The 142,158-nt window shown below is 50.0% G+C and overlaps 3 protein-coding genes and 2 long non-coding RNA genes across 6 annotated transcripts; 2 read left to right on the forward strand and 3 right to left on the reverse strand.

The window, feature by feature from the left end:
- Positions 1-13,526: 13,526 nt before the first annotated feature.
- Rims4 (regulating synaptic membrane exocytosis 4) lies at positions 13,527-72,373 on the forward strand. Of its 2 annotated transcripts, none has more exons than XM_048440987.3 (6): positions 13,527-13,747; positions 51,677-51,812; positions 65,267-65,379; positions 65,611-65,712; positions 66,107-66,246; positions 68,090-72,373. In XM_048440987.3, the coding sequence occupies exons 1-6, from the start codon at positions 13,651-13,653 to the stop codon at positions 68,306-68,308; spliced, it is 807 nt and encodes a 268-aa protein (XP_048296944.1). In that variant the 5' UTR covers positions 13,527-13,650; the 3' UTR covers positions 68,309-72,373. The 2 variants fall into 2 exon arrangements, with proteins under 2 accessions (XP_048296944.1, XP_048296943.1); XM_048440986.3 differs by having other exon boundaries at positions 13,531-13,747; positions 51,674-51,812.
- A 16-nt stretch (positions 72,374-72,389) lies between these two features.
- Positions 72,390-78,820, reverse strand: Kcnk15 (potassium two pore domain channel subfamily K member 15). The gene is made up of 2 exons (XM_087911034.1): positions 78,353-78,820; positions 72,390-73,918 (listed from the first exon to the last, which is right to left on the reverse strand). The coding sequence occupies exons 1-2, from the start codon at positions 78,690-78,692 to the stop codon at positions 73,230-73,232; spliced, it is 1,029 nt and encodes a 342-aa protein (XP_087767160.1). The 5' UTR covers positions 78,693-78,820; the 3' UTR covers positions 72,390-73,229.
- A 12,064-nt stretch (positions 78,821-90,884) lies between these two features.
- Ccn5 (cellular communication network factor 5) lies at positions 90,885-102,086 on the reverse strand. The gene is made up of 5 exons (XM_048440984.3): positions 101,778-102,086; positions 101,460-101,552; positions 97,265-97,481; positions 94,192-94,446; positions 90,885-91,970 (listed from the first exon to the last, which is right to left on the reverse strand). Exons 2-5 carry the CDS (start codon positions 101,517-101,519, stop codon positions 91,765-91,767), a joined length of 738 nt encoding a protein of 245 aa, XP_048296941.2. The 5' UTR covers positions 101,520-101,552; positions 101,778-102,086; the 3' UTR covers positions 90,885-91,764.
- On the forward strand, positions 91,101-100,903 carry LOC125404833 (uncharacterized). Its single transcript, XR_007233387.3, has 5 exons — positions 91,101-91,236; positions 94,101-94,263; positions 94,403-94,595; positions 96,564-96,736; positions 100,366-100,903. It is a non-coding gene; the product is annotated as an uncharacterized LOC125404833 (long non-coding RNA).
- Positions 102,087-122,810: 20,724 nt separating the features above from the next.
- LOC146892756 (uncharacterized) lies at positions 122,811-126,984 on the reverse strand. The gene is made up of 2 exons (XR_015004256.2): positions 126,666-126,984; positions 122,811-125,674 (listed from the first exon to the last, which is right to left on the reverse strand). It is a non-coding gene; the product is annotated as an uncharacterized LOC146892756 (long non-coding RNA).
- Between the last annotated feature and the right edge of the window lie 15,174 nt (positions 126,985-142,158).

Below are 142,158 nucleotides of genomic sequence, written 5' to 3' on the forward strand. Positions count from 1 at the left end.
AGCTCTCATAACTGGCACGGTGGAGCCAGTCCTGTGGTTATGCATGCATGCCGTCCTCAGCTTGCACATTGACTTCATCTTCTCCCATAGCGTTTAAAAGCTTTATCTTCAAATGTGTGCAGCGATAGCCTTGGGAGAAAGTCAGGTCAATATGGTTTTCTGAATCTCATCTTATTTCTCAAGTTGTTTTCCAGGCCCAGAGGTGCTTGACACCTGCCGTAGTCTGACATTCTTGGCAACTGCCCTTCTGACTTGTGTCTTCCTGGTTCTGCCTTGACCTTGTCGAATCCACACTTCAGAGGTACTTGGGATCATCTAGACCTAGGGGTGAGCCAGGACAGTCACGTGTCTTAAAACCTATCGCTTTCACAAGAAGACACTCCCACTTTTTATTTGGAAAAAAAGTATTCTTAGAAAAGAAGAGTAGATAGTTGGGCAAAGGTACCATGTGCCTTTAATAGCAGCACTCAGGAGGCAGAGGCAGGTGAAGCTCTGAGTTCAAGGCCAACCTGGTCTATAGGGGGAATTCCAGGACAGCCAGGGCTACACAGAGAATCCCTGTATTGAAAAACCAACTAAAGATGAATACAAGGAGGAGGAGGAAGAACAAAGGGAGTCACCTAGAAAGTATTAAGCACCAGAGGAAACTTTAAATAAGGCAGAATAGCCAAACAAATGGAAAACTCTCATGCCTGTAGAAATGAGAAATAGCATTGTGATGTTGCTGAGGTTTGAAATGGTCTCTAACATTAGGAGGAAAGGAATCGTATTAACAAAATCTAAAGTTTTCATGGAAGATAATCGGGATGTAGCTCAGTGGTAGAGCACAAGTTGGGTGGGTGGTGTATGCTTACAATCCCAGTGCTAGAGAGACAGAGGCAGGAGGATCTCAAGTTGAGGTTAGTTTGGACTATAAAGGGAGAAAGGGAGGCCCTAGGTTTAATCCGCTATTGAAGTGGGGTTGCACAAGTGGCGGCTAAGACAGTAAATATATATACTGTATATATATATATATATATATATATATATATATATGGAGAGAGAGAGAGAGAGAGAGAGAGAGAGAGCACAAAGGCGAAAGCTATCATTCTGTCAGATATTAAGGATCACTGTGATGTTGTTTAATGTTCTGGGAGCATCTAACGTAAAGTCATACCAATGGGACAGATGGACCACATCCAGCAATAGAGCGACGTATATGGACATCTGGTCTGTGAAGAGGCAGCAAGAGAAATCAGTAGGGGAAACGGATTATGTTAATGGTGCTGGGGAAAATGGCTCTGAAAGGAAACAAATACAGGTGATTTAACAAGTAATAAGAATTAAAAGGAAAAGTTTTATGATATTGGTTATAGAGATATCTCTTAAAGAAGAAACAAAAAGGTCAAACAAAGTTGCGTGTGGTGCTGCATGGCCTGAAGCCAGGAAGATCTGGAGTCCCTAAACAGCATACTCTCACAAAAATGGAAAAAGCTCAAATCATAAGGAAAGCAATTGTTTTCTGTACAATAAAAGACATCACAAAGTCAACCAGTGGTTGACAGTTTGAGAACATTCTAAATAGTTTCATTACATATTTATTTATTTTCTACATGTGTGTGCATATGTGCCATGCATGTGTGAGTGTGTGTGTAAGTGTGCCATGGCATGGGTGAGTGTGCGCGCGTGTGTGTGTATGTGTGCCATGGCATGGGTGAGTGTGTGTAATGTGTGTGTGTTTGTGTGTGTGCACATGTGTATGCACATGCGTGCCATGCATGGATGTGGAAGTCAGAGCATAACTCCTAGGAACTTGGTCTTGGGGACTGAGTGAAGGCCCTCAGCCTTGGCAACATGTCCTTTCACCCACTGAGCCATTGTGCTGACATAGGCTTTGTAACATATTTTCAGCAATAACCAAAGATTGAAATCTATAGAACATAAGAAACTCCGCCATAAAGCATCAAGAAAAAACCTGACAAAAAGTAATTTGCAAAAACAGGAAACGTATTCCCATATACTCAAAAAAATGGGTAACTATATAAAGAAAAGTGTAGCTTATTGGTAATCAGAGAATGAAAGATGAAAACAGTAATGACCTCTAACCTAATACCCATCTGATTGGAGAAACAGAAGAAAGGACGACTTCACAGTGATGCCTGCGATGTGGAGAGACGAGAGTCTAATGTCTTATAGTGTACCGACAGCTACCTTAACGTAGTCAGTAAAACCAAATTAATTTTCATCCATCCCTCCTCATACTATGACACAGGCTATACTATACTGTGACACAGGCTATACTATACTGTGAAATAACTAGTGGTTTTCAATTGACGTGAAGTTGAACTAAACAAAACGAGACACATTGCAAGGCTTTTCTTGTCATAATGTAGTAAGGGTGATTATTTCATGAAAAAATTTACGTGTGTGTGTGTGTGTGTGTGTGTGTGTGTCGGGAGCCTTACCAGATGATAATGTAAACACATTTTTTTACTGAAGGTGACAATATAAATTTTGAATAAAGTAATTAGGAAATGAGTGCTATCCTTGGCCTCCAAACAGTTCAATTTCTATATAGAGACTCTAGCAAAATCAAAGATACAGGTATATACTCAGTAAGTTTCAGGACTGCCAGGGCTGTGTAGAGAGACTCTGTCTGAAATAAAGACACAGGTATGAGGATGTTCAGTGTGCTATTGCTTGTGACAGCAAGTGCTGGCAACACATCACCCCAGTCTGAAAATAACTTTCAATAGTGAAAAAAAGTTAAATAACAAAGTGAATATTTTCAAGTTATGTAAATTAGTATAGATCTTTAAAAAATGGTATCGATTGAACAAAAAGCAGCAGAATAAAACATATAGTGTAATAGCAATAGCATATGTGACATTAAAAATGTCTTTTCAGGGCATGTAAGATGGGTTAGTGGATAAAGTGGGTTGCTCTGAGTTTGGTCCCCTGCACACCCATGAAAAAAGCCCCATGTGCCTGCAATCCTGGCACTGGGGTGTCAGAGACAGGCTGACTCTGGAGTTCCCTAGCCAGCCATTTCTAGCTGCAGCAGCTAGCTCCAAATGCTGTGGGAGACCCTGCCTCAAAAATAAGGCAAAATAGTTCAGTGGGGAAAAGCACTTGCTACCAAGCCTAACGATTCAAGTTTGATTCCTGCGGTCTGCATAGTGGAAAGAGAGAAGTGACTCCCACAGCTTGTCCTCTGGTCCCCACACGTGCCATGGTATGGACATACCCACGCTCTCACGGGTACAACATATACAATAAATAAACAAATGTAAATTTTTCAAAAATTAAAAAATAAGGTGGGCAGGGATGGAGAAAGACTTTCAACATGGACCTCTGACCTCCACATGCACCTATCAGCACTTACATGTGCACACGCACACACACACACACACTCACACGTTTCTTTCAAAGCAATATTATACATTGTTTATGGATACACCTGTGTAAACAAAGGTTTTAGACTGGATTGTCTAAATTCACGAATTTAATAGATCAAGAGTGTGTGGGTGTCTCTCGGTGGGGAATGAAAAGTAGCAAGTCATGGGGTTACTGATGACAGACAAAAGGAAAATCACAAAGCAAAACAGCGAGACTTTGAGAGTGAGCGTGAGGAACAATGTCATCTGCTCCCAGAGAGAGGGAAGGTTGGTTCACATTAGCAAAGGAAATGCGTCATCGCTTATGAAAAGCCTTCAATACAGTCATCGAGTTGGCCCCACGGTTGCTCTGCAGGGTAGTCAGCACCCTTGAAGTAAGACTATTTTTTAAAATGTTATCGGGAGAGCAAAAGATTGGAAATAATCTAAGTATCCAATAGTAACAGGTAAGCTAAATAACAAGGAATTATTCAATAATTTAAAACAGTGACAGGGAGGTGTGTTTGCTGTGGGAAAAGGTGAATGGTGGAAAAAAGACAAAACATGGGTCATGAGACCCTAGTAGGATGCTGTCACTAAATGTTTCCTTGGATGGTTGATGGACAGAAGGAAAAGAAAGGGTAGGGGACAGTAGTGGAGAAAATGTGACATTTCCAGCAATGTCCTCTGGGTAATATGACAAAAATGACTTTCTTTCCCCCAACTTAGCCATTCTCTCCATCACATGAAGGAAGGAAGCAGAAAGGGTACCAGTAGCAGGGTCAAGCCGTTGTTCTATGCTGTTCACACTCCTGCTCCTCTGGGTTGTCTCCTCCTTTACTCTGTGTGTCCCAGACAAGGCTCCTTGTCTCAGGGGGATTTCTCCCCAGTACTCAGTAGCAAATGTATTAGCCAGATCAGGCAACAGGTACTGCAAAGGGGTAATGGAATAACAGGACACAGGCTAATTGGGAGTGTGTGGTGGTTTGAAAGAAAATGACCCCCCAACGGAGTGGCACTTTTAGGAGGTGTGCCCTTGTTGAAGTAGGTGTGGCCTTGTTGGAGGAAGTGTGTCACTGTTGGGGCGAGTTTGGGGGTCTCTTTTACTCAAGCTTCCCTCAGTGTGACTGTCTGTCAACTTCCTATTGCCTAAAAGATGTAGGACTCTCTGCTATTCCTCCAGCCCATGTCTGCCTGCATGCTACCATGCTCCACCTATGAAATTATAAGTGAGCCACCCTCAATGAAATGTTTTCCTTATAAGAGTTTCTGTGGTCATGGTGTCTTTTCACAGCAAGAGAAACCTAACTAAGACAGAGGGAGAGAAAGGCTAATACAGAAGAGGAAAGGAGGATAAATAAATAACACTAAGGATGCTTGAAAAAGTCACAGGGAAACATTGTTTTATAAACGTGCCTAGAAAGTATATACGTATATAATACACACATTTGTGGGCCTATATATCTATACGCACATACAGTGGGGTTATGCCATATGGAATAGGGGGCACAACCAAGCACGATCTAACAAAATCCCTCAGCTATTCAGTTATTACTGACACTGACATCTTGCTGTGTGTGCACGCATGTGTGGTCATGAGCTGTCCAAAATAGGCGCTGGGAAACAAAGGCTGCCCCTCTGGAAGAGCGGTACCTGCTTTCCACGGCTGGGCCGTCTCTCCAGTCCCACAGAAACATATGTGTATGTACTATCTTTGTACAATCTGTGCAAGCACATCTATAGAATGCAGAGTACGCTCCTGGAAGTCACTGTGTTCAGTGGTGAATTGTTCAGGTGAGTGGCGTGTAGATTTAAGTATTTTGATAAATATTAACAAGTTGATCTTTAAAGTTTATTGCGTGACTGTTTTGACTTCACTGCGCTTTGCGATACAGTCATTTCTTCTTTCTCAGAATGAAGGACTGGAAATGAGCAGAAGATCCTTCAGTGGTGAGGAAGGAGCACAAGGGAGCTCAGACAAGAGCCAGCAATCGATTAGTGCTGCTCTTGGCCTTGGTCAGAGGAGTTCTGCTTGTCGAGGGTAGCAGTTAATGCTCATAAAATACCAAGAATAAATGACTTTGAGTCCTTAGCCCTAAATGGGACACCAATTCCACTCCCACCAAAGCTCACGGAAATCTGTGGAAGACAGGGCAGAAAGATGGTAAGGAAGGACGGGGAGGGATGCTATAGAATGCCGTTGACTGCGCATGGCATGGCCTTGACACTCACGCACTCACGGCAGCAGTGGCCAGCTGCACAAGGCCTGAGCAAGACTGGGCCCTTCAGCTGTCTATCACGGAAGGCCCTGACCCCCTCCCTGAAGAACTATAAGCAGTGAATGTTTACTGGAGAAGGGGGATCATTTTCTTCAGTGACATAGCCACTGGTAAGTTGCCCATGCCCCAGTAACACCTAATCCATGCTCAAGCAAGCAGCCTTAATCAAACACAGAGGCTCACAAAACAGCAGCAACAAAAGACGTGAGAGTTAGAGGGGTTCATTGGGAAGAAGGTTAGTTCAGCAGGGGTGGGGAAGGGATGGTGGAGGGCAGAGGGTGTGTGTGTGTGTGTGAAAATGATCTGAATACATTTTATACACGAATGAAAATGTCAAAGAGCAGATGCTTCTAAAACAATGCCTCGCTTTTTTCTTGTTTTAATGAACGCAGACATGTCATTAGCTGTAATGATAACCAGCCTTTTTCAGGCTTCTTTTCGTTTTTCAGAGTGGCAAGAACATTCAATTTTTTTCTTTATGTTTAAGCATTCATACATGTCTTCAATGAAATATGACCCCATCTCTCACAAACTCACGGCAGAAAGGGTCGTCCTCCCAAGACCTGTACAAGATCAATCCAGCCTAAACTCTGCACAGAGTGGATGATTTCCAGGCCCCACCCCTTACTGAAAAGGGACTTTAAGGGCTGGGTGTCAGGGTCTCACTGTGTACCTCAGGCTGTTTTCAGACTCAGCCTTTTACTGCCTCAGCCTCTGGAGTACCAGGATAAATAGCAGGTGAGCATCACCACACCCAACCACAAGGCCTTCAGGAGTGCAGCACCACACCCAGCCACCAAGGCTTTTGAGTTTATAAAAGTCCTTAATATCTGCATTCTAACCATCTTTAGGCTATATTTTAGACATTTTGAAGGCAAATTTTAACCAAGAAAATACAAGTGTTTCTTCTCCAGCTATCAGCCTCCATGGTCAAGGCCACACACAACAGCTTTCACACAGAGTTTAGGATGCACTTACATCAACCAGGATGCAGAGAGACAAGAACAGAAATCTTACACTGTACATAAATATAGCCAACCCAGCCAGTTACACCCACACAGACACTGATACACTTAGAGACAGGCAGATGTCGAAAAGGACACGCCATCAGGAGGCACTCAAGGAGACACGGAACCACACAGCCCAGGATTCATGGCATATGTGCCCTCAGATTCTCTCTCTCTCTCTCTCTCTCTCTCTCTCTCTCTCTCTCTCTCTCTCTCTCACACACACACACACACACACACACACACACAGTACATACAAATGCCAAGGTATACACTGCATTTAAAACTGAACTAGATGTGCTTAGCACAAGAGCACACACCTTGCAAGGACATACTCAGAGACCTAGAGACAAGGTCATTGCCACACAGATGAGGACATAGGTCTGCACGCATAAGCGGAGATCTCTCTCTCTCTCTCTCCCTCTTTCTCTCTCTCTCCCTCTCCCCCTCTCTCTCTCACACGCGCACACACACACACACACACACACACACACACACACACACCCTTACCCCAGCAGGCAGAACGCAGACACGGCCAAGATCCATCTTTTTCTTGCTGATCTAGCTGCACACAGGCCCACCTTGGGCTTAGCTGCCCCGCAGCCCCTTCTCATTTTCTGTAAGCCAAAGTCACTTACTGGATTTTGTGAGCGATGTAGAAAGTAAGGGCTTCTTGCCTCAGCTTAGGGAAAAGGGGCATGAAGAAGAGGGCCTCCACCAACATGTCCTTTTTGTCTCTGAACATTCAGAAAACTGGTCATGTCTTTGTCTCTTACCTAATTTAATACACCACCTGTTCCCATTTATACAGTCTCCTGGCCTGGGCCTTGGTTGTCCCCGGTACCAGTCTTGACCACATCCTTCCATATTGCCTTTCATGTCACATGTCAGAGGGACATTCTACCTCAGCTGTCTGCCTTTGTTGAGATGGCATTTTGATTCAAACCAAGGCTTAGCTGCTAAGAAGTGGGGGAAGGTGTTCCCTCTGAATTTGCTCCAATTCACCACCTCCCTAAACAGTCCTGGGATTGTTTTAAGTCAGGGAGGGCTGGAGAGATGCTAAGGGGTTAAGAGCACTGGCTGCTCTACCAGAGGACCTGAGTTCAGTTCCCAACCCACGTGGCAGATCACAACCATCTAAAACTCCAGTTGCAGGGCATTAAATGCCCTCTTCTAATCTCCACGGGCAGCAGGCACATACATGGTGCACAGACAGATGTGCAAGCAAAACATCCATGCACATAAAATAACTGTAAATCAGAGGCCACTGACTTTTTTTATTTATTGTTACAACATCGGGATCAAAAACAGTGTCAGGCTCCTAGTAGGTAACATCTGTAGCTTGAATATCACTTCCCCGGGACTTCATGAACACTTGGCAGACTTATAGTCAGATACCCCCTAGCCCCTATAATACTATAAAATAGAGCTATGCTACAAACCTTTCCTCACAGTTGTAATTAAATCCATCACAATCAAAATATTACATAATGTAGTCATCATTGGCCTAGTATAAACCCCACAAAGTCAGGGGCCAGGCCTGTCTTAGTCACCCTGTATTTTGAGCTCTTGATATAGACTTGTATGCAATAGCCACTCAGAACTTCCATCTGTGGACTTAGCAAATGTCATGCCTACTCTATATAACCGATTTTGCTCTGGTGTGTGCATGTGTGTGTGTGCACACGTGTATATACATGTGTGTGTACCTGTATGTGTGTGCTAGTGCACGTGTATGTGGAGGTCAGAGACTGAGCTTGGCTGTCTTCTTCCGTCATTCTCCACCTTAGTTAGGTTCTGTCGCTGAACCTGGAGCTCTCCCATTTGGCTAGCCTGACTGCTTAGTGAGACCCCTGAAACCTCTCTGTCCTCACCTTGCCAGTCCTGAGATTACAGGCAAATGTCTGGGGATCTGAACCTAGGTCCTCGAGCTTGTGTGGTAAGTGCTTTGCCAATCCAGACTCCTTACCTTTACTTCTTAATGGAGAATTCTGAAAGGACTTATCCAAGACTACATATCCAAATAAGGATGGGTGTTTAAGTTCACCAGACAATGCTCCGTTCCACCTGCTGGTTCTGTGGCATTCTGCGTTTTACTGGTCCCAACATGCAAGCTTGTCTGTGGTTTCCCACAGGACTTTTCTTCCGGGTCCAAATCTACTAGTCCCCATCCACAATCTCAAGCCTCCCTGCACCTCAGTTTTATTCCTCAAAACTCACTCACCTTCAGGTCCAAGAGGTCACCGGATGAGGCTTCCCACAGGGAAACTGCACATTTATAAGGGGTCAAAGATTTAGGTTTATAAGCCCAAACGCTTTTCCTGGAATATTAGCCATGAGCTAACCCGGAAAGGAGAAATCATACTGAAGGCTAACTAGATTGTCTTTTCCTTAGGGAAAAAAAATTATGTTTAGGTATTTTCCTTGTATCCCTGCTCTCTCCAAGACCTTTATCATGAAGGGATGTTGTATTTTGTCGAAAGTTTTTTTGGCATCTAATGAGATGATCATATGGTTTTTATTTTTCAGTTTGTTTATATGGTGGATTATGTTGACAGATTCTCATATGTTGAACCATCCCTGCATCTCTGGGGTGAAGCCGACTTGATCATGGTGGATGATGGTTTTGATGTATTCTTGGATTAGATTTGCCAGTATTTTCTTGAGTATTTTTGTATCAATGTTCATGAATGAGATTGGTCTGTAATTCTCTTTTTTAGTAAAGTCTTTCTGTGGTTTGGGTATCAGGGTAATTGTAGACTCATAAAAAGAGTTTTAATCCCATTACTTGAGAGGAGGAGGCAGGTGGATCTCTATGAGTTCAAGGCCAGCCTGGTTTACAGAGCAAGTCCCAGGACAGCCAGAGCTACACAGTGAAGCATTGCCTCCAAACACAAAACAAAAATTAATTTGTGCACATGGTGGGGGAGGGGTGTGTACATCTTAAATGTTCTTAGAAACCAAGGACAGGGATTCTTTCCTTTTCACTCTGAGCAATCTTGTCGGCCCCCAGACTGGGTTCTTTGGAGCTGTCTTTCTTCCTCTCCACAGTCAGCTTCGCCTGTGCTCCTCACTAGGAGCCCCAGACTCACGTCAGTTGACCAGGTGACGTGGATCGTGATGAATCTCTGTCTTTTCACGGCTCTGCCCACTTGTGCCATGTGGCACTATCTGGGCCTCAGTTTCCCTCTCCCCAAGAACAGCCAATTGGTGGTATTTCAGGTCCCCCTTTGCTCGGTGTGGTTGGCTCTGACAGGAGAAGCTGTGTGGACCCATAAACTCACAAAGAACATACACTGTATCTGAAGTGTTTTCAGAGCACCAGGCTGAGGGACTCATTGGGTGGTGATACCCACTTTGTGAGCGCTGTCTCTCCTTTACCATTGGAGACACTGAAGCCCGGAGAGGCTAATTCACTTGTTCAAAGTCACTGTTCCACTATGGCCCAAAATATGATCTCTAGACACAGACATGCGCTCCAGAAGTGCCAAGTGGGGCAGCAAATACTCAGCATCTCTCGCTTGGTTGCCAGCAGGTGTCAGTTGTGGCCCTATCAAGCTTCACCCAGGATGGCTTTCTCACATGGCCAGTGGTCCAGGCTGGCTGATGGCTGGTAGCTCCATGGGGCTTTCCTATGGCATCTCCAGCATGGAGTCTTCACACAGCTAGGCATCTTGGGCAGAGGTTGGCTTCTCCCAGGGTGTGGAGCTTGAGCAAGCCAGGAAGAAGCTGCAGGACCTTCTGACCCACCCGCAGAAGTTCTATATGCTGCAGCCCCCGTGTTCTATGGTTTACAATGTCGTCAGTCATTGAACATCCCGCATATACAGGGAGGGGCTTGGACAAACATTGTACGCTCGTTTTTAAAAGTGGCATGGAGGTCCCGCTGAGCAGTGGCAGGGCTGGAATTTGACCCTCCGGGGTTAGCTCAGGGTCTGCAGGCTTTGTTTTCATGCACAGCCTGCTTTCAGTATTTAGGCTTGAACATTCCTCTCTGGTCTCTGAGATTTCTTCCCTGATTCCAGGCCAAGTCCGGGGCCCTCCAACAGCCCCCTTGCATGTCCGTTCCTGAAATAATTTGCCCTGGTGTTAGGAGGCCGATGGAGCAGTGGAAAGACAGACTTTGGAGTTGCGCTGCTCCAGCCTCCGCTCTCATTCCTTTCCTGTGACCTTGGGAACATCAGGTTCCTTCCATAAATCTCAGTTCTTTGTAAAAATGGAGGAGGGCCTCAGGATGGCTTTCTCACGTGGCCAGTGGACACCCCCTTCATAGGCTGGTATTGAGGGTTCATTCATCCACCTTATAATTAAACAAGTACAGCTTTTGTTTTTCTTTTTGCCAGGTATCCTACTAGGTTCTGTCTGGGTAGATAGAAAGAATGAAAAAACACGAGAAACGTCCATTGTCCGCAGACATGATGGATCAGATAGCTAACAGAGCTACACAGGAAATAAGAATGGGGGACTTTGTCATCTCAGGGAGGTGGCCATGAGGGCAGCCGCTACCGCAGAAGCGATATTTGCGTGAATATCCATGAGAGCAAGCCCTGTGGCTTTCCCGAGAGTGTTTCTGTCAGAGGGAAGAGAAATCCCAATGGGTTTGAAGCTAAGTGAGCAACAGGGATGTGTGAGGGGGGGATGCGGACAAAGAGGTGCAGAACACAAAGTTAGGGCCTTGTAGATGCTGGACTCGGACTCTGAACACGATGAGAACCATGAAGGTTTACGGCAGAGAAGTATGCTAGGTATATTTTGGGTATAGAGAATAGGCGTCACAGAGAGAGAGAGAGAGAGAGAGAGAGAGAGAGAGAGAGAGAGAGAGAGAGAGAGAAAGAGAGAGAGAGAGAACTCTAAGATACTAAGATGTACAGTGTCTGAAAGCCCAGAAAGAGCAAAGCTCCCATTTACCAATGCGGGGTGGCTGTGTGCAGACCATTCTGACATCTGTGGCTCGCAAGGTCAGAGTGTGATTCCTGGAAAGGGGAAGAGGTCTCAGGAGTGCCTTCTTTGTCCCAGGCAATCGGTGAGGTGACAGAATTGCAAGGATGGTCCAGGGATCCCCACCTTGCATCATTCCCTTTTGTGTGTGGAACTAGGGAAAGACATTGCTGCCTCAACGAAGTTATATAAAGGATAAAGAAGGGTTGTCCTTTGGGGGATGACCCAGTGGGCAGTTAGAGAGATCAAAGGATGGGAAGGGCTTGGCATTCTTGCGGTGGTTTTGAAGACAGAGAGCCCATGTGCAAGAGCCAGAGGACCATTTGCAGGTGTTGAGCTGCCAGCAGACATGCCCTTGAGTCCTACAGGCACAAGGAACTGAATCCCACTGGCATCCTGAATGATCATGGAATCAGATCTTTCTTCAGAGTCTGCAACAACAGCCGCACGGGGCTAACACTTTGCAAGAATCTAGAGAACCCAGATGAATTGCCCAGACTTCCGATCTAGACAGATTGTACACTAATAAGGATCTGTTGCTTTAAGCTATTTGGTTGGTTATGAAGCAACAGAAAACAAATACTCACACCCATCCAGAATGGCAGGTTCCCGCTGCCATCACACGGGTGAGGAAATAGGTCAGTGAGACGGAGAGGCTTGCCCTAGGCCTCTTGGAAAGAAGGGACCAAGCTGTCTTTCTGAGGCCACCTCGGTTGCTTCTTGGAGAGGGATGGGAGCGGCTGGAAATGGGAGCCACTTCGGTAGGGAGGGCAATAGGGGGTTGCTATTGAGCCTGTCTGTCTCTACCCAGGCTCTGGTAACTGAGTCTGTGGGTGTGATTCCAGGGACTGTGGCCATCAGGATATGTCACAGGAGTGTGTGCCGGTGTGAGCTGCAGCGATGTCTCAGATCTTGAGTCTGAGGGTGTCTGCATCAGAATGAATCCATCCCCAAGAGTGACTCAGTCTGTACGGCTGTGTCTGTAGGTATGAACGTTCTTGGGGTGACTGTCCCACTTTCTGTCACACAGGTCATCGCAGGAGGAGGGGTGCTAAGAGTCTAAGGTGGTCTGGGACTATGTTCTGTGTGTGTGAGAGACTTCCAGGATGTCTGCAAACTTTAAGTGTGGGTGCATGAGAAGGTGTGTGTCTGTCTAAACGCCTGTGGAGTCAGAGGGTCTCCACTGGGTGGGAGGACATGTCCTGCCTGTTGCTCCCTGTGACTCTGCAGGTCTCTGTGTACCCTCTGAAGTTACCGGTTAGTGCATCTACACTATGTCTTTAGGAGTCTCTCTGTGCCTATAGAATGTCTGTTTAGGTGTCTACAAGGGTATGTCTGCTCAGATGTCCCTCCGACCCCCGAGTATAAGGGAGCCGAGATCTCTCTTGCCCAGTGACTGTGCATCTGGGGATCTCAGTATGAACTGGAGTCGTAGGGGGATCTGGCAGGTGTTTTTCTTTTGATTTCTTGGACTGTGTCCCTCTGGACACATCTGGGTCTCTGAGTGAGGCCTGCTTGAATCGGGGTGACTGGCCACCTGCCTCTGGAGCGGGTCTGAGAACTCACAGTCACGGGTAAGAGCCGCCACTGGGGGTTCAACCGCAGCAGCAGCAGGGCGCAGACATCCTTGGGGCGGGCTCATGCACCTGCCGGGTTGGCAGCGGTGGCGCAGCCCGCACCCTCGCGGCTCCCACGCCCCGCCCGCGGCGCCCCCTCCCCCGGGCCGCGGCGATTGGCTGCGGCGCTCGGCTCCGGCCCGCCCCGCGCGGTAAGCAGGCTGGGGGCGCCGCGGTCCAGAGCGCGCTGCGCCGCCACCGCCACCGCCACCACCACCGCCGCCGCTGCCGCCGCCGCCGCTGCCACCACAGCCGCGAGCACCGCGCATCTCCGGCTCCAAGCGCCGCCAGCGTCCGGCCCTTTGCGCCCCGCTGCCAGCCCAGCCGCCCGCCCGCGGAGCCCCGGGTCGCCGCCACCACGCCGCGCGCCGTACTCCGCGTCAAGAATGGGGCGGCCAAGCTGCCCAAGCCGCCCGCCGCCGCCGCGGCCGAGGCTCCTGGCGCGGGTGCGGGCATGGAGCGCTCACAGAGCCGCCTCAGCCTGTCCGCCTCCTTCGAGGCGCTCGCCATCTACTTCCCGTGCATGAACTCCTTCGACGATGAGGACGCAGGTGAGCGCGCTTCGGTCCACCCACCCCGGGAGGCTGTCCCGGGATACAGATGCCTGGGACCCTCGGGGACCCGGGGCGCCCGGGAGAGGCGACTACAGTCTCCACTGCACTCCTGGTCCAGCCCGGATAGGTATCCAGGGGTCCTTTCCACTCCCTCGGGACCCCAGGGATCTAGGATAAGCTCTGGTCCTGCCCCTCCGCCCCAGGAACCCGTTGATCATCTGCACGTATCCGTCTCGCGCAGGTGGGCCCTTGGGTCGCCTGGACTCAACTCTTCCTATTTATGTGTACCTACAGGACTCCCCGGCGACCCGACTTGCCACCACCTAAGTCTAGTATATGGTCCCTAATCAGATCTTAGGGTTTAGGCCGCCTCACCCCTGGGCTTCCGACGTGCCTCCCTGCTGTCTGCTGGAGGTAGTACGCAGACCTTACCTCTCTGAGGTCTTTGTCTTAGCTGCATCCGGAGGCTCCCCTCTTAAGACCCCTGTTCAGAGGCCAAAGCCTTGAGTGCCCCTGTTTGTCTCTCGTTCCCTTCCCCCACAGGCTGAGGCTCCAGACTCTCTTCAGATTGGGGCGGGCCGCACAGAACTGGCCCGGTGTCTGCTGGCCTTTCCTCTTTCCTCCCCAGGGAGGTGTAAGGCAGCGTAAGTGCTAACTACACCAGCGCACGTTCCAGTGTGTGCCCCTGACTCGGGTGCCCTTGTCCCTAGAGTACCCTTTCTGGATGGGCTGAACCCAGCTACCAACCAGCAACTCAAACCTTCTGCTCTTAGGCCTAGAAAAACAAGAAAACCAAACCAAACAAACCAAAACCAAACCTCCCCCCTCCCATGGCAGCCACAGCCCAGGGGTGGGGAGGAAACCAGCTCTCCGATCCTGGGACCAGGCAGAGGGTACAGAGAGCTGTGAGTTTGGTTTTGGGGTAAAGCAGGGAATCCAACAACAGGTGGGGTACCTTGAAGATTTGGGTGAGAGGTCCTCCAAAGAGTGCCAAGACTAGGAGTTGGACTCAGATTCCAATCTTGATTCCTTTATTCCATAGCTGTGACCTTGGACAAGTCATGCCATCGGGAGCCTCAATTTCCTCACCTGTGAAATGCAGGTGATGCCGCCTCAGAGACCAGGCTCCGTGTGGTGGGAGGGTGGAGTGAAACGGTTCTTGAACTGATAATTTGAGTGTTTGAAGTCGATGAGGGGCGGGGAAGAGGAGTGTGTATATGTGTTGGAACAAGTGGGTTCGATACTGATTAAAACACGGATTTTCTCTCAAAAGGAAACAAAAAAGCATGTATGCATTACCCCAGAATTTTGCTGCACTATTTAAGGAATTCAAGAGCTCTGCTCTCAACTCCCTGCTGGCTGGAGCTCTCTGCCTGGGTTCTGTTATGTGGCAGAGTAGTGGGTGCTCACCTGCGGGTGACCGATGCTGGTAGGAAAACTCCCTAGAGTCTGTGGGTGCTGAGGTAGTGGTAACAGTTGAGGCTGACCCCTGAGAGAATTTTCTACTGCCCTGGAGGCAGGAGTTTGGGGGAGGGGTGAAGATGCTTGTGACACCTTCAGCCTAGGTACTCACCATCTAACACATCAAACAGCCGAGGCCCAGGAGCTCAGCTTCTCCCCTCATACAGCCGAGGAATGTTGTATTATTATTCTAGACAGGAACAGGTGAGGTGGAATTGGGGAGGGGTCCCCAATGTGGTGACCTCTACAGCAGCTAACTCAGAGAGGGAGGAAATCAGGCTCGCCTTAGGGATGGGGCGACCGTGGTGGGGAGTCTTGGAACATCTGTGGAGGGAGCAGGCTCCCAGCCCTGAAAGGATGTCAGGTTGCTCTTCTTAAGTTCAGCAGACCACTTACTTGGGTCTCAAGAGGCAAGCTGGGCAGGAACCCGGGAGTGTGGGAGCATCCGAGACAGGCATGGTTTGGTTTTCTCCAATCATGCTGCAGGTTGTGGGTCAGGGACCTTGACTCCTACTGCAAGACTCTCTCGAGGTTTCACTTGAGTCAAGGACAGCTTCACTGAGAGCATTAACAGTATTTCTAAATGCCAGTCTAATCTCCCCCTTCCTAAGTTAGTTTCTTTAAATCCTGTGCTTCACTTGTAAGAGACCATCTTCAGCCCTCCTAGGTCCCAAATCCACAGGGTGGGGATTGTGTATCTGTGAGAATGTGTGTGAATGACTGAAGCCTGTGTGTGTGTGTGTGTGTGTGTGTAAAAACCCAAGGTCATCTAGTGTCTCCTGCCCAAAGTTGAGAGCAGAACCAGGTTTCCGGCTCTCCTCAGAACACCAGTGGCTTCTCTTTCTGGAGGAGGATTTTTAAAAAGCCAGATCTCACAGTGCAGAAAATGGTTCCCAGGTGAGGAGGCCTTGGGGAGCGGTTGGCAGCCCAGGACTCTGCTCGGGCATCTCAGGCTTGCCACCTGCTCATGCCTAACGCTGTCTCGAGCTTGGGAAGGAGGAGGAGAAAGTCTGCTTTCATATCTGGAAGAATAATGAGGGGCTGGTAAGAGTTGGAAGTAAGAACCATTGTCCTGATGCTTAATTTCTCTTGATCTTCTCATTCATTCATTTCCTCTTAACTTGGGCCTATTTCCTTTAAAACAGTACTGAGTTGAACTAACATCTAAAGAACCAATTGGAATAGGTTCTGGGGTCCTGGACAGAGATTGGCTTAGCCAGAGGAGGCTAGCCCAGACTTGACTCCTCCTGACTGCCTCTCCTCTCCCGCTGGCCCCTACACTGCCAGTCTGCCCTTGGTGGCTCCCTTTCTGAAGTGTGTTCCTGACAGGCTTCGTGCATATCTGGGAGCCTCCCGTTTGTTGCTGCTTGCGACCCATGTCGAGATATCTTTCCCCATCCCTTAGATTAGGCCAGAGCCGTCTTCAAGGCTCTCATGCCGTCTCCAGCTAGCTCCCTGAGTCATAGGCGGAGAAGGAGACTTTTATCGGCTTTAAATGGGACAGATCACACCCCTGCTTTGGACTTAGGAGTGTTGGGCCATGGGGTAAGAAGAAGAAGCTGCCTTCTCTTCCTGTGTCTTTCCATCACCCCTGAGCCCAAGAAAAGGACCACTGCAGGGTTGCTACAATGCCTGTCAAGAGGAATCTTCCCTCGTGTGTTCTGGGTGCATGGCTTGCGTTGCTGCTGCCTTGCCTCGTTCCCAAGGATGCTGAGGCTTTAGAGAGGAAACTCGGGTACTGATGTTCATGTACTGATGTTGCTCAGCCTTACTGACCATGGTTTTGCAGCTAGGGTGGGAAGGAGCTAGACATGTGACCTTCTTCTCACCGACATGAGGAAGAAAATAGTAGTACTCCCAGTTAGATTCCATCAGGTCAATGTTTTTTTTTTTTAATTATTGCCATATGCTGCATGTCTTTCTAGGCATTTATTGTAATCTTTCCTCATAACACCCTCATAAAATTAATATCCTTCTTAACACCCCCATTTTCTGATCAGAAAACTGAGGTCTAGGCAGAGTAATTCATTCAAGGTCATTTAGCCAGGAAGTGAGGGAGTTAGGGTTTAAATCTGGGAAAATGATCCAAACACACTCGCTTTTAGTCATGCTGGTTGCTATGTAATGGGACCTGGCGTGAAGTGGGCTTCAATGCATTCTAGTTTTGGTCTGTCTCATTAACAAATGAGAGTTGTCTCTGAGCATGGCCATGGAGAAGACTCCTGTGCATTTGGGTAAAGAAAATCCTGATTTTCATAACGTTAGCTGTCATCATTTTTAATGGACTAATTTAATTGCATTGTAGTTTACGAAAGTAGAGCTGGGCTCACCTTCTTTGAAGTGCCTAAAGGGTGGGTATTTCAGGGGACTCGCGAGTCAAGGTAGGAAGCAGTCTGGGTTATCATTTCCCTCCTCTTTCTAATGAGTTTGTGTGTAGCACATCCCCAGGCCGGTTCCCTGGGGGTATAGTTGGGATCAGGGGGTATATCCCCTTTCTAGTAGATACCAAAAGAAGTTGTTTTTATCAGGGTTTGGACCTGAGGCTAGTGTCCCTGAGCCTGACCAAGTGATTTGGCGTCTAGCTCTCCCCCGCCCGCCCAGGAGAAGGGCGGAGAAGCTGGAGGAGCCAGCTCTGATTTGCCCATAGGATGGATGCTTCGATCCAGCTCAGGGAGGAAGTTACCATGGCAACACCAGCCGGCTACCAGTCCCTCTTCTAGCAGTTAAGGCCACATCTCTGGGCTGGAATGCCTTTCATAGCACCTCCCTCTTCCGCTCAGACCAAATCTTTTTGAGGGGAGCATGGTGGGTGGGATCCATAAACTAGTACCACAGCCCTCATCCCCACCCCCGCTTTTGAACAGAGGGAAAATGGAGGTGGTTGTTTGAGTTACTTCGAGGTTGTGAAGCCACCCATTTCCTGCCAGACAGATCTTGGCAGGAGGAATCGGGGTTCCAGTTCCTGCCAGCACCCCCAGGCACCTGGAATGACCACACTGAAATCTCACCCTCCCTCCCAAATTTACAGGATTTGGCGGAGTTTTCTTTCCCAGGCCAAGTGCTAACTTTTGTCCTTGAAATTTGACCCGAGCTTCATCTGGGAAACAAAATGTCCTACAAAATGCTCCTTCCCCTAGAAATGGTGGGAACAGAGTGAGTCCTTCAGCTCCAGAAGGGGGGCTGGGCTGTGTGCATGAAACAGGGAGGCTCCAGTCTATCATATTTTCACGGGGGGCGGGTACCTTAAAGCTTGAGTCTCGACTCTGGAGCCTCTACCTCCCTCACCTCCTTCACCCCAGGGGAGGTTACATCCTGTACCCCTTTTCTTTTCTGCCCTCTATTACTCATGCCCCCAGCTTACCACCTAGAACTGTAATCTCCTTGTTCGTCTTTGAGAAAGGGTCTCACTAAGTAGCCTAAGCTGACCAAGCATTCACTGTGTAGCCCAGGCTTTCCTCAAATGTGTGATCCTTCTGCCTCAGCTTCCTGAGCAGTTGGATTACAGGTCTGTACCGCCACACCCATTTCCACAATCGTCTGTAAATCTGGGAGCTGGGCAGAATTCTTCTTGATGGGGAAAACGGAAGCCTTTTAGTGTATCAAGCTGAGTGCCTTTGTAGTTCAAGTTGAGCAATGAAATGAGCATGTAGATCAAGGTACTTGAAGCATGTTATCCTGAAGGAATCATCTCAGGAAAGCCAGATTCAAGGACACACACACACACACACACACACACACACACATACATACACACACTGCTACTAGGGTTTTCTCTGACCCCCAGAGCTCTTTTCTTCAGTCCCCTGCTTGGGCTCCAACTTTCTTAGTTTGTAGCTACCCTCCACTCCTCCTCCTTCCCCATCTAGTTGGTTCCCTTTGGAGCATGAGGCCCTGTCTCTCCCTCCTTGCCACTCTCCAGTGCTCTGGCTGGAGGCTGAGTTGGGGGCAGTTGGACTGTGCGGGAAAGTGGAACTGGAAGGCAGCACCCCCACCCCAGCGGCTTTTCTACCCCACAACCATCACCAGCATACCCTTGAAAAGCTATCAGGGGAGAGCCCCTTCTGTTCTCGGGGCCGCACCAGTCACCGTCTTTGTGAAAAGATCCTAGAGCTTGAATTTGACTCTGATCCGTGGCCTCAAGCAAATCCCATCATCTTCCTGAGTTCAGGGTTCAAGGAGGGATAATGATCTTGGTCGGAGCATCTCTCAGGATGGTTAAAAATAAAATATCTGAAGGGCTTTCTTGGTGGTGGCCGCTTCTTTCCACGATCTCATGGATTTCTGTATCAACTGAGGTGCTGGCTGCTGCTACATTCATGCCCATTTTACAGATGCCAATTCCTAGTCAGCGGGAGCCGTCCACGGATGGTGATCTCAGCCCAGCCGTGCTTGCCTGGAGGCTACCTTCCAGCTCTGGAGATGAATTCCCATGTGGGAAGGGGCTGTCACAATAGCAGATGACAAAGGCCAGGGTAGTGGGGCCTGTTTGACTTATGTAAGCACTCCAGGGACTGGCAGCCTGCTACAGACCACCATTCCTGGATGGTCCCCATCAGTTGGCCAGCGGCAGCTGTGACTGCGTGACCTCCTTGAAGGATCCAGTTGTCTGCCCTGGCCCTGAGGGCCCAGCCGTCACCTGCCTCTGCAGAACGATGTAGGCCAGGACTAGATTATATTTAACGCTGTGCTATTTCTACTTGACAGCTCTGGAGCACCACTCCCCTCCTCCCTCCTCCTTCCTCCTTCCTCCCCCCCTCCCCTTCTGATTCACTTGGAAACTGATGTCAGCGCCTTATTCTTAGCCCCCGTAATTGTAACTGCATTGAGCAGTGCGTACTTCATTAACAGTTTCTGCGGTGGGGGAGTGAGAGGGCTGGGGGGCTGGGTAGGGACCCGGGTGGAGGTGGGGACAGGGGAGGCACTGCCGGGACCCTGGCTAGCTGCCTGCTTTGGATGGACCAAACTGGGTGGGTTCCAGGTCTGGCTTTCTAAGACAAGCTGTCCTGAAAGGACCGTTGGAAAGTAGTGGGTGGTCCGTTCTCCTCACTAGGCAGAGAAGGAAACTGAGGCTCAGGCGGGCAGAGTGGTTTGCCAAGGTCACGTGTTAATGGTCCAGAGTTTTGGCTGTTGAGATTTTTGGCCTTTATTCATTAAGTTATTCAGTGCCAAACTACATTCTAGGTGCTAGAGATGTGTTGGGGAATGAGTCAGACATGGTTTCTGCTCTAATATGGGAGCTATGTCCTGGCCTGAGGCGTATAGATAATAACTATGTAATCAATTGAAAATACATATTTTCAGATTATGTTAAGTGATGAGCAGGGAGATAACACCAAGTTGTCAGGGAAAATCGAGGCGCAGTGGCAGCAGAGTTGAAGCCTAAATGGCAAAGAGTCCAGCTTTTCCAGGTAGGTAGTCCAGGGCAAAGGCCCTGAGGTCAGGGTGACCCAGGGAACAGAAGGCAGACAGAGGTAGGTAGCTGGTTAGGAACTGTATCTTCATTGCCTGGTAGGGAGTGATCAGGGGTATCTGGTGGGGGAACTGAGGTCCCAGTGCGGGGAAAGAAGAGACCCCTGAGTGAAGGACCTCCTCAGACTCATCCTTGGGAGCACGTGGCTGTGACTTGGAGTGCACAGCCTGGCTTCCTTGGGGCTGAAGGAGGGGGGCACTACAGAGCCAGGCAGGCCTCTTACTGCTCATCCTGCTTGCCCTCCTCTTCCTCTTCCTCACTGGACCCAGCTCCATGGCTTCTCAGGCTGACATAACTGAGAGGGACCCTGGGGGCTTCCAGGATGAGGAAGAGAGTGAGGATGTCTGCAGACCCTTGCTTCTGTCCCTGCTTCTTTTGACTCTCGCTGACCTTGGGGACCCTGGGGCAGGTCTCTTTGCCTCTCTGCACTTAATTTCTCCTCTGTAAGATGGGCCATGGTCAAAGAAGACACCTCAAAGGTTGCTGCAAGGGATGAATTATATAACGTACATCTCCAGAGCTGGACATGGAGGGCTGTGGCCTCTGTGATTGTGTGTCCAGTACCCAGTTCACAGCAGGTTTTAGTAGTGGTGACTGCTGTGATTGCCCCATCAATTTGAGCAATGAGCCCCAGGATTACCTAAGTCTGTTCACAGACAGGCAGACTGTAGACACTGCCTGATTCAGGTTTTTTGTTGTTTCTTTTTTAGACAGGGTTTCTTAGTAGCTTTGGAACCTGTCCTGGAACTCACTCTGTAGACTAGGTAGGTCTCGAACTCACAGAGATCTGTCTGCCTCTGCTTCCCTAGTGCTGGAATTAAAGGCGTGCGCCACCACTGCCTGGCAGATCTAGGGTTTCTTGTTCAGTGTGGGACAGTCCTTGAGAGCCTTGCTTCTCACCATTTCCCCACCTCTCTCTTTCTCCCTTCTCCCCTCTGTTTGTCTCTCTGTCTTGGTCTCTGTCTCTGCCTGCCTGTCTGTCTGCCCATCCCTCTCTTTCTCTGGGGTGTGTGTGTGTGTGTGTGTGTGTGTGTGTGTGTGTGTGTGTGTGTATGTGTACATGCACGTGAATGTGTAGAGGTCATAGGTCAACCTTAGGTGATGTTCCTTGGGCATTATCTATCTTGTGGATCTCTCAGTGGCTTGGAACTCAACAAGGTTGATCAGCCATGGACCCCAAGAACCTGCCTGTTTCCACTTTCCCAGCCCAGGGATTATAGACATGTCTACTATATGTGGCTTTTTTATGTAGGTCCCGGGGCTCAAAGTCAGGTTTTCATGCTTTTGTGGCAAGGACTTTAACTGCCAGAGCCATGTCCCCAGCTCAAATGAAGGCCTTTGGATGCATCTCCCCACGTCTTAGGCTTCAGTGCTGGTTGTTGTCTGCGGCCCTCTTGTTTCTTCCTGGTCTCTGAGGGCCAGAAGAACCTCAGCTGTATGAGACTTACAGCGAGCTCCCTGGAGCCTCTGGGAAGCCCCATGACCAAGTGATGAATGCAGCAGTGTGACTTAGAAGAGTCAGCAAGCCGAGGGCTGGACACAGGCAGCCCTGGGATCTCGGAGGGACAGGGTCCAGCACCTTTTACCAGATGGAGCAGGGCACTGCCCTGTCCTGAACTGAAGAAAAGTAGGCAGGGCCATGTGTGCATGCACAGTTCATTCGAGGACAGCTTCGTCTCGGAAGAAGTAAGTCAAAGTGATCATGGGCCTAGAAACATACTGCTGCGGAGTGGTGCCAAGGGGCTGGCTGAGTCAGTTTGCGGAGATGCTTCTGAGACAGGACGGCCAGTGTCTAGGGAATGTTTAGCAGGAGGTGGACCTTGCATAGTAATAAATTTCTTATCTGGCCCAAATACAACTCCAAAAAGCAAGACAAGGTACCTAGAGCTAGTCTGCTGGTGGGGTGTGACCTAAGCAGATGGAGTGCTCTCTTGGAGGGGTGGCTTGGGTAGCAGCGACCTGAGTCTACATCGCTGCACCATGCCAACTGTGAGTCCATCGTAGGTAACTGGCCTGGGCTTCAGTCTTGTGTGTTACAAAATTCTGCATCAAAATCGAGATCCTGTGACAGTTTGAGGCTGTCCGTACCGCACGTGGAGAAACAGAAACTGCTGCCCTTCCTGGCTTCCTGGAATGGGAACACACATGCAAGGTTGGCTGAAAGGCGGGAGGGTGGGAGCATGCCACAGCCTGGGGTGGCATTGCCTGGGCCTGACCGGATGATGGTTCACTGTGTGCCCCTGGAGCCTGAGAGGCTGCCTTAGGAGTCTGAACAGTCATGGATCTTGGTGCCTCCTCAGGTCACGTGTGTGTGTGCCCATGAGTTCTGAAAGCCAGAGGACAACCTCGAGCATTGTTCTTCGGGAACATTCATCTTATTTTGCTTTGTTTTTAAGTCAGAGTTTCTCATTGGCCTGGAACTTTCCAGTTAGGCCAGGCTGGCCAAACAGTGAGCCTCAGGCACACTCCTGTCTACCCCTCCTGTACTGGGGAGGTACAAGGTATCACAAGGTTGCACCACCACCCCATGGTTTTTATGGGTGTTTTGGAGGTTACACTCAAGTCTTTACATAGAGAGCAGTGTACTGAGCCCTCTCCCCGGGTGCCCCCAGGACTCGGTACCCGTCTTCCAAGTGAGATCCTGTTAGTCTTCGTTCCCACAAGAGCAGAACCTTCTAGAGAGAAAAGGTCTCACGCCCCCCCCCCTTATTTCCTACCCCAAGTTCTTTCATTCGTAGTTCCGCTTTAGCTGATCTTTGGTGGATGGATCATTGAATAATTTAAAAAATAAGCACTCAGGAGGCAGAGGCAGGCAGATCTATGAGTATGAGGCCAGCCTGATCTACAGAGTAAATTTCAGAACAGCCAGGGCTACAAAGAGAGACTTGTCTCAAAAAACAAAAACAAACAAAAAACCCATTTTTTTTAAAAAAAAGGATGTTTGACATTCATGTGTGTGGATTCTAAAATTAAGTGTATGAAAAATATCCAGTGAGAAGTATCCTGAGCCCGCCATCACTGGATCATCCTGTCCCCTCCAGATATGCGTACTGGCACCAGATTTCACCACCAGGTCTGCTACTGTTATGGATAAAAACATCTGTGTTGGAACAAGCTGAATGGCACCAAAGGCCATCAGAGAAACTATCCATCCACCTCCTGCCAGTCCACTTCATAGCCACCACGCCAGTCTTTGGTTTTTGTTTTTGTTTCAGAGACAGGGTTTCCCAGTGTAGTCCTGGTTGTTCTGGAACTCACTCTGTAGATCAGGCTGGCCTCAAACTCAGAGATCCACCTGCCTCTGCCTCCCTAAGGCATGCACTGTCATGCCCAGCATCTTCAAGGCTTCCAGTGTCTCCTTGCTTTCCTGTTATCAGATTGAATCCAGTGCCTATGATGGGCTCCGTCTCTGAGCCAGGCACTGTGAAGGTCAGTGCCAGGTCAGGAATCTGACCCTGGGTAACTGAGTCAGATTTCAGGCAGAAGTTGAGGGTTTGAGTCCTGGCCCTGCCTTGTGTTGCCAAGCGACCATGGTGGAGTTATATAACCACTCTGAGCCACCTGTAAAATGGGTTTATCAGAGCCCCTTCCCACTGCAAAGGTGCCGTGAGGATTGAATGAGTTGGTATTTGTCAAGTTCTTTATATCGAGCCTGGTGTGCACTAAAAGTGAGGCGTGGTAGTGCTTAGTATTATGGGGCTTTAACCCCTGAGATTGACCCTGGCTATCTTGGATAAGGACCAGTGAGGCATCCTCATTTGTCCAAAGTCTCACAGCAGGTGGCTAAGAAAGCCAGAAACAGTGCCAGTGTTCCTATACTCGTGACTCAGCCTTCCCTGACCCCAGATGTGCCATGCGCTATGATGGATGGACCCTGCTGGCACCTTAGGCTTCAAGTCTGTACCATACATTTCCAGCACGCAATGTCCCTGGAAAATGCCACTTGCAGTCACCCAGGGACCGGGTGGAAGGATGTGTCACTGATTGGGACCTGCCATGGAAATTAATTACTGCCTCAGAGCATGTCTTGAGAAAAATACTTCTTATGCCTGAGTCCAACACCATGCTGGACCAGGAGTCTCTAAGGCCTACTAAGCCTGGGCTAGGCCACCCTCAAGTCCCCTGACTCCAGGATACCCTGGATCAGTGGATATCTGGGTGGGTATCAGTGCTGGAGAGGAGAGAACCCTCAAACTGGGAGTCTCTTGCAAGGGAGGAATTATCACATAGATGATATTTAGGGTCCTCAGGGTTGTCTCAGGTGGAAAACAATATCGAGGCCATGCAAATTCTCCCTCTTACTTCGCAACTTAACCTGAACTTTGGGTTTGGCTGAACACAGGTATAAGGCACGGCAGAGAGGCCTATGGGGTGAGCAAGAAACACAGGAGCCACCATGGGTATCCGACTGCTTGTGCCCAGAGTGGTAGCATCTAAAACCAGCTTTCTGATCTCCTGTGTCAATAGCCTTCCAACTGGGGAGCAGACAGAGCTTCCAGGGCCAGGCAGCTCCCATCAGACAAAGGCAGGGCTTTAAAGTTAGGACAGACACTTGGGGGATGGGGGTGATGCTTGGTAAAAGGGTATATCCAGGGCACTGACGGGGGCCCAGACGTCTGCTGTCAGGGAACCTCTGTCTAGAGTAGGGGAAGCCGATGAGCCAGCTCTGTACTGACCCATGCTTAGGCAATGGCATGCCACCTGTTCATAATTCTGCGAGGTAGGCCTGGTTATCTCAAGAGGCCTACTTATGAAATGTGTATGGCTTGACTGCATCTTGGCCAGGGCCATTCACCCCATGAGAACTGGAGCCTAAGCCTGGACCCCGCCCCCAGTGGTCTCTTCCGCCTTCCACCTTCTGTACTGCATTTCCAGTTCTTCCAGAACGTACATGTGTATCTGATGCTTCCTAAGGCTTCTTTCCCAGTGCCACCTCGGAGCCCATCTGCCTTGACTTCCTCTTTGCATCTTCCAGGCACAGAGTCCTCCAGGCTGAAAAGGGATTTCAATCTTCTCAATCTCGTGGTATCCCATGGAACCCTGGCCCGAACTGGAGAAGTGGGCAGGCTGCCTGAGGGAATGTGATGGTTTGCAGGGAAGCCGATTTGTCCTAGGGTGACCTGGATTTGAGATCTCATTTCTGCCAGTTTGCAGGGTGGACGACCCCGGGGCTTGTTATTCTCCTCTTGAACCCTGGTTTCCTCATTGGCTGAATAGTGTGTGGCTCTACAGCAGCGGCTAACCTGAGAGCTCAGGATGCTGCGTGAACCCACAACTTGGCTCTGGTTGGTCCATGGCGGAGAAGCTGAGAAAAGAAACAGCAATGGACTCTGTTTGTGGAAGAAGGAATGTATGCATGGGCGATAGTCTTAGTTTAGGGGTCCTCTACAGAAGGGGCCCAACAGCACTTGCTCTACTGTTCCATGTTTGGGTTTCCTCAGATGCAGACTGAGGTGAGGATTCAAACTCAAGCTGCAGAGGAACCTCGCTCGTGAAGCTACTGTTTTTTTTTTTCTGAGTTGAAAGTCAAATAGCGATTGTGTGTTATTCATAGAGTTGACAAAAGTGGTCTGTGATGCCCAGGAGGGGCGTGAGAAAGTGAGGCAGGGGAGAAGTCAGGACACAGCACGTCTTTAGGCTGGTGACCTCTGAGTGACCTCTGAGTGAGGGGAACCAGAGGTTAACCTGGCTGGAGACTCTGGGGTTACTCTCTGGGGCTATTCTGTGAGAGGCCGTACAGCGGCAGATATGCTGGTCTTTTCAGGTCCTGGATCTCTGTTGCAACTTTTCAGCTCCACAGACTGTGTGTAAATGAATACAGATACTGGGTCCTAATAAAGCTTTGTTGACAGGTGAACTTAGTCTAAGGGCTATAGCTTGAGAACCCTTAGAGTAGAAGATACACTTGAACAAAGGAGCTGGGTTGTTTATGTTTCAGCTTCCTTAGTAATGGGTGCAGGGGTGGGTGCCAAGAGTGGATCATAGTCATCATTCTCAGCAGAATTGGGGGGGGGGATAACCCTCCGGCAAAGAAATGCAGGTGCTGGTAAGAGAGGTCAGGACAGGGGAATGAACCCAGGGATTGGCAAGAGCTCACTGTAGCTAGGGGTGTGGCTTGCTTGACCACTAGAAGGCAGTGTTGGAGAGAAGGCTGAAGGGTGAACAGAACAGCAAGAGCGTGCGGGGCTGTGTGTGTGTGTGTGTGTGTGTGTGTGTGTGTGTGTGTGTGTGTGTGTGAAGGGGGACTTACTACCTCACAGTTCTGCCGTTAGCAAGCATTTGATGCTTTCTGACTCAAAATGGCGTCTCCACACCGGATGCTGCTTGGCTTCGTTGCTTTCCACACTCTGGACAGAACCCAGGACCGCGCATGTGCTAAGGGAGCGCTCTTCCAGGGAGCTCTTTCCCCAGCCCCAACGGATGATCTCGTTCTAGCTTTCCTCTTCCATGCCTCTGCAGGCTGTCCGCTCCTGGGGTGCCTCTCCCTCCTCTGGGAAGCGCTGCCGGAGTCCTCCGCTTGCACTGTGCGTTCCCATGGCCCCTCTGCTTTTCTCTTTCTCCAGGGACTTGCGTGATCCTGTGTCCCACCCGGAGCCACTGGTTTAGGACAGGCAGTTCTGGCTCCCAAGGCTCTTCCTCCCTTCCCTGTACCTCGTTCCTCCCTTGCTTTCTCTAGTGGCTGCTGTTGCCAGGCCCTGTTCTGGGAACCCAAGTCAGGTTCCCTCTCATTGTCTTCATGGAGTGATTTTTTTTGGGGTGGGTTGATATTGGACAATCCAAAGAAGCAACAGATGAGTCTGTCACTCCAGTGGTAAGAGCCAGGTGAGACAACATACCGGAAAAGGCCATGGCAAGGGCACTGACCCTGAGAAGGACAGAGGGGACAGCTAAGATGAGACCTGGGGGATGAGTTGACCTTGGGCGGCAGCAGAGGGTTAGAGTGGACAGGAGGCCACTGTGCCTAGCTCTGATAGACAGGTTTGGGGACACAGGTGGAGTCCTGGAGTCTCGCAGTCTCTGTGGTTGTTCTGCCCATCCCACTCTGTCTCTGTCCCTCTGACTGTCACACACACACACACACACACACACTCACCTAAGGTCTGTCCATGATAGAACTATAACTAGATTTTGCACTCCAATTGTGTCTCCCAGAGGTTCTCCAATAAGATGAGGCATGGTAAAAACTGAGGGCTTCAGAGTCAGGAACCCCAGCCCAACCCTCTTAACTATGTTATTTGCAACTCGGAGGAGATTGTCTTTCTTGCTATAGAAGGGGACAATGCTGATTAGCTCCCACACACAGAGCCCATCACCTCACTAGCTCAGTGAAGCCCCATGGAGTCCTAAGGAGGACTGATGATGTCATGTTACAGATGAGAAGACAGAGACTCACTCAGGGTGGTGACAGAGGCCACCCAAGGTCACACAGCAGGGGTCAGAGGCAGGATTCCTGAAGTCTGGCCTTAGCTTCTTGGCTTTGCTGCCATCTCATAGCTTAGGGGTGAGAGAGAGGAGCCTTCACCCAGTGAGACCTAGGGCTCAGGAAACATTAGCTCTTGTCATGGTCGGCAGCTGTCAAGGACTCTGAAGTTGGAAAAGGGTTGGGTCTTTTGAAAGCCCAGAGGAAGAACTATGTGGCTGGTGGGGTGGCACATTGGGTCATTGTCACCCCTTGTACCTGAACTTCTGGGCATCTGGAGGCCTTGTTGACTGTTTAGCAGGTATGGGATATAACGCTCAGACTTGGGATTTGCAAATCTTCAGAGATCTCTTTGGCTCTGACCAGGGCGGAATGGAGACAAAGGGGAGGGTCAGTCTCTTTGCACATAGTGATTCTTCTCACACGGATGGGTCCTGGTCCAGGCCTGTGATGGGCCGATGTCCAAGCTGCTGCGTGGGCCAGAGCACCGGAGGGAAGACAGGAGTGTATCACCAGGCTGGTCTGGTGATGCTCGGAGGCAGGGAATTGCAGCTGGAAGGCAGAAACAAATTACTCTCCCAGAGCCGAGGCCGGGCCAGTTCCTGCCGGGTTACATTATTAAATTTGTAATCTTCGTTCTAATACTTTCCAGCCATGAATAAGAGCCAAATTTAAAATGCCGGCTTTACATTTCTGGAAGGGGGTTCTTTGTCGAGAGCTTTTGAAACCCATAATTTCTCTCCAGAGGTGACTGTCTAAGTCTTTTTTAAAAAATTAAAATAATAAAACAAGGAAAACTATTCTTTAGTTAAAGGTTGAAGCTGGAGGGGTTGACCCTGGCTGTACGTCTCCAGCCCCGGGAAGGGCTCAGCATCAGGCCAGACCTGCAGAGACTCAGGTCTGTCTTAGAATTTGAACCCCCAAATCTGGGCTTTGTGGGGGAAGAGAGTGAGAAAACCTTCAGGCTTACTATGCCCCCCCACCCCCCGGAGGTGTTAAATCTCTAGATTTGTAAGAGTTTGGTAAAAAACTGAGTCACCATCTCAAAAGGATCAACCACTGTTCCCGTGACCTGCAGGTGGCTGCCGGTGGCCCTGGTTTTCTCACCACCTTAGTCCCGATTTTTCAGGGAGTTGCCAGACTCCCTGGTTGCTTCTGTCTGACCCTCCTCCAGCCAAGACCTATCTCCTGGGTCTGAGGAGCTTTAGAAAGAGTAGCGCCACCCAGCTGGTCTTTTCGTGTTAGGCCAAGTTCCAGGACTGGGGACCCCAGAATTCCCCACTCATGCAACCCTGAACTAGTGGGGTCTATTCTGATCCCTTTCCTGTGTTCATCAAACTGAGGGCAGACTCCACCACTGGTGACCTGACCAGTGACCTTGAAACTGCCCTTTGTGTAGGTGAAGACAGCACACAGGTGTGCCATGGGGGCTGGGAGTGGCGAGCAGGGGTGGGTTATGGCGAGCACCCTCCGCTCTTCACGGCCAGCCGCGGGACTCTGCGGATTCTAAATTTGAACCTGCCCCAGCCTTCAAGGTCATTATGAAGACATATTTCTCAGAATAGAAGGAGGGGACATATTTTATTTAGTAGCCCTGATTTATAACTTTTAAATATTTAGAATAAGTATGAGAGCCTCGTTTGTATCCCTGCCAGAGCCGTACATATTAGGGGCCTTTACATCATCTTTTGAGTTAAGAGTGAGACAGTCTGCTTGGCTCGTCCACCCTTGTGACCCACGTCACGGGCTCAGGTGCAGGAGCCTGGCTTAGACAGCACTTCTGTGCCCGTCGGAAAACGGCGTCTCTTCTCACACCCCGAGGCACTTCCTCCAGGAGGGCGAGTTGGAGAAAGACCCCCTCAGTCCAGTATCTGCAGGATATGCTCAGTGAGCAATGTCTCACCTCTGCCATTGCCACCCTCCCCGAGGCACCTTTGTTCAGGGTGCAGCCTGCCTGAGAGTTCCAGCATCCTCTCAGACCAGAGCCGGGGAGGAGCCACCGTCAGGGCCCAAAGGGAAAGTGCTGACATTCTGGGATCCAGAACGGTTCTCACTGTTGAAGTCATCCTCATCCTAATGGGAATGTGTCTGCCAGATACTCCAAGCACTTCAGCCCCCTTCTCCTATCGAGGCGTCAGACTGGGAGGAGAGTACGATACCACAGCGACATTGCAGATGGAGAAACCAAGGCCCAGAAAGGGCAGGCTTGAATTTGGTGCAGGATCATTCAGTAGTAATTTCAAATCCACATCTGCCTGCTCCTTGGATCTGTTAGTCTAGCCTCTCTCCTATACTGTCTTTCATCATTTAAAAAAAAAAAAAGCTTTTTTTTTTTTTTAACATTTATCTGCTGATCTTGTGTATGGTAGTGGGCACGGCACAGTGTGTTCATGGAGGCCAGAGGACAACTTGCAGGAGTGGGTAAGTTCCAGGGATCACACTGAGGTTGTCACGCCAGGACACCTTTCATTGACACAGCCAATAGTCACTGGCACTTGTTTCTGTGTGCTGTATCCTTGTTGCTATGGAACCAGGACCTTCTACTGCCCAGGGCAAAGACAACAGGGCAGGTAACTCAGGGCATGGCCAAGGGGGTGTTTCATTGAACGTAGGATGCTGAGAGCCACTGTGGTTCAGAAGAAGGTGCTTACTAGCTACAGGGGAATGACACCTGAGATTGACCTCAGACCTCCATGCGTGTGCTCTCTCTCTCTCTCTCTCTCTCTCTCTCTCTCTCTCTCTCTCTCTCTCTCCAAAGGGGAAATCCTAATCTTTTAGTCTGAAAGTAGAAGACAGTAGAATGTACTGGGGCTGTTTTCAGAACAGACAGAGACAGAGAGAGATGGAGAGAGAACATGTGTGCAGGAAGACGCGCTTAAACCAAAGCAGGCTTATACTATGACACTGTTTTGTGAGCTGGAGCCACCACCGTTCACAAATCACCTCAAAAGGACCTTCACAGGCTGGTGTCCCTCGGATTTCTAGGATCAGGTCTAGAACTGAATGCTGTTGGTCACGAACTTGTCCAGGCTGACCAGGGACAGCACAGCTCATACAACTCAGCCGGATGGGCCATGGCGCGTATCTAGCCCTGCTTTTCCACTCTTTTTCTTGTAAAACCAATCAGCAAATAAAATGGAAAACTGAGAGCCCTCCCCGGGATTTTATTCTATGCCTGGCCCTGCATTTCAATGCAGAAGCAGAAGGCTTGTGAGCTATAAATAGCCCCAGCCTCTTCTACACAGTGGCAGGAAGCATTTGTAGGTTGTCTCCTCCCAACCTGGTGACCTGGATTACTTCCTCCCTGCAGTGGCTGCGTCCCTTACTGTCTCCTGTCTGTCCTGCGTGGAGCAGAGCGGGCCCTGTTTGTGAGTAGTTCATGAGCATCTCCACAGGGCCACACCCTCTGGGATGGGTACACAGGCTGTGGTAATAACCCCGCCTTAGCCTTCCAAGGCAGGGGGCCGGTAGATGTAGACACAGTGGTCCATGGAGGAGACCCTTCTGGTGTGGAAGTTCAGTGAGGGGCTTCCTGGCTCTGGGAAGTGGGGAGGGGGTGCTTCCTGGAGGAGCCTGGGGAGGAGGCAGCCTGGGAGAAGGAGCTGATGGATCATTGATCATGTTGGATACAGTCCTGTACAGACCAACTCTGTTACTAAATACACTATGCATAGTGAGAGTGGGCATAGTGTTTTCTGGGCTGGTGGTTCCCCAGGTTTCTGGAGTCCAGTAGTCTTAGGTGTGGAGGGGGTGCCCCTCTTTTGTTGGTCCTTGATTCCATGTTTTTCTGGGTTCCCAGCTCAACCTAGACACTCAATCAAATATCTTCATGAAGCCTGGAAACTCATTGTTTCATCCTCCCTCCCCCCTGTGATGCATGTGTTCAGCCACACCGGGGATTCAATATGCTGTCCGGTCTCTATCCAGGAACCACAGCTCAGTTCCTGATTTCCTTGATGAAAGGGGGCCTAGTCTCTCTTGGGTGCCTCCAGTGGTAGGAAAAGGAGTTCATAGCCTCTTGGGGCTCCTGCTCCACCAACAGGCAGCTTCTTCTTGTATCCAAAGTCACCTTAACCATTAGTCCTAACACATGACGACATGGCTAATCCAGCATGTATGGTGGAGACTTTTGTTATTCACAGAATAACTACTTTGGGAAGCAAAAAAAAAAACAAAACAAAACATGGATTTTAAACACAGTCAGACCTGAGTTCAAGCATCTCCCTTTTTTATTATTATCTTACCCTATAGGCTGTGTCCTTGTCCTCTTTGTATCTCATTGTCTACGGGAGTAACCTAAGGGATGTATGGTTCTTAACAGTCAGGTCACTGGAAAGAGTAAAGGTGTGTGTGAGCAAGGCCCAGCACTATCATTACTATTATGGAGGACATTCGAATGGTGAAATCAATATCCAGAAAGTTTTTATTGAGTGCTTAGTGTGTGACTAGCCCATCCCTGGGTGAGGGGAACATTGCGAGTCAGTTGACAAATGGCTGCTGGAAGTGTCGGCCTGGTGAGTCCCACTTTGTCATCGTCATGACGGTGGGGTGGTTCGGTCAGTGTTGTTAATGAGAAGCCACAGACCAGGTAGTGGTGCACACATGCAGCCCCAGCACTTGAGAAGTGGAGGGCCAAGAGTTCCAGGCCAACCTGGGATACACGAGACCCTGCCTCAACAAAAATAAATAAATAAATAAATAAATGGATGAGATGGGGGAAAGAGAAAGGTTAGAAAGTTGGAGTAAGGGGTGAGTTCCAAAATCCACTCAGCTGGCAAGGTGGGAGATTTTGGCTCATCTCTTTCACATTTTTCTCTGCTTTTCTTTAAGGGAGAAAGAAAGGGGCTGACAGATCATTTTGCACTGGATGCAGGGACTTCTTCAGTCTCAGCCCCCATTGTTTCCTCTGTTCAGAGGCAGCTGTAGAAACCTTCTTCTCTATAGACACTACCCCCAGAGACCAAGTTATGATGCCTTCGGGCATCTTGCAGACAAAATGGGTCCTTGGGGGCACATGCTGCTGGTTATTTGGTCAGCTTGGTCCCAGATTTGCTCTGCCAGCTGCAGGTGCAGTCAAGACCCCTTTCCCTGTCCGGAGCCTCGTCTCCACCCTTAGTCACTGCCCGAGCCCAAGCCTAGGTTCTCTCAGATTTCTGTGGCTCAGGGCTAGTGCTGACTGGCTCTGAGATGTCCCGTTGTCAGCGTCCTCCCCATCCAAGGAAGGGAGAGGTTTGCTACCGTGTACCCTCTTCTAGGGAAACTGCACTTTGGTCGGGCCCTCGTTCCGTGGGACAGATGCTTCTGGCCAAGAAACCTCAGACAACCTCAAGGAAATGAGGAAAGTGTTGTGCTTTAAAATGTACCTGTGCTCAGACTGTGTATGTGTCCGCTTCTGGTGAGGCGAGTCTCCACGAAGGCCACCCTCATCCAGGTCCTTCAGTTCCCTTTCTCTGCCATGATCCCGGCTTCCCTGCTCCTGGCTCACTTTCCTGGCCAGTCTAAGTCTTGACACCTGGAAGGCACGGTGTATATGAAATACTTATTTTCAGCTCATAACCTTGAACCTCACGGAGTTTTATACAAGTGGTGTCATGGGTGCCTGTCTTTTGTCCTTTGGGGGAAATCAGGACTATTCTCTGGAGGGAAACAACTCTCAGTAGACTTTCATGGGAGTCCACAGAATTAAGAACACAGAAACTTATGATCCTTGTTTATATGGAATGGGACTGGGTGTGCTAGAGGAAGACACGGTACTCGGGTCCCGGCTGCTGGTGTCCCTACCCCAACTCTGCCGAATGCGGGCAATGAAAGCCTTGTTGAGCCTCAGTCATGCATCTATGCAGTAAGCATAAGACCCAGAATGCAGGGTTGCTTTTCCCCTCGTCACACTGTCATCGCTGTCAAGGTCATCATCGCTGTCAGTCAGGCCTGCAGACTGGAGGTCCTGTCTTCCACACTGTGCCTTCTCTCACCTTTCCTGAAGCTTTACAAGTTTATTTCATTGTTTAATTATGTGTATGCATGTGTATCTGTGTGGGGGTATGTGCACATGTGTGAAGGCGCCTGTGTCGACCAGATGAGGGTGTCACATCCCCTGAAATGTTACTGGCAGTTGTGAGCTGCTTAATGTGGGTATGGGGGACCAAACTTGGAACTTCTGCAAAAACAGGAAATGCTCTTAACTGCTGAGACATCTCTCCAGCCCCTTTCCTGCATCTTGATCTCTTCTAATACTCTTTCCCCTTGATCACTATGTCCTAGCTACCCTTGCTGACTGGTGTGTGTGTGTGTGTGTGTGTGTGTGTGTGTGTGTGCCCGCGCATGTGTGTGCAGGAATATGCTCATACATGCAGAGGTCAGAGACAATCTTAGCTGTCACTCCTCAGGTGTAAAACGGATATTTCCCTGGAGGCTCCCTGTGCTACAGTGAGCCTCAGGTTCCTGGGATAGAGGGTTGAGTGTGACCACCCCTGAGGCACCAGGGACCTGGCAGGTGCCATGGCAGGGCTCTCTTGTAAGCACTTCCTGCATTGGTAGCCGACCCTTCTGTCTCGTTGGCTGTTTCTCCGACCTAGATGGGAAGGGCCCGAGGACAAGGATGCCCAGTACTCTGTCCCCCCACCCCAGTGCTCTGCCCCCTGACCTGCCATGATCAGTGCTCCCCCCACTAGTATACGAGCACATGTATGTACATCTTGTGTTTGAAGAAGCAGGGCAAGGGTGGGACCAGCTGACAGAACTTAGATATACCCAGGAAGGGTGACTGGCCCTGCCTAGGAAAGCCCAGGATGGAGACATGGGGAGTCTGATGGGAGGTGAGACCCCTCCTGTCCCTTGGCAGATTGCCCGGTGCCTCACTTGGCTACACGTGTGGCAACTTGGCACCCCCTTGCTTTGGAACTGGGGAGCCCTTCTATATTTTATCTTCTACCTGAACCTGTGTCCTCACAGCTAAAAATAGCCAAGGATGGGAGTACAAGGACACCTTGTCCTCTTCCACCAACAGGGATTCTGCTTCCTCTTTTCAAAGAGGGCTACATGACTACAGACCAGGGAAGACAGCACCTTAAAAAAGCCATCCCTCCCTATTATCTTAGAGGCGAGCCCAAACCTCTCTCTCAACTCCCTACTCTCCCCAGTCCAGTGTGACTCAAGATGAGCTATGGCTGTGACCACTGGAAGGCTTTTCGGGGTAGGCAGACATCTGGAAAGAAGTCCCAGAGGCCCTCTAGGCTTAGGACCTTGGCAGACATCACCAGTTAATCAAGGCCCTCTTCCCCAGGACTATGGTAGGCATCACCAATCAATCATGGCACTTTTTTATTTTCTCAATTCAGAGAGAAAGAGAGAGAGAGAGAGAGAGAGAGAGAGAGAGAGAGAGAGAGAGAGAGAGAGAGAATATGTTGATCATCATCACCAATCTGCCAGATGGGTCAGAATTTTTTATGATGTCACATGGGAAGTCCACGGTGCAGCTGGGACCAGATCCACATTGCCTGAGTCCTCGCTAGGGCTTGCCATTCCCTGCTCCTATTGCTTCCTTTTTTTCTATCAGAACTAAGGTTTCTAGGTGCTGAAGAATAGCTTTTAACCCGCGAATTACAAGCCCTAAAGATTTCTGCAGTGTATTGTCTGTCTGGAAGGTTCTTTTCTAAGGGAGGAGTGAATAGCATTCATTAGCTCCCCAAGAGGCTCCTTCAAGACCAAGAAAAGTGATGAAATCAAAAAAGAGAGTCGTCTTGCTTCTCAATATGTGGGCCACAGATCAATAGCATTGGCCTCATCTAGGGGGTGTCAGAGAGGCAGCCTTTCAAGTCCCACCCCAAACCTGCAGGGAAAGAATCTGCATTTGACAAGATCCCCAGAGGACCATTTGCACGTTACCGCTGAGAGGTGCCAGGTTGAAATTCACCGGGCACAGCGTCTGCCTGGAGCACCTGCTGCTTGCCAGCTCTAAGGCAGGCGTGGTCCCTGCCCTCATTCGAGAGAATGGAAAGAAACAGGTGTCACAGCCGAGCTGGGCCGAGTAGCTCTGTGGGTCTGCTAAGGCCAATTCAAGAGATGTCTTTGTTTAAACTGAAGAGAAGAAAGGATCCCAGCCTCCGTTAAACTCGGCGTTTCTTGTGGGGAGGAATGAGTTGGCACAGGGAGCTGCTGTCCAGCAGAGCAGTTCAAAGAGGGACTGGTCTTGGGACCCAAGAAGTCGAGCAGAATCTACAGCAGACACATCACTCACGGCTGGCGTTTCTCCCGGCTCCCGGCGCTGAAGGCAGCTCACCCAAGGTGGAATTGCCTTCAAGGGCGCTGCTGCTAGGTGCTTTCAGCTGGTTCCAATTGGTTGCTGTCTGGTAAGCTCTAAGGAAGTTAGTTGGTCGTGTGTTAGTTGAGGAGGGTGGAGGTGGCGAGCCGGAAGCACAGAAGACAGCTTGCCTTGGTGGGTTGGGAGGAAGAAATTTGTCCCCCTAGTTCCACCCTCTGCCCCACATCCTTGTTCTCCATTGTTTATGGCTAGGCTGTTCTGGGACTTTCCATGAGGCCCTGATGTATATGGAGAAGGAACTATCAAAAATCAGGTACATGCTTGGCAACGCCAGTAATGGCCTGGGGCCTGGGCCTTGGGGGAGCTGTGGCTTTGGATCCTGAGAACCCAACTCTTCCCCACAAGGGGCTGTGGTTATCAATTCCAAAGCCACCATGTGCTCAGTCTACTTGAGATACCCCGTGTTCCCTTGTGCAGCATTGCTTGGTTAGCTAGATTCCTGCTAACCTCGTCCTGTTGGATGATAGTTTTGCTGCTGATTTTCTTTCATGAAAACTATATATAAGATGTGGCACTTCTTAATAAACATGCTTGGTATAAGACATAGCTTGTTCAAAACCTCCTGGTTCCAAACTTTCCTATCCTCTTTATCTTCTGACCCCCTGGTCCTTCTTCTCAGGGATCTGCCACTGAAGAACAACCTGCGGATACAGGCATCAGGGTGTTTTCATCCCTGAGTCCCTGTTGGTGTTCAAGTGCATTCTGAGATGAAGGCTTACCTGGCCTTCCAGCAGGGTTCACAAGCTAGCCTCATATTCAGCTAAAGTGCTTCCTGTCCCTGACAGAGACAAGGAAGGCTCCTTGTCCCCGTGTACTATCTCCTTGACTCTGAGGGGTCTGTGTAGAATGAGTTAAAGTCAGGCCTGGGATACGAGACGATATAGATGGAGAGATATATGTTACACACACACACACACACACACACACACACACACACACACATCTCTTACTGGACTATAGTCCACATACTATATAGGTCACCTGTTTGATTTGCATAGTTTACAGTTCTGTGGGTTTAGTATACCCACAGATAATTAACTGTCATCCCAGTCAGTTGTACAACATTGTTGCTACCCACCAGAGATACTTTGTATTCACGAGTCCATTCCCATAGCTCCTCACTCTTGCCCTGGCAAACACTAGTCATTTTATCTCAACAGATTTGCTTCTGCAATGGTGTAAATCAAGTTACTGATTATTCATGTGTGTGTGTGTGTGGGGGGCTTGTTTCACTTAGCATAATGTTGTCAAGGTTCATCTATGTTGTGACATACAGCACTACTTCATTCCTTCCTATACCTGAATGACAATCTATTGTGTGTCTGTACCCCAGTTTGCATAGCTGTTCATGTCTTCATGGACCTTTTGGGCTCCCTGGATCTTGTAAAGGAACCTGCTGTCAGCATTTGTACCCCATTCAGACTAGTTTTCCCTCTACCACTTTCTGGGTGTGGCGCCTTCAACAGATTGCTTCAGTTCTCAGAGCTCAATCCCTGAGTTTCTGAGAACTGGGAAGGCTTTGTCCAATTCAGTGTCATTGGTAATCATGGCGATAATTTCCTCTATGCCCTTCTCTTGCTGTGACAGGACCTGCGCGTGTTAGGCCATTGAATTCAGCCCCACAAGGGACAGGAGAGACTCTGTCTCCCAGTTAGCATGACTCTCTGCTGTGGCAAGCTCACACGCTGCCCTGTCATCGTGAATCATTCAGCGACTAGATGAGTTCTCTCTCCAGTGTGGGTGCCCAGGCTTCCCCATCCTCTGTTCTTTTGACCTTTTCACATTATCAGGGCTATCATATTTCTTCCTTTTCCTTTTCTTTGAGACGTCTTTTAAACCTTTGAAATAAACGAAGAGAAAAGAACAGTGATGAAAATCGTTCTCTGTGGCTCTGTCTCTCTTTCTTGCCACTGAAGCGTCATTTCTCACATAGGACTTGCTCCTTCACCCCAGAGTTAATCCTGGGACAGGGCTCCTACTGACTCATAAATAAAGTTGAATATGGAAAAAAAACTAAGCCTTTGTTCTATAAGTTAATGAGATTTGGAATCCTTTGTTACAGCAGCATAACCTAGCGAGAGCCGACTGATAACACTGACTCCTTACAAAAGTGTGTGGTGGATTCTACCATACGAGGGAATCGAGGCCCATACGTCCAGTAACTTCCTTTAATTTTCTCAGGAAGTGACAGGTGCTAGGCTGGGGATATATTCAGTACAGAGCACTTGCCCAGCGTGGACAAGCCCTGGATTGCCCCGGCACCTCAGAAGGGAGATCAGGAGAAGGGTGCTTCCACCCTAAACCCAGCTATATGGCTCTGGAGCCTGTGCTGCTGAGACGGAAGCGAGTGGGCTGCTGGGTGAGGGATGAGTAAGCGGGTGTAGATGGAGCACCTGGTAAGCGCGTGATGTCTGGCTTCGTAGTCCAGGTCTGGGGCAAACCCTGGAAGACTTGGATGCCGGTGTCCCGTGATGCTCCCAGTGCCAGACGGAGACATAGACCATCCCTTTGTCCATAGTCCACTTCTTTTTTAAAAAATTTATTTATTTATTTGTTTATAAAAATTTCCACTTCCTCCCCTCCTCCCCATACCCTCCCATTCCCCCCACTCCCTCTCCTCCCCCCCACTCCCTCTCCTCCTCCCTCTCCAGTCCTAAGAGCAGTCAGGGTTTCCTGCCCTGTGGGAAGTTCAAGTTCCTCCCCTCTCCCTCCAGGTCTAGGAAGGTGAGCCTCCAAACAGACTAGGATCCCAAAAAGCCAGTACATGCAGACAAAACAAGACCCAGTGCCATTGTCAATGGCTTCTCAGTCAGCCCCCATGTCAGCCACATTCAGAGACTCCGGTTTGATCACAAGCTCGTTCAGTCCCAGTCCAGCTGGCCTTGGTGAGCTCTCATTCGATCAGTCCCCTTGTATCAGAGGGTGAACGCACCCCTCGCGGTCCTGATGTCCTTTTTCATGTTCTCCCTCCTTCTGCTCCTCATTTGGACCTTGAGGGCTCAGTCCAGTGCTCCAATGTGGGTCTCCTTCTCTATCTCCATCTATCGTCAGATGAGGGTTCCCTCTGGTCCTGCCTTTCTTGCTCACGTTCTCCCTCCTTCTGCTTCTCATTTGGACCTAGAGAGTTAAGTCCAGTGTTCCAATATGTGTCTCTGTCTCTATCTCCATCCATCGCCAGATGAAGGTTCTATGGTGATATGCAAAATATTCATCAGTATGGTTATGGGCCAAGGCCAGTTCAGGCACCCTCTCCTCTGCTGCCCAGGGAACAATCTGGGGACCTCTCCTTGGGCCTGGCATAGTCCATTTCTTTCAGTGTGTTTGTTCAGTTGGTCCTGCGTACTGGTAGAAATGGCTTCCCGAGGAAAGGTAGCTGCTGGAGGGGACATCATTTCGGTGTCCTGTTGCAAAGCTCCTTCTCTATAAGATCCTTTCATGTTGGCTGCAGCAGAATGGCTGCCCTCCTTCCTGTGCTGAGTGGAGAACCCTCTCCCCTATGGTATTTACTCTGCATCCAGGACCTTCCAGCCTTCACTGACCTTTTGAGTCATTTTTTTCCACCCTCTTCCCACGTATTCCCCACGTGTCGACAGACTCTTCAGCTGTACCCGAGCGTAGCACTTGTGTGGTCAATGAGATACTATTTTGTTTGCGTGGTCAATGACATACTGTATTTTATTTGCAATTAAGTATAATTCAGCATTGAAACGATTCTGCTTTCAACCCAGACCCCACCTTTGCCTCTGGGGTAAGATTAATTATCTCTCTCCCCGGGTCTCATAATGTTCTGCATACATCTCTGCCCCTGTTCTATACTACGCTGTAATTATAACACCTTGTGTTATAATTGCCCCTTGGCTTGTCTGCCTCTTCAGGTACACAGAGTTTCAGCAAAGTCTAGGTTTTCATTCATCTGCATTGGGAGTCTCCAGCACAGGCTGGGGTACTGAATAGGTAATTAGTAAAGAGACTGCTGGGTGAATGGAAACTACCTGCGACATCTCCCCCTTCCCCCCGCACCACCTGATGGCCCCTCAGGATGGAGATTGACCTCCAGACCCCCTCCCACCCCCGTACCAAGAAAAACATGGCATAAGAAGTGAACCCAATAAATAGTTAGTTTATTGGATAAGTGCAAGTAGATTTCTTTCTAGGGCAGAAGCAGGTGGGGTTGCAAAGCACGGCATAAATGTTGCAAACATCAGTCTGGAGACCCCCTTGCAATCCCCCATTTCCTCTCTAGTGTTTGCGGATCCTCACCGTGCACCTTTGCCTCACTGCTTCATCCTTGTGTCTTCACGGTCTCTCCTTCAGACCCTGTGTGATAAGGCCAGATGCTCCTCTCCCCATGCCCAAGGGCAGAAATGACGGGGTCTGCTGTGACAAGATCCTGCTCTGGCTTCAGCGTCCTGTCCACCTTGGGCGGGCACATCAGGTCCAACTCTTCTGTGAAAATGGTCCGTACTCAGCATCAGTGGAAGGGGTGGGGTTAATCGTGAGCCTAACTTGGTGATGTGATTCCCTATGAAAGTAGGGGATTTTATTATTACTGTTAATGTTTGCACACGCGTGTGTGTACAGGTGCTCATACCAATGCCTCAGGGATAATGTCAGGCATCCTGCTCTTTGTCACTCAGTTGTGCCAGGGTCTCTCACTGAACCTGGAGCCAGGCTGGTGGCCAGCAAGCCACAGTGATCCTCTTGTTTCTGCCTTCCACATCCCTGTGGTTACAGATGCATGTGGTCATACCCATAGTTTTACATGAGTGCTTGGGATGTGAACTTGGGTCCTCATGCCGGCTCCCTTCACTCTGAGTCTTTTCTCCAGTTCCTGAAACGTGATTCTTTGGGGACAGCTGGTGATGAGATGGGCATGTCTCCCAGTCTTAGAATCAGCCCCCCTGGGAGACCTCCACCCCCACCCCAGCCAGGCCCCGGAGGAGGAGCACCATGACCTCTGCCCCTGGTTATTAGCACCATGGACAGTTCCCCTGGCTGTTGGGGCTGCTGCTGCTTGGCTTTCTATGCACAGTAGTGTCTGAGGCCTTTAGGAACCACTCATGACTTTGTACCAAGAGGGTCAAACTCTTGCAGAATTTAGCTTCTACATGCTGTTAGTCACCTAGCACCTCGATTCTGGGGATGCTGAGGATGTGTGTCGTAAGGTCAGTGAGACAGTTACTATTGGGCCTGGTACTGGAGAACCAGTTGACAGAGGTTAACAATAATATACAGAGTTTACTTAGTGCAAGATGGTTCCAGACTAGCATCTACTCCTTCCTCCCTCACCCTGAGTGTTGTCCACTCTCTGTACACTTAATGAACCTTCTGTTTAGAGAATGCAGCTAACATTCATCTACAGTCTTTCCACCATTACTTCCCTACACCGAATGCCATTTCTTCAGGATGTTGCTTCCCACTGAAGGAAAATCTGTGTGTTAGCCTACCCAGTCCCGAGCATGCTATAGGGAGCCTTCTAGATCCACATCTATGGCCCAGCATTTCCAGCCTTAGGTTTGTGCCTTGCAGAACTGTGCACAAAGGGTCACCAAATGACACGTACAAGAATAGTGTTGGCGGAGCCATTTGTAATATCTCCATATGGAGATTACCCAAGGGCTCACCAGTAATAGAATGGATGAGAATTATTTTGATACATTCACACATTGTGCTGCAATAGAAAGGGAATGGAGCCGTTAGAGTGACAAACCTCGGAAGTGTGATTTTGAGTGAAAGAAGCCAGACAGGGAAGAAAATAGATTAGGTGGGTCTAGATATTACAGACTAGGCTGGGGAGACGGTTCCCTCTGTAAAGTGCTCGCTGTGCACGGGCACCTGGGGCTGATTCCAGCAGATGTGGAAAGAGCACTGGGTAGGCAGAGACATGCAGATCTATCTCTGGAGCCCATTGGCCAGCTGTTATAGCCAATCAGGGAGCGCTAGGTGCATTGGGTAGGCAGAGACACGCAGATCTCTGGATCCCATTGGCCAGCCATTCTAGCCAATCAGTGAGCTCTAGCTTCAGTGAGAGACTGTGTCTCAAAAGATGAGGTGGAGAGTATTTGAGGAAGACACACAGCACTGACCTCTGGTCTCCGTAGACCCGCACAAACTTAAACCACACACACACACACACACACACACTCACACACACACACATGGGATAGGGGTTGACAACAATATAGTGGATAATACAGTCTGTGCTCTTAGAAGTCGGAACAGTTACACTGTTCCTGTGGGGAGGTAGCTAGATGTGAGCAGAGGGAGTTTCTGGGCAACAGGAATGCTCAGTTTCCACATCTGGCAGCTGACGCTGTAGACCAGTAAGTACACCGTGTAATATTCATTAAGCTCTGAGCTCTTAAAAACTGTATACTACATACTTGTATACTTTTCTTTGTGTATATTATAATTCAACAAAACAATTGCTTTTAAAATATCTTCCCCCAGGCTGGGTGTGATGGGTCACGGCACACCTTTAGTTCCAGCTATGGAGAAGCTGAGGCAGGTGAATCTCTGTGAGTTCAAGGGCAGCCTGTTATCTGTTTCAAGTTCCAGACCAGCCAAAGCTACATAGTGAGATGTTGTCTCCAAAGCAAATCAAAACTCTATCCAAGGGAGAAGAGGAGAGGGCCTAAGATGTTTCCGTGCAGGGTGATATGAGAAGTTTGGGAGGTGGCTGACCGCATTTGGAAGTATTCCATCTACCAGAATGTCGAGCTCACTGGGGGAAAGGGAAATGGATCAACAGCATAAAGCTGAGGTTGTAAATTGGGACCAGGTCGGAAAAGCGGTGTGTTATAGCCTTTGATGTATTCTGCAAGTCATGGGGTGCCTCAAAGGTTTCTAATCAAAGAAACGGTGTGTTCTTTAGAAAGCTTATGCAGGCCATGGGGGAGAGCTGGTGGGGAAGGACAGTTGCGTAGTGGACACAACATTTGGCATAGAAGGGGGAAATGACGGTAAGATATTTTAAAATCTGTATGTGCGTGTTTCAGTTTTGGGGTCAATGTGTATTGGACTTTATGTGTATTTTTTAAATGCTCCCCCACTGGGCCACATCTCCAGCCCTTTACAGTTTTCTTTGCTTTTTGAGGTAGAATCTCACGGCAGCCTGGGCCTCAGGTTGGCCTTGGACGGTCTCTCTTCCTACTGCAGAGTGCTGGGCTCCCAGCTGTGTGCCACCATGTACAGCTGAGAAGGAAGCTGAGGCCGCCTGGTGGGGCAGCTTACTCAAAGTCACAGAGCTGATGGTAGGGCTGGAGCCAGGGTTAACGACCCAGGCAACCAGGCTTGTGGAGACATGGCCCATGCTTCAGGCCACTAGACACCAGCACCTCCTGGAGATGTGATATGTGTTGCTTTTATTGGTTAATGAATAAAGAATCTGCTTTGGCCTGTGATAGGGCAGAGTAGAGCTGGGGGTGGGGGAGGGAAACTAAACTGAATGCTAGGAGAAATAAGGTGGAATCAGGAGACTCTGTGGAGCCCCGAGACAAGATAAAAGCAAGCCTCCAGCTAGAACCTTGCTGGTAGGCCATGAGCCACATGATAAATATAAAACGATAGAAATAAGTTAATTCTAATGTAAGAGCTAGATAGCAATATGCTTAAGCTATTGGCCAAGCAGTATTACAAATAATATAGTTTCTGTATGGTTATTTTGGGCCTGGGCAACCAGGAACGAACAAGGAGCCGCTTACAGCAGAGATGCTGTACATATCTCAGTGAGCAGCTGTGGACTGAAGAAGAGAGCGCTTGAGAGCCATGCATGAGTTCTTGCATCACCAGCATGACCATGCATGCCCCTCCTGTAGCCTCAGTTGTCCTGTGAACCCTGAAGGTATTGGTCTGGAGGGTCCTTAAGGTCACTCCAAATGGAACCTGATTTGGCACCGAGGGAAGGCAGATTCTGATCGCTCTAGGTCAAAGTGCTGGCTGGGTGGGTGGGTGGGTGGATGATGGATCTAGGCCAACTTGGGGAGGGGGCAGTAGGCTCTTCATAGAAGTCACCATGCTTGTGATTTCTCTGCCTGTCCTTAGAGACACTGTCAGCACTCTGAACCCCACAGATGGTTTCAGCCTTCAATTTTCAGGTGGATTTGAAAGCTCAGTCAAGTAAGGCAGGGGAAACTAAATCCTAGAAATATCAAGGCTGGGGAGAGGTTGGCCACAGAGGGAGGTAGCAACCATCAGAAAAAGCAGCAATGTGTGAGGGCCTTGGTGTTTCTCTCGTCCTGGTTTTAATTAACTGAGTCACCTGGAGCTCTTGTACCTTGGGATTCACAGGCTGCTATGTGGGCCGACAGTGCACACTCACAGAGATTTAGACACTAGTTGGAGGACCAGTGGTGGTTAGAGATGGAGGGCCTAGGGACCTGGGACAAGTGCCATGTGACCTCTCTCAGCTTCAGGCTCCTCATGTGGAAAACAAAGCCGGTGGCGTTCACCTGCAGTGAAATGCCAAGGTGAGAAGTAGCTTGCCACCCTCCATCCTCCACCTCCACCCTCCACCCTCCACCTCCAGTGGCTGAGAATACAGGGTCTGTTGTTCCTGCTCTGGTCCTGGCCTCACACTCGCTCCAGCTTGCTGATGTATGTCTTGGATGTGTTACTGAACTGCTCCAAGCCTGTTTCCTTGTTGTAAAATTAGGCTATAACGCTTGGCTCTCAGAGGCATTGTAGATTGAATTACATGTCTAATAGTGCAAAGAACAGGGTAACAGCCAAAAATAATTGCGTCTGCTCTCATAATTTGTCATTATTATTCTCTTGCTCTTTGTAAACGCTCTTAGAAGAAGATGCGTTAAGCCTGTTCCTGTTTGAGTATGAGCAAGGAGTAACGTTCCCTTGCTGGAGACGTGTCATTTTCTTGGGGTCTTATCTTTACCCCAGTCCAGTGAAACACAGGTTTAGTGGGGTGAGCAACTGGGTGGTGTCCTCAGTGCTCCATGGAAGCAATTGTGGACTGAGTTCACACTGGCACCGTGGGGCTGCATGACCCTGCTCCAACGTGCTCCAGTAGAGATGGACATTAGGCATCAACTCAAGGATTTGGGTAAAACAGTCTCCTTGGAAGATATGGCTTTGAACTCCATGGTAGAGACCGGTGAATCCAGCTCAGTGGCTTGTTGAGGGCAGGAGAGATGGCTTCGTGGTTAAAAGCACTGGCTGCTCTTCCAAAAGACCTGGGTTTGGTTTTTAGTACCTGCATGGCGGCTTATTACAGTCTATAACTCCAATTCCAGGGGAATCTGATGCCTCTGCTGGCACCTACACTCCTGTGCACATACCCACATACACATGCACACACCTACACATAATTAAAATAGTAAAAGTCAATCTTTACTAAAGGAGGAATCTGAATGAGAGTCCCAGCAGGGTGACTCAGCAAATAACGGTACTTATGGCCAAGACCCAGGCCCCACATGGCGGACGTAAACAACTGACTCCTGATTTCCACATGTACCATCACACACGCACATGCACACACAAAACACACGCACACATGCACGCACACACATGCACGCACACGCACACACACACACAACACGTGGCGTGGGAATCAGAAAGACTGGGTTTGGCAGCTGCGAGAGTCTCCGTGTCCATAGGAAAGTTGCTAAGCTAACCACACATTAGCTTTAGTTCTTCTGGTTGCCTGTCCCAACTTCTAGCGTCACCGCTGTGCACCCCCACACCCGGTGGAAGTCACTCCTTGGCCCCCTGTGTGAAGTGGAAAGGCAGCTATCTCACGGTTAGTGTGAGCATTAAGCAGGCCTATGGCACTGATGTAATGGTAATGATGCACTGGTGGCAGCCACCCTTGTTGCGTGCCGACCTGCGTCACTAGAATTTCCAGACGGTGAAGTCCTAGTCCATTATCACATAAACTATTACTTTTATTTTATCTTTTATTAAACTTGTTCTTTGATAATTTCATAAACAGATATAATGCTTTCTGATTGCTGTTACCTCCATCTTCTCTCATCTCCCACCCTTCCCCGGGACCCCCACTCCCCCCTCAAAGTCCCTTTCTTACACCCATATCTTGTCTGTGTGTATATTCATGTGACCTACTGAGTTTGACCATGAGTGTGGACAGATCCCTGGGTACACAGCTGAGAGAATGGGTACCCCTCTTTCAGAAACCACCAGTAGCCAATAGTTCTGCAGGAAGGATAGGGCTCTGTCAGCCTCTTTTGGGTCTACTATTGGCTGTTGGCAATGCCAGTCTGGTACAGACCCACTGCAGGCGGCCCCTGCAGCTGTGGGACTGTGGCTGCATTGTCCGTGCTGTACCTATGACATGCGACGCTCACCACTCCTCTAAGAGTTCTGTGCCGTCACTCCCAGTCTATGACAAAATGGGATCTAGCGCGCCGCCATCGAGTGGCGTAGGTGTTGTCAAGGATAGTTCTGAGTGATGGTTGGAAACTTGATGCCAAAGTTGGGGGAGGGGAGAAAGGAGAGGAGCGGGAACCAAGATGAGGAAGTTCTGAGGATGGACGAGGACAGACAGAGAGCACGGAGAGCTCAGACAAGCGAGGGAAACAGGAGGCAGGGAGCTGTGAGCGAATGGGTACAGAGGGAGCCGGTGGCGTCTCAGGCGCAGTGATTATATTTAATTTGTCGGGACGGGAAGAGCCATTCTAGGGTTTGGAGTAAGGTCATGCATGGTTAGAGCTGTGATCTATTTATGAATATATTTGTATTTTACTTTCATTTATATTGTGGACTTAATACATTTAACTATAAAAAAAATCCAAATGGCAAATAAGCACACAAAAGAGAAATAAAATCTCCTCCCCAGTGGACTAGATGAAGTCTAAATCGGTGAAGCTATTTGGCAGAGTCAGCTAAAGCGGAACAAATATCTACCTTGTGACCCAGCGCTTCCCTCTCAGGTACATTTCCAAAGGCGCAGGTGCAGACCCCCCCCCCCCCGAGCCTTCCACCAAAACAGCCACATCCTCCACAGCTGCACACTTGATGAAAAGCCAGCAACAGCCCCCCACCCAAAACGGCGTGTAAACAAGTTGTGTCAAGCGACGACGAACAGCAACGGGCACGGATCTCAAAGGTGGAAGCGCGGAAGAAAGCAGCTGCTTCTCCCCAGAAAAGCATTGCCCCTTATGTAATGGTGAAAACCACGCCAAGGCAATAGCTGCCATTAGAGACCCCGCGTGGTGGCTGCCCCGGAAGCTGCTGGTGAGGGTGCCGGGCTCCTTGAGGCCCTAGGGACGCTTGTTGTTGTTTGTTTTAGAATCTATACTAATTATACAATCTTACTTAGCTTGTAAAAAAAAAATTCACCAGGCTCTACACTTACAGTCTGTGCACTTATCCTTAAAAAGTTACAAAAAAAAAAAATCTTGTACACATTCCTTCTGACAGCCCCACCCCACAGTTACTCACCATTGGCTTTTTAGCTCTTGTCTTCCTAGATTTTTCTGTTCATATAAATAAATATAAAAATGAGCTGCTCAATCTCTCTCTCTCTCCCTCTCTCTGTTTGTCTGTCTCTGTCTCTCTCTCTTTCTCTTTCTCCACACACACACACACACGCACACGCACACGCACACACACATGCACAACTATCTATAGCTTTACAGAAACGGCACCACACTTTGCATACGGCCTGCAACCTGCTTTTTTAACTTGCCAGTACGCCGAGGGAGCCGTTCTGTGTCGCTGTGGATGTAGATGCGTCTTTTCAGCAGTTACACGGCCTTTTATTGTGGCGATGTGTCATCTAATTAACTGGCCCTTCATCGATGGGCAGTTAACTCCAGCATCTCATTGATGGGAACGGTACGGTGGGGAACCCCTGGGTGCACAGCTTTGTGCTCTTCTGTGATCACTTGTGTAGCGTGGACTAGCCAGAGTGGAGTGCCTGGGTCTGAAGTGGTGTTTCAGTCCGCTAATGGCTTGTGGGCGGTGGGTTGGAAGCGGCTCGGAAGCCATTTAGAGTTCAAGCTTGAGGTAGCAGGGGTGCCCGGCTGTGAAGATGGACCAGGACGGGAATAGGCACTATAAGGGACAAAGACTTTGTAAGCCCTGGAACACAACGAATGAGAATGAAAAGCCTGTGTAATTCTGGGGGGGATGTGAACCTGAGAGGGGGGTGGATTAGAATCTTATTAGAAGAAGAAGACCCATAGTAGACTGAGCTTTCTTTAGGTTGAGTCAGGGGCCCAGTTTTCTTCCGTATGGTGATGGAATGCAGTTGCAATAAACACAGACTTAGGGGCTGTGACTTGAGTGTAGGGCTCATTTGCATAGAGTGGCTCTGAGGTTGTGGGCCAGTGATGAACCAGTGATGGCAAGAGAGAGAGAGAGAGAGAGAGAGAGAGAGAGAGAGAGAGAGAGAGAGAGAGAGATCTCCCCAAGGATATGTGGCTGGTAAGGGCCCAATGTGTGTCGAAGTCAGTGGAGCTGTGAACAACAGAGACAATGGCCAGAGGCAGGTGGAGACCATCAAAGATGTGAAGGAAAGACGGCATCCGTAACTCCAGCTCAGCCGGTCAAGGAATCAGTGTCCTAAGTTAGTCCCCATCTCTACTGACCACCAGGCATGGGTGGCAAACATCTCATCATTAACCCCTTATGAGCTCCATGAGTCACAGTCTGGTCTTCGTCGCGACTGCCTGAGCCATCCTCCTAAAGAGCCAGACTCCCTGTGTCCCGAATCCAGCTGGCACGAGGCCGAGGAGCCGGAGTGTGAGGTTGCTTGAGGCCTACAGGCTGTCACAGACATAAATTACACCCTGGCCTCCTCAGCCCTGGAGATGGAGCTGTTTGTCATGCGTGACTCTGTGTCAGTCCATGACAGTGACATGGAGGCAGGGCACAGAGTTCAGGATGGGGGATCAAATGCCTCGGGAGGGGTCTGAAACATGTCTGCAGGTGCCTGGTCGGGGGTCCGAAGCCTCAGGGAAGGGTTATTTGTCTCTGTTCATGACTGCACTTGTCTGCGTGTGTTCACGAGAGGGATGCCTCTGTTACGTGATGTTTCTGGTTCTGAATGCAGAGAGACAGGAACTCACTTTCATCGTATGTTTGTAAGACACCGGGTGACATCAGAACAATGCACATTGCTGCTTCTTCAGTGTGCTTTCTCCAGTGGGTGTGCAGGGACCTTTTAAGGATGCACACCTGGTGTACCCAGTTACCTCAGACACACATCAAACAGTGGCTAGAGACCCACAGAAACACACCCAGACACTCAGATAACACAGACAACGGCTAGCCACAGGTGGAAACACACACATATAGACATTTAGATTCCTTGCATCTTTGCGGGTCTAGTCATATGTGTCTCTCTGAGTATACAGGCATTTCTATATCGGTACACCAAGGACACATGTAGGAGACAGGAACATGTGAGCACACACTTTGGCAAACATATATGGCTTTGCTAGCTCTCTACATGGGCACCTGAGACACTCAGAGTTGAGATACCGTGATACCATTTTAGTACTGGGAAGAGGCCAGCTCAGACTAGAGGTGGCTTGGCCTACCTGGCAACAAGATGCAGACAGGATTCACACGGCTGCATCCCCCAATGGGTCAGTCAGTGAGTACCAATGAAGTCTTTGAGGTCCCCGGGCTATCTCCAGATTCGGGGGTGCTGTGGGAAAGTTCTCATTAAGAACCTACCCCATCCATAGTGAGCCATAGTCCCTGTGGGACAGACAAGCAAGGCTTTCCATGAATTACCAGGCCATGGGCTTTGAGGAAGACCTGGAGACATATTCTTGCCCCTTCTTACTGGATCTGATGACCAGTCCCTGATGTGCGCCATTGTCCTCCACACTGAAGCGGGGAGACTAGGAACCTCAGCTTTATGGACCCCTTGGAGCACCGTAGTGTATCTAGAAATCACCTGTTGGACACCCACAGTGAACACTGTTCTTGGCTCAGAGGCTCCCAGTGATGACCACACCTTTGTGGAAGCTGTCTGATAAAAAGTCAACACGTGTGACCACGCTGAGTGGTCAGCACCAGGAGGAGACAGAGAACAGGCTTTTAGGCAGAGGTACTGGCTGTAGAGGGGCTGGGTTGAAGGAGTTGGCCAGAGATCTTCAGAGAGAAAGCATTGTATCACAAGATGGATGCAAAGGAGTGTCTGATAAAGAAAGGCATGATGGGAAGGGATTCCAACCACAAAGGGCCTTTTGTTTCACCATTACCCTGCAACTCTCCCATTTTATAGATAGACAAATGGAGACGTGGGGGGGGGCGGAGGCTGAGTACTTCACGCACTCTCTCGCCAATGAGAAAGGCATTCAGAATTTGAGCCCTGCCATGTGGCTTCAAAGCCAGTGATCTTATTGGTCCTCAGGGATGGTGAATTTCTTCTCTAGAGAATAGCTGGTAATGTCTGGATACATTTTGATTGGCACGACCGGGCTGGGGCGCTGCTAGCATCTAGTGTGGAGGGCTAGAGACCCTGCTAGGGATTCCAGGGTGGACAAGACAGGACTAGCAACATGGCAGGATGTTCACAGTCAGTCACTCTGGCACTGAGAGGCTAGAAGGTTAGATTAAGCACACACAGAAAGGGATGAGATGGACAACACAATGGGAAAACCAGGAGGGTAGGTTCACATGACACAGTAAATAAAGCCAGGAGCATTTCCAGAAAGATAAAAACAATCTAATGGTTTGTTTCCAGTGGGACACAGAGGCAGAGGGTAGAGAAACAACTCCTAATGATCTCATTGTAATTGGTGCTGAGGAGCAGTGGGGAGGAAATGGATGGTATTGGTGAGAAAAATAGTTCATATATTTTTTAAAAATGTATCATTATGAATGGGATAGTAGCCAGAAAAAGAAAGAAAAGTGTAGTAGAAGTTTGATGCTATTAGGATTGCAATGTAGTTAATACTATATGAAACCTGGCCTGACCCTGCAGAGCACCCGACAGACTATGACCTCTAGTAGGTGCCTAAACCCGTATCTGTAGAGGACAAGGGGGTGATTGGAGAAGACTCCAGAAAAGTATGCTGCTGAGCCTATTCGTTAACAAAGCTCGAGAGGGTGTTACATGCTGGGTTCCTGTGAAGAACACCCTGTGCCCCAGGGAGAGCAGGTGCAGGTGAGCCAGCGGGACCAAGGGCAACGGTGGGCTGGGTTAGGGCTGAAAATTGGCTGCTGTCAGCTGCTGAAACGCTAACCAGAAAACGTCTTTCTCTGTCCCTCTTATTCCCTGTGTCTCTCCCCATCTCTCTTGGCCCCTGTGCTCAACAGCAGACAGCCGGAGGCTGAAGGGTGCCATCCAGAGGAGCACAGAGACGGGACTGGCCGTGGAGATGCCCAGCCGGACGCTGCGCCAAGCCAGCCATGAGTCCATCGAGGACAGCATGAATAGCTATGGCTCGGAGGGCAAGTGAGTGAGGGGCCTGAGCCTTCCTGCAGCCTTTCTGCTCCCAGTCTTCGCGGTGGGTGGGTGGGGGGTTAAGCAAGCCTCCCTTAGTCTTTGGGCCAGTGGGATGTTGGCTAAGCCTTTTACGCCTTCAGATGAAATCAGTAAGGTGCAAAGCCTCGGTTTTATGCTTGATCCCAACTCTACCACTTCAAAGCTGTGTGACCTTGACCAGGGCACATCCTTGAACCTCAGTTTCCTTATCTGTAAAATGAGGCAATAGCATCAACCACCTTGAGACTGTGATGGCTATTGTTAGCTGTCAATTTCATAGGATAGAGAATCACCTGGGCCTCCAGGCACGTCTCTCTAGTCATGCCTGTGAGGGTTATGTTGGTTTAATGGAGCTGGGAAGACCCACACTCAAAGGGGGCAGCACCATTCCTTGCGTGTGGGTCCTGGACTGCATGGAAAAAGGAGACAGCTAAGACTGGGCATGGTGGCACATGCCTTCAATTGCAGCGCTTGGGAGGCAGAGACAGGAGGATTTCTATGTCGAGTCCCAGGACAGCCAGGGCTATATATTGAGACCCTGTCTGAGAAACAGAAAAGCTAGCGGTGGCCCTGTGCTTCCCGGCTGTGGGCGGCCCTGAGCCGCTGCCCCAGCTTCCTGCCGTGGTGGTCCGTACCCTCTACCTCCAGCTGAAATCAGTCCCTTCTCCACTAAGCTGCTCGCATCACAGGGTTTGGTCACAGCAGCGGGAGGAAGCAGACACAGACGTTCAAGGATTAAGCATTTTTACAATCTTTGAATCTTAGATTCAACGTGACTCCATACTGGACAGACAGTCCAGGACTCAGAGGGGTTTGGGAGCTTGCCCTGGGCCACACTCATACAGGAACGCAGGAGTCCTGACCCCCAGCTGGAGGTCACTCTACACTACCACATTGCTTTATTTTTCCAACTGTCCTTTGGGGCAAAGAAGGGACCTGGGGTGTCACATTCCCTGTCGTTACACACAAGGAAACTGAGGCTTGGGAAAAAATATGGTCTGTACTGTATGTACAGCTGTCTGCTGCACATGGCTATGCAAATGAACTGAAATTAAATAGTCCTCCACGCTTCTCCATCATGCTAACTGCATTCAAGTCCTTGTGGTAGCACGTGGTTCGTGGCAGCTGAATTGGATAAGGCAAGAAACAGAACATTTTGTCTTCATGGGGGTTTCGCTGGATTGCGCTGGCTGAGTGGCTTGCTCCTCACAGCTGGGGACTGGGTACAGACTTCAGCCAGTTTGGGGTAGGGAGGGCTCAGCCTTTGCCCTTCATCTCTGGTCTGCCTCAGCTGGGACTCCTGCTGGCTAAAAGCCTTGCCCCCACCCTATCCTCACCCCTCCCATACTGAGCATTTCCGGCCTTATGAATGGCCTGGTCTTGGCAGAGTTGCTGTTCCACCCACCTCGAGGGAGACTTTCCTGTGGGAGGGAAGAGGGGTGGACAGCAGAAGGGAGAGGAGGAGAAATAGGAGGGGGGAAGGACTAGGAGAGAGAAGGAGGGCAACAGTCGGCGTTTTGTGTGACCTGAAACTCTCGGCAGGGCAGCCAAGCTTGGAGAAAATTATCTAGGAATCCTGGGAGTAGTTGCCTGCTTCCTCACCGGTGTCAGGCCAGTTCAGTCTTGTCCCTGCTATGGCACATTAGGTGTCTGTCCTTGGGTACATCTGTGATCTCTCGGCCAGAAGACATCATGTTGGCCTCAGGAGATTTGAAAACCAGACCCCGGGGGAGCAGTGTGGTGCCCAGGGTGGCAGCTGACGTATCAAAGCTGCAGTCCTACATCGTGGAAAAGAAAAGAGAGGCTCAGTCCATCACATGACTCCCACAAGGGAAACATAGTAGGAGGGTTTCGTGAGAAAGACGAGAGGCACTGCCTGCTTGTGGATAGGAAGGGGCTCTGGGTGTCGTTTGCTGAAATATGATTACAGGGTCTAGAGCGTCCAACTGCATTATAGACAGGGTCAAAATAGGTTCAGCAGTCGGGCAGCCCTGATCTATGGTTCGTGCTTCTTAGTAGCCACGCAGATTTGGGGAAAGTTGCCTCCCCCCCCCCCCCCGGACAAATGGGACAACGGGGACAGTAATAAAGGGGACTGCACAGAGAGCAGGGGGGAGGGGGAGGGGACATATGGGAAGCACCTAGAAGAATGGTCAGCATACAGCTGACAGTGATGGTGTCACTGTCATTGTTCTTTGTTAATTCAATCACTGTGAGCTGTGTGCTTTGCAGTCTGCGGCCAGTCACCTCCTAGCAGATAGCGTGAGCCCTCCCGGAGACAAATGAGTCTACAGAGCGCCAATGAGCACTGAGCAGGTATTGACTGTGGTGACCGTTAAAAGTTTGGGGAAGACCGAACCAAACCGAGGAAGGATCAAAGGGCATCTGGAAGGTACTAGTCCCAGCAGTGGGGACAGAGGATCATAGATACATGACAACTTGATATACCGTATGCCTAGTCTGAAAGGAGAAAGGTGGGGGGGGGCGTCATGTCCTTGGTGGCATCGCCAGCCTATGAAGCCACCCCAGAATTATCAACCGTTAGACATCCAGAAGGGGTTGAATCTTGTTGGAGGCCGTCCGGGTGCTGCCACTTCACCTGGCCCCTGGGTGGAAAAGGGACGGGCAGTATTCATCCGCAATCATCCCCCTCTGTTCCTTAGGGGTTTAGAAAGCTGCTCAGACCCAGCCGCCGGGCTCTGAAACAGGAAGGGGTGTGAATGTCCGCCCCTCTCCCCACCTCTTGGACTCTTGCCAGCCAGCAGATGCTCACGGGAAGCCAGGCTCACTTGAGGAGCCCACCCCCAAAGCCACTGTCCCTGGCACTGCTGGATCGGGCCACTGAGCACCCAACTACTAGACATGTAAAAGCAGAGGGGCTTCCCACGTGAGTTTCCATGCCAACACATGTGATTAGGCACCTGTAGTATGCCAGGCAGTCGAGTTGGCCATCGTGGAAATTATGCCCTCAGGGATTTCCACTGTAGGGCACTGGCCTATCATCTAGAAACCGATACAAAGGGCAGGTATGAAGATGGCGGCCAAGCTGCGAGCCCAGGGAGAGAAATGCATGCAGCTTGGCCCTCTGCCTGTGAGTATGCTGTAGGCTCTAGGTAACAAAATACCAGTGACTTATCCCTTGCTGTTCAAAGCGTGGACCGTAGTCCAACAACAACAGCATCCCCTGGGTGCCTGTTATAGAACCTTTGCCTATCCATACCATTGGATCAGAAGCCACATGACACCAAGATGCCCAACTGGTGTGTCAAGACACCCTGGCTTAACGGCCACAGCAGCCGCGTGAACGCCGCAGAGAGCATTGCGCAGACACTGCGCCAAGGGCTTTGACCTGTGTTGACTCGTCTAATCTCCGGAACAGCTGGATGCTGGTGTGCATGCTAATAGCCCCACTTACAGATGAAGAGAAGCTGGGGGTAACTCGCCCAAGGTCACAGGGCAAGGAAACAGCTGAGCTGGGACTCACGTCCGGCACCTATCCAATTACAGTCAACCCCTTCTCTCATTTAATTGTGTCTGGAGGCAGAGGACACAAAGTCCCTCCACTTCCTCCTCTGCAGGACTCGGCATGTAACATGTCATACAAGCTGTGTGTTGTCTTTTGGAGCTTGGAAAGGCCTTCCTTTTCTGGAGCCTTTTCTTCCTCATCCCAATGGGAGTTCTGTTTGTTAAGGATGGAGGGGCTAGAGTCAGAGCAGGACCATATCACTCAGGCAAAGCGTACAAGCTAGAGTCCAAGCCTGAGAAAGAGCCCCGAGGATACTAACACACGCCAACTACACGCTATACACAGACCAATCAACACCCACACCCCCACACACACATACCGAGACACTTATACCTATATCACATACACCTGCATCTCTATATACACACCTATACCATATATACACATTCCTGCACACAAATCTATACCTACACACACCTAGATAAATACACCTATATCACACACACACACACACCTATACCACATACACACACCCTACACACAAATCTATACCTACACACACCTAGATAAATACACCTATATCACACACACACACCTATACCACATACACACACCCCACACATATACCTTTACACACATCTACATACCTGTAGATACACAGACATACACACATACCTAGAAGCATATACCAATATCACATACATACACAAAACACACATATACCTACACACTTCTACATACACATACCTACATACAAACATCTATACACATACCTATGCACACACCTATACACATACATGCATACATCACACACACCACATATACATAGTCCACATACCATACTCATGCCAGACAATTCAACTTTACACACACCACACATACACTCCATATACATATGTCACCCCACCACATACCTAAACACATACAAACCTACAAACATGCCATACTTTACACACACACACACACACACACACACACACACACACACACATACCTATCCCACACCCCTGCCCCTAGGTCTAAGATGCTTCCAACCAGACCTCACTTGTGAATTCAGTGGGAAGAGGTTTACTTGGAAGGGGATTCTGAAAAATATTGTGAGAGACTGGGCAGGGGAGGTGTTCAACAGCGCCAGCTTCCTCTATGGGCAGCTCAATCCTGAGGGGGAGCCTGGCAGCTAGCAAGGAGCAGGCTACTACATGCAACCTCAGCAAGTAACTGCTACCAGCTGGGCAACTCCCTTTTTGGTCTCTTGCTCTTTCTGTAGTACCATGGTCAAGGGACTAGAGAAATTCTTGAGGGTCCAGAGAAACATGGACAAGGCATACAAGGGGTGGCCTTAAAAGTGGCAGATAGATCAGTTGAACCTATCACATTGAGTGCACAGGACCCCCAACCTCCCAGCCACCCAACCCAAAACTTCCTCTCCCTTATTCCTTACCTAACCTGTAGTGATGTGCACATTTTAATGATCTCTTGGATCATGCATTCCTCCCATGCCCATTTGAGAGGACCCTTGCTGAGGTGCCCATTGCTCTTGCCTCAATACCTGCAAGTCTTATTTTGGTCCAGACTCCATAGTCTGCCATCCTGCTCTTACTGCTGCTGACCTTGCCCAGCCTTTCTAAGTCTGCCTCCCCGAACCTTCTGCTCACCACTGATTGCCTCATGTCTCAGCATCCATGGCTCCTCAACCCGCACTCCTGTCCCTACCCCCTCTTCACCCTCTGACTCGCTCCTCCAGATCTCAGGGAGGAGCTAGCACGTTGCTTCAGCTCATGTGCCAGTTGAACTGTAGTGACCCCCAGCAACACTGTGTTGAGGAGGATTATGGAGCCAAATTCAGGCCTGGTCAGGGTGCTGAAGTTGATTAGCAATGTCTGCTCTGGGCATGGGAGGGAGGGATGGATGGCTTGTAAGTCTGCCATTTCTCTGGCTGGATCAGCAGCTTACACACCCTTGGCTTTTCCAACCATAGCACTCTCCACTGTCTGTCCCACGAGACACTAAATTCAGTGTCTTCCTAGCTGACCCACTGTCCCTGTCCTCAAATTTTGAAGACTAGAGGTGATAGAAGCAGGTACATATCCCACTCCTTTCTGTCCTTTCTGTCCCCTTCACCTCCCAAAAGCCAGGGACTCAGCATTCTCTCTTTTAACTCCCAGACCTGGCTTCCAGCACCCAGCTGCCTCTTCCGTCCGTCTGTTGTTCTGAGGTGTCTGGGTCACTCTGCCCACAGCCTAGGAAAGTAGCTTGTGAGCTTATGGCAGGGTCATCGCAACCCAGGCTCGGGGTTGTGTGATCACCAAAGGCCCAGGAGTTCAACAGATACCCTCCCGCCTGCTCCCCCACCTGTCCTGCTTAGCAGAGTCGACCTGACTAGTGGGGGGTGTGACCCTGGGCTAGGAGAAAGCAGTTAAGTTTTTTTCTTGTTTTGTAAGCACTAGGCTTTGCTGAGCACTTGACCATGTCAGACTCTGCCCCAGGAATCTAGCTCATTTAATACTCAGAGTTACTTCTTTCTGTTTTACTAGAAAGAAAATAAGGCCTGGAAAGGTGAACCCCAGGCCTGCCTGATCCCAGAGCTTGAACTGCAAATGCACAGGCTCTGCTCTGGGGACATGAAGACAGTTCTATTAGCCTTCCCTGTCTGGGGCCTCCACATCCATGGATTCAGACAATCAGCAAGAAAATATCTGGATGGAATATTGCCTGTGTTAAATACGTATAGCATGCATACATTTCTTCTTGTCATTTCCTCCTAAACCAGATAGTAAAATCAGATATTTGCATAGAATTTGCGTAGTGTTAGGCATTAGTAATCTAGGCATGCAGGAGACTGCTCACAGCTAATATGCAAATACATCGTCTTCTTTAAAGGAGTTGAGCATTCATGAGGTTTGATATCCAGGAGAAATCTGGGAATCAGTACCGTGGGCATAATAGGGGTCAATCATGTCTTCTAAGGATTAAGAAGTTGGATTCTGGAGCCAGACAACTGGGGTTCAAATCTCAGATGAGCCTCCTTTTAGCCCAGTCGTCCTGGTTGGATTCCTGTTGCTCTGTACCTTGCTTTACCCTTCTCTAGAATAGACATTGGTGGTAAGTTTCATCAAGTTTTATAAAGGTGTTGAAGTAAATGGGTTAACACGAGTCAGTTGATATTATCAGGCTTGGCTCGTGACAGGTTGTTGAGAAAAGAAAAGCAAATCCCTGGCTCCATGCAGAAGCCCCCACCCACTCTCAGGGAGCGGGCAGGAAAACTTTGACTCCTTGAGAGTTGCGGTCTAGATCATGTGACCCAGTGTCTCTTAGCCTCCGGTCAATTCTGTGACTGTGCTTGTTTTGAAAACTAGAATTTGTCACCGTGCAACTGAAGTATTGAGGAGCAATCTGAGCTTCACCCCGGCTCTGCATTTGCTCAGTCAGGCAGGGTTCGGCTATCAGCAAAGGGAGGAGAATGAGGACGGCTGCTCTCACCTAGGAATTCACTGTCTCCAAACACCGAGGCACCTCCAGTTTACCAGGATATGCTGTGGTGCATTGCTCCCACCTGGCTTCAGCCAGCCCTCTCTATGGCTTCACAACAGATCACAGAGGGCAGCCCTTTCCACGCTGCCAGCCATCTTCAGCTCGGCAAGGTGCAGCCCCGAATTTATTGAAATACTTAAGCCCTTCTCAACCATTTAATGTGTATTAAACTCTATACCGTATTTACCAGGCTCCCGCCCCCGCCCCCGCCCCTGACACACACCACACACACACACCTTTTTATGTGACACTGACCCATTTTCTTCATAACCTGTGATCTTCACTGCAGGATTTTTTTTCACTCCTCAGTCATTTCTGGGATGCACATTTTGCCTTACAGCGGAACTGTTGTAGTGTAAGTGAGCTAAATCTGTGGGGAGGTGACTGGACGGATGGACATGCGTGGAGCAGGCAGCGGGCAGTGAATAAATGGGCAAGAGAATGGGCTTCCAGAACTTTTCAGAACCACAGCCTGTAATCACCACGAGGGCTATTCAGCCTTTTAATTTCTGATGCCATTAAGTCGGGTGATCCAACTGGAAAAGAGAATAGAGTCGGACCTGTAAATTACCCAATTACTTCTTTAACCACCAAGAACACAGGGTCCAAGCTAAGCTCAGAGGTTAATAGTCAAAGACAAATGGATTGCGCTCCAGAAACAAAACTAATAGGATTTGAGTTGCAGGAAATCTCATTTCACCATTAAAACAAAATAAAAGGCCAGTGAACAGTGGGTAAAATTGTGTTTCAAGGCTCTGCCTCTGCCTGTGTTGCGCTGGCGCGGGAGGAACTGGCTCCTGAAGGTCCTTCCGTCATGCCCATGGCCTGTGCTTGGTCCCAGGCATCCAGATACTGCTGTGCCGGAACGGGAAGGACCAGACTGTGCCAAGCTGGGCAGTAGGGATGGGCAGCCGTGATGTCTTGCTGTGACTGGTTCAGGAGCAGCTCTGGGTGGACCTGCAATATCCTACCCAAGCTCCCCAGCAATTCAGCTAGACAAGAACTCTTCATTCTCACTTGATAAATGAGGAAACGGTAGCCCAGAGAGGCTGGAAAGATAGCTCGGAGGGTAAAGTCACTTGTTGCCAAGTCTGACAGCCTGAGTTCAATTCCAGGGCTCACCGTGCAAGTTGTTCACTGACTTATGTACCCTCTGGTGCCGTATGTGAATGCACACTCGCGTGTGTATGTGCACGTGCACACACACACAAATGAATGCAATTAAAAATGTAAAAAAGCTTCACCCGTGTCGCCCAGCACTGAAATATAAGGTGTATACCATGCCACAAATCTTAATCGTTATCCTTTATTCCGCCAGTTCGGGAGTTTGGCCGGGAGCATTTACTGAGCTCCTGTTACATACAAGGACTATTCTATGTCATAGCATGTGCGAAACACATTCCAGTCAGCAAGCTCTCTCAAGTCTCTTTGCTAGCAGATCTGTGTAGAGCCTGGAAACATGTACAACTGACGTGGCACAGGCACACTGGGCACCTAGCAGAGTGATCTTGTTAACGGATTAAGATCCCCAACTGAAGCGCAGTGACAGTGGTGACCTGCTGGGAGTCTCTCGACAAGCAGGTGGCCAGAGAGGCATACATAGAACCACATCTGATATATTAGACTACTTTTTTTTCACACCTCCAGGGGAAAATCCCAAGGTGGAGTTGATCCTCTGGCCAGCAGGGGCAAGGCGCACTGTGCCTCTCTCTCCATGGATGCTGTTTTTGCTAGCTCAGGGTAGCAGCTTGGTGCCTTGGCAGCCAGTGAGGCACCCTGGGATGGGAAATCAGGCAGCCGCCCAGATATTAGAAACAATTACCGCTAATTACCAGGCCTGCCAATTCCCCATTGTCTGCTTGCACTCCACCAGGAATCAAGGAGCAGGCGATGAGGATGTTGGAGGAAACTTTCAATTTTGGTTTGCAGAATGCCTGGTGCCACTTGGGGGCTGGGCTCCTTCCTGCCTTGAAACTCACAAGGCCCCACTCACTACCTCTCCATTTCTCTTGGTTTTAGAGCCCACATTCTCTTTAACAGAATAGATCTTGGATCCTCCCGGGTGCTGGGAAGGCAGGATGGAGGAACCTAGGACCATAGAACAAAACCCGCATCTCAACTGTGAGTCTAGTGTCAGTTTCAGTGAACGTAACTCGGGGTCTCTGGTTTTATCAAAGTAGTAAGTACACACTTTAATCTCCAAACATTTAAGTGAGTGTTTATTTTGTATTTTCTATATAAAAATATACTGCTGCCAAATGAAAATAATAGCCACAGGGATTTACCTGTGTGTCTCCAATGCCTTTCTTTCTGAAGCCGACTTAGGTGGAATAGGAGGCCACCCCAGAAAGCAACACTGGGAAGGAGAAGAAATCTGACAGAAAGGGAGAGGCTTATATAGGGCAGAGGTCATACCTGTGATCCCCTTCCCCAACAGGCAGCCAAAGCTGGAGGAGGCTGTGGAAGATGTGAGATCAAGTTATCCGTCCATCAGCCCACCTGCAGGCTGTTCACAGTTATCATCAGTTGGATGTTGTTTCTGGGGTGAGGTGGGAGGGGTTAACCCTTAAGGGCTTCCCCTCTGCCCTGCATATAAGCAGCAAGCATTGTTACAGTCAGAAGAGAGGCCCTCAGACTGTGTGGCCCAGGTGAGAGTACAGAGGTGCACGCTGGGAGAACGTGGTGAGCCAGGCACTACCTGCCTAACTTGTGTAGTTACTACTCCCTCCAGCTGATCTATAAAATGGGTCCACAAATAGTATGAACCAACGGATTTTAAGGGAGCCAAATAAATTAATATGGGTAGCGAATGCCCTTAGGCTTTTGGTGGCCCACAGCAAGGATTGTTCATTTCCTGTTACAGACCTCAAAGTCAAGGCCCCATTCTTCTGGTTTGTTGAAGCTTACTTCAGGATTGTCCAGAAGGTTATATCTATGTCCTTGACTTAGAGTTCGTTTAGAGAGAATCCATGTTAACTCCAAAACAGGCCTGGGGCAACAACCGGAGTATGTCTGCCCTTGGTATCCATGAGTTGTTTCTATGGATTGAACCAACTTCGACTCAAAAATATTTGAAAAAAAAAATTCTCCAGAGCGTTTCCAAAGCAAAATATGAACTTGCCACACACCTATCACTAGAACGAAGACACACCGACTGAACGGGGCACACGTGCACCTTGCCGCAGCATCCGCCGTTTCTCGGGCCCTCCATTCCTGTGGTCCTACTGTGTGAGCATCGTCCACCTTGTTCACGTTGTCTGTTAGCGGTCACGTTGGTACTGCACATGTATGAAGTTTCCATGTCAATTTTCCTAAACAACACAGCATGACAACTATTTACATCATCATGTGCAGTGGCATTGTGGGAAGTGTCGTATGTAATCTGCCCATGACTTAAAGTAGATGAGGGGGCCTGGAGAGATGGCTCAGCGGTTAAGAGCGCTGCCTGCTCTTTCAGAGGACCTGGGTTCAATTCCAAGTTGGCCTACAGGGCAGCTCTCCCCTGTCTGTAGCTGCAACTCTGGGAATTCCGACACCTTCACACAGACACACAGGCAGGCAAGACCACCAATGTACATGAAACAAAATAAGATTAAATTTTTTAAAATCTTTAAAAAGTAAAGTGCATGAGGGGACATACATAGGTCTATGCAAACACTGTCAATGCATTCATCTTATAGGAAGGGCCTGGGCATGTTTTTGCTTGGGGTCTCTAAGGGTCCTGGGACTGGAATCAATCTGTCGGGACAACTGGTTTAATAAGATGGAGAAAGCACAGACATTGAACACATTGTTTAGTTTACGGCAAGCATCCCACGTGCTCTAATGCTCTCTTCCTTTCCGTAGCATCTGTCACCCTCTTTCCTGGTATATAATTGATACTATTTTTAGATATGTTTATTTACTTACGTGTATTCATGTTTTGTCTGGACAAATGTATGTGTACCGTATATGTGTCTGGTGCCCACAGATGTCAGAGGAGGGCATCAGATCCCCAGGAACTAGAGTTACAGACAGTTGTGAGCCGCAGTGTGGTTGCTGGGAATAGAACCTGAGTCCTTGCAGGAGCTACCAGCCCTCTTAACCACTGAGCTATCTCTCCAGCCCACTGATAGTATTTCTTGTTCCATGCCTCTGAGGATAGAAATCACTGCCTGCCTTGTTCCCTGGTGGGGTCTATGTTCAGAGCAGTGCCAGGGATGTGCTAAGAGCATATGGTGGATGAATGAATCATGTAGATGCCGGCTGAAGTGCCTGTCTCTTTGCAGGGTTATCGGGGCTGGGTAGTGTTAGTAGTGTCGGCTGTTGTCACTGTGCCGCTGGGACCGTGGAGGAAGGATGTGCGGTCCTTAGGCATCATCCATCATTGCAGTGTCTTCCGGCTCATGGCCGCTGTTGCCTGCCCCCTTGTCATCAGCCACATCCCCTCAGCCACGTTCCCTCACCAGCCCACCAGCCTCCAGGGAGCTTTTTATCAAGAATATGCGCAACTTTGTATCTGGGATGTGGAGGAACACTGTGGCCTCAGAGACTCTCTCAGGGTTACTTGAGAAGATGCCCAGGCTTCCATTTCTATAGGACATGGTGCCCTTTCTTGGCTCCACCTTCTAAGAATGGTGATACAAGCCTGCTGCTTTCAGATCCCCACAGGCTGTCTAAGTTTTCTGTGGTCCTTCAGCATCACCAGCTCACCTGGGGACCAGAGGTCTCAGCTCACTCTATCCTCGCCAGACTCCCTCTGCTCTCCAGGCTGGGGCCTTTGTATGGCTTTTTGCTTGTTTTCTGGGTGGGACTATCCCGTTTTTGTTCCCGTCTTTCTATGTCTGTTTCTTCGATTTGCAATTTAAAAGTCATGAAGCTGAGCCTCAGCCTGTGCACCCTCCTGGGCTACCCCTCTCCTAAAGCACCCCTCTGACGCCCTGCTGCTGCTGGATGGGGAACCCAACGGGCAGCAGGGAATCATGGGAACGGATGTGGAGTTCTGTGCCTGCTGTGGCTCTGCCCGTTACTACACAGGAAGGGGACAGATTGGCTGAGCAGCTTACCTGGCACGGTGGAGAGTAGACCTGTGCAGCCCCGACCCGGGAGCTAGCAGAGTCTGCAGGCTTTGTGAGGCCTAGGCCAGTCACTGGTCTAGCCCTCTGGGGCACTCCTTTTAACTACTGGAGTTGTTGAGTGACCTGGCTCAGCTCAGGCATCTGACCCTGGATCTATCAGCTCTGACCAAGAATTAGGGTTACCCTTTTTTTGCTGGGAAAATGTGCTTCTCGTCTGAATAATAGTGGAAAAGATGGATGTGTGGGTATTCTGTTTGTTTGTGAAAATATGGGCCTCCTATGGTCATGGTGAGGACAGGATGAGAAATGGTTTGCAGATCCTTGTTCCTGTAGGTGGAGATCTGTCAGAGTCCCTCACTTCTTCTCCCTCAGTACCGCCAGAGACCCTGGAGAGGAGAAGGGAGGGAAGCGAGCTAAAACTGGTTTAACTGAAGTAATAATAGTAACTGTTACTGACTTATGTATTCAGAAGGAGGTAACTGCATCAGGCAAAGCTTGATCCAGAAGCCCACACAATACTTCCAGTCTGATAATGGCTGCATCCCTGGGCTTCCATACCAAACACTCCAGTTCCATGTCCCAGGCCCATGTCTGATGTAATAGGGGGCTTCACACTCCCACAGTTCCCAAAATCTTCCATGTCGGATATTCACTGACTGAACTGAGCCATATGTCTGTCCTGGAACCTGGCCCCGGCCAAGGAGAAAGGGAGTGCCCTGAGAGCTGGTCCTCCCTGCCACAATCGCATGCCTTCCATGGAGAAATGCAGTCCCCAAAGGAAACTGGAGGCTCTATTACTAAAGAAGGAAAGTGGGTTTCAGGAAGCCAAACAGCAGCAGCAGCGCCTATCTGGTCCAAGGCTGATGTGCAGGGCAGTGATCATCTGGCCTTGAGTGAGCCTCTCATTGAGCTGCTGATCCTGGTCTAGCAGCTGCAGAGGCATCACATGTGATGTAATTCTAACCAGCTCCAGATGTAGCTGATGCTGCTGATCTCTGGACCACTCTGGGAATATCAAGGCATTAAGTCTTTTGTGCCAGCACCTGCCAAAACCATCTCCCATGATCCCTCTAGCCACCCTGGCCGGTTAAGTCAGCATCTGTGGTACAGGTCAGTGGTGGGTATGGAGGAAGATCACCATGGTGGCTGGGCAGTGATGGCATACACCGTTAATCCCAGGACTTGGGAGACAAATGCAGGCAGATCTTTTGAGTTTGAGGCTAGCCTGGTCTACAGAATAGGTTCCAGGTTGCCAGGGCTATACAGAAAAATCCTGCCTCAAAACAAAACAAAACAAAATGGTGACCATGAGATGAGGAACACTTTGGATCTGCGCATCAATCCTAACGTACATCTTTTTCTTCTGCCAGTCTTAACTATGGAGGTGTTTGCCTGGCTTCAGATGCCCAGTTCAGTGACTTCCTAGGGAGCATGGGGCCAGCACAGTTTGTGGGCCGCCAGACCCTGGCTACCACACCCATGGGTGAGTGTTCGAAGCCCTGTGCCCCTCCCTCCTTGCCCTTGCCTGATGGCTTCATTCTCTGAGCACCTGGTTTGGAACCTAGGCCACATAGTCCAGCCCTCCACGGTGCCTAACTCTGAAGTGTCCAAGCTGTCATTATGGGACTTAGTCTGCTGTTTGGGTTGGGAGTGGGTGTAGACAGCAAGACCCTACTGGAACTTCTGAGCCCCTTTCTAGTGTCATCTCTTGTAGGGGATGTGGAGATTGGCTTACAAGAGCGGAATGGCCAGCTGGAGGTGGACATCATCCAGGCTCGGGGACTGACTGCCAAGCCAGGTTCCAAGACACTGCCAGGTATGAGGACATCTGAGAGATATATCTGGTGTGGTCTGAACTTCTGGGAGAGGGAGACATCTTTCTTGTTTATCATTATACCCTCATACCTAGTATATACTAACATACCTAGTATACTTGGCACCCAGAGGGATCAGAAAGCATTTATGGAGAGGTTGGTAAATGAATGTGTGAGGATAGCATGGTGGGCAGTCGTGGACTGAGGAAAGGGGAGGCAATGAAGGAAAGCAGGGCCTCCCAGACATGACCTCACCCATTTGTCCTGTGGCCCTTTCCCATACTCCTGGGGGTTCTCCGGTTCCCAGAAGTAGGTGGTTGACCCCTCTCTGTTGCACCTGTTACCCACGATTTAAGAGAGCAGCCTAGAACCCTGTCTTTTGCCCTCTGTCCCCAGCTGCCTATATCAAGGCCTATCTGCTGGAGAATGGTGTCTGCATTGCCAAGAAGAAGACCAAAGTGGCCCGCAAGTCACTGGACCCACTGTATAACCAGGTGCTGCTGTTTCCTGAGAGTCCCCAGGGCAAAGTCCTGCAGGTAAGGGAGTCGTGTGTGTGTGTGTGTGTGTGTGTGTGTGTGTGTGTGTGTGTGTACGCATGTGTGGTGTTAACTGGGGACAGGATCTCTCAAGGACCTTACCCAGGGGAATTGAAGCACAGCTTCCTGTGTCCCTATGAATTTAGTTCCTCATAAATCTTGACTGTTTTATCTCTGGAATACATGGAGAAGGAATGAACTCTGACCTCCTTATGGATGGCATTTCATGACCATTGCATACATGCATGCACACATTTGTGCACAATCACACACAAACTAACAACAAAGATATATGTATACGATGTATCTGTATATGTATGTATAGGCCGGAGAGTTGTCTCTGTAGTTAAGAGTGATTACTGGCCCCTATAGGCAGCAGTACACACATGTGTGCACACGCACACACCCATTCATCTGCACATATACCACACATAAAATAAAATCCAATTTTCTAAAAAGATTAAAAAAAACAAAATCCAAGCAGACAAGAAGTAACAGTTCTGTCTGACTAAGGACTGTCCTTTAAGCCTGTTCTCAACCTTCCTAAATACTTAAGTTCCTAAAAACCCTTAAATACAGTTCCTCGTATTGTGGTGACCCCCAAAGATAACATTATTTCGTTGCTACTTCATAACTGTAATTTTGAGAGGCTGGCAAGATGGCTCAGAGGATAAGAGCACTGCCTGTACTTCCAGAGGTCCTGGGTTCCATTCCCAGCAACTACATGGTGGCTCACAACCATCCATAATGAGATCTGGTGCCCTCTTCTGGGGTGTAGGTATGCATGCAGGCAGAACACTATACATAATAAATAAAGACTTATTTTAAAAAAACTGTAATTTTGCTACTGTTATGAATCATAATGTAAACAGCTGATATACAGGAAATCTGATATGTAACCCTTGTGAAAAGGCCGTTCAACTTGCAAGGGGGTCATGGACTCACAGGTTGAGAACCACTGCTGTAGGCTTTGTTGAGCTGGACTGAGCTAACCCACCTTTGTTGAGGGGCAGGACGGCAGATGAGGGACCTGCAGCCACAGACCCAGATCCACAGACCAGCTCCAAGAGGGTGCTGACCAAGAGACCAGTAAGGTGCTACAGAGAAAGATTGGACCAAGAAAGGAAGCTAGCAGTGACTGCGGCGTCCACACTTTGTGAACATGCTTTATGTGGGGTTCTGAGGCTCCCTGTGGGGAAAGCAAGGGATGGCATCATATTGCAGATTCAGGGCCATCCTTCAAGGCCTTACTTAGCTCGAAGCCATGTGGAGGATGGAGCAGATAGCGTGAGCAAGAGGAAGGAAGCCAAGGTATAGGGTGCTGTGTAATAGGAACACTAGAGCCAGAAAAACGTGGTCAGATGAGTGGCTTTTATTATTTCTTATTTCTTTGAACCTGGGGGTGCACATGGCACAGCATATATGTGGAGGCCAAATGATAACTTGCGAAAGTTCATTCTCCCCTCCTGCTCTGTGGGCTGTGTGGACTCTGGCGGGCATTGGACTTAGGGCATCAAGCTTGGCAACAGCATCTCTACCTGCTGAGCTTTCTTGCTGGGCTCCCTTGCATGACTTTTAAAGGAGTGAACTCTACAGAGCTTAGCTGCATTGGCCTGAGGGATCCTAGATTCTGGCTCAGAGCCTATGAATGACTGTGACAGGCATTTTTTTTTTTAAATGTCATTGTTTGGGTGTTATGCCTGTATATGTGTCTGTGTATCGCTTGTGGTCCTGGTGCCTGTGTGGTGCTGGGAATCAAACCCAGGGCCTTGTGCAGGCTGGGCAAACTGCCGAGCTCTCAATTGCAAAAAGGAATCAGCTGCGTGGTTTTTTTGTCCTACAGGTGATTGTGTGGGGCAACTACGGGCGGATGGAGCGGAAGCAGTTCATGGGCGTGGCTCGAGTGCTGCTGGAGGAGCTGGACTTGACCACCCTGGCCGTGGGCTGGTACAAGCTCTTCCCCACCTCCTCCATGGTGGACCCAGCCACAGGTCCTCTGCTCCGGCAGGCATCCCAGCTGTCCCTTGAGAGCACCGTGGGGCCCTGTGGCGAGCGATCTTAAGGCCAGGGTTGGGGAGGGGCTCCCCGAGATGGCCTGGAGACCACCCAGCCCTGACCTGGGACCCCAGGCCCAGGGGCACATTGGACATTGGAGGATGGGGTTCTTCCCCACAGTGGGGAAGCAGAATGGGGAGACCTGCCCCCCTTGGGCCCCTCCTCGCTCCTTCACCTCCTACCCCTGAGACCTTCCCTCTCCCAGTGGGTTGGCTACACTTTTGACTTGGCCGGTTTTGACCTGGTGGATGCGGCTAGAGTCAGAGAAAGACTGAGGTGATGGAGCAAGCGACTCTCCTGCCCCACCCCACCCCACCTGTCACCCCCTTTGCCTCCTTGGAAGCTCGCTGCCCAGAGCCAAGTCCAGATCCAAGCCGGCCATCTCCATGGTGCCAATTACCAGCAAGTGTCTTTCCTGCGGCACCGGGTTCAGGCAGCTACTCTTGCCCCAGCGCTGACGGGGCAGTTTGCAAGGATCCGGAGCCAGCTCCCGGGGGCCCAGAGCTCCCCACTTGAAGGGGAGTGTGGGTCTCCCTCTGCCTGCCCGTGGAAGGAGCTTTGCCGCAGCCTGTCTGAGTCCATCCATCCATCCCCTCCTGCCTGGCCCTCTGCTGTAAGCTCTAGGAATTGGGGGCCAGCAGAGATTAAAGGAAAGGAGGAGATGCCTGAGGCCTGGCACGGATCCCCAGGGGTCCTTGCTCCATGGGACTGCATCAAGCTGGTCTGGAGCTCTTGGTGGACTGGAAGGAACATTGTCATCTGTGATATGGTGGAGGACTGTGGGGACCCGAGTTTCCGGAACCTTGCACACAGGGTTCTTTTGTGTGTAGGGGTAGTGGGAGACGAGCTTTGAAGAAAGCTGGGATTAAGCCTAGTGGTACCAAGGAAAGGGTTTCCCAAACAGGAGAACCCCTCCTTGTTGGATGAGATCAAAGGCCATCTTGTTATCCCTCTGCCTCTGGTCTACGGTCTTGGGGAGGCATTAGAGCCCCTCCCATTTTAGTCTTTTTAAATAAATCATCCTGTACGAAGGGCAGAAGCCACTGCCCCGGCCTCATCACCATGGCTCAAGGAGGTACAGGAAGAGGGATGCAGAGCTATGAGTGTGAGAATTAGAGGCTCCGATGAGGCCTGGGTAGCTGCCTCTCCTGTAGCCCTCCCTAGGGCCTGCAGGAGCCCTTTTGCATGCGAGGGAGGACACAGTCTGGCCCCTATAGAAGCACATTTCTATCACTGTCCCGGGAGCCGCCCAGCAGCCTGCCAACTCCTCTTCACCTAGTCCCTGCTGTGTAGGGTGTAGTCCAGGTTAGCTGGGTAGTTAGTGTTCACGCCTGAGCCCTGTTCTTAGCTCAGATGTCGTCTTTTCTTCAAGCCCCAGGCTGGGGTTAAAGGGGGGCCCCAGTACATTCCAGAAGATTGCAGCCTCCTTCTCTAGCCTGGGCTGGAGGGGTTGCCTGGCTCCCCAAAGGCCAGCCCTTCCACCTTCTCCTCCCCGTCTTCCTCTCTCCTCCTTATAGGGTAGTAGCCCTGACAGTCCATTGTATTCAGCATTCTGGGGAAATACCCTCAGCATTGATCTCCTTTCAGATTCACTCCTGAGGATCCTGGGCCTTGTAGAAGGGCCTGGACTCCACGAGAGTGTGTCATTTTCCACTGAGGATGCCAGGGCTCTGTTGAACGGCCTGTTGTTCCTGGTTCTTCTACCAGGGAACTCCTTCTACTTGGAAGTTCTCCCCATTCCCAAGCTGGTTTAGCTCTGAGTGCCCTGTAGGGCTCTGGTCCAGTTCTGTCACCTCCACGTGGAGCTGTAGACACTGCACAAGGAAGGGCTGTTCACAGGCCCCTCTTCTCCAGTTGGTCTTCAGAGTGTCCTTGAGTCTGTGGAGGGAGGGGCAGGCCCTCAGAACAAGGGAGCAGGGCTCTGGGGGGACTCGCACCTGAGGCCCACAGTTAGCCATCATCCCACTTTTATTTTTTAACCAGTGTGATATCTCTGCAGTTAGGTTATTACTCACTGTCTGGAATATTTTGAGCCAGGAGAGCGGCTTCTCTACCCAGACCCAGCCATCGTTGCTGTGGTTGTTCAGGGTGGGACAGAACCTGGCTGTCACAACCAGAGGAGGGGCTCAGCTCTTAGTTGTCTGAGAGAGAGAGAGAGAGAGAGAGAGAGAGAGAGAGAGAGAGAGAGAGAACACGCAGGAGCACTGGCTCCAAAGCAATAACACCACCACCCTGGGGTGGTCAGTGAGGCCCCTCAGTGATTTTCTTGTTTGTTCTGTGAAATCTCACTCACCTCCTGGAGGGGTGTAGTGGGGGCTGGAGCCCCATTTCTTTGTATCATTGTAAGCGTGTGCCCCACTTTCAAGGGGCTGTGACCACTGGGTGTGGGAACCATACCTGTCCTCACCAAGGACTTGTGGAAGGGGGGTGGTTTTCATCATTAGCTCTGGGGATTATCGAGCCCAGCTTGTCCCTACTGCTGTCTGATCCTCTGTCAACTCAAACTCTGCCATCTGGAGAGGAGTAAGAGGGCGGAACTGGGGGCCTTTCTGGTGCTGGTCTCTAGGGGTGTTTCTTTTGTCTCTGGACAGAGGCTGTATTTAGGACTGCCATGGAAAGGGCCGTCTTCATTTTCATTTCCCAGAATGCCTCTGCATTCGGAAAGGAAGGGCCTGTGAATCTTTAGTCCATTTGCATTTTGCAGGGGAAAAAAAGGATACCAAAGCCCTGCTGGAGGAGAGCCATCCTGGGGTCATTAGTATTCCCAGTGACACTTCTACCTAGATCTCCTCTCACGTCTCGTGCAGAGCTGGAGCCAGGGCAGGATGAAGAGGGAGGGCTCATCCTTTCTATTCCTTTTCTTTGGAGCCTCCTAGTGGCTCCAGATTATGGCATGACTGGCTGTAACCAATCTGAGAGGTCAGGAAACCCAGGCCCCAGCAGGAAGTCATTTGGTTAAGGCCCCTCAGCATTATGCCTGGGAGGACAGAGCTGGGAGCCACAGCCAGGAGACCAGAGCTCGGGGGCAGGTCTGCCACCATCCCCGTTGCCAGCTTCTAAGCACAGGTGGCACTGCCCTGCTTGATTCTCTCTTCTGGGCTAGTGCCTTTCCTAGGCTTGAATTGGGAGAAGAGGGGGTGCCAGGGTGGCCTTTTGTTCTAGGTCATAACCTCTCCAGGTCCAGCTGAGAAGTGGAAAGCACAAGCTCCCTCCTGGGTTTGTAGAGTGGGAGCTCCAGGAAGTCCCCCCTCACCTCCAGGAGGGAGAGCACCACCCCCTATAGCGCTTCCCAGTGTGTCCCCCAGTGATTTTACTAGGAGCCCCAAAGAGCGAGTGAAAGGCGGCTCATGTCAGGAGGGAGAGGTGGAGGTCCTGAGAAACGCTTGCCACCAAAGCGCCGGCTTTGGCAGTGGTTGAGCAGCGCGCCAGCTCCTTCTCCGGCAGCCCACAGCACAGGTGTGCAAGCACACAGCTGAAGTAGTTAACTTTTTACAAGCAATTCACCACTGGGCTCCTTAAGGCAGGCGATTCTGGAGCACTTTGAGGTTCAGAAGCAGCACAGCGCCCCACGCTCTCCCAAAGCAGAGCTGTTGCACCAGGCAAGGTCACCTGCATTTATTTATTGAGCAACAGCGCTACACCAGACCCAGAGCCTTGGACCCCCTTCCTGTCCTTTGCAATGGCTCTCTTGGCACCCCCAAGAGGGCCTGTGTCTGCGGAACAGGACCTTGGTGGAGGAAGAGTTCCCACAGCTTACCTGGCAAGCCCAAGGGTTTTTCATCTCAGTAAGAGAGCCTGTGTGGGCTGGGTGGAGGCCGGAAGCAGACATAGGTGTTACCTCTGAGCCCTTTGTATCCTCCTGCAAGGTGGCAGGAAGGTGGGACCCCAGAGTCCTTGGACTGGGAGCCTCCATCCATCTACCCACCTTCCCGTGTCCTCTTGGGGAGCAGGAATAGCCTGGTCCTTCAGGGAGGGAGGGTTTTGGGGGTCTCTGAGTTGGAGTGGGTCACATTGCATTGTGTTCATGACCACATAGCTCATGCTGGAAATGAAAGTTTTTGGCTTTTCTACACTGGTTTTGCTCCTTTTTTTTTTGCATCAAGACGATTCAGTCTGGGAAGATAAGGGACACGTGTTTGAAGGGGTGACACTCTAGGGTGTCAAAGTGTCTCGCCTTGGGCTGATTAGCATCCTCTGGGAGCAGAAACTCAAGTCAGGGAGCTCTCCCCCAGGTGCCTTGTGAAACAGGGTCTGCCACTGGGCTCTGACTTACTGGTGGAGAAGCTGGGGTTCAGGACAGCGATGTGAATCCCAATGACATGTTGCTGGTGATTGGTGGGACCCAGAATGAAATGCATCCCACACCACTGAGCTGTCTATAAGTAGGGAGGGGGGAGTCCATCCCCTTCATCCAGAAGGGGCTGCGCAGGGACAGGGCTTCTGCTTGTCAGTGGGGGCAACCATTTACAGTTGGGATAATTCCCACCCTTCATGCAGAGCAAAGGGAATGCCATCTATATGGTGCAGAAATTGCCCACTGTGAGCCATAAACTGCCTTCAATTTGTCTCATACTTGTAGCATGAGCATCCAGACTCATTAGTCAAATTCTAGTACTTAAAATTGTGCCTTTCCTCTTCAGGGCAGAAGCTAGTCCACTTGTCATTCTTTGAAGGGGCAACCTGGTATCACGCCTCCTAGTGGCTGAAGGCCACATTTTCCTACAAGTTTAGACCAAACCGTTCACACCTCCAGGGTGACTGTAGAGTCGGCTTCTGCTTTTAGTGCAACGTTCATGTATTTCTAGAAGGGATGGTTCGCAGATGGTAACGGGAGCCTCAACCCCCTCCAAGCCGGAGGAAGGGTGGGTTTGCTAACAGGCGCAGCTAGACATTGATTGGTCAGCCTTCGCCCGGGTAGGGTAGGACTTTCAGATGGACTTCCTCCGAGCTCGGCGTCCGTCTGTACTATTGTGGCAGTGGTACAGGGCTTCTGGACTCAAGGGAGGTGAGAAGGCCGGGTTGTCGCATGCCCAAGTATCCAGCTGGTGGATGCCCTGAGAGATACAGGTGGAGGCCGCAGTGCGGACACGTCTCTTGAGCGCCCCCCTGCGGAATGCGCTGGCGCAGCGGCCTGAGCGCTCAGGAGTGTCGGCGCTGGCAAGGAAGCGCAGGACCACCAGGTTGAGGAAGGCACCGATGACCGTGAGCCCCAGAAGGATGTAGAGGAAGCTGAAGGCCACGTAGGGCGGCTTCCTCTGTAGCGCCTCATCTCTCTGTAGCGCCACGAAGTCGCCAAAGCCGATGGTGGTGAGAGTGATGAAGCAGTAGTAGTAGGCATGGAAGAAGGTCCAGCCCTCAAAGTGCGCAAAGGCAGCGGCGCCGAGGGCCAGGGTGGCAGCGCACAGCAGCAGCCCGGCTACCACCATGTTCTCTGCGGAAACGTGCGGCCGCTGCAGACCCAGGCAGCGCTTGGCAGCCAGTAGCAGGAACCTCACCAGCGCGTTTAGACGCTCGCCCAGGCTCTGAAAGGTGACCAGCGTCAGGGGGATGCCCAGGAGTGCATAGAACATGCAGAAGACCTTACCGGAGTCTGTGCCTGGCGCAGCATGGCCATACCCTGTGTGGAAAGAGAGATGGGGTACTGAGAGCATAGCCAGCCCCAAGGCGCCCCCACCCCAGGCCAGCCTGCCCCCAGCAACTCCAAGCCCCACTTAGGTCGTCCCCACACTCTGAACCCCTGTGTAGCTGTTCATATTCCAGGTGTCTCATTTCCTGCCGCTCCCCCTTCCAAAGATGGATAATCTACCTGTGGTCCTTCAGAACCACAGAATTCTGTTGGGGCATCTTCTGTCCCCAGCAGTAGTGAAGGATCTTAAATGTATTTTGCCCGGTGCAGTGGAGGAAGCTCAGCCCCAAAGCATGGACCCAGTTGATAGGATGCTCTGGAAATAGCAATTGGAGCGACAGAACAGCGCTGTGGCTGGCTGCCCTAGGGGTTGGAGGACTACACAAAGGGCTATGGGAGGGGTTCTGTGACTTGGTCTACACGTATTTGATAGGTGCTCTGACAACCTACGGTGTACAGAAAATGGAATTTTAGCAAATTATGCCTTGGTCTAAAGGGGCAGGAGATAGGTCTTCTGTGGTTTTCTAGTACCTCCAGGGTGAAGTCCCAGTTCTCACAAGGAGCCCCCCACACACTTCCATCCCTATCCCTCCACTCACTCATCCTCATCCACTCCTTCCTCCCCAGTCTCATCCCCCTTTGCTCACCTCCCCACTCCCTAACCTCACTCCTCCTCCCCACTCTCCAGCCTCATCCCTCCTCCCCACTCCCTAGCCTCACCCCTCCTCTCCACTCTCTAGCCTCACCCCTCCTCTCCACTCTCCAGCCTCACCCCTCCTTTCCACTCCCCAGCCTCACCCCTCCTCTCCACTCTCCAGCCTCACCCCTTCTCCCCACTCTCCAACCTCACCCCTCCTTTCAAATCCTTAGTCTCTCTGCTCACCCCCTTGACACCCACACTCTTCAGGCACACACTGCTGTTTCCCTACAAGAACGTTGCTTCTCCACTTCTTTCAGATTTCCCTCCCCCTTGGACTGCCTTCCCTCCCCTTCCCAGCACCCTGATCCCTTCAAATCCCTCCTCATCTTCTGCCATCCTGTCGGCCTTCACTAAACACCAACTGGTTCTGGGAGTCTTTTGTTTAAGTATTGCTCACTGGTTCCCTCATGGATCTAAGCATGTATGGGCTTCCTTGAGCCGTGGGTCACTGTGCCATTGTTGTGGAGTGTGTGGGTATGTCTCTTTCTGGGGAGAACAACCATAACGTGAGTGGGCCCATAGCCAGGGAGAAGCGAGGGGTACATCTCCCAAAGACAATATCCCTCCTCCAGCAGACTGACCCTGTCTGCCCAGAGGGAAAGCATACAGACCCCTAGACCTGTGCACACGGTTAGACCTCCAGTGCACACAGATGTACAAAATGGCATGCACACATGGGCTGCCATTGTGGTCATAGCAAAAGTCAGAACCAAGCACCCATCCATCAGTAGAGGCCTGGTTAGGTCTGTCTCAGCTTTATCTAAACGGTGGAACAGTACACCAGACCACAATGGCCACATCGCCATGCAGACATCTGGACAGCACCTAAGGACGCTCTTGGTTTTCTCTACTAGGGGACGAGAATGGGGTTAGCTGTGTTGGCATCCAGAGGCAGAGGCTGAGGAGGCTACCAACATCTTACAGGGCCCAGGGCAGGCCCCCCAAAACAGAATTAACCTGAGCAAGATGTCAGTACTTCTAAAGCTGAGAAGACCTACTATTCAACCTGGGAAAAAAATGTCGTGGCTCTTTAGAGTTGATATAAAAAAAGCATTAAGATGTCCTAAATTAGGGTCTAGGATATGGCTGATATGGTCTAGTCAGTTGATAGACTGCTTGGCTAGCATGTCTGGCGTCCCATGTTCAATTCCCACTACCTCCTACAAGACAAGCATGGTGGCACACACCTGGAAATCTCCAGCACTTGGGAGGTAGAGGCACGAAGACCAAAAGTTCTGTTCTTCACAGCTATAGTGATTTTGAAGCCAGTCTGGGCACAATGAGGCCCTGTCTCAAAAAAAAAAAAAAAAAAAAAAAACAAAGGGTGTACGGAATGAAAAGAGTAAGAATAGGCAGAAGAATATATATAATATATTAGCCTGACAGCATGTGGTATTTGAAGGAAAATATACACAGAGCATATCCAGAGCTATACAGAGCATGTAGCTGGAGGTGTGTGAGAGACAGGTCAGATGTATATGAACCAGAGGGATGGATGAACGTATTAAAAGATAGGATAGAGGCTCACAAAGCCAAAAATAGCATGTTTCATTTTTCACATGAAAGCTAGAAGAGAGATCACTTAGAAAGAGGACCAGAGGAGGACAAGAGAAAGTAGTGAGGTAGGTATGATCAACATGCCTGGTACACGTGTATGAAAACGTCACGGTGAAACCCATTGTTCTGCACAATTAATATACACTAAGAAAAAAGACCAAATGGGCTTCCGGGAAGGGGGGGGGGCGGGAACAAGTTTCCTTTTCACCCTGTACCCTTTGGCACCCTGTGAAATGTGCAGTGTGAACATATGTAATATTCTAAGCCCCTATGGTTGATCGCCCGTCCACTGCGTGGTTCCATGGTACCAGGGGAGGCATACACTCTGCCCATCACTACTGTGAATTCTCGAGGGCAGGGACCATGGTAGCCACGTCTGTATACCCTGAGTCACCTGTGCTCTGTACAGACACGCAGACAATAGGCTCAAAGAAAGTTAACTGACTCCAAGCAAATGGGAGGAGAGGGAAGCCAGAGGGGGACAGGGCTCTCCTCGGGGCTAGCAGGCCAGGAAGCGCTGCTTTCATCTGCTTGAGCTCTGCCAGGTTTGAGCATCGGGAAATGAGTAATGACAACAACACATACCAGGTACTCTCCGTTCTCTCATTAGGCCCAGGTTAACCCTGTTTTATGATAAAGAAAACAGACTTGCGGGGGAGGGAGCTGTGCAAAGGTCCCAACGCCTGAGCTGTTAGCCCCAGGTCTTCCATGCCTCTGCTAAAGCAGAACGAGAGTTTCTGGACTCCAAGAGCCTGGCTTCCTGCAAGACCCTCCTTTTTAACAACACAGCAGGTAGTGGTGCCCCCTAGTGGTCTGAAAGCCAAAACAGTTCCCATTTCTACACCATTGTTTTGTTGTTAGTGGTGGTGATTCCCCCCACACCCCCATCCCCGGTTTCTTTTCCAACCTTGGTTTCTGATTAGCATTAACACGGGAAGAGGCCACATCTGGCTGGTAGACCTTCAGCGAAAATGGAAAGGGGCAGAGGCTTCAGAAGAGACACAACCTCTGTAGGCACGGTCTTGAGAATGGGGCTTGTGGACAAGAGATGGCAGAAGCATTGCTGGGAGCTGGGTTTACAGCTGGCAACTGATAAATCATTACTAACGAATAGTGCCCGCATAGCCTATGGCACCGTGCTGGGCGGCTCATACATCTGACCTCACTTTAAACCTGGGATTCACCCAGCAAGGTAGAACATTTGCTTTTTGCCTTTGACAAAAACAGATGTCGAGGGGGCACGGTAGCTTGCCTGAGAAGGCAGGAGGCTGGAGGTGCCCAAAACTCAGCTTTTAGGGTTGCAGGTGTGCTTTTAAACCCATGGCTCCTGTGCAAGCACATTCTCCCAGATGTTGGTTTCCCGTTTGCTCCGCTGAGGCCACCGGGAGACCTGGAAACTACAGTTGGAGCCTGGTACCAAGTGGCTAGCTAACACAGGTCTGAAGCCTCCGAGAGTCTGCTTCTCTCCCTTCAGGCTCCCCAGGCTTAGCCCCCAGGTCCTGAACACCCGCAGTTATGGCCACCGCTGGAATTCAAATGATATACATAAGGGGCTCCTCTGGATGCTCCAATATGAGGCAAAGCTTTGGTTATCAGTCACTCCCTTAACAAGTGATGGGACTCCTATTAGACTCTGGGTAGGCCGCTAGCCACAGACTCTGGGTAGGCCACTAGCCACACAGCGGTCGGTCCCAAGCCAAATGACAGCTCTGTTATGCGGGGCTAACAGAATAATCTCTATTATAATAAAAAGGCAAACTTATTTCCATGGTGTTTTCTGTGGATCAGGCTCTATGCTAAAACGATCTGCACGCACACATAATAATCTCCACTACAGCTGACGTTCCTCTCTTCCCCTTGCAAAACATATTAGGACTCCTAGTTTTCTAAGGAAAACACAGTGGCTCAGAGAAGTCAAGAAACTTATCTAAGGTTACACAGCTGACAGAGTGGGACAAAGAAGCCCCATTTCTGTTCCCCAAGACCCTGGGGTTTGTTCTAAGCACCCTTGTGACAGCCTCGTGGCAAACCATTACTGACTACCCCCATTTCGCCCAGCGAGGCAAATGAGCCTCGGAGAGCTAACTAATATGCTCCTTCCAAACGCAGGGACGGGGGTGGGACCGCACCCGAGGAGAGATCGGGACTGAGCGGGACAGAGGGCTCACCGATGGTGGTGATGACCGTGATGGCGAAGTAGAAGGAGCCTGCAAAGCGCCACTGGCGGCCGGCTCGGTGCGGCTCTGCCTGCAGCGCCAAGCGCTCCAGCTCGCGGTAGTCGTCGGCGGAGAAACCGTACTTTCTGCGGAACTCATTGCGCTTCCGGGCCAGCAGCCGTTGCCGGTTGCGCTCGGCCTCGGACTCCAGCGCAACGAAGACCGCGGCGCCCACCAGCAAGTAGGACAGGATGCACAGTACAAGCGCGGCCGTGCGCGCGCTCTGCTTCCTCATCGCGTCTCGCCGGCTCTGAGTCCCGGTTTCTGTGCGCCCCGACGGTGCCAGCTCCATCTCTCCGCGCCTGGCGTACAGCAGAGGGCCAACTCTGAGCTCTCCCGCCGCTTCCCCGCCCTAGCTCATGCAGGTCCCCGCAGGAACATCTGGTGCAGAAGCCCGACTCAGGTGTGCCGAGGGCCCGCCTCCATCCCGAGCTCGCCCTAGTACTTGGGGCTGGTCACCCTTTCCTTCCTCCCGTCTATAATCTAGGAAATGTTTACCAAGCGCCCTCTGGTGCCCACCGTTCTCGGTGGTAGTAGGACGGGTTTGTCAGCAAGCAGGGAGGGATGATGAATGAACAAAAAGATAAGGTAAGACAGGTGTGATAAAGGAGAAAAATAGTGCTTGGAGAGGCGCGTGCCAAGCCATCCAGGAGTGACCAGGGAGACAAAAATCCAGGCCACAAGTGTAGGTTCCTCGCCAAATCAGAAGGGAGGTGATTTGGTGGCAGGAGACAACGGGAGCGGCAGTGAAGCTGATGTGGCCGGAGTCTGGAGAACTGGGATGCAGGCTGAAGAGACAGGAGGAACAGAAAAAAATGACTTCCATACATCCATTTTTTTTTAGATCACGTCACTTTCTTATTTGTTTGTTTGTTTGTTTATTATGTGTACAGTGTTCTGTTTGCTTGTATGCCACCAGTCCAGAAGAGGGCATCAGATCTCATTGCAGATGGTTGTGAGCCACCATGTGGTTGCTGGGAATTGAACTCAGGACCTCTGGAAGAGCAGGCAGTGCTCTTAACCTCTGAGCCATCTCTCCAGCCCCCATACATCCATTTTTAATTTAATTTTTATTTTATATTTGTCTACACATATATTCGCCTGCGTACCATTTGCACAGGGCCCATGGAGGCCAGAAGAGGGCGTAGGCTCTCCTGGAACTGGAGTTACAGACAGTTGTGAGCCACCATGTGGGTGCTGGGAATAGAACCTATGTCCTCTGCAAGAGCACCCAGTGCTCTTAATGCTGAATCACCTTTCCAGGTCCCAGGGTGAATCAGCAGGACAACTGGAAAGCATGGAAAAGCCACAAGCAGAAACACACACAATTCCACCATCATCTGTTTGTTTGCTTTTTGTTTTTCAAAAAGCTATCAGAGCCAGGCATGGCAGTCCACACTTGTAATCTCAGCACTTGAGGGGGTGAGGGGGGTGGAGGCAGGTAGATCAGGAGTTCGAGTCCAGGCTGGGCTCCTTGGCGTCACGTCTCACCACCACACGTCAGAAAAAGCAAGGGACTGCCATATGGAAAAGAAAAGGTGGCAGAGAGTGAAGAACCATCAAGATGATGTCGCCAATACATGCTGAGGAGCTAGCCTAGGGTAACAGATGAAGAGACGCAGATGGTCCTGGGAGACATTAGAGAGCTAGGCGCCCAACAAGCCCTGCTGCTTAAGCTCCCTGACTGACATCAAGAGACTTCACCAGTCCGAGCATTGGCGAGTGAGTCCTTGCAGAAGTGAAACATGCCACTCCCAGGCCTGAGCTCTAAAGCCCTTTCCCCTTGTCATCCACTCCTTTCCCCCACCTGCAAGCTTAACATCGCACCCCGAAGAGCATAGGAAGGCTGTGTGCTATCAGGAGCTCCCACTTTGAACTTCTGATCCGTTATGTCAGGGTCTGATTGGGGGAGGGGAGGTCAATCTGTCATGGAAGCTGATGTACTCTGATTCATAGGTCAAGAGTCACTGGTGGATTGGGGTGTGGAGGTAAAGGGAAGGACTCAGGGTGGCCCCAGGGTAGTCCCTGAGCAACGAGGCATTTGGGAAACCTTTCATTGACCCCACTTCTCAAGGAGCACACTCCTGTCTCCAAGCATCAAAATGGTCCCTTTTCCAGAGTCCTACCTGTGAGCCTGTATGGAGACTTCTAGTGCAGCACCAGCTACCCTCACCTGAAGTTGCTGGGGACAGCTCGCTCTCCCAGGTGTCTGCTGCAACATGGCATGCATTGCTATCATTATGACTGCTCAGGCCTATCTCCCCCAAACCTCTCACCCTTGTTTCCCCCAGCCACCCTCAACTTTCAGTTCCCGCATGAACTCTCCCTTGACTCATTACTGCCTTCTCTCCAGCCCACTCAGCCAACATCTATTGCATCCCTGCCAGGGACCAGGTAGCAGCAAGAAGTGCCACACAGGCATTGATGTGCTTAATCCCCCCAACTCAGCTGGCTCACACCCTGGCCACCCTGCCTCTCTGCACCATTGGCTGTGTTTCCTGACACCTCAGGTGGTCTCCTCCGAGCTCCCAAAGGCCAGAGTGCCTGCCATCTTCCATCCCTCCCAGTTCAGTATAACCCTTGTGTTCCACAAATGCAGCGCCCCACCGCCAAGGATCATCCTCTGATCTCCAGCACTCAGACCTGCCTTGCAGCACACACCTTGTGGCAGTGTGAGGTCAAATAAGAACTTCCATGTGCAAGTTAAGAGCAGCTCACTTTCATTGCTTTCTCTGGAGCTTGGGTTGACTTAATTTCACCATCCATAGAACGTTGGATTTGTTTGCTTGTTTATATTTTGTTTTTCAAGACAGGGTTTCTCTGTGTAACAGCTCTGGATGTCTTGGAACTCGTTTTGTAAACAAAGCTTCTGGCATCAAACCCACAGAGATCCGCTTGTCTCTGCCTCCCAAGTGCTGGGATTAAAGGCATGGACCACCACCACCTAGCTTAGAATACTGTTCTTGTTTTTATTTTTTTTTTTCCATCTCATAGGAACTGTGGTAGTTTATAGAACAGCCCCCAAGGATACCCATGCCTCATCCTTTGGATCTGTGAAAGCATCCTTATCCTTGGGGTCTGCAAATGCTTCTGGCTGCCTGGCAAAGAGAAACTGAGGATGCTGATACCATAGGTTGCTGAGGAGCTTGCCTCGACATGGGGAATGATCTCAAACCTCTGGGTGGTGGGTGGGTCCAGCATCACCACAGAAGTCCCTGTACTTGGAGATAAAGGCAGGAGAGACAGCCAGAGAGGTGGCAGCAATTCCTCAATCTGATCACTGGAGAAGGGGCCCCGAGATGAGGCAGGGTAGGTGACATCCAGGAGCTAGAAGTTGGAAGAGGACGGATCCCTGCTTTGTCTAGAGAAAGGAAAAAAAAATGTGGACACACAGGCAGCTTTATTCTAGCCCATGGAGGCCCAAGTTGAAAGAACCAGAAAGTTCTTTTTGGGTATGGGGGTGGATGTGGATTTGCAAGTACACATGTGGGGGCCTTATGCATGCACATGTGTATGCATATGTGTAGAGGCCAGACATCAACTTTGAGTGGTACTCCTCAGGGGCTATCCACCTTCTTACTTTCTTGGAACAAGGTCACTCCTTAGGATTTGGGGCTCTCCAGTTCCGGCAACTAGCTAGCCAGCCTGCCCCAGAGATCCTCTTGACTTGACCTCCTCAGCTGGCATTACAAGCTCATGCCACCACACCTGTATTAAAAAGGGCTACTGGGGATTGAACTCAGGTTCTCATGGTTGTGAAGCAAGCACTTTACTGTCTGAACTCTCTCTCCTCAACCCCAGAAGGAAATTTAGATGTGGGGGTAAGTCTCCATGTTTGTGATGATTGACAGCTGCCATAGGCTGAATGGAGTAGGCTGGGGAGCAGCACCTGCTTGCCAATGGGATTTGCCTAGGGGCTCTTAGCCACTATCGCTATCACAGTGAGTGGACCCTGGCCTGAAAGACCTCAGTTCTGGGGTGGAATTAGGGCTCAGTGCCTATAGAAAAAATTTACACGCCCTCAGCCCCCAGAGAGTCAGGATAGCAGCCAAGTGGCCCAGAAGCGGGTTGCTGACGCGGGAGAGCTAACACAGTTGCCGCGACTTTATTTTTAGTAAGGGCATCAGCAAGTTTGTTTTTCTGATTCTTCTCTGCATTAGAGAAGCAGAAACCTGAGCAGAATCCTCGGGGTGGGGGCAGGGCACCAGGCCCTTCCACTCAAGAAGAGCTAGAGAAGAGCAGGCTTGGGGAACAGCTCTTTCATGAGGTAGGGGGAGCTCATGAGAGGATGCTCCTGAGCACAGCTGGGGTCCACGAAGACTTGAGTTCAAATTCCCACTGCTCCACTTTCTACTGGCACGTCCACAGGTAGGACATCGCCACTTCTCTGTTCTTCAGTCTCCCCATGTGAGGACAGAGATACCAATGCTCCCCACAAAGGACCATGACAGGCGCTGTGGCGTGCCGCTTCCCAGGTGCCCCTGGGCTGGTAGTCTTGTTTCCTACCCCTTCAAAACTGCCTGTCCACAGATGCTAGGAATTCAGTTTTCAGAAACAGAGGAGAGACTAGAGGCTCTGGAGTCCTGTGTGGGCTGAGCATTGCCACACTGTCGCCTCTACAGGTCAGAAAAGAGAAGGTGCCAACCTGCCGAGTCCCTGGGGTCATGGCTGAGACAGGACTTGAACATGTAGCTGCCTGAGTCCCAAGGGCACGACTCTTGTTAGGCAAGGCCCTGCCAGCCATGTCACTGGGGACCTTGCTTTCTTCTCCTGTGCGGTGGCTGCGAGAGCCTTGGTAGATGGAGCTGCCCCACCGCTGTGAGGCTCCGGTGTCACAGAGCTGAGGGTGGCTTGTCAGAGGTACCCACTGGGGTGGGTATAATTGGGGCCGTGGAGGCACTGTCTGACCCTGCCAGGCAGGTGACTCTGCCCTGTGCTTGGCATTTTTGGTGCAGCAGCTCTATTTTAAGCCGGAGGAGGTTAGAGTTTGTGTGTGTGTGTTTCTCAGGTTGAAAAGTCGTCAGCTGAGCAGACACCAAAAACAGAACTCCCCAAGGCGTTCCTTCCAGCTCCCCTCCTTCTGTCTACCCTCCTGCTCCCCCTGCTTGGGGACCTGAGGGGACCTAGTGATTTTCCTCTGACCCCTGGTGCTAGCATTATACCCACAGCCTTTCAGCGAGGCCTGGGAGCTCCTTAAAAGCTGTCAGCCTTTCCACTCCCATATTGAGAGAGAGGAAGCTGAGACCCAGAATAGGAAAGGGGATGCATCTAAGGTCACACAAGGGACCAGGATGGAGTCGATAGTTATCCGAGACCTTGAGTCCCATCCTAGGCACGTGATTTCATCTCTCTGAGTCTCAGTTTGCCCATCTCTGCCTCAGCAGGTGGGTAGAAGTATCTGCCTGACAGGATTCCTGCGAGAATCAAATGAAATGTGCCCAACACAGGGTCTCACCAGCAAATGAGGGCAGCCCTTCATCCAACCACTTTCTTCCCAGCCCTTCCCTGTTGCTCACTCTGAAGGACTTTGGGGAATCATAGGAAATTGATTCTTTTCAGTTAGATAAGCTCTGTGATTTTCCAGAAGGCCAGCAGGCTCAGGCATTCCCCTTGATACGATCCCCATGTATCTCTCTTAGCAGACACAGTCTCTCTTAGCAGACTCAGTCTCTTAGCAGACTGCTCTCACCCCAGGGGACATCGTTGGGAGCTCCTTAGAGAGCAGCTGTGGCCTGTCAGCAGCCTGACTGTCACTCAGGGATCTGGGCTGCATACATAAAAAGCTGCAGCTCGCTAACCACAGAATGCTGGTGACGTCCCAGAATGAGGATGCTATCTGGAGGACAAATGGCAACTATGTGCGCATGACCCCTCTCTGGCTGATAGTCTCATCCAGGGCTGCAGTGGTGACACTTGTCCGTGACCATTTACTAAGAGCCACCGAGGCTTCTCTTCAGCTGCATGAGGATGGATACTGTAAGGTTAATGGAGATATTAAAACTTCCACTATTCTGCTGGGCAGTGGTGGTGCATGCCTTTAGTTCCAGCACTCGGGAGGCAAAGGCAGGTGATCTCTGTGAGTTTGAGGCCAGCCTGGTCTACAAGAGCTAGTTCCAGGACAGGCTCCAAAGCTACAGAGAAACCCTGTCTCGAAAAACCAAAAAAAGAAAAAAAGAAAAGAAAAAAACTTTCATTATTGACCTTTTTATTTTGCTAACAGCTAATAATAAAAATCTGCCCTAGGCCAGGCATAGTGGCACATGCGTCTAATCCCAGCAGAGGCAGCTGGACCTCTGGACATCTGAGGCCAGCCTTGTCTACAAAGCAAGTTCAGCATAGCTGAGACTACACAAGTAGATCCTGTCTCAAAAGAAAAAAAGCAAAACAAACAAAACAACAACAAAAAGGAATGTTGAGAGCTATCAATATTTCTCTCAGCTTCCGTGTGCATTCAGATTTTCACAGTAAAGCAGTTTTTAAAAATTGTTTCTCTCTGGGATAGTTTAAATGAGAATGTTCCCCATAGACTCAGATTTTTGAGTGCTTGGTCCCCAGTTGGTGGCACAGTTTGGGAAGTTTAGGCGGGGGCGGGGGGGGGGGCTTGTTAGAGGAGGTATGTCTCTGGGGGTGAGGGATGAGCTTTGAGGTTTCAAAGACATCAGTCTCTCCCGGTTCACACTCTTTGCTGTTTGTGGTTCAAGGTGCAAGTTATCTCTGGGACCACAAGCTCACATACAACTTCTATATGATGTCTTGGTCGTGGTGTTTTATCACAGCAGCAGCTAAGTAACTAATACAGTCTCTAACCACTCCCTTATATTTTTTTTTCCTGTTGTATCTTTGATCTGACTTGGAGGATCATTCTGAGTAATGAGAACTTGCTTGAGTTTGTTTGTTTGTTTGTTTGTTTAAAGATCACTGGTGGGGCAGGCAGTAGTGGCTCAAGCTTTTTGTCCCAGCACTCAGAAGCAGAGGCAGGTTGATCTCTATGAGTTCAAGGCCAGCCTCTTCTACAAAGAGAGTTCCTAGACAGCCAAGGCTACACAGAGAAACCCTGTCTCGAAAAAAACAAAACCCAAAAACAAACATAGAGCCGTCTTTCTTGGACCACCAGCCCTCAAATCATGACACAGAGACTTATTATTAATTATGAATGCTCCATATTAGCTTAGGCTTGTTTCTAGCTAGCTTTTTTTTACACTTAAATTAACCTATTTCTATTAATCTATGTGCTGCCCCAAGACTTATTTACCTCATCTAAATACTGTCCAATCTGCTTTTCTGCTTCCTCCAAATCAGCCCCAGCTGGCTGACTGCTGGCTGGCTGACTCCATTTTTCTCTCTGTGTGCCAGCCCCTTGTATCCTTCCTTTGCCTAACTATTGACTGTTTAGCTTTTTATTAGACAAATCAAGTGCCTTAGGCAGGGAAGGTGAGACAGCTTTACATAGTTAAACAAATGCAGCATAAACAAAAGCAACACACCTTTATGTAATTAAACAAATGCGTAATTAAACATCTTTGTCTAGTTAAGTATTGTGCGCGCATGCGTGCACACACACACACACACACGCACACACACACTTCTATGTGGTACAGACTGGCCTCAAACTCACACTCCTCTCACCTAAGCCTCTTGACTGCTAGGAATATAGGCATGTATCATCTCGCCTGGATTTTAGCATTCTTATGACCCTCTGCCAGATGCGCCTTTAGTTAATTCTCAAAGCAAGTGGGGTAGGAACTTTGATTCCACCCTAGAGAAGAGATATCACAGGCTTAGAAGGACAAATGACAGGGTTTCTCTATGTAGCCTTGGCTGTTTTGGAACTTGCTCTGTAGACCAAGCTGCCTATGTCTCCTAGGTGCTGGGATTGAAGGTATGTACCACCACTGCCTGACACACCTGGAAGATTTTTATTAAATTTAAAACAAACACTTGTGTTCTGTTCAATCTATTCCTTGAGCTTAGTCCTGTTCACAAGCTTCACACATTGCCCCCATATGTGAAGGACACCCAGGGACTGGCAGGTGACTGATGGAACAGCTGGAGAGCAGAATCCTCTACACTCGTATGGTTCTTTCTTTTAAAGTTATTTCTATTATTTTAATTGTGTGTGCGCGCGTGTGCACGCGCATGCATGTGTGAGTACACACGAGAGTGCAGGTGCCTGCAGAAACGTTGGACCCCCTGGAGCTGGAGTCACAGGCAGTTGTGAGCCACTTGACATGGTGTTAGGAATCAAACCTGGGACCTCTTAAGAACAGCATATGCTTTTATCCACTGAGCTGTCTGTCGCTCCAGTTGCCTCCTGGATATTTCTTTCCAGAGCTTTCGGAGTTGTTTCTTCCAAGCCCGACTTAAAGTAGCTTTTAAACCACAGGTCTTTATCGAGCTTTCCTAAAAAGCAAATCGCTTCTCTTTGTGCTCATATTTCACCAGCTTATGGGACGACTAATTCAATTGCCTCTTTACAAACACCAGTGTGGCTGGTGCAGACCAGTTTGGAAACAAACCCGACGAACTCTTGGCAAGCATGCAATTTGATGGCAGCAAGCCAGAGGGGACTAGGGTGCCAGAGAATGGCCTGCTGGCCACTCAGCAGGCGTGTGGCAGGGGTGTCCCATCCAAACCACCTGGAGAGCGCTGATTAGCCGGGTGAGCCATTTAAACAAACTACTAACGAGAATTTTGTTATCACCCTAATGCTAACAAAGACTCCATAGTGTGGTGTTGACTCTGGGAGACACCTGCCCAGCAAGACAGTTCATCTGCCAGTCTGTCTTACAGCCACAAGTGATTATGGGATGAGTATCACCAACGGAATGCAGGTTAGAGTGTGGGTTCCAGGCATGACCTCTAGGGAATAGGGGAACTTCTCCATCTCTGCAATATAGATAAGGAAGACCCTGTGCCCTGGGAAGTGGTGGGTCACCATGTAAGCGGCCAGGAGCATCACATAAAGGAAAGCTGCCATCCGTCAGAATGCTTGCTGGGTTTACTAAGGCAGGGAGCATCACCCTATGGACACATCAGGTAAGTTGTTGTGACAGTCAAATTAGATGAAGCATACACAACAGACTTCTGAGTGGGACTTCCTAATAGCTCAGGTTCCCAGATGAAGTCTGACTTACAGCTGAGGTCAAAGACAAGGTACCAAGAACCTTATGTTCCCGAAAGCTCCAAGACTCACCTGCAGGCTCTTCTTAGAAACATTCTACTGGTTTCCTGCTCCTGGTCTAAGTTCCCTCAGCCTACATAGTGAAGTCAGGGGCAAGTTTCTAGAGCGAGAGAACAGGTTTAGGTCCTGGGCCTGCGATGGGCCAACTGCGAGACCCCTGGTAAAATTGTGCCAGCTCTCCGGATGGCATTTAGTGATAATATCTGTCTCTTCGTTGCCTTCTAATTCCCCCAGAAACACAGAGACTGTGGCCAACTCGAGTCATGGCTGCGTGTTCTGTTCCACCCTCCCTCTGCTTCCTACCCTCTTCCTCTCCCTGACTTCTGAAACTGCCAATCACTGTTACGTGGGTCTATTCTTTATCTAGTTGGAAGCCAGAGAAGTTTCGCCTTAGCGAAAAGTGAGACAGAGTCATAAGGACTATCCAGAGCCATCCAGGTCAGAGCAGGCAGCCTGGGAAAGGCCTAGAGAGGAGAATCTGGACAAGAGGGGACGCCATACCCATGGGGGTGCTCGGCACAGAGGATATGGAAGACACAAAAGGCCTGGGAGTCATAGGAATCTGGTCCAATCAGGTGCAGGTTTATCTCAGGGTCCCAGAGGGCTTTAAGCAGAGTGACTTAGCCGTGGTTGTGCTTACAGAGGTATTCCTGGCTGTTCAGTGTGACCAATGGGAGAAGGCTCTCACAATGGGGGTCAGACAAGGTACCCTGTCTCAGGGCTGGTGATTAAATAATGCATTCAGCACAAATAGAAAAACAACAAAATACCTCCCCCAGGAGGGGAGGGGGAAACTAGCTACCTCTGTCGCCACCTCACCCTGAAGCTTGGGGACAGTCTCCAAATAGGCTGCACTTTTACAGCTGGGCAATAGGGGGCGGCAGTGACCTCTGGTTCCAGGACTTTATCAGCTGGCAGCCTCTCCACTCTTCACGCTTACAACTATCACTAGGGGGCAGCACTATGTTACTGGTTCCTCTACCAAAGCCCATTTGAAACCACTAATAATACACACATTTTTTTTTTAGCAAAGTGGGGACCGGACTCAGGGCGGGCTGGGGACAGGAGACTAAGGAAATGCACGATCCTGCTCAGACCAGATGCAGGTGGAGGGGCAGGCTGTTCTTGAACAGTGGACAAATGACCACGTGAGCTCTGGATAGTTGATAATAGACCAGTTAAAGTTAAGAAAGAAAGAGAGGAAAGGAGGGAGGAAGGGAGGGAAGGAGGGAGGGAGGGAGGGAAGGAGGGAGAGGAAGGAAAAAGACAAACTGGGAGGAAGGGAGAGGGGAGAGAAAAGGTAGATTGAAAACAACGAGAAGAGATAAGATAGAGGGGAAGGATCAGAGGAAAAGAGAGGAGAGAGATGGGTGGGGGACAGAGCACACAGGCTGTGGGTTCAGCTGGTTCCGAGCCTCCCAGCCCTGACTGCAGCTGAAGTTTACTTCACCAGCTTCAGTGTCCCCTCTGCAGAACAGGAGCTCCTTCAAGTATCTCCCATGTTGTAAGGTCACGGACAGGTGCACCAGGACACACACATGCTCTCTAGACAATGACACCATCCTGTTGCCAACCCCAGGGCAAGGTCTGGAGGGCCAGATTCTCTAGAGTTATTGCCAGTTAGGACAGGGAGGGGGCTGGGCATCTTGTCAGGTCAGGGAGCTCTCTCTGCCTTCTGCTACGGGAGCCCCACCTTCCTTATCTCCCTCAACATGCAGAAAGATGGGGTGCCCCAGTCCACAGAGTCTGGCTCCGTTCTGGGAGCTTCAGCCATGGGGACAGAGAAGGAGTCTCCAGAGAGCAATGGGTCAGTGACATGCAGTTCCCCTGCTGCTCCAACCCAGCACTAAGCAAGGGAGTGCAGACACTTTCCTGGGGTTCAGCCAGCCAGGCCCAAGAAGCTCAGCTACGAAAGCCTGACAGAAGGAGTTCAGAAGATCTTCATTCATCTCTGAGCCCAGAGCCATATCTCCACACAGGGAAGGCTCCTGGCCCTGCTGTCCATCATTCTGACCACACAGAATCACAAAGGCTGCCCTTCCTCTCCCTGTTTGGTGACTCTGGAACTGGGGGCCTTCTCCTCTTGCCTTCCGGCCAGCTTTGGGTTTGGCAACCTTGTCCTGCCAGCGAGAGGCTGCTTTCATTTCAGATGGACTCAGGACCTATACTAAATATTTCTTCTTTTTTTATTCTGTTGAGTGGGACGCATCAGTTGTTAAAGAGCGTGTGGCTTCGAATGTGTGAAGCTTAGGAACAGGCAAAACTCACTCCTGTGGAGATGGAAATCAGGTAGGACAGGGCTCATCAGATCACGAGAAGGGGGCAGCAGGAAGAGCAGGACTGTTCTGAGGTGATGGGAACATTATCTACCTGGACGGAGGTAGACGGAGGTTGGTTGCAGGGTGCACAGTTGTGAAGGCTCAACAGGTTTGTGGTTTGTGCATTTAACTGCGTGAATTACATACATCTCAACAAAATTTCATAGGGGAAAAAGATCACTGTTTAAGGACAAAGACTATTATTGTTGTTTAGTCTTTGGTTTTTGAACAGGATCTCACTGTGTAGCTCTGGCAGGCCTGGAACCCAGTATGTAGACTAGGCTGGCCTCAAACCCACAGAGATCCATCTACCTGCCTCTTCCTCGGAGTTCTGGGATTAGAGGCATGTGCCACCACATTGACCAGAGACTTCTCTGACTGTCTGGCTAGACCTTGATGATAACACCCGTTTAAAAAGTATTTGTTGCTGGGTGTGGTGGCACATGCCTTTAGTATCCAGCACTCAGAAGGCAGAGGCAGGTGGATCTCTGAGTTTGAGACCAGCCTGGTCTACAAAGCAAGTTCCAGAACAGCCAAGGCTGTTACACAGAGAAACCCCACTCAAAAAAAATTATTTGTTGTTTGTGGTATTCATGCATGTGTATGTATGTGGTGTATGTGTGTTCATGTGCACTTGAATGTGTGCGTGTATAGTACCTCAGGCATTGTTCCTTGGGAGCTGTCCACTGGTTTTTTGTTGTTGTTGTTGTTGTTGGTTTGTTTTTTTTTTTGAGACAGGGTCTCTCATTGGCCTGGAGTTTTCTAAGTAAGGAGGGTTGACTGGCCTTGGAACCCCAGGGATCCTCCTGCCTCCGACTCCCCAGTACAGGTATCATGAATGAGTCTCACCACACCTGGTTTTTGTGTGTAAGTTCTGGGGATTCATCCTGGGTTCTCATGCTTTCCTGGCAAACACTTTACCAACAAGGCTGTCTCCCCAGCCCCCACTTCTATTTTTAAAATAAACACAAATTGGACCATGGGAGAGGATGTGAAGTTTATATTTAGGTGGGGTTTTGTTTCTGTTTTTGTTTTTGTTCAGACAGGAAAACACAGGACACCAAACAAAATCCCATCCGTGGCTTGGCTTTTTATTCCTGGCTGGTCCTATCCTCCAGAGGAGGGCACTCCCACTGTCCCTCATCTTCCTCACGCTGAAGAGGCCTGGGTTGCCAGAGTGTGGGGCTGTGAACCTCATGCTTTTCGAGTGCTTAAGAAATCTGCATTCTTACAAATACAGAGTGAAGTTCACGGATCTTGCTGACGCTCCTCGGGACAATATGGCTTCATCTCTTCACGTTCACAAAGAAGTCTGCCACTGAACTCTTCCCAGATAGGTAAGGTAGTCTCAGACCAGGGAAGCCAGACTCACTAGCCCACCCATAATCTTGACTTTGGGAATAAGCGCATAGAAGTCCAAGAAGGGAACTGGGAGTTTCAGGCAATGTTTCCTGGTGTCTCCTCACCCCTACTGTCCCCGGCATGGTGGCGAGGCTTGCCCAGCACAGCTTAGCTTTCAAGATCCTTTTAACGGTCTTTTTTTTTTTTTTTTTTTTTTTTTTTTGTATGGTGAAGTTTGGAGAGAAAGTTGTCCTGTGTATATTTGATAAGGAACAAGCCAGGAGAGCCCAGAAGCCTGGGTCAGAATCTCAGGCTGTGTTAGAGTAATGGATGGAGTTGGTCATTTGTTCCCTCTACCTCGGACAGAACAGGCAACCCTCAGTGGCCCTGGACAAGGAACCTAACCAGGACAGTTAACTGCAGCCAAGAGCATGGAAAGGGACATCTACCATCAGGGCCAGGTCCTAGGGACACCTGCTGAGAATGGCGGGCTCCGTCCCCAGCCGGCTCAAGAAGGCACTGTTCTAGGAGCTGCGATTCCCGACTGCCAGGCAGGGTCTGGACAAACACAGGCGGCGCTGGATCTCTAGTTGGCAGAATCGGTTCTGGTTGGATACTCGGATGGCTATCCCCAGCCCACAGGTGGTTGAGCAGGGGCCCCAGGCTGTGCTCCATTTTGGACAGGGAACATCAGCAGAGGCAGGAGTGATGAGGCCAGAAAGTTGATGTCCTGGGGGTTAGAAAGAAGAGGGTGAACATGGAAAGGTCAGGACTCCACAGACAAGTCCGCCCCCCTGCTAGCCCTCACAGGGACCCTGGTGAGACTTAGCCTTAGTTTCTTCCTAAACTTCCCGACATTGGAGGTTGAATGAAACAATGGCTGGGGAGTCAAAGCACAGTGCACCCCGCTGACATCCATCACGAGATGACTAAAAATCGCCACCCTCCTTTTTTTCTCGCCTTCCTACACTCTAATACATAGCATCATACAGGCACACTTGTGTGGCCCTTTAGCCTGGTGGCAAGAATGGCCAAGGTAACAGGCTCACCATGGCCTAGCTCTACCTTCCCCATTCACCTCTGATGTTTGATGTTCTTCCTTCTAGTCCTGAGAAAAAAATCACATCTGGCAAACTCTAGAGAGAGTTCTCAGTTGTCACGGTCAGTGTATACAAGGTTTATTTTGGGGGGGGGGAGGGCGGTACTGCTGATATCTAGAGTGTGGAGGTCAGGTTATCTTTCTGCATCCCACAATATTCCCAACAGTCCCAAACTGCGAGAGACTTGTCCCAGAGGTCACTGGTGCTGCTGATGAAAACTCCGCTTTGAACGCACAGGTGTCTTGTTTATTCAGCAGAGCAGGGGGTGTTGGATCAAGGACTGCTCAAGAGCGCTGAGATGTGAGGGTGCCGGCACCCCTGTACAACTAGTGCAGTGTTTGCACAGAACCCACACACCCGCCTAGGAACACAGGTCACCTCCAGATCACTAAGGCTGGCTAAAATGGGGCAATGTTCCCGAAGAGCTGTGGAACCACCTTTGCTAAGGAAGAGTCTCACGCTTAAAATAGTCTGTTCGTGCTCAGTATGAACCCAATGACAAAACTATTCTTGGTGGGCAGCTGACTGAATCCACAGATACAGGGGACCAACTGCAAGTATGTTTGTGGCCCTGTGCATGTACACACAGTGGAGGTCAGATGGCAGGTAGAGCTTTGATCTTGACTTTTAATATGTAAGTGAAGGGCTGGCAGCATGGCTCAGTGGTAGAGCATTTGCCTGGTGTGGACAAGGCTCTGGGTTCGATTCCAAGTACTATGGGAGTGTAGAATACATAGTGTGAGCTGGATGACTCTCTCTTACGTGCCCAACTAGATATGTCTTGTCCCTGGCAGGGATGGCGGTGACCAGGGCACTTATGCAGGCTTAGTGTCAGGCATCTTTACAACCTGTTTACTTGTCCTGGTTCAGTTTGTCCTCACCGCAGAGGTGGGGGTTCTTATTAGTTTCACTTTCCAGTTGGACAAAGTCAACAACTTTCTCAGAGTCACACAGCAAGCAAGGCCAGAGCACGGTATAGACATGTAGTGTCCATGTATTTAACCCACCCCGTCTCCTGCCTTCCACATGTGGTGGCATCCGCAGAACCAGTCCTTACTTCCTGGTCACCTTCCCCAGGCAAATTCATGTGATAACAGTAATGCTTTTCAAGAAACAGGGCAACAAAATTCCAAAGTTGAGGAGTTGGTCAAAGAATGTAGCTGTCTTGTCTGTACCTCTGCTCAGACCTAGGCTGTATCCCAAACTCCAGTTCTGCCTGGTCCAGTTTTTACCGAATCGTTTACTAAATCCAAATCATCATGTATTCAAAGTATTGTAAATTGTCCACGTGTATTAAGTATCATAAATATATGCTCTGTATGTATATCTATATTTTGTCATATTTTATTAGTCTATACTGTATTTATTATCTGTGCTATCTTATTTATTCCACTGCTGTGAGATGCACAAATTTGGCTCAAGGGCTAACACTCCTCCCTCCTCTCCCCTGTCACCTGATTGAGAACTCTTTTGTTTTTAAGATTTATTTTTATTCTATACGTGTATGGTTTTCCTCATACACGTACGTGCACCTTGTGTATGCCTGGTGTCCCCAGTGGTCAGAAGAGGGCATCAGATCCCCTGGAGCCAGAGTTATGGAAGGTTGTGAGCCACCATATTGATGCTAGGAACTGAATCTGGGTCTCTGCAAGAACAAGTGCTTTTAAAAACCAAGTTATAGCTCAGGTCCCTCAAACTTTATTTTAAATGACTTATTAGTTGAGATCATATCTCTAAGTGATTGCTTCTTATTCTGTCAGTTTCCAGAGGCTGTTGCAGCATCCTGACATCTTGTCCCCAACCCCAGCAGCTGAGGCCTTGGTGGCCTGGGCCCACCCTACACTCACTCACCTTGGGCCGTGTAAGACTGGATCCTCGGCCTCGTTCCCTGGTCACACACCCACTCAGGACAGCACCTGCCAGGTACCTCTACTCTCCTGGGGCGCGGGCAGTCCCGGCTGGGCAGTCTCACATCCTCGCTGCACAGCGACAGGCAGGTGAAGCCACCATCAACACAGCGGCAGAGGACCCTGCAGTTGGGCTGAAAGGTCTCCCCTTCTAGGTACCTGCGGCCATTCACCTCACAGTTTCCATCATCTTCTTTCACTGTGGAAGGAGAAAGCAGAGCGGCTCTGGGGCCTGGGACCAGAGCACAAGACAGGCACCCTGTCCGAGCATCACGCCTCACCGCACCCCTCCACCACGGACCTGCCAGAGAGGCATCAAGGAGCCTGGCTTGGACCCCATGGACCAAGGTATTTTACTTCTTGCACCAGTTTACGTGAGAAAGAGTATACGTTGGCTCTTGTTTCAGAGTGTGTCATAGACTAAATGAAATCATGATTGTAATAAATCTGACAAAATGAAGCCTGGGTAAAGGGATGTGGCTCAGTTGGTGGGTGCAGTGCTTGCCTGGCCGGCTCATGGCTCTGAATTCAATCTCCAGCAATGTATGAACTCGGTGCGGTGGTGTGCTTGGTGGCACTCCTGTAATCCTAGCACTCAGGAGGAGGCCTGGGCTGGAGACCTTGTGAAATTAGTAATATCTAGTATTTAGCTGTGAAGCACACTGGGCCTGGGGCTTTAGGTAGCATCCCGTCTCTCCTCTTCCTGTGTGGGGTCATTGCTGTCTGCCAAGGTTTAACTTGCTGGCTGTGGGGCTCAGTAGTTGCTACTTAAATCCTCCGAGTGGCCAGCCCCATCACCACCTGCCTGGAGAGCTGGAGCCCAGAGTGCTCCTCTTCACATACCCATATTTCTTCTGAGAGGATGATTGTATCAGCTCCCTGTCTCCACGGCCTCCAGATCAATGCCTTGGATACAAAGACTGGACCTTCTGGCCTGGGCCAGGTTGCCAATGGTTTCCTAGGAACTGCCCAGGTAGCTGTGCCTTGCTCCTTACCTGGTCTTGCTACTTCTAGGCTCACTCTACCACACTATCACACACACACACACACACACACATCCATCACACATGCATACACATGCATGCGTGCACATACACACATGTGTGTGCACATGCATACACACACGTTTATCACACATGCATGCATGCGCATACACACACACACGCACATGTGTGCGTACAGACACAGACACACACACACACACACGCACACCACCTCTGCTGCTTCGGCTTTGGGCCCCAAGTTGCCAGGACAACCTGGTAAACAGAGGTGCATTTAGGAAGGTCAACTGGAGGACGACAATTTTAGCAAGAGTTCCTGGCACTTTGGAGGTCATCAGCTCAGAGCTGGCTAGGTGTGGTGCAAGTGGGGCTGGGCAGCCAACCCCTCAGCAGGGTAGATGCGCTGTGAGAGGCACCTTGGGATTACAAACCCCATGAACCATCTCAGGATTTCCCTATCCACACATGACAGCAGCCTTCACTTGGGGTCCCCAGGCTCCCCTGAGCACAAGCCACAGGCTTGCCATCTGGGGGCTCTCAACGTCCCTTCTCCCCTCTGGAAGTCATTTGCAAGGACAGGAATCATGGAGTTACTGGTTTTTTCCCCTTCCACCGCTTGCAAGCTGTGTGACCTGTGTAAGTGACTCGAGCCTCTCTGAGCTGAGCTCCCTCGCCTGCAAAACGGGCAACACTGGGCTCTTTCCTCGGTGTTAAGGATAAAGTAAAGCCGGCTTATAAAGCATTTTCCCACAGGACTGACTCAAGGAAAGGGCTCCTGTTACTGCCCGCCCCGCTGGAACCTCTGCCGTCAGCCACGTGATGCCACAAATATTTGCTGAGCACCTACAGTGGCCTAGGCCATGTGCCAAGCAGTTGTAATTCAGGCTATGTGGGCAAATGGGCAAACATCCTCCCCTCTGGAGCACTCCAGTGAAAACAAACACAGCCAATGACGTTGTGCCGGCTGGTGATCGCGCCTGGAGAAAGTAAGGGGCTAGAGAGGAATTGCAGTATCTTAACTAGGTGGTAACAGGGCCTCATGGATGACGTAGCATGTGAGTAGCGGGTGAAGGCAGAGAGGGAGCTTTCCATGTGTGTATCAGGAAAAGTATCAGGGAAAGAATGAGGGTAGAGGACCAGCCAGGGCGAAGGCCCTGAGGCGGAGAGCCTGACTTGGGTGTTCAAGGCCAGTGTGGTTGGAGCCGAGAACAGGAGCAAGAAAGGGAGCAGATGAGGTCATTTTTGTCAAAGTGTGAAATGCACTTAATGAAATAGATGAATCATAAAAATCTAACCCTTCTCTGTTTCTCTACAGTTCTTCAGCCGGTGCAATTTTGCTCTTTGGTGACCTTGGCAAGATCACCGCTGATAGCTGGTTCTGGCACCTCATAGGTCCAGAGGGTGCTGCTAACTGTCAGACCAGAGAGCCTCCCCTCAACAGTGGCCCTGGCACCCCAAAGTGTCAGAGGACACCCAGGCCTGAGACCGGTGAGGAATGTCACACATCCAATACCACTAGGAAACAGCACTGGGGTCCACACGCAACCCACGGCTCCCAGTGGGGAATGGAGGGAATGCTTGGAGATGAGACAGGCTGGAGGGCATAGAGCTGGCTAGCTGACCTCTCTGAGCCTCAGTTTCCCTGTGTGTAGCAACGGAACTATGGGGCACGAACAGTGAGTGACCAGCATTGTTGGGGGCACACACCATTCCCCATTGGAGCCTGTGCTTTTGCTCCCCACAGGGCTGTGTATTCGCCTTGGGGCAGCAGTTGGCCCAGCTTTGGAGCTGGCTGTGATTTGGGTGGGTGTGGATTGAAGTCACCAAGGAAGTCCCAGCAGAGGGTAAGAGGGAAGAAACAGGGAGTGGGCCCAGGAACCCTCAGGTCACCGGCTGAGCCAAATAAACACAGCGCCTAAAGCAACGTCAGAGAGACACAGAGATCAGAGCTCCACTTGGCTCTGGACCCCGTGGCCTTGACAACCCCCCCCCCATTAGTCTAGCAAACCTACTTACAGAGGCACACGGTCTCCCGGCCACTGGGGCCTGCCCCAGGCTGACAAACCAGGCCCTGGCTGGTGTCGCAGACATGCAGATGGTCACAGGACTCCCCCAGCCTTCGGGCACACACTCGACAGCAGCCACAGCCATCCATCACCAGGGGCACCCCCGGTGGGCACTGGGGTGGTGTCCAGGGACAAGTACAGGACGCTGGGCACAGCTGGGCACCCACCTGAGGAGACAGAGACCTTACTTAGCTTTGACTATCACGGCAGGTATGGAGACTTTCACAACTGGTCACTTCGTGGCCAAATCAGACAGCATGGGACCCATAGCTTGGCCTTGGAGTTACACAGAACCAGCCCTGAACCAGGGCCATCTGAGGGTGCTCCTGAGAGGCAGCATGACCACTGTGCTCTGAGCAAGGACCCCGGGGCCAGAGTTTCAGTCCTAGGAGCTCCCATGTTGGTGGAGTTACCTGAGAGTTCCTTGAGTTCTCCAAGCCTGGCTTTCCTCGTGTGTAAAAGAAAGTGGGGATGATGTCACCTACCCCTGCATGGGTAGGTCAGCAATACGTGGGGTTTCTTTTTGGGGGGATACACATGTATGTGTGGCATGCACGTGTATGTGTGTAAATGTGAAGAGATCACCACCCCACGGCTGCCTCTGTCCGTATCATTATCCAGTTCTTTTTTTTTTTTTTTTTTTGAGACAAGGTCTCTCACTGTGCCCTATGATCACCAATTGGTTAGGTTGCCAAGTGAACCCTGAGGACCTGTCCATCTCTGCACCCGCAGCACTGGGGTACAGGTGTGCCCCACTGTGCCTGACTGTTACGTGCGGGTGCTGGGGATCGATCTCGGGTCCTCACGCTTACACAGCAAGCCCTTCACCCACCCACCGAGCGTCTCCCCAGCCTCCTGAGTGTGGTTGATGCTGGTGGTCATCTTTGCTCATCACAATGGAGGCTAACCTAGGAACTCACCTAAAGGCAAGAGCAAGAGCCTGAGGAGTGAGAAGGGAAGCTAACACTTCCTGGGTGAGTGCTCACCCTCAGGGCGAAGAAATCACACAGAGCAGGGAGTTTCCTGGTCTCGGCACAGCCCAACATGTTTCCCAGCCCTGAGTGCATGCCAGATTAGCCAGGAAAGGGAAATACAGATTCCCAGGCCTCCAGGACTCAACTAGAAGCACAGAGGGAGGACCTGCACTCTACTTAATAAGCTATCTAGAAGTTTCTAGCTCCAGCTAGGTTCACAGACTCCCTGGCCCAGCCCAGCCCAACTCCCCACCCCCACACCTCCATCCCATTCCCACTCCCCCACCTCCCTGCACAGATGGGAAAATTGACTCCAAAGGGGGAAAAAGTGATTGCCCGTAGCCAGATCTGGGAGCTGTGCCAAGACCACCTCCCTGATGTGGACTCGTGGCCCAAGAGTGTAGCATGATTAATAAAAACCCAGAGACAGAAATTGGGGTTCAACCTGAAGGTCAGAAAAGCAAAGCAGCCAGCCACTGGCTCTTACCTTGACCTTAGTCCAAAAATGGCGACCCTGCCTCCAGGGATCTCAGAATGAGACTTTGAGTGAGAGCCGTCTCCTCCCATCTTATCCTTTCTAGTGCTGGGATTAAAGGCCTGCATCACTACCGCCCGATTTCTATGGCAATAGTGTGGCTACTGAGATTAAAGGTGTGTGCCACCACTGCCTGGTCTGTATGGCTGATCAGTGTGACTGTTTTACTCTCTGAACTTCAGGCAAGCTTTATTTACTAAAATACAAATGAAATATCACTATACCAGAGAAGTAGACTTCTCCTGGAACGGGCAACATCTGAGCCAGGGGCTCAGTACCCATTCGTTGCAGGGTCAAAACTTCCCCCAAAGACACAACTGTGCCTTCCACCCAGGACAAAAATACCTAGATGAAGTGTCAGAAGTCATGGGCTTCCTAGAGGGTGGGGACCACGAGAGAGGTACCATTCAAGATGCTCCTGACTGCCTGACCCCGCGGTGGAGGATCACTCACTCTTTAGCAGAAGTAGACAGCCTTATGTGGAGGATTTGCGATTTAGGAAGAGACAACTAAAGACTCCAAACCTCCTGATTGGCCCAAAGAGGCAGTGATCCCTTTACCTAAGGGGGGAGGGGCATCTTGTCCTCCGCCCCTGGACCCAGAGTCCCAAAACCCTGCTTTCCAGGGCCCGCAGTTCTCACTGTGACCAGCAGGGGCCGCCACAGAGTTGCTGCCTGTCCTTGACCAGAGGCTCCCACCTCAGGCAGGGTACTCTGCAGAATTTCAGGTTCCAAAGGGTTCTAGGACCAGTAGTCTCTGGGAGCTTATAAAGAACACACACTGTCACCTCTCCAAGCCTTCTGTGTAACCTCAATATGAGATATAATACATTCTGGGGTACCTCACTTGGAGCGGGCCTGGGAGGAAAGAGGAGGGCCGTTCAGAACAGGGTTTTAACTCCCTTGGCTGACCAGAACTGGCTGAGCAGGAAATAAGCCTTATACTGAGCCCCAGGCCGGCTGCAGATCCTCGGTAGCGCCCAGCTTCTCCAGGTCCTGACCCCCAGCACAACCCACTAATGATACCGGTTACTCTGGTGTTGTGTGGGCAAGCTGTCTGTAGTACTCTCCTGTGAGCTATGGGCAGCTTGCCTGGCTTAAAGATGATGAACTAACATTTGGGAGACCCAAGCTGGAGAATTGCCTCAAGTTTGAACTCAGACTGAGCTATATAGTAAGTTCCAGGCCAGCCTGGGCTACAGAAGCTATTTGTTTAAAAATGAAGTCCAAAACAATAATGGCAAAATAGGTCAAAAACAAGAAGTAAATACCTGGTGGATAGGACCAGAACCCAGGTTTCTGGGAAACCAGAGCCCAGGCTTAACTCTTGTGCCTGCAGGTTACTCTATGGGGGCTCCTCTATTAGCAGCTGAGCATCTGCCTCGGTTTACTCGTTTGTTAAAGGGTAGTGACAAGGAAGAGGCACCCCCATCCTCTGGCCCCCTCCTCCCCTATGCCCTTGCTATGCCCTTGCTAACCGTCATGTCCCTAGCCAACATGTCCCCATGTTCAAGCCATCTCAGCAGAGTTTCACTGTTTTCAGGTTCCCTGTTTCAACCCCAGACCAGAGCCAGGAGCCCGCAGCCTGCCTGGAAGACCTGGAACTCACTTCTGCCCTGTGAAGGATGTGGCTTCACATGCTCCCCATGGCTGCATCCCTGAGTTTCTGTGCCAGGTGCCAATCACCTTGCCGGGACCAGGAGGGATGGCCTTACAGATGCCACTCCAATGGCGCATCCAGGCCGTTCTTCCTCAGCCTCTCAGAACCCCTCTCCCTCCCTGGAGCCCAGGAGACTAAGTCACCCACTCCAGCATCCTGTTCGGCCCATCCTTTCCAAGACTGGAAGCCAGCTGGTTCTGACCTTGTCAGGGAGACCTCTTGGTCTCAGGCCCCGGATCCATGTTACTGGAAAGTCAGCATTTAGTGTGAAGCATTGCCCAGGCTGGGGTGGGAGGTCTCAGAACATGTCTGCCCCAGGCTCCTTCATGCTACTCATCTATTGTTCTTTGCTGTGTGACTTTGGGGCAATTGCTCGCCCTCTCTAAGTTGCATTTGACTAAAAAAGGAAAACACCTTATAAGACTGTTGTGAGTGGGAGGCAAAGTGGAACTATACACAAGCCCATTAAAAATGTCCCACATGACACTGAGGGACATTACCCACAGAGATGTCTCCTGTTCTCTCTGACCAGGGTCAGAGGGTCACCGCCCGTCCGAGGGCCAGCACTCTGTGCCTTGCAATTGAACCCCAGGATCCATCCCTGCCCTGGTTACGCAACTCTTACACCTGATTTGCTCTCTGCGGAGGAGACTGGGGGGTCCCTGCCTGATCACTGGTCTCTTCTGAACACTCGTCTTGGCTCAGGGCCTGCACTGCTCTTTACAGAGCAATTCTCCTCTGATCTCCCCAGAGGATCCTTGTGCCCATTCCGCTGAGGCCACGGTTCAGAAAGGGAAGGGCACGTGCCTGAGGTCACACAGCAGAACTTGCAAGGAACAGCTGTCTGAGCCCAGGGAAGGAAGCAAGCCTGGGCGCAGAGACTGGACTGTACCCAGTGTAGGGTCCCACTAAGGGTCCTCTTGTAACCACATATCCGTCCACCCAGAATTCTACTTTAAAAGACCAGGATCCCTTACCATTGAGGGTAGGCAGAGGAAGGAGATGGCCAGAAGATGGGTCAGCGGGGTGCCCTTCATGTCACCGTGTCCCTCGGGAAGCCAGCTTCAAACCTAGGAGGCAAGACCTGAGTCTTTATGTTCTAGAAACTATAAGGTTCTACTAAGTACATGAGAGAGAGAGAAAAGAGACAGATAGACAGACAGATGGACGGACAGTCTCTCTCTCTCTCTCTCTCTCTCTCTCTCTCACACACACACACACACACACACACACACACACACACCACCTGTAGTGTCTGCCCTCCTCCCCATACTCCCAGGAATGAGCCCAGTTACCTGAATGTGAGGCCACTGAGGCCACCAAGAAGGCGTCTGTCAGGGTGTGAAGCCCAAGCCACCACCAGTGTCAGGAGCTGAGGACAAGCCGGCAGGAGCCTCTCTCGGCTCCTCAGCTCCCAGCAAGAAAAGCCTCCAGCCCAAGCCACTGCCACAGCAGCTCCAGCCTTGTCAGGGCCCCTGTCCCACCCCCAGGGGCCTGTAGAGACCAGAAGTGTCCGGCAAACGCCCGTTTGCAGATCTGACCCACGGCGTCTTGAGCCCTGTGGCCCGAACTCCGGGCAGCCCAGACCCAGCCTGTGGTTTCTGGCAGGGAGACTGGCAGTCACCCAGAGGTGGGTGTGACCCAGAGCAGAGCTTCCCTGGCAGCCTGGCTTCTCTTGACGACCAGAAGCCTCCCTATCCTGCCTCCTGGGCTTCAAAGGTGGCTTAGTGTGGCCAAGTCTGAGCAGACTGGGCTGACTATGTGCTGCTGGCACTAGCTGGGCCCTGCTGATCTGATTAAGCTAAATTGTCTTTGTTAAATCCCACCAGCTCTGAGGGGCTCTGTAGGGCTGGAGACCCAGGCACAGACCTGGAGACCAGACCCTGGAGGGGGGGGGTAGCAATGGAAACACTGAGGAGGCCCCCTTATTCAGACTAAGGACGGGGTATAATCTTCTGAGGGAGATGTCATTTCTGAGAGCCAAGAAAGAAGCTCTGAGGTCGAGTGTTCCAGAGGGAGCAGCATGTTCCAATGCCCAGAGGAGGGACCCAGCACAGCAGCCCTGACTACTCAGAAGATTCCTGATGGGCGTGAGACCTGCTGGGTACTGTACTGTGCGGGAATACATGGAGGACAAAACACAGGATTCGCACCACCAACTGTGGGACATCTCCAGTGTCGTAGCTATTGGGTACAGGGACGTTCCCTAAGGTTCATCAACGGGTGTAGGGGTATAAGGACACGGGATCTGAAGGCCAGGGCTGGTTCAGTTGGTCGAGTATGTTCCAGTCACAGTGGAACATGCCTGCGAGCCCAGAACACAGGGAGCTAGCCTGGACTAGAAAGCAAAACCCTATCTCTTAAGAAAACAAAGAAGCAGGGAGTCCACGTGCTCCCTCCTGGTCACACGCGGGCTACGCCTACCACTGTGAATGTTAAAAGCCATCTCTAAAAAAGAGACCTGCCTCAGGCAGGGCCTGCAGAAGAAGTGGTGTGGCCAGTGTGGGCACTTGCTGTTTGTAGTTTTCCCACCCGCTGGCCCTTCTCGTACTTACTGGGTCTAAGCTATGTCGCAGGAAGGCGGGACACTAGGGGATTGGAAAGGTAGATCACAGTCATTTGGTTAGGTAGTGGGGGCAGAGGAATGGGGCGCAGGCCCAGGATGAGGTAGACAGGGACTGAGAAGCAGCTGGACTTGGTGGCTGGGCATGCTGAGGTGTGCAATCGACCCTGAGCCAAGCTTGACACCCTGCCTTGGTGGTCTATTTGCTCTGTGGCTGCATGGAAATTCCATACCCTCTCTGGGTCTCAGCATGCCCACGCCAGTAACCATCTTACTCTTCTGTCACCGCCACCATGACCTGAGTATTTTTGAGACGGAGATGTGCCCAGTCTGGCAGCTAGGCAAGGCCGGGAGGCTAGCTTCCTGCTGTGAGATCTGTGTACAGCACTGGGTGCAAATTCTGGGATCAGTCCCTAAAAGGAAGGACATTCTCTTTGTCTCATCAACACTCCTTTCTTCCTCTTGCTTCTGGTCAAAGATGCAGCGGTGGAGCTTGGCGGCCTCCTTGGGCCATGACGGTACCTTGAAGATGGATCTCGTGTACAGGGGGAGATAAAATAAAACTTTAAAAAAGGAGACTGGAGCCAGGCATGGAGAAGCTCACGTGTTCCCCTAGCACTTATAAGGCTGAGGCAGGAGGATAGCGAGTTTAAGGTTAGTTTGGGTTACATAGTAAGACCCTAACCCTAGAGTTACATATGTATCCTGGATGCACCTTATAGATTTAATTTACACAGTTAAGGGGGCAATGATACGTGTGTGTGTGTGTGTGTGTGTGTGTGTGTGTGTGTAATATATATATGATTATATGTCACGACTGTTTATAATATTTATATAGTCCCCATAGACCCTCCTGCTTGAGCTGACATGTGTTTGAGTTAGTCACTGCTGATCTAAAAAAGAAGAGCAACTTTGTTGTTGTTATTATCACTGCTGGTGACCACAAACCTGGAAGCTTTGCTAAGTCCCATTTAATATTCTGTCTGTCGGTTTGTCTAGCCTTGTCTCCCTCCGGGAATGGCATCTCTTCCGTTCTCTCCCTACAGGCCTGGCCATCTGCCACAGGCCTCAGGCCCCAGCAGCAGTACCTGCTGCTCCCGCCTTTCCCGGGCCTTTCAGCACAGAGACGCAGCTTCGGAGGATGAAAAGCTCCATGAGATGAAGGTAATTCTTTTCCATGAAGACTGTGGACCCTGTCCAAGAGCTGTGTCTGCTCCAGGCTTCATGAACACTGGGCTATTTTTCCCCCTTGATCCTCTGAGGCAGATACGCTGGCCAGCTCTCTATTGATTTTCTCTGGGATAAACTTCCTGATAGTGGGGGAATGTGGCGATTTTTCTGGATTCAGTCAGTGTTTTGTTTAGTGTCTCCATCTGTGCTCATAAATGAAATCGGCCTGTAACATTCCTCGCTTTTGTAATGCCGGTCACTTATCAAATAGCTCTTTTGGCTGCTTCCCCGCCCTTCCGGTCTCTCCTTGCAACCTGTGCAACAAAAGAATTGTTTCCTGCGGGTCAGGACAGCCTTGTCACTAGACCCCCCAGGGGCTGACGATTTGAGGCTGGCTGGGAGGGTCTTGACTCCAGATCTGGACGTGAGACTCCTCAACTTCTATTTCTCCACTTGTTCTTGGGCTAGTCTTTTGACATCTCAGTGTTTCTGTGTCCCTGCGTTTGAGGGTGGATGTGTGCCCCACTGGACACAGGCGAGGAGGCCAGAGTTATGGCAGTGTTATGTTTCCTCCTCTGTTACACTGCAGCCCATTTTTTTTGAGGCAGGGTCTCTCTGAACCTGCAGTCATTGATTTGGTGAGGCTGGCTGCCCACTGAGCCCCTGGGATCCTCCTGCCTCTGCCTTCCTGTGCTGGCGTTAGGTGCGTACTGCCAGACTCCGCCGTTCTGTGTGAGTTTGGGGGATTCAGGCTCAGGCCCTTAAGCTTTCATACACTGCCCACTGAGTCATCCCTCCAGGTCCCTTCCTAAGAAGTGCTCCATTCCCCAACTTTTAGCTTTTCAGATGTGTAATTGTATCACTGGCCTTTAAATTACTTAAACTTTAGGTCCAGGTGACTGCCACACATTTTGCTGTGTGTTTTGTTTTACTTGGTGGGTGCACACTGGGGATGGAATCCAGGACCTTGTGAAATCCGGGTAAGTGCTCTGCCCCTGAGACACATCCCAGCCCCTTCTCTAGATTCTGGTCAGCCGGGTCAGCGTGTGTCTGCTCTTAATTTTGTCTTGTTTTGTTGAATTCTTTTGATCTCTATCTTGTTGATTTGTTCACGGACTCTCCTGTTGCACACAGCCACTCTCTTTGGCCTTTGATACTGACCCATTCTGCAGCTTTAGCAACATCATGTGCATCATAGAAGAAACATAGGCTCCCACCCTCAAATGGAGGCTGCATCTTCACAATGGATCTCTCTCTCTCTCTCTCTCTCTCTCTCTCTCTCTCACACACACACACACACACACACACACACACACACACATCACCCTGCCTCCACTGTGACAGGAAGGAGAGGTTGGGGGAATGACCACCTGCATGGCTGACTGCAAACATCCAGCCCCCAGGGTCCCTCTGAGGCTTCTCCTTCCATGTGTTCTGTAGGCTGGACAGGAATTCAGATGTCTGCTCCTGGCCCTGAGGTCCCAGGTGCCGTGTGACAGGTCCCCAGGGACAGCTGCAGACTTGGGCAGTTTACCACTTGGCTGAAGTCTGAGCTGGCAAGGAGCGTGTGGGAAATGACATGCTCCCACAGAGGGCTGGAATGTGGTGATCTTAGTGCACACATATGACTGTCATAGCGTGTGGCTGTAAGCCAGTGTGAGCTGGGGGTTTCAGAGTGAGGGGATGGCACGGGGATAGTGCCAAGTGTGCAGCTGCTGATGAGCTGAGGGTTATGATGGCACATGGCTGGGATTTGGGAATTGGTGTGAGGGCTTATTCTCAGGACAGCATGCCAGGGAGAGCCACAGATCCCAGCATGTGTAGGTGTCTGGATGAATCAGGGACCTGAAGAAGCCAGGCTCCAAGCCAGGCTCCAATCCTGGCCCTATGGCTGTGCACCTTTGGGCAAATTCTCTGTCTTTCTTTGTCTTCAGTTTCCTTATCCGTGAAACGAGTGAGAAGTAATTATTTTCCAGGCCTCCCTGGTCCCAGAGGTCTATGTTTTTATATGCCTCGAAATCACTTATTTCCAGAGGCAATCCTGACCAGGAGATAGGTTTGCAGGGAGGGCCTCAGCAATGTAGAAACCCACAGTGTAACTCAGAATTTGAGGTACTCCACTGAGTTAGAACTAGCTGATTGGGCACCAAGTCAGGGAGCAATATGAAGCTAGATTATCCCTACCCCATCTGAAAGCCCCTGTCTTGGTTAGAAGACCCCCATTCCAAGGACCCACTTCTCCCTAGGGATCCCATTAGGTGACACTTTCTGTCTTAGACACCTGTCCATCTTTCCATTAATCATCTGTCCATCCTTCCACTCATGTCTGTGTACCTGACCCACCTCTCCATCTGTTTGTACACTCATCCATTCACCAACCCAACTATCCGTCTATCCATCCATCATCCATGTATTCATTCTACAAACCCAGGCTATATATGCCATGCCTCGGTGTCAAAAGCACGTCCCTGTCCAGAGTAAGCTCAAGGGGTCTGGGGAGAGAAGCCAGTAGAGACGATCTCCACATGGTGAGTAGAGAATGCAGAGGGGAAAGGGAGAGAGAGAGGGAGGCCTAAGCCAGGGGGTGACACTGAATTTGGAAGCAACTATGGTGTCATCCGGATGATTTGAGCAGGGGCAGGAGGGAGTAGAGGTCTGGAGGTGGTGGAATTGAGTCTGGATGAGGTCCCGATAGGAGGCAGGGGCTCAGCGGAGCTGCAGCTGGGCAGGCCAGTGTCAACTGGGAAGCGTGTTGGTAGCTGGGGTAGGGATGATGCCAAAGCCTTGGACACACTGCAGGGCTGCTTGGAGAGGCAGGAATCAGGACCCCACTCCCATACCTGACAGAGTGACATCGGGCAACTCTGCGAGGCCTAGTCCCCAGCGATGACATCACAAGTTGTCCTTTTTGCCTCCCGGGACCTGTCTAGCTCCCGAGTCACCATGTGGTCAGCAAACTGAGGCTATGGGAGCATGTGGCCTGGCCTGGAGCTAATTGTTCCCATCCCTGCTGTGCTGGGGGAGCTTTAGTTAGGGAGTGGGAGATTTTGGTTAGGAGCCACCACTGAGGGCTCTAGTCATGGGGTGGCAGACATGCCAAGAAAGAGCTGGGCCACTGTTCCAGTCACCAGCTTGGACCTCAGGGTCTCCTGGTGGGAGACGGGAGCCCGATTCTCTCTGCTCGTAGCTGCCTCCAGGGTAGCTCACCAGACGGCAGACTCAGAACACAGCCCCTTACAAACTACTATATTTTAAAACACGCCCAAGAAAGATGGCTTGAAATGTAGCAGTGGGAGGGGGTCCTTGATTGGAGCAGCCCCTAAGACCCTGCGGAGGAGTGTGTCTTGTTTCTTTCTGAGACAGTCCATGAAGCCTAGGCTGGTCTCAAGCATGCTAGTCTGCTAGTTGTTGAGGATGACCTTGAACTTATGACCCCCTCATCACACACACACACACACACACACACACACACACACCTTTCAGCTGCTGGAATTTCAGGTGTGAGCTATCTCGCCCAGAGCTCTCTCACTCTGGGAATCTAACCCAGAACTTTGTGGTAAGCTAGACAAGCAGGCTACCAACTAAGCTACATCCCAGCCTGGAGAAGCCCTCCTACATCCAAGAGTCCCGTACGCTCCATGCTCAGGAGGGCAGAGAGGCCCAGAGATGGAAGTCACACAACCAGTGTTCACTCTGGCTGATCTCTTCTGACTCTGGTGCTGCCCAGTCCAGTGCTGGGGACAGCCAGGGTAGCTGGGTCCAGCCCTCTGGGTACTTAGAGGCTGGGAGGTTAGGAGATTGCTTCTCCCAGGACATATGCAGGGAGCTCAGAGAGAGAAGGTCAGATCTCAGTTGGACTGTCGCCTAGTCCCTGAGAGTGGCTGCAGGGGGCTGTGCGCTAGGATGTGCATTGCAAGAAAGTTAAATGTGGACAGTGTGCCTTCTCCTGATTGCCGTATGCAAGTGTCTTAGTTAGGGCGAAGAGACACCGTGACCATGATGTCTTTACTTATAAAGTAAAGCATCCCATTGAGGTGGCAGCTTACAGTTTCAGAGGTTTAGTCTATTATCATCATAGCGGGAGCATGGCGGTCGACATGGTGCTAGCTACATCTTTATCAGAAGACAACAGAAAGTTAACTGACTGTCACACTGAGCGAAGCTTGAGCAAAAGAGACCTCAAAGCCCACCCCACATACTTCCTCCAACAAGGCCACACCCACCCCAACAAAGTCCCACTTCTTAATAGTGCGGCTCCTTATGAGCTTGTGGAGGTCAATTACATTCAAACTACCACAGTGAACAGCTGACTTCTCTTCTGGATTAGAGGTTGAGGGAAGCCCCTGACTAGAAGGCTTCGGGCCTATAGCATGCTCAAGGCTCAGAAACACCGTGTGCCTGTCTGCTTATTCCACAGCCAGATGAAAAACATGAGTGAGGGCTCATCTAGATAGAGTCCCCAAAAAAGCAATGGGTAGACCCAAGGAGGCCAGTCCTTCCCTGTTCCAACAGAGACTGATGAGACAAATGGTACCCCAGTCTACTGCAGTTGTGACTTGGAGTGGGTAATGGCACCCCAAAGTATACCCCCTCAAGTATACCCCCTCAGTCCCCAGACAAAACTTAAGTCTGACTGACTCATAAATTCAGCTCCTCCATAATTTCAGGTCTGAATCTGAATACAGATACCCTATTTTTACAGCAAAGGTACAGGGTACTTGATATGAGCCACAGGTGGTTCTGAACAACCTTAAACATTAAATCATTTCATTATGTCAATGTCCCCACAAACCTTACTGTTGCCACCATCCCCACTCCAGAGGTGGGGAAACGGAGGCACCAAGAAGTTGCATTAACCTTACAGGATTAGGCAGTGTAGGCACAACCAGAATTAGAGTACCCTCTGTGTGTGTGTCCCCTGAGGGAATGTCACTTTCCCAGGGTACTTGAGAGGGCCTGGGCCCTGCTCAACCACTGCAGCAGGGTGCCCAGGAGTGGTCTAGAGGGTTGCTCTCCCTCTGCCTACTCTCTTGACCCTCACTCTCCTCTCCCAGGCTGGCCACGGAGGTAAACAGGGCTCAGCTGTGGCTCTTGATGGTTCCTGCCAAGCTGGCACTCGGGGCCCCGAGGGTACCCAGGGCATCCCAGCCCAGCAGCTGGGTGACCTCAGGGCCAGCATTTCCATAAACATCCCATTGAATCAGCCACATGGGGTTTGGCTGGCCTCGTGTGGTTTTCTATGACATGGCCACTTCCACCCCCTCTGCCTCTCTGGGCTTCCAGTAATGATGTGCTTTCTCTGGAGCTGGTGGTACTGGTGGCATGGAGCCCTGGGGACTTCCTGTCCACTCCTTTCCCTCCATGGGGCCTTCATTCCCTCGAGAAGGCTGAGGATGTGCTACCCAGGGGCTCAGACAACTTATACTACCCAAGACACCCCAGGAGGGATAGACTAGAGCTGGGGGTACCCTAGGCATGACCCCAATCCCAAACCTAGGTTTTCACCCCCTGCAGAGGGAATGGTGGGGATCAGGCAGAAACAACTGCCTCCGTGAGCCTGAAAAATGACTTGGTCAGTAAAGCGCATGTTCCTCCAACCAGGACGGCTTGGGTTTGATCCCCAGCACCTACGCAGAAGCTGGACATGGTGACATACGTCGATAATTGCAGCACTGGGGATCCAGAGATGGGAGGACCCCTGGGGCTTGTTGCTCAGCCAGTCTAGCCAAATCATTGATCTACAGGTTCAGCGAGAGACTGTCTTGGGAAGTAAGGCAGAGAGTGATCAAAGAGGACATTTAATGCCAAGCTCTGGCCTCCACATATATGTACACATGTATGTGCACATACGACACACACAGAGCGGATGGGGGAAACACCGCATTCTCAGAGAGTTCTGTATGAAAGTCGCCCTTGCATCATCCCAGACGTGATAGGCCACTGCAGTGCCCATTTTACTGAAGAGGGAACTAAAGTATCAAAGAGTAAAGTGGCTTTTTCAACAGGGTCACTGAGGTAGGAGGCTGAACTGGGATTTGACCCCCCACAAGGTAGACCCAGGGTCTCTACACCCACTCCACTCTTTAGACTCACTGCCTCTTTAAAGATGGTTGGAACTTGTGGTGTGGCGGGGCATGGCTCAGTAGTGGGACACTTGTCTGGCAATATAAGGACCTGGGGTCCACCCCTAACACTGAGGGGGAAAGACATCCTGCAAGCACCTTCTAGATCCAACTGCCTGGCATCCAGACAGGAAGATGGCGTGGCGGTTTGAATGAAAATGGCCCTCATAGCCTCATAGGGAGTGGCACTATTAGGAGGTGTGGCCCTGTTGCAGTAGCTGTCTGGAGGAAGTGTTATCACTGCGGGGTGGGTTTTAAGGTTTCAAATGTTGAAGCCAGGCCCAGTGTCACTTTCTCTCCCCGCTGCCTGCCGACCTGGTTGTAGAACTCAGCTGTCTCCAGCATCATGTCTGTTTGCATGTTGTCAAGCTTCCCGCCATGATGACAATGGACTAAACCTCTGAACTATAAGCCAGCCCCAATTAAATGTTTCCTTATAAGAGTTGCTGTGGTCATGGCATCTCTTTACAATAGAAGCCCTAAGCAAGACAGATGGAGTCGGTTCAGAGGAGTAAGACGGGCCTGGCTGTGTCCTGGTTCTGTCATTTACTTGCTCTGTCCTTGGTTACCTTGATCTAATTACTTCACATCTCTGAGCCCAGGTTTCCAAGAGGATTTCTTATAAAAATTAAAGATCTGGGGACAGGACTTTCAGAAAATAATGCACTCATTGAGAAGACTCTTAAGGCAAGGGCACATGAAAGATGATGGGGTACCTCGCTTGTGGGGAGACAAAGGGGTAAGTCTGCTCACCTCTGGCCCCTTCGGGAAGTGACAAACACCGGTGTGCAGGGCTAAGGAATGTGGAAATTCCTGACTAGAAACTACATGTGACAAAACACAGGGCCACTCACGTGACCTGGAAGGAAAGTGAATCACAAACGGGGCACAAGAAGAAAAGCTAAGTTCGTGCAAATGAAGAGGCTTAGCATAGCTCCTGGTGACAGCCCACCCCGCTAAGTCAAAATTATTCACTTCGTGTCCCACTTCATCAAAATCAGTGTGCACCGTGTGATGTTGGAGCTTGCTGGAGCCAGAAGTGAACCTCCCTCCCACTGAGTCCCAGCGCCTACCTACAATGGCTGGGTGCCAGCGGTAGGAGGAGGCCCAGAAGGAGGCAGGGACCAGGATCAGGCACGCACAGGCTCTCCCAAGCCTCTTTTATCCCCAGCCCACTGGGAAACTGACCATGAATCGGGATCTTGGACAGACCAATGCTGTAATGAGACCCTGGCCTGGTACCCAGGGGTCTGGTCAGTCCCTGAGAGCTGCATCCTCTGCATACATATATGTTGACAGAGGAAGGGGCTATTGTGAAGATTCATGCAGACCCTGAACAGGCTGATCACAGCAGCACAGTGCTCCAGGATCTTGTGCAGAGAGATTGCCCTGTAAATAGAAGTCAGGATCATCCCCATTAGCGTGACTATCAAAACCTAAAGGCAAACACCTCCACCCAGAAGTAACTGGTTCTGCCTGGAGATGCTCAGACAGCTTCTGCCCCGGGACCTGACTTAACTGAGTAAGGTCAATTTTCTTGAATTGGGCACTGGACTCCCTGCCTGGAGTCACCTGCGGCGTGTTCTCTGGTGAAGAGAGCCCTGTTAGAGGTGGAAGAAGAAGGGTATTCTGGGCTCCCCACTCCTGGATTTGGAGGTTGATACTGTCTTGAATCTACACTTAACATCAGCCTGTCCTCAAAGCACACCTTTGAAGGAGTTACTTAACTGTTCCATGCCTCAGTTTCCTCAAAGTGTGCACGCCTACCATTTAGATCTCAAAGGACCAGGATAAAGATTAGAAGAGGCCAGCACGGTGCCTGGCACATGCCAAACACTAGTTTGTATGCGGGGGAGGGGGGATGATGAGTGTATACGGCAGGGCAGTCAGAGGTCAGTTTCTGATGTTGTTTCTCAGCCGCCGTCTGCTCGGTTTTCTGACAAAGGTTCTCTCACTGGCCCAGGACTGGCCAAGTACACTAGGCTGACTTGTCAGTGAGCCCCACAGATCTGTCTGGCTCTGCTTCCCCAGGACTTGGATTACAATTACTCAGCACCACACCCAGCTTCTGGTGGAGATCATTGAGATCCTCCTGCTCTCATGACAAGCCCTTTACCCAGGCGGCAAATCACTGTCACTAGTCACATGGCATTAGCACAGGGGCAAAGAGCCAGACCTTGGAAGGTACAGGAGAGTGTGGCCATTACACACGCTCACAGGGGACAGGTAACAAAAGAGTGTGATTGTACAGGTGGGAGAAGGGGGGAGGGGGAGGGAGGCTAAGGGGATCCAAGAGGGACCATGGCTAGAAAATGGGTCCTGCCCACTGCAGAAAAGCAGCCAATAGAAAATGTAGAAGCTAGAGTGAGAAGAGGGGTGCTCTAGAAGAGAGTGCTTGATTACCCCATGGTGCCCTGGGCCCATCGGCAGCACTACAAAAAAAATGAAGGTTATTCTAGGTGCCTAGTTAGCCTTCCCCTGCCAGACCTCGTGCAAAACCACTTTGATAATCATCTCGTTTTTTGATGATGTGAAAACAGTTGCTTGCCCAGGCTGGTGCCTGTCCAGTCCCATAGCTGGGAAGGCAAAGAGGGATCTTCGCTCTCTTTGGTGTTAGAGCCCACTTTATTCTGAACTTCTGCCTCCCAGTTGAGGATGGATGGTGCCAGGCCTCCTCCCAAGCAGCTGGGTGTCTATGAGAGTTGCTTAGAACCAGGGCCATTTGAGAGAGCCAGTTTCTGGTCTCTAGGGTAGGGGCTGGAAATGCCTGTCCGCATTCCTGGGTGTTAAGTCTGGGGACGCAGGCTCCCGCCATCAGCCATCACATTCCCCAGAAAGAATCTCTATTCATAACAAACCCCAAAGGTCACCCGTCTGGGAAGGCGCATTCTGCCTCCACCCCAGGGCTGGGAAGAAGGGTGCAGGCTTCACTAAGAGCACTAGGGTTCCCAGAGGTGTGACCTGCCCCTGAGAGCCAGAGTCCCCATCTTCCCTCAGGTGCCCCCAGCAGCTGATGTCTAGACAGTACAAGTGAACCAAAAGAGGGCAAGAATTGCCCTTCGAGAGAGCCCGAGGACACTCTGCCTCATCACCTCCAAGCTGGGTTCCTTTCCCATGCTTCAGTTTCTTCTCCCAGCCGCACCTCTCTCCAGATGGCACCTACCGCATACGGTTGGCACGGGGAGCCCTGAGATCTTTCCATTCAGTGACTACTTATGGAAAGCCCACCAGCTGCCAGGGAGTAAACCAGACTCGAGTCCCCACCTTCAAACTCTCTAAAAGGAAATTCTGGAACAATTGTGATTTACTTTAGAAAATGTTGGCACTAAGGAGACAGAACAAAGCGAGGAGAATGTCGACAGCTGTGGACTGGAAATGGTGGATAGACAGCACATGTCTTCTGTATGGTTGGATTTTTTTTTAGAAAGAAAAAGAAAGGAGAGAGAGAGAGAGAAGGAGAAAGGACAGAGAAAACAGGGTGGTAATAATGACAGTTACAATCTTTCCCAGGCTGCTGCCTCCAACAGGACACCGACATGATGCTTGGCACATAGTAGGGCTCAGCTAGAACTGGATCCAAACCCTGGCTCTGCCTTTCCTATTTGCATGACCTTGGGTCACCTCTCCTTGAGCCTCAGACCACCTTCCGCTGGGGTGAGGCTAATGGGACACACGCTGACCGACAATGTGGCCATCAGTCCTTTACCTCAACAGCCACCAACAGAGAGGACATTCATTATCACCCTACGTACAACGTGGAGAAACAGGGTGGGGAGGAAACGAAACGGTGGGAATAAATGTGGCTTACCGTGCCAAATGTAGAGAAGGCCAGGGATAGGGGTGGCGAAGGAATCCACCAGGCTACACAAAGATAAAAGAGATGTGTTGAAACTCTCTGCAAGGAAGTGACAGGTGTGTTCTCAGAGAGAGGACCACACTGCTGCAAGGTGGGTATGCTTTTATAGCTGATGGAGGAGTAGCTTAGCCTTATCAGGTAAACTGATATTGGAGTCACAGGTGGGTCATTAAGTTGTTAAATAGTCATCTTTATGACTTTAGGAGGTTTTTTTGTTTGTTTGTTTGTTTGTTTTTTGAGTCTGGCCGCTGGGGTAAGGCTCCAGGTGTCTGTGTAAGACATGACGGACCCAATTCCAAGTGGTTGCAGCCTGATTGTCAAAGTGCGGGAATTTTTTATTTCATTTTTGACCTTTTGTGTTGTAGGAGGCTGCTTGTACGTTTCCCAGCTGCCCAGACTCCCAAAATAACCACACAGAAACTGTATTAATTAAATCACTGCTTTGCCCATTAGCTTTAGTTTCTTATTAGCTAACTCTTACATCTTAATTTAACCCATTTCTATTAATCTGTGTATCAGTAGGAGGCTGCGGTTTACCGGGTAAAGTTCCAGCGTCTGTCTCTGGCGGGGCCACATCTGTCTGAGTGACTGGGAAATGAACAAGCAGCCTCCCACAACATTTTTTTCTCTTTATTTACCTCTTGACAGATCAGGAAGATCAAATCATTGTCAAGGGGCAAAGATCATCTTTCTCCTGGAGCTGCTTCAGAGCTGAGGAGGGGTGATGGGACCCTAATTCACATTGCTAATCTACCATTGGATCATAGGACAGTGTGATGGTTAATACTGAGTGACAACTTCTCGGGTTAGAATTATTAATGAGAGATGCTTCTGGGCATGTCTGTAAGGGACTGTCCAGATCAGGTTCACTGAAGTGGGAAGAACACCTCACTGTGGGCAGCACCATTCTGTGGGTTGGGGTGCTGGACAACATTCCTCTCTGATTTCTCATTTCTCTCTGCTTCCTGACAACACATGCAATGCGTCCAGACATCTCAAGCCTCTGTTCCCATGAACCAAGGTTCCAGTTACACCCTGATTGGACAGTACCCTCACACTAAGCCAACCAACCTCTCCTTCCTTCAGCTGAGTTTGTTAGGTATTTTGGTCACCGTAACTAGAGAAATAACAAAGAGGAAGTTAGTGCCAGGAGTGGGGTACTAAATGTGATGAAGCCTTGTGGTTCACAGGACTGTGAAACAAGTTTTCAGGAGAAATGTAGAAGAATTTGTAGCTTTGGGCTAGAAAAAGCTCTTGAATGCTATAAGCAGAGCTTACAGAGCCATTCTGGTGGGAGTCTGGAAGAACAGAATGCTGGGAAAAAGCAAGCAGTAGAGACCTGACTCAAAAGGTTTCCAATGTGTTCCAGTTTCCTTTCTATTGAGATGATGAAACCCTTGACCAAAATCAACCTGAGGAAGAAAAGAGCTGATTTCAGCTTTTATTTCCGGGTCAGAGTCCTTCACTGAGGGAAGTCAGGGCAGGAACTCAAGCAAGGCAAGAACTTGAAGCAGAAAACATGGAGGACTGCTGTTTTTTCTGGCTGGATCTCTGACTCACACATAGATTCATGTTTAGCTAGTCTCCTTATAGAGCCCAGGACCACCCACCGAGGAAACTGTGCTCATAGTGGACTGGGCTCTTCTCCTTCAGTTAAGACAATCCTTCAAAGGCACGTCCATAGACAAACCTGATAAAGACAACTACTAAGTTGAGACTTCCTTTTTTATGTGATGTAGGTTTGTGTCAATGCTCTAGCTAGAATTTCTATTGCTGTGAAGAGACACCATGACCATAACAACTCTTATAAAGGAAAATATTTAACTGGGGCTAACTTATAGTGTTAGAGGTTTAGTCCATTATCGTCATGGTGAGACATGGTGGCATGCACACAGACATGGTGCTGGAGAAGGAGAAGTTCTACCATCTTGATCCTAGGCAACAGGAAGTGGTCTGAGACACTGGGCGTAGCTTGAGCATATATGAGACCTCAAAGCCCACCCCCACGGTGATACATTTCTTACTTCAACAAGGCCACACCTCCTAATAGTTCCACTCCCTATGGGCAAAGCATTCAAACACATGAATCCATGGGAGTTGTACCTATTCAAACCACTACAGTCAACTCGACAATGCTAACTGGACAGAGGGATACTAGGACTCCATAAGGAACTGGGACATTCTTGTTACAGTCTAGCAGAGAATCTGGCTGGATTCTGCCCCATCTTGAAAACTTAAGTGAGGTTGTATACGGGAGTAGTGGGTTTAGTGGTTTGGTGGAGGAAATTTCCAGACAGACGAGAACTCAGGCTGTGCACAAATCCTGATGAAAGCTCTCAGCGAGGCCACAGTCAGAGAGAGAAAAGGATGGAACAAAGGGTGGATGACGTGGCTCAGAGCAGGAAGGCCTCCAATCTGACAACCAGAACTCAATCCCTAGGACCTACAAAGTGGAAGGACAGGCCTGACTCTGACAGATTGTTCTCTGCCTTCCTAAAGAAGTGTAACTGGAGGAAGGCAGGATGGCTCAGTGGTTAAGAGCCCTTCGTGCTTTTCCAGAGGGCCAGGGTTCAATTCTCAGTACCCACAACAGGAAGCTCATAACCACCTGGACTCCAGGGGATGAGACTGGTGTCTCTCCTGGCTCCTGTAGGTACTTAAAGACACACATGAAATGGAGCGCAAAGGCATGAAAAGGTGGGAGCAAGCTTAATGTTACAGGCAGTGCAGGTGTGAAAGCCACAGTCATTATTAAAGAGCTAAGAACCGTTGAAGAGAAACCTGGTCCTCCTTACTGTGTGTTTGAAGTACAGGGCTTTTTATTTTTATCTTTTAACTGTACAGAGGCTTGAAGACTCTGAATTTACACTTTTGGACAGTCTGTGCAGGAACTCTGAAAGACTATGGGAGTTCAGGCCTTGAGCAATATGGATTTGCATCATGAGACAGTCATGAGCCTGTGAGAAAGGTGTCCTGAGGGGTGGATAGTTGCAGCTTTAGGAATCACATGCGAGGGCTGTGACTATTGACAGTGATTTTCAACATCTCAGGATCTAGAATCACCAAGCTTCTGGGTTTATACATGAGGGATAATCTGGATTAGGTTAATTAAAGAGAGAAGACCCACCCTAAATGGGGTGGTTCCATTTCATGGGCTGAGGTCCTGGACTGCATTAGAAATACAAAAAAACAAAAAAAAAAAACAACAAAAAAAAAACCACTAGAATCCATGTGCCTCTGCTTCCTGACTGTGGGTGCGAGGTGAGCAGTCAACTCAAGCCCCCACCCCTGTGAAGTCCCCACCCTGAAGGACTGTACTTCCAAACTGTGAGCCGAAAGAAACGGTTCCTCCCTTAAGATGTTTTTGCCAGGTATTTTCACACAGCAACTAGAAAATTAACTAACACAGGTAGGATGGTATAGAATTCTCCAGAAGTGTGTCAGAGAAGGGGGTGATAGCTACTGCAAGAAGTGAAAGGCTGGATTGTGGGACCACCATTCAGTGATAGAGAGACCTTCGGTGGTGGTGATGGCTGACAACTCCGAGATGGTCACGGCAATGGTCAATAACTCTGAGGTGGTGTATTAGTCAGGATTCTCTAGAGGAACATGACTGATAGAATGAGTCTATCTATATAGAAGGGGGGAGTATTAGAGTGGCTAATAGGCTGTGGTCTAGCTAGCCCAACCCTCCTGTCTCCCGATGGAAGGTTTAAGAATCCAGTGGTTGTTCAGTACACAAAGCTGATGTCTCAGTTGGTCTTCAGTATACCCTGGAACTCTGAAGAAGTAGACTCTAATCCCAGTGAAGCAAGACCAAGAGCAATCAGGCAAACAGCAAGAGCTTCCTTCTTCCACGTCCTTTACATAGGCTGGCAAGAGGAGGTGTGGTCCAGAGTGAAGATGGATATTCCACTGTGTGGTGGCGCACACCTTTATTCCCAACACTTGGGAGGCAGATGCAGGAGGATCTCTCAGTTCGAGGCCAGCCTGGCTACAAAGCTAGCTCCAGGATAGCCAGAGCTGTTACACAGAGAAATCCTGTCTCGAAAAGCAAAAACAAACAAACAACAAAAAAGAGATGGATATTCCTACCTCAAAAGATTTGGATTTAAGGTGGATTTTCCCACCTCAAATGATTTAATGTAGGCCCATATTTCTATATGGTGTGGCAGCCAGGCTCTGAAGCCATAGAGGCCCACCTGAAGTGAGCACAGAGCCCTATAGACAGGCTGTCTCTGCCTAACAAAAGGTCAGGATGTTTGTTGCTCCTTTCTTTGTAATTTGGAGGATGCCTTATAGAGATGCTGATTCAAGCTTACATGACATCTATCATACACAGCAGACAGGTAGATGCGGAAGTGACAAAGCGCCATTCACCTGGTTGCCTAGGAGACAGAATGCTGGTGTATTTTCCCTGCTCAGTTTATGTGTTGGTATAAAAGATGTTTGGAGAATAAACGCGGGGAGATCTTCAGGGAGAGAAGCCTGAGATGCCCTTCCGTGACGACCATGTAAGCTATGTCTGGCTATTCCTTGCGGCTCCGTACCAGTCCAGCTAGGGAAAACAGTTATCTATGTTGGGGCCCACGGGCTCTAACAATTTAATTAAGGAAAAACTCCTTTGCAGGCATATCCAGCTTCTTGGGTTTCAGTTATTTCCAGATGGAGTCAAGTTCACAACCAAGAATAGCCATGACCAACAGTAATGGTTGATATCTCTGATGGCAATGGCCCGAGACAGTATAATCTGGACCTTAATATCATGTTGTCTGGAGGATAACAATTTGCATTGGCTAGTTTTCATGTCAACTTGAAACAAGTTAGGGTGATCTGGGAGGAAGAAACCTTAATCAGGAAAATGGCTCCATGGGACTGGCCTCTGGGAAGTCTGTAGGGAATTTCTTAATTGATGACTGACGTGGGAGACCAGGCCAATGTGAGTGGAGTCACCTCTGAGCTGGTGGTCCTGGGTGCAGAAGAAAGCAGGCTGAGTAAGCCTCACAGAGCAAGTCCGTAAGCAGCACCCCTCCAGGGCTTCTGCTTCAGTTCCTGCCTCCAGGTTCCCCCTCTGAGTTCCTACCATGGCCTCCCTCGGTGATGGACTTACAAAAGCTACAAGATGAAATAAACCTTTTCCTCCCCAAGTTGCTTTAGGTCATGGTGATTTATCACAGCAATAGATCCCTAAGACACTGACGACAGAAGGTTAAGTAAGCAGGGGCTGAAAATATAAAGCAGGATGAATAACAGCAAGAAAGGGGCCATGGGAACCAAGAGAGTCCAAATTCATCTGGAGAAGTTGCCCAGGAATTGTCCCAGCCAGGAATTCTGGAAGAAACAACTTGACTTGCCTTGGAGAAAGCAGGGACTAAAAATACAGAGTAGAATACAAAACCCTGCTAGGAAGACAATGGAGGCCAACCATGGCCATGCCAGTTTTCCAGAAAAATGACTAGACATACAAGCTGTGAGAGGAAGAAGAGAGCAGTGGACTAGACATGAAGGAGAAACCCTATCTCTCAGGAAAGAGAGCAGGCAGACACAACCCTATGATGCCGTGACGGGGAGCTGGGGAGCTTCATTTTTCCTGAAAACCCTCCACGAAGCAGGAGAGAATCATGATAGGAGACAGGCTTAGATATGGTCAGTTACTGTGTACCGAGGGACACCTTAGGGGCACTCTGGAGTCTGAGACCCTTAGGCTGAGTGAAGGGATGTGTTTGGAGGACTGAGGTGATGTGCAGCTGTGTAGGCCAGCTGTGTAGGCAAGCCTGGGGATGGGTGTGATGGATACTGCTGTGATGGAGAATTTTCTCTAGCAATAACAGAGGAGCTGTGAAACAGAGGGTTGAGTTTCTCTTAACTCAGAGTCAGACAAATGAGTTTTGACGGGAGAACAGGACACCTTGTAAAGATTTCTATGACAGTTGAGAAGGGACCTGCCTGGTGGGACATGGGTAAGAGTGAGCCTGGGTAACATAGGACGTCTTCCACCTGGATAATTCCAAATGAGAAGCTATGCACGGGTGTCCATAGGTTACTTATGTGGTTAGTCCTTGAGTCTCTGTAAAAGGGGCTGAACTTGGTCACCTGGATGACTAGAGGTCTCAAGGACCACCAGGTACCCAGCTGAATCAGGTCAGATGAGAACCGCGGTCAGGAGCAGGGAAAACTTTTCCTAACACTGCTTTGGAGTCGATTTCCCGCTGAGTGCCTTGGGCCTTACGGGTGGCCAAGAGTTAATTTTTCTCATTAAACTGTGAAGCTCAGTAGAGATGCTTCAAGGGTTACACTCTTGTCATGTGATTTTGTTTTGGTTTTTGTTGTTGTTGTTGTTCTTGTCCTTGTTCTTGGTTTGGTTTTGATTTTTGTTTTCTTCAAGACCTGGAATTCCCTCTGTAGATTAGGTTGGACTTGAACTCAGAGATCGTCTTGTCTCTGTCTCCCGAGTGCTGGGATTAAAGGCATGTGCCACCGTGCCCAACTCAAAGGTTTCTCTTAAGGGGCCTAATTTTTCTTCTCTCTGTGTGCTAGGATGGATCAGGGCCTTGAGGACCATGTAACTGGTGGGCATTTCCTCTACTGACTGGTTCTCCACTTTGAAGAATGTGAGCTTGTTAGTGTCACCTCTGGGCTCTCCATGGTCTTTCTGACCATGCCAACAGATTTTATGAGATCAAACCAATTTTTTTTTAAAAGTCATAGGGTCCTTTGAGAGGTACTTCATTGTCCCTTCATCCTAGCTGACCTCATAGGATAAGAAATACAATATTAGCTATCTCTTTTGCCCTCATTGGTTTAGGCATTCAAGCTTAGGAAGCCAAATACTGAGAGGACAGTTTCACCCATCTTGAAGATGAAATAACAGATTTTAGTTTTAATATTTTGTGTGACATTTAGACAAAACTTAGGGGGAATATGTTTCGAAATGACTGGTTTCGTTAAGATTTCAGTTTCTAAGTTGGACAGACTTAGCAAAAAAAAAGTAAGTAATAAAACAAAATCTTTGTTCTTGAATTCAGATATTATAAATGTTTTCCGGAACAGATCTTAAGAGAACCTCACTGTTTGGAACAGAAGATACAGTTCAGCTTTACATCAGTGTGCTGACTTTGGGAGTCTTAAAAGCTCTCGTCATCATGGCATACCATGATGAACTTTGGCAGACATTTGTGGTTTGGGCTTCAGCATTCCCACTTCATTTTGAAACAGAAGTCTTGTTTTACCTATCTTATACCCCCCTCAAAAATTTTACTTTTTTTTTTTTTTACAATCTTTATGCTTATATGTTTTCTACAGTGTGATATTTTCCCCAGAGAGCTCCATAGGGGTGTTTATCTCCAGACTGTTTCTTGGCTCTTGGAATCCACAGCCTCAGGAACTTCTCCTAAAGTCCCAGGAAGGAGCCCAGACCCATTGTTTAGCTGTTTGTCTTCTTTTCATGGTCTCATTTTAATTCAGAGTGGTAGGAAGAAGAAGTTACAAGGGGGGAGCTTAGTTTTGAGGGGTCACCGCTGACAGTCCTTGTAAGAGGAAGGGAGTGTGAGAGAAACTGAGATCTCACTTCCTTTCCTAGGAAAGTGTCCCTCTAGTCTGTCAGAATCAGGAAGCAGCATAGAAAGAAGTTGGCAGTCCTCAATTAAAGTCCCCGTGCTGTCCCCAGAGATGCAGAACGAGGCAGCGGAGAGAGCAAAAGCTAAGTATGACACTGTATACACTGTCAGCAGACATTCAATGTGGCTGTAGGCGGCATCAGGGAAAGGGAAGTGGAGAGAAAGGATCCCACAGCAGAGAACAGCTGGAGAAAAACACATCCTTGGGGAGACTTGGCGGGAAGAGCAGGTGTGACACCCATTGTGGGTCCCACCGAGGGGTAGCTTCAGCTCAGAAGGTATTACTAGTAGGTGACAGCCCTTCTGCTTGTCTGCAGGGGACGTAAGTGCCTCTCTAGGCTAGAGCATCCCACTAAGAATGGAGGGCCTCCAGCCTATGAAAGTGAGATTCAGGTTGATGGTAGAGCTTCCTGGGTCACGGGGCCAGAGTGTCCAGTTGGTCAGTCTGTATCGGCATCAAAAGGAGGCTCACAGACAGAAACCAGCTGTGGACTGGTCATGAGAGACAGGAAGACCAACACCCCGGAGATGTGAAAGCTTGGTCACCTGTGCGTGTCCAGGAGAGAAGTGCCAGGCTTGCAAATGGTGGCCATGTAGACACTGGGGGGCAATGACGCAGTGGAGGTGTCCGAGAGGGGTGAACAGAGGAATGAAGGAGCCCTCGCGATGGTGCATAGACCCTCCCTGCAGCAGCTGCCACAGTGTGTGAGGAGACTTCCAAAAGGAAGGAAAGACACCTTTGCTCTCATAGACTGATCCACGGGGGCCTAAAGGAGCCCCCTGGCTTGTGGCCTGACAATTGGCAGCAGCCTCAAAGCCGCTGGTAGGGTGCTACCCTAGCCGGAGTTCCTCAGCTGTCTCTGAACACTCACCCCATCACCACAATAAGTGACTGAGAGAGGCAGCCCGGGGGATTTCTGTCCCTACAGGCCACCAACATGCTGTGGAAAATGGCGCAGGGAAGGTCAGTGATGTGGAAGGTAAAAGACTTTAGCAGGACACCAAAGACAAGAGAGGATTTATTGAAATACACTGCAGAAGAGGGTAGACCAGGTCCTAGTGAGAGCCGAAATGGGGTGGAGCTGGAGGGAGAGGTGGTTTAGTCTTACTGTGCGAAGCTCAGGTCTGAGGGGTCCAGGTGTGCCTCTCGCTCCCTTGTTGAATAGTAAATTTTACAGTGGGAGTTGTTTTCTTGAGACTGTCCGTTTGAGTAAGGAGCCATGGGTCAGGCCCAAGGACTGGGACATAGCTCAGTCAATGAGTCATTTGCTGCTTGTGCATGAGGACGTTAGTCTACTCCCCTGCATCTGAGTTCCAAAAGGCTGGTTGTCCAGCCCCATAATCTCAGTGCTGGGAGCGGGGGTTGGAGACTGGAGGATCCCTGGGACCCACTAGCCAGAGTAGAATCAATCAGCAAGTCCCAGAGTAAATAGCTCCTGAACAGTGGCACTTGGAATTGGCCTCTGGTCGACACACACACACACGAACATGTGCACGACCAACTATGTGCACATCTGTTCACACAGGAATGCATACACACAGGCACACATACGCTAAAAATAAAACTGAACTCAGGTCTTCAGCAAGAACAGCAAGTGCTCCTAGCTGCTGAGCCATCTCTCCAGCCCCAAATTAGTTTACTTTCCAAGCAATTGGAAGTGGCCACCACCAAGCTTGACAAACTGTCTTCAACTTCTGAAACACACACGTTTAAAAAAGCTTCTAGGGCTGGAGAGATGGCTCAGTGGTTGGGAGTACTGACTGCTCTTCCAGAGGACCCGGGTTTAATTCCCAGCACCCACATGGCAGCTCCAGATGTCTGTAACTGCAGTTCCAGGGGACCCGACAGCCTCATACAGATATACAAACAGGCAAAACACCAATAAACATAAAATAAAAATAAATTTAAAAAAAAGAAAACCAGCTTCTAACCTCCACATATGTGCCATGGTGTGAGGCCCCATCACCACACAAAATAAATGAATTTAAATGTAATAAAAAATTAAAAAGAAACTCAGGCTCCGGGTTGTATGTAAGACATCTCAGGTCAGGCTCCAGATGGCTGTGACCTGATTATTAAGTGTGGCAGTTCTGAGTGCCATTTGAGCGTTTTGTCTTTATGTTGAGCTCTTCAATGTCACATCACTGGATGCTTCGGTTGTCATTGGGCGGTAGGTGGCACTCAGATCCCATCACCCTACCCTCCTGGTCTGCATCTTCAAGATTTGGTCTAGCCTGATCTGCACACTCTGGGCACAGAGTTCTCTTCCTTGTATCATGTGCAATGACCAAGAGCCCAGTCCTGACAAGGTGGGTCCCCAGCCTCACTGCCCACTGTGACTGGCATGTCAGGAAGCTGTTATAAGCCTCGGTTGTCTCATCTGGACAGTGGGCACAGGGGGCTCTTTGCCGAGCTCTGCAGAGATACCACAGCTCCAAAGGGGCACAGGGCACGCATTTTGTGAATGCATTTCACAGGCCTCCTGCTCAGGTTTCCGCCAAAGCTCTTGCCTGTCCTCACGTTACGGCTTTGAAATGTCTTTGAACTAAGGATTTGGGGCTTTTGGATGGTAGAGTGCTGGCTCCAGGTTCACAAAAGAGCAAACATGTAAATCTGTGTGTGACAGCTCAGCCCCGTGCCACGGATGTGGGAAGGAAGGGCTTAATCACTTTCCTATGGTTTTGAGCCATCTCCATGTTAACCAAGAAGTGGGAAGGTAAACAGATGGTTGTGGGTCGACCAGTCCTCATCAGTGTCCCTGAAACACAAAGGAATGCCCAACCTGCTTCTGGGGGCCTTCGGGCCACTCATTCTTCTTACTCACTGATGACTGGTACCAAGTGGGAGACAGAGAGGCACTGTGTGTCTGAGATTCCTTATCCAGCCCAGTTCTTCTGGCTGTGCAGCTCAGGTCGAGTATATCCCCCTCTCTGTACGTCCTTTACAGTTATGTGTGGCAGTGGGGCTAGAGACTGTATTCCTAAGAGCCCCAATGCTTCTGACATCCACAGGCTTGTTCACAGCAGCGGTGGCCCAGGACAGAGGGTGTGGCTTCCCCAAGGGCTCAGGGTCAAGGCCTTTGCTCTGTGTGGAATCTGGATTCTGTTGCCCAGAACAGCCTCTCCTGGTGCCTGGAATTCCACCAGGAGTGACTCACGTCTCTGGGAAGCCACTGGCCTCTGTCCACTGAGCAATAACAATAATCGTCTCCTGTGGTGGCTTCTCTGCCCAGGGCTTTCACACTGCGGTAGCGGCTGGCCCTCGGCACACTGCTGAGAGCAGGCAGGTAGGTGAGGGTGGCTGGCCTTGGATCAGAAAGCCACCTCCCCAAAACTGCCTAGTAAGCTAGATCCCAAACCGGCAAGTCTGAACTCTTTCTGGCTTCGTAGCAAGTATCTCCACACACACAATGCTTAAAAATATCTAAAAAGCTATATACAATAGCTAAACCATAGACGCTACCTAAATGGCCAATGGCCAATGAATGGACAACCAAAATGTGGTATGTCCATATAGTGGAATATTATTCTGTCTTGAAAAATAAGGGAATTCCGACTCATACTAAGTGAAATAAATCAGTTACAAAAAACAAACAAGGAAACAAATACTGGAGGATTCCAGTTAAAAGACATCGAGTCAGCAAAGATTGAAAGTGAAATTGTCAGGCCCTGGGTGAGGACAGGGGCGCTCTTGTTACCTAATGGATACAAAGTTTCAGTTTTGGAGAAGGAGAAACTCTGTGGGTTGATGGTGGTAAGGGCTGCACACAGTGAACCTAGTGTCACTGAGCTGAACTTTTGAAAGGTAATGTGGTCTGGGCTTGCATTCTTGCTGTGGGTGAGGCCCTGGGTTCAATTCCGAACACTGAAAAACCCAAAAAGTTAAGACAGTAATGTTACACTCTGTATATTTATACACACACACGTCCTCCCACACACACACACAGGCACATGTGGAAGCCAGAGGTTGACATCTGGAGTCTTTCTCTATTACTCTCCTCTTGCCACTTCGTGACCAGGGTCTCTCACTGAATCTGGAGTCGCCTGCCTCTGCTGCCCTGGTGCTACCGCTTCAGCTCAATGCCACCATGCTTGGCACTTCTCAGGGGGTCTGGGGATCTGAACTCAGGTCCTCATGCTTGGGCAGCAATCATCGCAGCCACTGAGACATCTCCAGAGCCCCAAGATGTAAGCCTTAGCATTCCACAGAATACGCACCATCGGGCTGGGGAGATGCCTTGGCGGGTAAGGGCTCTGGCCGTGCAAGCATGAAGACCTGAGTTCCACCGTCAGTCCTTGTAAAAAGCCCCAGTATGATGGCACACACTTGCAACCCTAGCATTAGAAGCCAGGGACAGGCAGATCCCAAGGCTCACTGTGCAGCTAGCCTAGCCAAAATGCTGGGCTTCAGGTTCAATGGGAAACACTGACTCCCAAATGAAGATGGAGTGTGATAGAGAAAGACACCTGATTTAACCTCTGACCCCTACTTGGGCACATGAACCTATACACTACCCAATACAGTGCAATACACACATATACAGAAACAGAGAGAGAGAGACAGACAGCAAGAATACCTTAGTTTATCATGAGTTGTATCTTTTAGGATAAGCTAGGTCAGGCTGCTGTAACAAACAACTGATGAGTTAGCATCAGACAAATGTCCCTGTACCATATTGCCCTCACATCATAGTGTACCCACTTCTTCCTTTCCATCCTAAGCCACCCTATCTATATCCCAAGTCCAGGATAAATCCACTGGCCCAAAGCTCACCCATTCAGTTAGACTGATCAGCCAGCAAGGCCTCAGGATCCCCTGTGAACTAGCTGGTTAACTTCTCGCTTCAGTGGCTCACCTGGGAAACAGCAACGACATCCCTCGGAGGCGCGAAATCAAGGCCAATGGGAGCAGTTAGCCTGGCCAAGGGCCTGTAGTCTGACTGTCCATGTTTGAAGTTCAGCACAGACTCTGAACAGGCAGGGATGGCAGAAGCTTCATCTCCTGCCAGCAGGGCCCTCAGCTTGCTTACTGGAGCCAGGAAGAAAGCCTTGCTCTGGCCAGCCTTGCGTCAGGGCTGGGGAATGGGTGGGATGGGGCCAGAGGCTGCAGGCAGTTATCTCACGCCAGCCTGAAATACTTCCTCCCCAGGAATCTGTTTTCAATCAGCTGGTCTTTTTTCCCCTCTTTCAATTCGACCCTGCCAAGGAACAAGCATGCAAACCAATTTCAGCTCCTGCCAGGCTAATGTGAATCCCTTAGAATTTCTGCGTTTTATCATGGGATGCGGGACCCTGTCACCCACCACGGGTGCTCTTACTCTCCACACCTGTGTGGGCGTTTGTCTGTTCCCCACCGTGTTAACCTCTGTCCCCTTTGTCCAGGCCCGTTCGACCCAGGCCCAAGACTAGGCCTTGGATTCCCTCCTGCCACAGTCTTTCCTGTTTTCCCTCTACTAACACAATCCCTCAGTCTCATCTTGTGGGGGCCAGGGCTCCATTCTTACCTTCTCTGGTTATCCTTTAAGGATTGGACAAAGCCACCCACCTCTTTGAATGGCCATGCATTGATAAAACACTTCCATGGTCACTGTACCAATGGAGAAGTTAGCAGATTATCTCCAGCTGACAGATGAGGAATCAGAGGCAATGCATGTCGGGTGTGGGGATAGGGGTCACAACCCATCTCTCTCCCCGGTTCCCACTCCCTCTGGCCACCCTGCTGAGCTGAGCACACAGGGGCTGTTCCTTCAGGAGAGGAAGGGCAGAGAGGCAGAGATTGACAACTCTGAACTTGTTTTCTCTTCTGGACACGCAGTGGGTCTGGATGTCAGTGAGTCTGCATCTTGACCTCCACCCTGGACTGGGAAAGCCAAGTCTTTGTGGCAGATATATCAAAGTGAGTCCAATCTCCCTGCTGCTCCCCCAAGTGTGTCTTGACCTTATTTGGGGGTCTCCTTGGTCAACACAGTGTGCTAGAAGAGATCTTGTACAAATCTGAGGGAGTCCAGGCCTCAACCTTTGCGTTCTCTTCCCAGTCTCTCTGTCTCTCTCCCTGTCTCTGTCTCTGTCACCCCTTCTCCCCAAGGGGACTATGTAGAATGGAAGCACAGAACCTATATAAGGTCACCTTAGCTTGCAAACACAGTCTCAACCTAAAAATGAGAATGTCCAGGGCCAGGGGTATAGCTCAGTTAGTACAGTGCTGGCCTAGCATGCGTGAGGCCCTGGATTCAACCCCCAGCACTGCATGAAGGGGGACGTGGTGACCTACATGTGTAATCCCAGCACACAGGAAGGTGGCAGTAAGCTCTGAAATTCAAGGCTACCCTTGCGTATGTAGCAGATTCAATGCCAGCCTGGCTACATGAGACCCTGTGTGTGGGGGCAGTAAGGGAAAGAAGGGGGAGAGGAGGGGAGGGGATGGAGGAATGGGTGAGGAAAGGAGAGGAGAGAGAGGAGGAGAGGAAAGGAGGAGAGAGAAGAGAGGAGGGGATGGGAGGAAGGAGGAGGGAAGGAAAGGAGAGGCAAGAGGGGAGAGGGAAGGAGAGAAGGAGGAGAGAGGGGAGACAAGGAGAGGGGAGGGAGGAGGAGGGGAGGAAAGGAGAGACAAGAGGGGAGAGGGAAGGAGGGGAGAGGAGGAGAGAAGGGAGAGGAGGGGAGAGGAGGGAGGAAACAGAGGAGAAGGGGAGCAGGGAGGAGAGGAAGAGAGGGGGGAGAGGAGGGGAGGGGAGAGGAGAGGTGAGGTATGGAGGGGAGAAATGAGAATGCCCAGTCAGGATTTGACTGAAATTTCCAATTTGGACTTATACCCCAGCTGGTGTTCTTCTCTGATAGCCCTCCCCTCATGCCTGAAGTGGGGCTTGAGGCCCTGGATGAGGTGATGACGAAGAAGGGTCCTTCCGGGTTCCCCAGCCTGAACTGCTGGTCCAGTTCTCTGGACCCATCGCCCCGCTGGAGTAGATCTCACAGAGATGACCACATTCACAAGCCTCTCTCAGCCTTAGCCTTGAGGGATCACACCTCTGTTTCTGGGGTTCCCTTGCAAACCTTCTCCTCAGCCCTTGGGAGTCTATAACCCACGCCAGCTGTTGTCTCCCCTTGTCCCTCCAGCAGATCCTAGTGGACAAGACAGCCCTCCCCTCCATACATGCACACAGAGTCCACAGTTGATCTTGAAGCTCCGCCCCCTCCCTTCCCCACCTCACCCCCACCTAGAGCTGTGCCTACAGGCTGCCTGTCTTGGCTCCGCCCCACGGCACCTGATCTTTTTTCTGCATCTCATGGTCATTGATGGGGAGTGAGAAATTGAAGGTAGCCTGCCAGCCCTTGTACTTGTGATCTGCTGGGGAAAGGCCAGGCTTTCAGGGTCACCTCTGGTGTCACGTGACTCTTGGAGTCACATAGCTCCTACTCCCACCCAGCACTTTGCCCTCCTCTCCTCCCTTTGGCTCCTGGTTTCTAACTGATTTCTGAGGTACTGGGGAACCAATCCCAGAGTGCAGTAAGGCTCAGGCAAGGCCAAGTGCACTTCCAGGGAGCTACCCAGCAGACCAGTCTCTCCTTCGTTTCTGTTACCCATCTACTCCTGGAAATGTTCTCACCTTACAGACCCTTCATGTCGTTGGTTTATTACATGCTAACATACCCAGCATCAAGCTCACTCTCTTCACGTCTAACTGTAGTGGCCGGTAGACAACCGGAACCTCCAGTCGGTAGACAACCGGAACCTCCAGTCGGTAGACAACTGGAACCTCCAGTCGGTAGACAACCGGGACCAACATTCCCTCACAGAACTCTATCAGATCAAAAGCTAATAGGGCTTGGAGCGTAGTTCTATGGTAGAATACTTGCCTGGCATGCACAAGGTGACGGGTTCAACCCCCAGTGCTGCGAAAACCAGCGACCTCACCACTCCCCAGGGTGAGTGTGTGCATGTGTGTGCGTGTTACATGCACACACCTTGGATTTTGTAATGACGTGTACACATTTCACAGTAAGAGCACATCTAAATTAGGGCCAGCCACAATTCCCGGGCTCGTGGCCAGCGGTTGTTATATGCGTATCTGTTACCACATGAACATGCTTGATACTGATAGGCATTGTCAGGTTGTCATTTGTAGGTGGTAAAGCCAGTGCAAGCCCACAGGCCGGGCCCAAGCTTATCACCCTGGGCCCATCCCACCCTGGGTAGCTTTGTCTACTGGTTAAACAGTACCAGCTGGAGCAGAGCAGCGCTAACACGCAGTTCTCTCGCTGGGTGTGAGAGGCGTCTCTTTCGGTGTTAGAAGAAGGCATGACATTGCTCTGGCTGTGACTGTCAGCTTGCCAGGGAGACCAGTGCCTTTCGCTTCCCTGCACCTCTCTGCTTGCTCCTCCAGCCCTCTTGGAGCCTGGGATGGAGCTGTGGCTGAAGGTTTGGTACTTCACAAATCAGTTTATTCTGATAGTGAGAATGTTGGTGCCCTGCCTGGTGTTATCTCTGAGAGCATGCCACCCCCTGCTGGTCAAACTGAGTTTTACATCCTGAGCAGGAAGTAGGGGCATCTGAGCATCAGTCTGGGCTCACCACTTTCCCCTCTGTCAAGTGGAAAGAATCACGACTCCTGGTTTGTGGGACCAGTGTTTAGGTGGGACCCGAACCCACTCAGGGGATGTGAGGACAACCAGTGGTAGCCACAGGATGTCTGGGTTTGCTGACATTCTGAAGGGAGCCCAGAGCTGGTATGGGAGACAACTGACGGCTACACCAGCCAGCCAGTGTCTAGACTCCAGTTTCCTCTTCTGCAAAATGGCCTCCTCACTGTCCAGCAAAGGGTTCAGAAGCTGGATGCAGAAACCCTCACACCTGTGTAACCCTTTCCCCAGGCCCAAGTCAGCAGGGGCCTGGCCTCTCCCTGACACCAGGCTAAGCGCACCACATCCATTCAGAGGCCCCCGGGGCACTAGTCTCAGCCTCTCCAGGAGCAGTGGACACCTGGCAGTGCCTCCCGCAAACACACTTCACAAGGGCGTCCAGGGTTTCTGCCATGGTTTCTGGCGGTGCTGGGTGAGGGGAGTGTATTGACATATTCCGATCCCCACCATCTGGTCTGATTCTTTTTGATGTTTAGCTCTTGCCTACGTGACAATTACATTCAAATCACAGACAATTGCAATCAAATATATTTCATTTGCAGATGTTATAGACCATGTGAATATACTGTTGAGGTCCTCCAAAGGTTGGGGAAGCAAACTGTAAGGGGGTGAAGAGTTTAAGGGGTCCAGAGGCCTCATGAGTCACCTCCAGGTCCAGCCCCGGCACCTCTCCTGGCTCAGGAGTGTCCCTGGCTGATGGCGTGCATCTTCCTCAGCCCTTGACAACTAAAAAGCCTTGAAGTTGTTTTCTGGGGATGGGGGTGGGGATTGATGGCATCATCCTCCCTTCCTAGATTATTTCTGTAATATGGTGATGGTGCCCCCAGGGAACTGATGCAGATATTATATTCATGCAAAGTACCTGCGTGTGAAAATACTCATTGAGTAGGACCATTATTATTAGAATTTTTATCTGAGTCTGGCCTCCCCAGCTTGGATGAAGCTAGAGCGCTGCTCTCTTTGCCCACTAGAGGGCACCAGACATCACTCACTTGACTCACCCAGTTCTGCACCTGCTAGAATGCCCTCAGTTGCAGGATCCGCGCAGCACAGCTTCCTTCCAGGCTCAGTAGTGGCTCCTGGGCCAGCCAAGGGTACAGGAGTTGTCCTGTGTCTCTTGAATCGGCCACCAGTGGTGAGGGTAGGTTGCACTGGCCTACAAAAAAACCTCTAAACTCCAGTTCTCAGAAAGTTGCTGGTTCATCAAATCCAAAGCTCAGGCATCCTTCCCTGGCTGCAGTAGGGACTAAGAGCTGCTGGCTTCTGAAGCTAGCTCTTCACACTTTTCTGTGTGGGTGCCTAGATCTCTCTGAGCCTGTGCTTCCTTTGGTAAGCAATATAAATATCAGTGTAACATGAGGGGGCTGGCTTGATGGGGTTTCTGTCCTGCCTGGTACCCCAACAAGCCAGCAAGCCCCAAGGAAAATCAATCACACAGAGATCTCTATAAGTTATAAAGCTGATTGGCCCATTAGGTCAGGCTTCTTGTTAACTCTTATAACTTATATTAACCCATTATTCTCATCTATGTTAGCCATAATGGCTCCGTACCTTTCTCAGCTGGGCAAGTTACATGCTGCCTCTTCAGTGATCTGTGCAGGAGTGGCTGAGGAAGTTTCCTCCTCCCTAGCCTTCTCCTATTCTCATTGCCCTGCCTCCACTTCCTGTCTCGTTGACCCACCTATACTTTCTACCTGGCCAATCAGCGTTTTATTAAAATACACGATTGACAGAATACAGACAATTTTCCCACACCATATCAGCACCTGCGTTGGGCAATACTCAAGATGGAAGAACCTCCATATTCCCCCACTCTACTGTGTGTGTTTTAGGTCTTCAATGCTCGCTGAAGAAACCCTTCAGACATCTTTATATCCCTAGCCCAATGGGGAAGCTTGCAAGGCCCTGGCCACCAGACTTACCCTGAAGAGGCAAGCTGAGACTTGAGTCCTGTGATGCAGGTACAAGCAGGAACCCAGCCCAGCTCCTGTTCTGCCATTGCAAGCCATCTCATCACCATCGCCCGAAGCAAGGATGCAGAAGCTGGCATCTCTGCAATGTCAGGAGGAGACCTTCTTTCTAACCATCTGCTTTTAGTGGGGCCAGCTCAGGGCCAGGAGGGAGCCCTCCCTGAACACTGACATCCCTAGGACCCCAGCAGCTCTGGGAGCCTAGAGGAGGCACTCAATCTCTACCTGGAAATCTGGGTACCAAGGTGGAGATGGCATGTCACACAGTGAACCAATCTCCATGGGCTTTTTTCAGGCAATGGAGGGCCACACCTAACTCCCTATTCTGCAGATGCTTGCTTGCAGCTTCCTTTCCCTTTGTCTGAGAGGGCTTATGTACCCTGGGCTAGCCCCAGACTTAATACACCTGAGGGTGACCTGATACCTCTGCCCCTCCATCAGGTTCATTTGGGATCTTGTTTTGTTTTGTTTCTGGCCTGGGATTTGGAGCCTCTACCTCCCAGGAGCTGTGTTAATCAACCAGTGTTGAGATTTTTGGTTGTAGGGGAAATTTTTTCCTATGTGAGATATTTTTTTCATTTAACATTTATTTTGGTTTGTGTCCTAATTATCTGGGTTTGGTTTTTGCCTTCTCCTCCTGTTCTTTGAGGCATTTTTCATGCACCACATTGCCCGAGAGTCATTCTGTGTTGTAGTCGTTTATTAAAGATTTTCAGCTTGCTTGTTGGGGACTTGTTGGATTCTCATTTCTATCAATGGCATATTGATAATAAAAATCATTAGCCCAGTGGTGGTGGTGCACGCACTCGGGAGGCAGAGGCAGGCGGATCTCTGTAAGTTCGAGGCCAGCCTGGTCTACAAGAGCAAATTTCAGGACAGGCTCCAAAGCTTCAGAGAAACCCTGTCTCGAAAAAAAATTATTTGTTGAAACTGAAGAAAATATATATATATATATAAACCACCCTGAAAGAAAATCAAATCTACTTTCACAGAGGACAGAGAAATGTCAGAATTGCTCCATCAAGTCAGCCGGTGACGCTGGAACCTGACTCTTCCTGCCAACCCTAAATCTGACCGACTCATTTGTTCAAAAGTGAGGCACAGTTGGAGTAAGATGTGAGGGCATTTCACATTAACAGAAGGCTAGCAGAATTAATTAACAGATTAACAGAGAGATTGACAGAAGGGGAGACACACCCTGTATGTGGGTGGCAGCACCCCACACTTGGGGATCCCCAGTCAGTGGGAGCACAGGCGCTTTTCCTTTCTGTGCTCCAGGATGAGCCGCTCAGCCCTGTTGATGGCTCCCCGCCACCACAATGGACCTGATGCTCTGAAGCCATCGTCCCAGATGCATCTCTCTTCGCTTACGCTGCTCTCCTCAGGCATTGTGTCACCCCTACGAAAACTCTAATATTTCTGTCACTAATGGCGTCAGAGGTCACAGTCTATGACTGCTCGGGACCGTGTGTCTGGGCAAGGCATGGTGGTGTTCCTCAGAGCTGACCACCTTCCTTTTTGAGACACATTGAGGTTCCTCACGGGGACCCAGAGCTCGCCAGTTTGGCTAAACTTGCTAGCCAGTAGGCCCCGGGGATCCACCTGGCTCTGCCTCCCAGGACTGGATTACAGCTGCTCAACTATACCTGACTGTCTACGTGGGTACTGGGAGTTGAACTCAAGTCCTCCTGCCAGCATGGGCTCCTCAGCCCTTTTAACAAGCTTCTGTAACCACGACTAAGTGGATATATATTTTTTCCAAGACAGGGTTTCTCTGTGTAACCGCCCTGGCTGTCCAAGAACTAGCTCTTGTAGACCAGGTTGGCCTCGAACTCACAGAGATCCGCCTGTCTCTGCCTCCCAAGTGATGGGATTAAAGGCGTGCGCCACCAAAGCCCGGCGACTAAATGAATATTAAATAACTATATTTTCACCCTACTTTTGTTCCCATATCATGGGTATTTTCCATCTAAGTACCCAATCTTTGGTAGTTACTAGAGATAAGAGCACTGGGGCTTCTCAGTGTTTCATAGCAGGTTTTCTGCAGCTGTCTCCATCATCTTTATCCATAGAAATTTTCTTTCTTTGGGACAAGTTAGCAGTTCCATATTAGGAAAGGGAACCCAGCACTTATCCCCTGGACATGCAGAAGATGGAAGTTGGCCATCAAGGAAATGTCAATCAAAACCACAGTGAGCTACTGACCGCGGAGATGACTGCAGTCAAGACAGATAATAACAGGGGTCGCGGAAGGTACGGGGAAAGCTGAGTTTTCCTGCACTAACATGGGGTGGCAGACGGGGCAGCTCCCTTGGAAACCAGCTGACAGCCCCTTAATGTATCAGAGTTCTACTCTGACCCAGAGTTCCTGATGCTGAGCGGAGAAATGAAACAGTTAGAACCCGCTCGTGACCGCCACAGGGACACAAAAGGCAAACAAAGTCTGTTACCCGTTCACAACATAGTGTGTGTTCTCTTCTGTCTCCGTCCTTGTGCTTGAGCAACCGATTAGCCCACAAGGTCAGAATGTCCACAGGTCAGGAGGCCCTAATGATGGGACTGAGCACACAAGGTGGTCACACATGATAATTAGAAAGAACCATGTCGCCTAACAAAACCTAGATAAGCCCTCTAGTCTCACACACTGGAGGTGAGTTTTAACTCCACCAACTGTGGAGGTCACACCCCGAGCATGCAGTATTGGACTCTCACCACCTGCGCTGCAGGTAACACCTCTGAGCAGCCACTTATGGATCCCCTGGTCACTTTGCAGATTGTAGGATGTATGATAGAAGTTACCTAGGTTATTTTGTAGAAAGTCACTTTTGCTAAAAAAAAAAAAAATACTGACTCTATGCCTGTGCCTACAGGTGCTGAGGGGGACGAGCATGAGCTTAGCATTTGTCTTCAAACCATGCCTGCCCACTTTGGCACTCCACTCAGCTCTACGTACACACACACAGCGATCACTTGGGAAATGCTTTTTTCTAAGACTATACGGCAGACTGACCTTTGGCATTCCCTACTGGAGCCAAGACGTGTGCCTTTTGCAATGCCCTTGTACCTTCCTGGCAGTTCAAACATGAAGTCCTTCAGCCTTATCATAATTCAAAGACATTCATATAAGAAGCGGTTGCTCTGAGCCAATTTGATTGGACTATTAGCAAGTACAAGGTCAAGGTCCCACAAAGTGAAGATCTCTTTTAGAACCATGCCCATGGGCTGGGGAGATAGTACAGTCAGTAAAATGCCCGATATACAAGCTTGGGGACGTGAGTTCGAGCACCAGAACCCAAGACGTGGTGGTGGGCACTTGTATCCCAGCACTGGGAGGCAGAGACGGGAGCATCCCTGGAGGCGGCCAGCCCAGACCAATCACTGAGCTTCAGGTTCAGCGCAAGACTCTGCAAAAATGAGGTGGAGAGCAATTGAGGAAAACATCTCACATCAGCACACACATGCACACATGCTCCTGTGTACACATATGCAACATGCTCCTGTGTACACACACATGCATACACGCTTCTTCCTGTGTACACACATGCACACATGCTCCTGTATACACACATGCACACACGCTCCTGTGTATACACATGCACACACACTCCTTCCTGTGTACACACACATGCACACATGCTCCTGTATCACACATGCACACATGCTCACACACTCCTACATACACACATGCACACACGCTCCTTCCTGTGTACACACACATGCACATATGCTCCTGTATCACACATGCACACATGTTCCTTCCTGTGTACACACACAAATACAAGCATACAAAATTGTGCCTAAGACTACTAGAAAATGACCAACTCTCTTCTGTAGCCTCTGTACAAGCAGCAACCTGGTCCCCTCTGCTCAGTGCTGCTCCCATTGACTGTAGCTAAAGTCTCAGTAAAGGGATTAATGCCTGTCTTCATGGTAGGTGGCTTGTCTCATTTCTAGTGTACCTGTGCCATCAAATCCCATTGTCCAGAACCCAGTGTCTACATGAACATCATTTGTAAGAGCCAATCAGCTGAGAAAAGGACACATTAAATATGGTTGGTCCGCACAACAGAAGGGATGGAGTAGCGATCTGTCCTACAGTGTGAACGGACCATGAAAAGAGCACGCTAAGTGAAAGAGGCTGTTGCAGAAGACCGTGTGATGCTCGATTGCGCTGATATGGAATGTCCAGCCCAGGCAAACCCACAGACACAGGAAGTCAGTTAGCAGTCACGGGGTGGGAGGGGCTCTGCTGGGGGCAGGGATGCCTTCTGATGGGGACAAAATTATTTAGGGGATCACAAAATTCAATGTACACTGACCTAAACATTTCAAGCATGTGAATCGTATGGTGCACTATAATTATATTTTTTGCATGTGTGTGTGTGTATGAGCATTTGAGTGGAAGTGTGCATATCTGTGTCCACACATGTGGAGGACAGAAGTTGGCATCAGCTTTCTTCCTCTTTTCTCTCCACGTTGACTACTGAGGCAGGGTCTCTTGCTGAACGCAGAGCTCACTGCCTCCATCTAGTGTAGCTACCCTGCTAACCCTGGGTGACCCTTGTCTCCAGTGTTAGGATTACAGCTGGGCCACTACATCCTCTTGACTGTTTTATATGGATGCATGAGAATGCTTACGCAGAAAGCATTTTATCCATTGAGCCATCCCCCAGCCCTATTAACATTCTTTTTAAAAAAGAGAATAGAGACCCTAGGTGACAATGAAAATATACAGCGCGACTTCTGGAGCGTGGACGATTAGCCAGTCAGGGACTTGCTCATCCTCATTTGCCTTTCATGATGTTTCTATCAGGCTATTTCCCCTTATTGTGCAAATAAGAACACTTAAATCCAAAAGCCACTGAGAAACTGACCCAAGATCACTTCAGTGGCAGAGCTGTGATTTGAACTCAGGTCCACGCTCAATTTGAAGCACTATTATCGTCTCCCGGAAAGGCACTGGCAACTGGTAACATGTCAGCTGACAGCTGGGTGTGCAGCAAGAAAGGGAACACGAGTTCTCTGAGTTGGGTGGGACTCCTTTCTCCCATGTCTGTTGTCTGGCACAGGAAACCAGAAAATGTGGTCAAGGCTCCTTATCTGATTCTCATGCCTTCTCCCAGAATGTCCCTGTTTGGGGCCCCTGGAGGAGAAACTCATCAAGAATTGCTCTGGTGGTCCTCAGGCTGGTTGCAGACAGAGCCAGTTCAGTCCGTCCAAAGCAGTGCTCAGCCCCATCTATCACCAAGACCCCAGGACTCCTCAATGTTATCATACAGAAATAATGCATTCGTGTGAAGGTATGTCGGCAAAGATGTTTGTCCCCTGCTTATAACAGAGCAAAACCAGGAAGGGTCTCAGTATCCAACCCTCGGAGGTGGGCTATACACCACAGAAGGCGCAGGAGGTCTGCGAGAAAGTCAGGCACAGGACTTGGTCTGCAGCCCCAGCACTGGAGACTAGGGCAATAGGGAGGTTCAAGGACAGGCTGAACTACAGAGCAAGGCTCTAATCCAAAAAACAAAAACAACAAACAAAAAAGAAATCTGGGGCTGACCAGAAAGCTCAGCAGGTAAAAGTGCTTAGCACACAAGTCTAATGACCTGAGTTTAATCTCATGAGCCCACAGTGGAAAGCAATAATCAACTCCTCAAATTTATCATTTGCCATGTATGCACACCACACACAGCACAATACACACACACCATACACATCACACACACCCCACAATACACATACATACCACACACACCATACACATCACACACACACATCATACCACACATACACCATACACATCACACACACACACACACCACTGTTAGGAAAAAAAAATCCTGAGGCGGGCGGCTCAGCCGGTGCAAAGAAATCCAATTAGGTCAGATCAAACCAAATTAAAATGCCCATCGTTTTATTAAATATGGCACTCTTGGGTGGCCGAGCGCATGGTGGGGAGACAGGAAAGCAGGGAGCACATGTAGACCCAGAACCATGGGTTTCTCCTCTGGGAGCCCACTTAAATACCTTGTGGGAGTGGTCCTGACCCTCCCCCAGGGAGGGGTCAAGACATGATGGCATGCTGGGATTTCTAGTCCAGACTAATGCAACTCCCAGGCCAGGGGGCTGGGATGGATGCCAGGAGCTTGGGCTACACTCCAGACTTAACACACACCACACGCACACCATACACATCACACACACACACACACACACACACACACACACACACAAGACAGGCAAGGATAGAAGGCATGAAGGCTGTAAGGAAAGGCTTACCGCTGTCAGGAAGGACTGACAAAGTATGCAGGGAGAGGGCGGACATGCCCCTGTCCACCGCTGTCCCGCACCCAGGCTAACCCTCCATCCGTGTGACAAATCTAACCCCCAAGAGCCTCAGGCATTGTCTGTTCTCAAAGTTTTACCTGCTGTTCCCAACCCGGAATCCATTCCTCTCCCTCTAGGTCTTCCCTTCGACATGGCTAAGACTGCTCCATCCTCGGGTCTCCTCCCTGGGAACCTCTCAGCTCCCTGGGGCCACCCTCTTGTGTCCTCTGCCACACTCCATACTGCTCTGTCAACTTCCACCGAGCACCAGAAGATGGGGACACACTGTCCTGCTGGCTGTTTTCTCCTCTGTATTGGTGTCTGTTCACCCACCAGCGACTTCCGGGGACCCAGAGTGTTTCAAGAGGGCTGCACACAGGGTGTGGCCTGGGTAGCTTGGGACAGCAGCTGACATGGGTTACTTCAGTACTGTAAACTCTCTCCTGGGTCAGTGGGAAGTCCACTACAGAGCACCAATAAACAAACAAACACCAGGCTCTTTTTTGTTTGTTTTGTGTTAAGACACAGACTCACACATTCCAGGTTGATCTTGGAAGACTGGTGGAGCTAGAATGACCTTGAACTCCTGACACCGTAGCTCGTACCACCAGGCCCAGTTGAAAAATCAGACTCTTGTTCAGGGTCTGCAAGGCCTCATACGATTTTGCTGGTGTCCACATGTCTAACTTAAAAAACCTTTGTTTTTTTCTCCTACCCCTCTGCTAAAGTTGCATGAGCCTTGCAGATGGCTCTCCAACATGGGGAGAAAAAGCAGAAGCATCAATGCATGCTCCCTAGGTCCTATTCTTCTCACCCCCAAATGGCCAACTACCCAGTCCCCGATGCCCACTCCCCCTTTCTTCCCCCCTCCCTCCTTTGAAGCCCATTGTGAGGGTTCTGTGAAGCCTGGGTGGAGCTTGCTTGGTGAACCGTGTAGGGTACAGTAGAGATGAATGGCTGTTACTAAACAGCATTGAGAGCTGGAGACCCAGCTTCCTGGTGGGCTGGGAAGGTGGGAATGGGTGGGATGGAGACAAAGACTAACTACTCCCCCTTGGCCCCAGGCTGGGCCAGCTAGATCTGCCGGATCCTGCTCTGAGATCCCTGTTAACAGGCTTGGCCTGACCCTTTCACAGGGATCTGCGGGGGACGGGGGGAGGGGGAGGGGGGAGGAGGCTGGGATGAACAGGGCCTGCTGTGGGGTCAGAGACAGGTGACTGACTGCTTGCTTATCTCACCCTCCCAGGCCAAGCTTGGGGGCCCAGCCCAGGCAACAGGGAGCTGACAACGGGCCTTTATACTTTGCAAGTGGCCTGCTAAGGCTTTGACTCTGAGGGAAATAAGATGCTCAAGGCTCCAAATACTTAGGAACACTCAACTGACCTCTGCTCTTCTGGTCCCCTTGTAGCCCCCTTGGTGCTTCAGGATGTCCGTGCAACTAACCATTACCCAGTCCCAAAGAGGAAGGCAATTCTGACACGTCATAGCATGAAGGAATCTTGAAGACCCTGTGTCAATCAAAACACATCACAAAGAACAGACTATTTGTGTAAAGTGTGTGGAGCTGTCAAGTTCATAGAGACGGAAGGTTGAATGCTGCTTGCCAGGGGCTTAGGGAAGGGATATGGGAGCTGTTGCTCAGTGGGTCCACATGAAATTTCTGGAGATTGGTTCCCTGACAACGCATTGACTTAGCAAGACTGAGCTGTCCTCCAAAGGTTAGGGTGGCTGTTTTTCTCATAGGAGATTTACACAACTAAACGTTTACTTATGTACAGTTCTGATATAGATATGAATAATTTCATTGGTATGGATTTTAAGGTCAATTTTGTTATATGTATATATATTTCTGATCTTGACTGATGTATTGTGATTGTGTAGTTCATTTTAAAAATGTAATGTATAATTAGAAAATATAGGTTGTTAATGGATAATCATTGATAATAGTAAAGCTTGTAGTAATGTTAGTCTGATTTTCTAGAAGTGCATAGATATATTTCAGATAGACATTCATATCTTTCAAAGACTACAGAGCATGGCATATAATGTTTTAATAACTTAGGACTTTTCATGACAATGAGACACGTCTGCTCCTGGCAGCACCAATCTACTTCAAGAGGAAGATGGGCATCGAAGAGGCTCCTTATGGAGTTGGTTAGCCATTTGGGCAAGAAACTGCTCTTGCCTGGACTGTTATATAAACTGGACACAGAGAACCTGCAGAGAGAGGACTGCTGAACTTGTCTAAAGGTGAGATGATATTTCGGGGTTCCTGATTCATGAAAGAGTCTGCGAGACATTCTGCAGGACACAGCAGATAATGACTGAATTGCCTTTGAAATTTCCTGCTTCGTGAAAATGTCTCTGGATATTATGGGCCTGAAGGCTAAAGATGGGTGCCCCAACGATACAGAGGAACTTTGGGTGACTGTCCAGGCAGCGAGATGTCTCTGTCATTTCTAGAGTTTTGAAAGTTGCTTACTTCTTGTTTACTTAGGTAATATATCCTTCTGGAGTCTTTGGAGTTAAAGAATGGATAGTCGTAGTTATAGTTTTCCATTATTATGATAAAAATTTAGTTATAAATATTGTGACTATAATTCTTGCTTGATAACTGTTTTGTTATATATAATTTTACTATGTTAAAATAAAAGCCTTTCTTTTTTGTTTAAACAGAAAAAGGGGAAATGATGGAGGAGGGTTATCTGTCTATTGTGTTATTTTCATTGGTCAATAAAGAGACTGCCTTGGCCCCTTGATAGGACAGAAAATTAGGTAGGCGGAGTAAACAGAACAGAATGCTGGGAAGAGGGCAATGAGGCAGAAGCCATGGAGCCAGCCACCAGGTCAGACATGCTGAATCTTTTCCGGTAAGCCACCACCTCGTGGTGCTACAAGATTATTAAAAATGGGTTAATATCGAGATATGAGAGTTAGTCAATAACTAACTCTCTAGAGATAATGGGCCAGGCAGTGCTTAAATGAATACAATTTGTATGTTGTTATTTCTGGGACTAAGCTGGCCGTGCGGGAGCCGGGTGAGGCGAAAAGCAGGCCTGCCCGCAGCCCCTCACTACACAGTTCTAAACCTATCACTGTGAATTCTGTTTCTCTAATCCCACCTGGTCCTGCTTCGTGTGTTTTAAAGTTTCCTTGTTGGTCATGTGTGTAACTGTAACTGTTGAGGCTTCTGACAAATGGACCTCTCTACTCATGATTAGATCAGCAGCGTTAGTCCCACCCCCACAGCCTGCAACTAGCTAATTCCAGCCATGGGATGACTAAAGATGCAGACTCTGAAATCAGAAAGCCCAGCAACACCCACTCTGTACTCTGTAAGCTAGGCAGAGTCCTTAGCCTCTGAGAACGTCTCTGTCTCTCTTCGTCAATACGACTTTGTCTACTCCTAGGATTGCCATAA

This window comes from Myodes glareolus, chromosome 10, assembly GCF_982192425.1.
Source record: "Myodes glareolus chromosome 10, mMyoGla1.1, whole genome shotgun sequence".
In the NCBI taxonomy this organism is placed as follows: Eukaryota; Metazoa; Chordata; class Mammalia; order Rodentia; family Cricetidae; genus Myodes; species Myodes glareolus.

Coding starts and splice junctions, on each gene's coding strand:
- Rims4 (XM_048440986.3), top strand. CDS start 13,651: ATGGAGCGCTCACAGAGCCGCCTCAGCCTGTCCGCCTCCTTCGAGGCG. Junction 13,748..51,673: donor CTTCGACGATGAGGACGCAG/GTGAGCGCGCTT, acceptor TGTGCTCAACAG/CAGACAGCCGGAGGCTGAAG. Junction 51,813..65,266: donor AGCTATGGCTCGGAGGGCAA/GTGAGTGAGGGG, acceptor TTCTTCTGCCAG/TCTTAACTATGGAGGTGTTT.
- Kcnk15 (XM_087911034.1), bottom strand. CDS start 78,692: ATGGAGCTGGCACCGTCGGGGCGCACAGAAACCGGGACTCAGAGCCGG. Junction 73,919..78,352: donor CACGGTCATCACCACCATCG/GTGAGCCCTCTG, acceptor CTTTCCACACAG/GGTATGGCCATGCTGCGCCA.
- Ccn5 (XM_048440984.3), bottom strand. CDS start 101,519: ATGAAGGGCACCCCGCTGACCCATCTTCTGGCCATCTCCTTCCTCTGC. Junction 97,482..101,459: donor TCCTCTGCCTACCCTCAATG/GTAAGGGATCCT, acceptor CTGTCTCCTCAG/GTGGGTGCCCAGCTGTGCCC. Junction 94,447..97,264: donor CCGGGAGACCGTGTGCCTCT/GTAAGTAGGTTT, acceptor CTCCTTCCACAG/TGAAAGAAGATGATGGAAAC.